At 40.2% G+C, this 109523-nt stretch overlaps 10 protein-coding genes and 1 non-coding gene across 13 annotated transcripts; 3 read left to right on the forward strand and 8 right to left on the reverse strand.

The window, feature by feature from the left end:
* Window positions 1–11782: 11782 nt before the first annotated feature.
* Window positions 11783–15663, reverse strand: si:ch211-215i13.3 (brain and acute leukemia cytoplasmic protein). Its single transcript, XM_010753333.3, has 3 exons — window positions 15362–15663; window positions 14958–15082; window positions 11783–13129 (listed from the first exon to the last, which is right to left on the reverse strand). Exons 1-3 carry the CDS (start codon window positions 15498–15500, stop codon window positions 13004–13006), a joined length of 390 nt encoding a protein of 129 aa, XP_010751635.1. The 5' UTR covers window positions 15501–15663; the 3' UTR covers window positions 11783–13003.
* Window positions 15664–16825: 1162 nt separating this feature from the next.
* Window positions 16826–25496, reverse strand: atp6v1c1b (ATPase H+ transporting V1 subunit C1b). Its single transcript, XM_010753334.3, has 13 exons — window positions 25317–25496; window positions 23776–23956; window positions 23615–23682; window positions 23444–23529; window positions 23259–23353; window positions 22509–22600; window positions 21956–22054; window positions 21556–21624; window positions 19420–19512; window positions 18853–18946; window positions 18505–18602; window positions 18290–18413; window positions 16826–17724 (listed from the first exon to the last, which is right to left on the reverse strand). The coding sequence occupies exons 2-13, from the start codon at window positions 23905–23907 to the stop codon at window positions 17626–17628; spliced, it is 1149 nt and encodes a 382-aa protein (XP_010751636.1). The 5' UTR covers window positions 23908–23956; window positions 25317–25496; the 3' UTR covers window positions 16826–17625.
* Window positions 25497–29403: 3907 nt separating this feature from the next.
* Window positions 29404–36034, forward strand: azin1b (antizyme inhibitor 1b). The gene is made up of 11 exons (XM_010753335.3): window positions 29404–29594; window positions 30470–30613; window positions 31023–31221; window positions 31421–31594; window positions 31854–32026; window positions 32264–32477; window positions 32606–32680; window positions 32942–33107; window positions 33342–33451; window positions 34197–34402; window positions 34509–36034. Exons 3-11 carry the CDS (start codon window positions 31120–31122, stop codon window positions 34582–34584), a joined length of 1296 nt encoding a protein of 431 aa, XP_010751637.1. The 5' UTR covers window positions 29404–29594; window positions 30470–30613; window positions 31023–31119; the 3' UTR covers window positions 34585–36034.
* A 3184-nt stretch (window positions 36035–39218) lies between these two features.
* Window positions 39219–46473, forward strand: adnp2b (ADNP homeobox 2b). Its single transcript, XM_010753336.3, has 4 exons — window positions 39219–39542; window positions 40420–40532; window positions 42408–42512; window positions 42632–46473. Exons 2-4 carry the CDS (start codon window positions 40425–40427, stop codon window positions 45320–45322), a joined length of 2904 nt encoding a protein of 967 aa, XP_010751638.2. The 5' UTR covers window positions 39219–39542; window positions 40420–40424; the 3' UTR covers window positions 45323–46473.
* On the reverse strand, window positions 46179–49741 carry ggcta (gamma-glutamylcyclotransferase a). Its single transcript, XM_010753337.3, has 4 exons — window positions 49428–49741; window positions 47661–47806; window positions 47434–47566; window positions 46179–47322 (listed from the first exon to the last, which is right to left on the reverse strand). Exons 1-4 carry the CDS (start codon window positions 49545–49547, stop codon window positions 47197–47199), a joined length of 525 nt encoding a protein of 174 aa, XP_010751639.1. The 5' UTR covers window positions 49548–49741; the 3' UTR covers window positions 46179–47196.
* A 975-nt stretch (window positions 49742–50716) lies between these two features.
* Window positions 50717–53809, reverse strand: snrpd1 (small nuclear ribonucleoprotein D1 polypeptide). The gene is made up of 4 exons (XM_010753338.3): window positions 53655–53809; window positions 52947–53023; window positions 51897–52088; window positions 50717–50955 (listed from the first exon to the last, which is right to left on the reverse strand). Exons 1-4 carry the CDS (start codon window positions 53666–53668, stop codon window positions 50879–50881), a joined length of 360 nt encoding a protein of 119 aa, XP_010751640.1. The 5' UTR covers window positions 53669–53809; the 3' UTR covers window positions 50717–50878.
* A 1661-nt stretch (window positions 53810–55470) lies between these two features.
* Window positions 55471–75336, reverse strand: LOC104937172 (ankyrin repeat and IBR domain-containing protein 1). 2 transcript variants are annotated; one of them, XM_010753341.3, is made up of 21 exons: window positions 75091–75336; window positions 71446–71787; window positions 68028–68199; window positions 67791–67922; window positions 66980–67171; window positions 65767–65884; window positions 65404–65624; window positions 64352–64440; window positions 64094–64238; window positions 63705–63865; window positions 63178–63266; window positions 62751–62881; window positions 62489–62623; window positions 62296–62382; window positions 62108–62174; window positions 61738–61883; window positions 61089–61267; window positions 60894–60945; window positions 60689–60742; window positions 60417–60540; window positions 55471–60026 (listed from the first exon to the last, which is right to left on the reverse strand). In XM_010753341.3, exons 2-21 carry the CDS (start codon window positions 71631–71633, stop codon window positions 58534–58536), a joined length of 3975 nt encoding a protein of 1324 aa, XP_010751643.2. In that variant the 5' UTR covers window positions 71634–71787; window positions 75091–75336; the 3' UTR covers window positions 55471–58533. The 2 variants fall into 2 exon arrangements, with proteins under 2 accessions (XP_010751643.2, XP_010751644.2); XM_010753342.3 differs by lacking the exon at window positions 60689–60742.
* A 4843-nt stretch (window positions 75337–80179) lies between these two features.
* LOC104940169 (receptor-transporting protein 3) lies at window positions 80180–82369 on the reverse strand. Its single transcript, XM_019264280.2, has 3 exons — window positions 82212–82369; window positions 81716–81887; window positions 80180–80797 (listed from the first exon to the last, which is right to left on the reverse strand). Exons 1-3 carry the CDS (start codon window positions 82225–82227, stop codon window positions 80452–80454), a joined length of 534 nt encoding a protein of 177 aa, XP_019119825.1. The 5' UTR covers window positions 82228–82369; the 3' UTR covers window positions 80180–80451.
* A 4796-nt stretch (window positions 82370–87165) lies between these two features.
* fam83hb (family with sequence similarity 83 member Hb) lies at window positions 87166–100004 on the forward strand. Of its 2 annotated transcripts, XM_019264339.2 has the most exons (8): window positions 87171–87514; window positions 92282–92460; window positions 92559–92891; window positions 94339–94503; window positions 94633–94757; window positions 94848–95405; window positions 95518–97957; window positions 98683–100004. In XM_019264339.2, exons 2-8 carry the CDS (start codon window positions 92338–92340, stop codon window positions 98701–98703), a joined length of 3765 nt encoding a protein of 1254 aa, XP_019119884.1. In that variant the 5' UTR covers window positions 87171–87514; window positions 92282–92337; the 3' UTR covers window positions 98704–100004. The 2 variants fall into 2 exon arrangements, with proteins under 2 accessions (XP_019119883.1, XP_019119884.1); XM_019264338.2 differs by lacking the exon at window positions 98683–100004 and having other exon boundaries at window positions 87166–87514; window positions 95518–98666.
* Window positions 100005–100434: 430 nt separating this feature from the next.
* Window positions 100435–105874, reverse strand: si:ch211-199g17.9 (uncharacterized). Its single transcript, XM_010737920.3, has 10 exons — window positions 105740–105874; window positions 104799–104843; window positions 104659–104721; window positions 103260–103334; window positions 102759–102806; window positions 102525–102579; window positions 101375–101464; window positions 101228–101291; window positions 101079–101145; window positions 100435–100957 (listed from the first exon to the last, which is right to left on the reverse strand). The coding sequence occupies exons 1-10, from the start codon at window positions 105753–105755 to the stop codon at window positions 100854–100856; spliced, it is 627 nt and encodes a 208-aa protein (XP_010736222.2). The 5' UTR covers window positions 105756–105874; the 3' UTR covers window positions 100435–100853.
* LOC113747537 (U8 small nucleolar RNA) lies at window positions 103560–103692 on the reverse strand. Its single transcript, XR_003463694.1, has one exon. It is a non-coding gene; the product is annotated as a U8 small nucleolar RNA (small nucleolar RNA).
* Window positions 105875–109523: the final 3649 nt, after the last annotated feature.

Consider the following 109523-nt stretch of genomic DNA (forward strand, 5'->3'; position numbering starts at 1 on the left):
ACCAAACCAACATATGTATTTTTCTAATGCTGAGTGTTTACAGCTACTAATGTGTGTAACACTGTTACTGTGATGATAAATACTGAAATATTTATATTTAACATTTAATCTGTGTCTATAATAACCAGATCCTGAAATGTAGATGTGACATGAGGGTTTCTGAATAAAGAGCACTAACGTACACGTGAACATATATACATACATATAGTACACACACACACACACACACACACACACACACACACATATAAATGTGTGTGTGTGTGTGTGTGTGTGTGTGTGTGTGTGTGTATATATATATACTGTACATTGTCGTTAATATAAGCAGGATTACTATTGATAAATAGACAGTGGAGGAGCATCAGCCGAGGTCCTCACTGTAAAGGAACAGAATAATGGATGCATTAAATGGATTCATTTCTGAAATTCAAGCATTGCACGCTTAAACAGGTTCCTAAGCCTATAAATATGAAGATCCTCCTATGAAAACTGAAATTTATATATCCAGGTAAAGATCAGAGCGACCGTATCTTTTCTTCTCTCAATTTCATCCAGCCCTCTCTCTCCAGCAGGGCAGGACTGTGGAGGGATGCCTACTAATCTTTCTCTGCATCGTTCAGAGTTACTGAGAAGACTGTCTGGGACAAATATGTACCAGAGAAGATGAGAACAGTATGGTGCTATAGGACGTTTCATCCTGGGATGGTTATTAATAACAATTACCTCAAGCAATGCTGCATTCCTCTCATACGTGAATAATAATACACGATGATAATAATAATAATACACAAACATAATAATACATTATAATAATACACAAACCTGTGCCGATGTGTTCAAACTCATCTAAAGCCATTATTGAATGAATTAAAAAATGTAACAACAAAAAAAAGAAGTAAAAAAGTTAAATGAGGTGGTGAGGTATTTATTTTAAAAATATTAATAACTGAGGGTAAAATCAGAAGTCACTCTTCACACTTACATCTTAAAAATTAACACCATAAAAGAGATAATGAGGCCAAACAAAAACATCAGAAAAATAGCTGCCTGCACAAACATCAATAGGATAAGATTTACTGACTGTACATGTTTAATTTTCAAGATATGAAGTTATTGCCTTGCCTATGATCTGATTATTCAGTGATAGAAACATATAGTGGAAGTTGTGGAAACAATAAAAATCAGAAAAGTCATCATTTAGCGCATCTTTAACGCGCACACACGCACACGTATATGCGCGTGCGTCAGTAGTAGCCATGGAAATAGAACGGTGACGCGCAGACGAGGTCATATATAAGGCCTGCTGACCTTTCGCACGTTCTCACTTTGCTCGTGAACTTGGCCCGGAGTCGACCTGCTTGCAAAGACTGACCGCTTGGAAAACCTGTACCGGACAACCGAGAGGAGAAGAAGGAGAAGGAGGAGAAGGAGAAGAAGGAGAAGGAGAAGAAGGAGGAGGAGAAAAAGGAGAAGGAGAAGAAGGAGAAGGAGGAGGAGAAAAGGAGAAGGAGGAGGAGAAAAAGGAGAAGAAGGAGGAGGAGAAGGATTTTATTTTCAGCTTTATTTACAGTTGGCAGTAGAAGAAGGAGAAGGAGGAGAAGAAAAGAAGGGGGAAAGAAGAAGGAGAAGCACCAGAAGAAAAAGGAGGAGGAGAAGGAGAAAAAGGCCGAAGGAAGAGAAAACACCTGCGGGAAAGATGCCTCCGTCCGGACCGCCCACCCCTCCCTCCCTTGGAGACCTGCCTGCGCTGGACCTGCCTGTGCCGGCCCTGCCTGTGCCGGACCTGCCTGTGCCGGCCCTGCCTGAGCCGGCCCTGCCTGAGCTGGTCCTGCCTCCGGGTAAGACACTTAAATCAATGTATTCTTATTCTTAGTCTAACATGTGAGCAGAACCTGTGTAATTTAAAAATAGACGAGTTGGAAAATGTTTGAGATACAGATTGGGTCATACTCGGTGTAAACGTGTTGTTAGTTGGTTTTAGCGCTTTAAAACTTCGGGAAACATCTTAACAATAGTGCAGCGATGTACTGACGTTTTTATTTTGATATATATATATGTTTGTATTTGTATTAATTTTGTCGATTTTGAGTGAAAACATTTTTTAAAGTCAAGATGGCGACTGGGCCGTTTTTCATAAAACGCATCGAATGTACATTTTTATCACCATGGAGACGATTGAACTTTTAGCAGGTAACGCCTGAACGCGCATGCGTAATCAGAGCTCACCTGGTTTTAGAAAATGGTACACAGAGCTGTTGTCGTTTAAAGTTCCTCACGTAATAATCATTTTTAGGGACAAAACTAAAATAATCTGTAAACAAAGTGTGAAATGAGATTTATTTGTGAGTAGATGATTGATTAATTAACTAAGAAAATTTCTAAAAAAAATTTGATGTGCCTGACTCTGGCCCCATCGTCCCCATACATAATTATGACACTGCTCCTCAAATACCTCAAATAGTCATTTTAACATGTTTATGTTAAAAGAGGAACTATATTTTATGTACAACCTGTAATATGAGTGATTGTTAAAATGTGGTGTGATATGGAGTGAATGATGTATTACTGGTTGGTCTGTGTTAAAGAAAATGTCCCTGTGTGTTTGCTTGGCCCACAGCCTGAAACTAATTTAACTTAGTAAAGTTTATTGTTAACTTGAGGAGTAACCAGTATGTGCGGTTTTTCACTTTTTCATTAAGTGCAAATCCTGTTTTTTTTTTTACATCATGTGTCAGAGGTTGGCCTAGATTTTTGTGTAAACCTTTTATCTTTGTCATACGGTTTTAAAATTTCTTCTGCAATGCCTCTGTTCGGTCACGTCTGTTCAGTAGGCGTGTGATGTCGTCTGGTTGTCTCTGCTTCGTCTTGTTTGCGATTCAGTCTCATGTTTTGGTGCTTGTAGGAAGACTGGGCAAGACAACTTGTTGCCGTTGAACCAAACTGATATTTTTGTAATAAGGTTATTGCATGTTTAAGGTGCACAGTCCATGTTTGGTACCACTGTGGTGGTGTGTGTGTGTGTGTGTGTGTGTGGTGTGTGTGTGTGGTGTGTGTGTGTGGGTGTGTGTGGGTGTGTGTGTGTGTGTGTGTGTGTGTGGCCGTTGGATGTGTTTTCATCATCACCTTCGTAAAATAGTGATGTGGTCTTGCATGGACGCTGTGACCTGTGAACGGTATTAGAGATATTTGCATGTGTGTTTGTCATGTCCTCATTTCTCAAAACAACGTTATGACAGAATGCAATTTAGTTGTTAAGTGTTATTTGGGTGGTTTTACTATTTTTACATATTCACAACTTATAACTGAACTCTATAACTCAACTTTTTCTTTATATTTTCCTGCAGATGTCCTCGCCTCGTGCAAGAGGTAGCGGTTCTTATGTTCATTCGATTGATTGATGACGGGGACTCCATCCTTCTGACGGAGAGGATGGTGACCCGACTTCATCTATTCAGATGATGGCGAGGGCTCCATCCTTCTGACGGAGAGGGTGGTGACCCCGACATCTTCTCTTCGATGAAGAGAGAGCTCTGCCTCTTCTGACGGAGAGGATGGTGACCCCGACTTCATCCCTCGGATGAAGACGAGGGATCCACCTCTTCTGACCGAAGACGAAGACGTCCCTGTTTCAGGCTCTTCAGACGAAGGCGAAGACTCCCTCTCCAGTTCTCAGATGAGGACGATGCCTTCTCAGTGTTCTGTTCTCATCTGAAGGCGAAGGCTCCTCGGCCTTCAGCTCTTCAGATGATGACAGAGCCTTTTTGGCATCAGTTCCTCAGAGAAGACGATGGCCACATCACTGTCCTCTGGGTGCTGATGAGGTCGATGAAGGCGATGAGTGTGGGAGTGTGAAATCATCGCCTGAGTCCTCAAGCAGCATCGAGGATCCCACCTCCTCCTCTTCTGGTACTAGCGTTTCCAGTAAGAGGAGCAGGGACGACAGTGAGAGGACTGGACCCCAGTCCAAGGCCAGGGAAACGCTGGAAGGAGTAATCTTCGTCTCGGACTGGATGGGGAAGACATCCAGTCAGATGATGAGGAGTCTTCTGAAGAAGAGTCCTGAACAGAGGAGAACAGCTCATCGACATGGATGGCTACGAGACCGATGACAATCAGATGATGAGGATCGTCAGATGAAACTTCTGCTTCTTGTGACTGCATGTCACCTGAGGAAGAAGTTTAAGATGCAACAACCTCATCATCATGAGTTGTTTTGAGCCGATGTAGACCATCCTGTCGATGAAGAAGACATCACTGTATCACTGAGGAAACGACGAACCTAACGAATAGATGTCCTCAGTGAAAGAAGGTGCAAGATGAGAACAAGATAAAGATGTAGTGATTAATGTAATGTTAGTGCAAAATGTAATATAATGTAATGTAATGTAATAGTAGTAAATATGTATAAAATGTAATGTATGTAATAAATGTATGTAGTAAAATTTAATATAATGCATGTAGTAAATGTAATGTAATAAATGTAATAAATGTAATGTAATGTAAAATATAAGTAGTAAAATGATATAATGTAAAAATGTAATATAAAGGTAATATAATGTATGCAATGTAATGTAGTAAAATGTAATATAGTAAAATGTATAAAGTAGGTAATATAATGTAATATAATATGTGGTAAAATGTAATGTAATGTAGATATAATGTAGTAAAATGTAATATAATGTAATATAATGTAAGCAGTAAAATGTGAATATAATCTAAGAATGTAGTAAATGTAATATAAATGTGTAATCCCAGTCCAAGGCCAGGGAAACGCTGGAAGGAGTAACTTCTTCGTCTGACTGGATGGTGGAAGACATCAGTCAGATATGAGGAGTCTTCTGAAGAAGAGTCCGGAACAGAGGAGGACAGCTAGTCGACATGGATGGCGAGAAGACAATGACAATCATAAGGATGAGTCGTCAGATGAAACTTCCTGCTTCTTGTGACTGCATGTCACCTGAGGAAGAAGTTTAAGATGGCAACAACCTCATCATCATGGATGTTTTTGAGGCTGATGTAGACCACCTGTCATGAAGAAGACATCACTGTTATCACTGAGGACGAACGTGACGAACCTAACGAATAGGATGTCCTCAGTTAGAACGAAGGTGCCGACATTCCTCCCCTCCTCTGACATCGAGAAGATTGAGAACAGATAAAGATGTAGTTGATTAATGTAATGTTATGTAGCAAAATGTAAAGTAATGTAATATTGTGTAATGTAGGAAAATGTAACAATGTAGTAGTAAAATGTAATGTGATGTAAATGTAATGTAATGTAGTAAGTAATGTAATGTAGTAAAATGTAATGTGATGTAATGTAATGTAGTAAATGTAGTAGTATGTATGTAGTAAATGTAATGTGTAATAATTAGTAAAATGTAATGTAATGTAATGTAACATTGAAAACAATAAATTTCCTCTCCAAGAATCGCTACCATCGTGGTGGAGAGGTTGCGTGTTCCTGTGACCCTGGGACCTGTGTTGTTGTTGAGTCTCCTGGTCGGGTGTCCCAAAGCAAACTGGTCCAGAGAGGGCCGACAAAGCGATTTACACACAAATTTAGATTTTTGCTTCATTCAGATTACAGGAACAAAACCAGAGCATCAACACCAACCAGAAGAAGAATGACGGTCAGAGAAGCTGTCACTACGTTCTTCCTCGTGGCAGCATGTTTGTGAAGCTCTCAGAACTAAGACGCTCAGAGAAGACACACTGACACTTCAGTGGTGTGACACGAGGGGACTCTATTACAGTTTGCCTCGAAATCCTACACACACTAGTCCCTACCATGCAGTATCTTTTCTTGTTTTACCAATAGGTTTGGAGTTAAATTCAGAAATGAACATTTTAATTATGTAACATGATCCACGTGTCTGTGAGATATTTTACCCTCAGTGATGTTGAGTTACACGAAGCTTTCTAAATACTAAATCCGCTGGATGTGTCACAATAATTTTTTGGATAAAATGCTCCAAACAGATTCTCCACTAAAGAGCTAAAATTATCTGGATAACTTTGTAAACCCCCTGAACAAATTTTATGACATCAGTCCATATTCCAGATTGTATGTTTGGGAAGAAATCGAAATACATGTACACAACTCACCTACAGTTTTAAAACACCTTGATGGTACAATGGTAACTGGAAATCTTGAACTGAAAGGAGGTCAAATAAGGCAATTAAGTAATAAAGGAACAAATAATGGGTTAACAAACTGTAGTTCTGCAGCAGTGGAAGAAATTAAACCTTGAAATGTGTTGCAAACTATTCCTAAACAACGTTTGAGTACTGACAAACCCCATCTGTATAAAAGCAGTGTTGTAACAAACAGTTCTGGAGCATTATTTGGACATATCACACTGCAAGAAACAATATAGTTGCTATACTAACAGCAAAGAAAAGGGCTGTTAACAAAGGAAGCCAGACAGACCATTAATCTTACCGTTTTTCCCAGAGTCAGAAACTAATGAACATCTTAGGAGTGTCGATAAGGTTCAAATAGCATCACCATAGACATCTAGAAATTTAGCAAAACTAAGCAAGTAAACTAAGTCAGAGTGGAGGGGGCGCCTTTTTCCAAACTTTGTCTGAAGTGAGGTCCAGAGTCTCAAAGCCCTCGTCTCTCCACCACAAAAAGACAGAAAGTGGAAGAAACTGACAGGAAAGGTCTGGCAGGCTGAAAACCACTACAGAAGCAGAAGACAGGTTTCTTTGAAACAACAGCTTAACACTTGCGAAGTAAGGAAGTGTCTGATTCACCTTCGAGCTGCAGGTTTGACAGCTCGACCAGCAGTAATAAAGTTGTTGCTAAAATAGAGAAAAACTCATCTTGGCTATGAATCACTGACGTGGACTACTTAAGATTAGAGTAAGGCCTTGTGGGCTGATATATCAACATTTGAAATGTTCAGTTCATCATGAGCTCAGTTTGCACCTTGCTCCATTTGACTAGAGGTGAACATGATGAAATGGCTCATCAGATTTTTTTTAAATTTAGACTTGAACATCCACAAATCATATTCCCCTCACTTAAATTGAACAAATAAACTGGAGAAACCATCGACAAATCACTACAACCTCTGAAGTTTTGATGGTCTGGGGGCAATGAAGCCTAAAGTTTTGGAGGGTCAGACACAGGATGGAGTTATGGAGACAGCTGACTGAAGCAGCGGACTGTGTCTCTACAGCCAGATCAACACAGGAACAGATCTCAGAGCAGGATTGTAAAAGTCGGTGACAAAACTAAATTATCAGAATGAACCTGTAGAACAACTTTTTATGCAACCTCAAGGAACGTAGGAAATCTAAAATATTTGAATATTTATATAATATATATATTGAAAAGTGTATCCATTTAATTCAGGCTACAGGGGAATATTTCAGATATTATTCTAATAACATTTCACACTTTTTTCATGTTGTCATGACCTTTTAACTCCTTCCTATAATACGATTTCTTCTTTCAGCTCAGGATCCTTTTTTATTTATTTTTATTTCTATTTAGCATTCAGCCTGGACTGACCTCTCACACAGCAATGTTCAAATTTTTTATCCAGTGAATTAGTCAATATATGTAGGCTAAGAAGCTTTGCGCCATATGATAAAATCTGCTAAGACTTTGCCACAGCTTGTACTTACAGTGTTTCAGCTGCCTCTCTCTGTTACAAACATCATCTTCAGTGACCCCGAGCTTCTCCACCAGATACGATCACACAGCACTGGCACATTCCTGAGATCAGCACTGAATACATTAGACATAACACTGAAACTTTCAACTACACTATCATTTTACAGGTCAATTGGTCTATGCGTTAAATTAAAATGCTGCATGAACATATAGCTGATAATTTATTATGAAATTTGATAAGATAATGATAATATATTATTTATTAATTAATTAACACAACTGTACTTGGGGCGTGCTGGCAGGGTGAGACACTAACCTGTTTCAAGCGTGACTCAACTTGTTTCAGGAGTTTGCGAGAACATCGGAAGCACACCTTTAAAAAAAAAATCACACAAAATGAATGGAGACATATCACAGCCATTGTTTACAATTTTATTATGGATGTGCCTGAAAGAGCTGATTAGGTCCTGGTTGCTTGGCAACCTCAAGCCTGCCTGAAAGGAGAGGGGGGAGAAGCCGAGGGCGCAATCTTAGCAGTTTTGGGCTTAATTGGAACTTTCTGTCTAAAAGGACACACAGAGATAGCAAGTAGCTAGCACGTTAGTATGCTAAAATTAGTGCTAATTAACATTAACCACTAGAAATTAAATACATGTTAATTGCTAAAAGGCTAATGCTAACATGCTAATGCTAATTAGCATTAACCATTAAGAATTAAATACATGCTAATGTCAACATGTTAATTGCTAGCGCGTCACCGCATCAGTGCTAACATGTTAATGGTAACTGCATGTTATTGCTGCGCTCAGCGTTAACATATTAATGGTAACATGCTAATATTGACAGGCTAATGATAATTGCTATCGCGTCACCGTTAACAAGCTAATGTTAACATGCTAATGCACATGCTAATGTTATTTGCTAGCACATCAGGGTTTTCTGAATAAAGAGCACCAACGTGTACATTACACATGAACATATATACATACATATAGTACACATTATGGTGTGTGTGTTTTATATTATAAATTATATATATATAATATATATATATAGTATATATATATATATATATATATAGTGTGTGTGTGTGTGGTGTGTGTGGTGTGTGTGTGTGTGTGTGTGTATACTATATGTATATATATATGTATATATGTTCACGTGTAATGTACACGTTAGTGCTCTTTATTCAGAAACCCTCATGTCACATCTACATTTCAGTATTTATCATCACAGTAACAGTGTTACACACATTAGTAGCTGTAAACACTCAGCATTAGAAAAATACATACGTTGGTTTGGTGCTTACATAAGGAGTAAACATTTATAATCATCACTTTAAAAGTTACATACGTTGTTTTTGGTGCCTGTTTGTTTCCCAGATATATTAGTGTGTGTGTGAATGGGTGTATAAGAGACATTAACTTAAAGCACTTTGTAGAAAGGCGCTTTATGAAGTTCAGTCCATTTCCTTGTATTAGTTTACGGGCAGATCTGCCTTATCCAATATGGCGGCGACGCGACGTACGATTCAGCGCTCAATGCGGCGTCTATGTTTATATGTCTATGGGGTAGTCCCTCAACTTTACGCGGAAGTCGTCATTTTAGTTAACACACAATTTCCGCCATCAGGTGTGTGAGCAGAACTACATCCAAACACAAATACTACAAATTTGGGCTGGCATAAGATGATGTTTGAGCCAATAGCAATAGAACAAATAACTCTGACATCCTTTTTTTTAAAATTTGGATTGAAAATAGTTTAAAAGGTTTAAATAAAAAATAAAAAATGTGGATTGCCCAAAAGTATTCAGATTATATATTATTATGTTTCTAATTTAAAAAAAAAAAAAAAGCCATGTAATTTGTATTCAGTAACAACATTTTGAAATAAATGAACCCTAGAGGCATCCCATGATGTTAGGAAGGTTTTAATGTCTTCAGTTCGTACAGAAATGCACTGGTTAGTGTGACCAGTGGGCTCCATGGTGCCTCTAAATGCTTGGTAGGTTTTAGATTCACATGCTTTGATTCTTTTTATGAAATTTGGTTGGGATGTTTGCTTTTGTCATCCTGACCAAAGGTGGAGCAGACTCTAGGAACAACCATGCATTTGAATTGGTAAGATCATTGTTATGGAATTTTCTATCCTTAGGTTACACAAGGTCATGTGTGGGCCTTGATTGTTTGGCTTTGACTAGGTGCCAGCCTATCTCAACACTGTGGTGGCCAGGGTCGAAGAGACAGTGCCGGTTCTGGCTACATTTGCGCCATGGGCGAAAAGGGTTTTGCCAATGATAGTTTTGTTAATGAACTGATACCTGTGGCTCTTTCGCCCGAGTGATGGCCAGAGGGTACAGGTGATGAGTGTCACAGTGATGAGTGGTTAAAGGGCAGCGGTGACAAAGTGAATGGCAGTATGGTAGATGACATCCAGTTTATTAATCCAATATTCAAGATTGGGAGAACTGTCATTTTAACCAAGGTGTGCTTTGCAGAGTGGATAAAGGATTCTTTTATCACCATAAAGGATACTAATTCTTGCTATGACTTTGGAGAGCAGTAGGTTGCTGTGTGTTTGAAACTTAAGAGCAACATCAACTGCTTTAAAACCTGCAGCATAGCTTTTGGCCACTTGATGGCAGCAGGAATAAACTGTAAACCTTTCTTTATACTGTCATTACTGTAAACCAAAACAGTGAACAACGCTTCATAAAATCAGAGGGACTGCAGTGCTGGTGATAGTCTCTGTTCATCACTATGAGAAACAAGTTGTCATGTGATCCAGTGGTTGCTCTGAGGTGGCTCTTGCATCATAATCATGTCCATTTTTCCTGCAGTGGGGCCCGGTGTCAAAACGTACACACATGTGTATACCTATCAACAATCGGTGTTTAAAGGATAAGGCTAAATAAATCTTATGATACTTAATATTTGTACTTCTTCTTTTTGACATTGCAATTACTTGATTTCTGTATTTCTTTTCATAAATATTCCCTTTTTCCGAATATTCCAAGATATTATAATGTATCTATTCTAACCTCTAATTCACTGATTTATGTGATTCATATTTAAAATGAAAGTTCTTATTATTTGTTTTTCTTGATTTTATACTCCTTGGCCTGCTTCTTGTGCCTTTTCTCCTGGGGATCAAATAAGTCCCATCTCATCGTATTAAACTAAACTAAACATGCATTTGTGTTAACTGTTTCATCTATTGATTCATCTGCCCAACAGAATATAGCCTATTAGTATAACTAGCTCAATCTCAGCCATCTACAACATTAGAATGCTGCTTACATGTTAATGTTAAATGTGTCTATAAAAATAATTAATACAATAAATATAATAACACCCTGGCAGGGAAAAGTGGCATTCTGCATTATAGGAAGCCTAATTTTGCAAACTTTAACTGTTAATAATAAGATCGTGCTTCCATCCAGATTTACTTGTCATATAGCTACACATTTTCTTTACCAGAGCTAGATCTCCTGCTGACTGTGATGTAGCTCACATCTCATGTATTGAACAGAATCTTCATCAACTATTTATCTTATCATATCAAATCAGAGCTTACAGTCAAACAGCTGCTATCTAATGACTAATAGACCTAATTAAGTCCTAAGTTATGATTATTTTACTGGAAAAAATATAAATGAAATTGTTACATCAGGACTAAAATTCCACAAAGGTGGTGTTTATATATATAAAAAAAACTTAATAAAGTAAAACTTAATGACAGAGTAATCATTAAGATATATTTTTTTAAAATATATTTGTTGTCAGCCTAGTAGTCATAGCAAACAAATACAATGGTTGCACAGCAGACAAAACAGCTGTAAAAACACAGGTGGACTTAAGAGTAATAATGGTAGAGTTCCTTTAAGTGTCCAAGTGACAGTAAAGCCGCCTTCACAATAGAAGGACCTCCCCTAAGTGGAATGAGTTTCCTGCTATGACATGTCAAAATATCTGCTGTGCAACCAGTCCATTACTGTAATCACTTCAAGTGAGAACGAGAGAAGAAAAGTGTTGAACCAGGTCTTTAAGGTATATATAAACACATTCATATATGCAAGATGCTGGTCTGTTGATGTGTGTAATTCTGCTGTAGCTAACGAGAAATGACTGCACATATCACTCCTTCCTGGGTTTCACAACTTAAGAAGCTGACAACTTTAATTCAAACAAGAAAAAACGTGGCAGATACTGTGTTAAAATCTTGTTTTCCATCACAAATGTTGGCCTGTACACATTTCAACTCTTGACAAGCAACAGTTATCACAAGCATAAAATGTTGGGTCAGACTCTGAATAAAATATTGATTGCTTTTCAATTACTCTCCAGCAGTGGTTGTTGTCAGTAGCAATCTCTTCAAGTGTTCAATTAGTGAGACTCCCTGCTGGCCCACACCGCCATCTACTGGCCAGAAATCACACTTTCCTGATGACCCATGTAGTTTTTAGTGGTATTTTTCTATTTTCATGTGTACCAGATAGGCAAAATGTTTTCTTTCAGATAGCTTGCTTTTCATATTGTTTGACTGATCAATTTGAGATCAAGTTATACATGCAGATCAGTGTAAGCCACACAAATGACATATCATAATAAAGGGTAACATCATATAACATAAAAGAAGATGTAAGAGAATTGGAGAACACATAATACTGAACAAAGTAAAATAAAAAAGTGAAAACAGGAGCAGTTCAGATCAAGATGAATTGTAGGCACATGCGGGTGTGTTTGTTTCTTTAGCTTGCAAGGACTGGAAAAGACAGTCTTCAGCCTTCAAGCTTCAAACCTCTCAAACCTCTCAGTTTCTAAACAGCACTTCAGGGTCTCCTTAAATGAAAATCATTTACAGCATTGACTGAGCTTAAACAGCATCATTGGTTCCCACATTATTGTTTTTTTTCATTCACAACAAAAGGAATATACTTGCACAAAGAACTGAAGCAGATTCTTTAGGAAGGCCCCACACAGAAAACATTTGATGTGCAGATTGTGATTATCATGTGCATATGGGACGGTCTGTTCTTGTTTGCTGAACATTGGCTTAACAGTGACACATTCCCTGACCGGCACCATAAGCATGGGAGAAAAGCATGGTGGAGGGCGGCAACACTGTTTGTGACCCGCTCTCTTGCTTCACACATGCATTTGCAATGGCACAACAAAGATGCAGCATCCCGAGATCTTTGGATGGAGATTATGCAGGTGCTTATGTTGTTAATCACTGAGATCGACGGCCAAGATCTTGCAAAAGTCACTAGCAAACATCATCCATACACTTTCTTTAAATCGCCATCCCATCTTCTGTTGAACTGCTCACAGTTCTGGCCATCTTCCTCTTTGCAGAGTCTTAGCTTGTCTTCATCTTTCATCACACACGTTCCCAGGTTCAGCATCTCCACTGCTATTGATAGTGACGGGCTGCCCATCCTTAGACAAAGCACCAGCCTCTTTTGATGCCCTCCTTTTGGAGTCGCGAGTGGTTTGCTGCAAAAAAGATTTTTTTAATGCCACGTCATTTAAATGTCGCCACAGCGGACACAGTGGAGAGCGAGTGGGCAAAGACGTCCAACCAAATCCTGAGTCATTGAAGCTCTGCACATAAGTGGAAGGTTAAATAAATAAAACACAACATTCTATGTTCTTGAGTCACTAAAAATATGATTTCTTGGGTCAGAGGAATTGATTTTTTAGATATTTTTGAATGTTAAATGTGTTTTGCAAAGAGCAAAGAAAACATTTGCAACTTAGTCCTCAATAACAGATCCCAAACTGAATTTAAAATATGCCAAATGAATGTGCCCATCTGTTTGTCTCTTTCTATCTGTTATTCATTAGGGTTAAAGCCCATACATTTGCATTTGGAGCAGATAACTGTCTTCACTCAAGTTTCTTTTGTGCATTAGATTAGGCAAACAGATGGTTGAAACAGAGACAGTTTAGCAAAGAGACGCCTCACTCGAGTCTCTTTGTGTGTCTGTGTCATGTGGGAGCCACTGAAGCGAACGTGAGCACAGATAATGAGCGCTGCCTCCTAGTTACTGAGGTAAATATTGGACTCATTTTTCACAAGTCACATCTCTTCTGAACATTTTGTTCGAGACCTGTCTCTGTCTCAGCAGCAACAAAATCGCAAGATCTGGCAACACAGATATCTCTTCCCTCTGTCGGTGCTGAATCATCGGCATGTTTCACCGAAGATGATCTATAAAAACTGAACTAAAGCTTCTGAACTGTCTCTGGTACAACACAATCTGCTTTCATTCATCCACGACGGTCAACACTTCAAAACAAGGTTTGGAGATCATGGGGAAGGCAAGGAGATCACGCCCACAGGAAGTGTACATCATTTTATATCACTGGAGGAGATAGTAATACTGTATCTTCTGTTATAGAAAGTCTTATGTTGAAAGAAGCTGCTATGTTTCTAAAAATCCAGAATATTTTCATACGTTTTATTGTTTGTACTGTATTTGTCCTTACAGCTACAGAAGTATGGCTTTTTGAGAAATTAATGCACATAATACACATTTTTCTTTTAATTATCGGTTAATCTAATTTTCTAATCAGATCATTAGATCATTATTATGACTAAGAGATGACAACTCCTCACACAATCCTTTGGGAAAGGGCTGGAACATTTTTTTCATTAGTAGTGAATCTGTTTCTCTTTGCATTTATTCATTTAGATGTAAAAAGTTACAAGTCAGCAGGGTGACATCTTTGAATTGCTTGAATTGTTTTGGTCCCAATAAATATCCAGTTTCATGTCATATATGACAATGAAAAGCAGAAAATCCAAACATTTTTATCAAAACAGATGCTCATTAATCTTCTGGTAATTAAATTTTTGTGTACAGAGTAACATATTATCCATCCATATAGTATTTATTGTATGATTTAAGTGTTTGTGTGTAACGTCTATAGTTGTTTTTTCCTGAAAATGTTACCTGTAGATTTATAAAAGCAATTCTGGCAAAACTTATATCTATGCAAACCTATCTAACAGAGTTAATCTAAAAAGCATCATCTCAGATCACAAGACATACATATACTGTACAAATCTGCCATCTGTCTTTCCCTCCCTGAAGCCTTCATGTGTTTCTGCTCCTCTCTCTCTCTCTGCAACTTTTTATGCTGCCAAGTTTACAACTTCAAATAATTGTTAAATAAATATGAATATATTGAAAGCTACTTTCTGATTCTTGCAGAGAAACCTGGCAGAAGGTCTTTCACCATCCTGTGCGTCACCATGCATGCAAAGACAGAGGCTGTTGGTGTTGACATGCTGGTACATGCTACCAGTGATACCTACATCACTTAGGGAGCGCCTGGGTCTCCTCTGGTGGTTAGAGCCAGTGGATGTAAGGGCCTGCTTCCCACATTGGGTGCCTGTGTTCACCATCCTCTTCTCCCTCAGACTGGCCTCCAGAGCTTTACCTTTGGACAAGAGTTCAACACTTTAATTATCACTTGAAATACAATCAGATTCTTGTCCCGGCTTCATTCACTGACACTTGATACAAAAACTGCTATGTCAGGGAGTTGACAGGTGGTAGTTGTGTTTTGAGTGGTTCCTTTAGGTTCTTGTGAACCGTATTTGTAGTATTTTATCATTATTAGATTTTTTATTTTGGATGCAATGTGCTCAGTATTACACGCAGTGAGGATTCTTGTATTTTCTAGTTAAAACAGACAAAAAACGGAGGAGGCTCTTACTGTTTGCTACTGGTAAAGAGGTCTCTACGTCGGTGTTGGTAAGCCACGTCGATTCCGTTTCTCTGGTCCAGCTCTCATGGTACCTCGGCTCGATGATCGCGTCCGCCCGACTCCCTCCACAACCCATCGGGAAAATCATCCACCTCAGGTGCAGCGGACACCGGGGGCTGAACACGGCTCGGTTTGTCTCAAAACAGCCGCAGCATCCTCCCCGGATCTCTACTGCAGCTCCATCCGTGTTTCCGTTTCCATCATCAGTCTGCTGCTGCTGCTGCTGCTGCTGCTGCTGCTGCCAGTGGTGGTGGTGGTGGTGGTGGTGGAGGGTGATGCTGCTCTCCACAGACAGCAGCTGACCAACACACACACCGGAGATATGCGTCATCCGGAGGGGAGGGGAGAGGAGGAGGGAGTCAAAACGGCATCCAGCCTGAACGCTGATTGGCTGTGAGGGAAATCAACTCCAGCTGTAGTGTCACCATCATCATCATCATCATCACACAAATAAAATTGTACTCATAACACCAGTCAAAACCACATCTTTACCATCTCAGACATTAAATAAACAGTTTACAACACACTATGTAATGTAATGTACGCAGTATTCTCATTCATCATGCACCAGCCTCTACTTATGGATGACCACAAGAGGAGTTATAGTTACTGAGAAACACATGCATAAACACTTAAATCTGCTTACAGTGACATTATAGTGTGTTAGTAGCATGTAATGTTTATATAATATAAATATTTGCTATAAAAGCTCATTTAAAGGATTTAAGGATTTTTTTAAAAAAAGTCATACAACTTACTAATATGTACCATTTATGTGGTATTTATGTATTATTGAAGTTATGGAGCTAAAACATTCAGGTTGCCAGGTTGTGAGAAATCACTTTAGAAAGGTTTTTAACCATCTGTTTGGTAACAATGCAGTTTTAAATGGTATATTTATTAATAAAGAGTCCTGAGTTTTTCTCACATCCACTGTTATAAAATGTTAATAGATTGAGTCAAATTATATAAATATATATAAAGAGTCTGCAAAAATGAGATGATAAAGTGTTTTTCAGAGGTGATCTAATATGCAGCTGTGAATATGAATAAATTGTGAGGGTAAGTATAATGATGTTGGTTTAGACGCTCTCAGAGGAGGTAGACTACATGTCATCCATTGGAATGGTCTTCCTGATCCCAAAATGATTCTTATTATTGAATTCTAGTGATTCATTATTTATAATTTATTAATCATTAATAGCCATTTGTTACATGGTGTAAATCCTTTATGGAGAAAGGTTTATTAGACAGGGGTAACAAAAAGCATTTAGTAGAGGGATACTGATATGAAAATTATACATTTTATAGTCTCTTTAATTTAAATTCTTTATCTTATGTGTTCTTCATATCTTTTTATATGTGTCATATGGGGCGGATAGCAAATTTGATGTTGGTTTATATCAGACTGAGAAGGTTTATAAACTTTATTCTGCAGTTAACAGTGAGCCAAAGTCAAGTATACTTCACATAGAGTATTTATTTTTCACATTTATTTTAAATATGTGGTTCAATTTTCGGTTATACTGACAATACAGTATTCGCACATAGAACGATCATTATTTTACTCAAACTGCTTAATATACATAAATTATAGGAGCATACAATCGGCAAACATATTGCTTCTTTATAATGTAAAATGACCTTGTCTGAGTATTTCACAGGATTACAGCTTGAGTGGGGAAAACGATGATCAACATCTACTTGTAAACAGACATTTTCTTACATGGAGCTAAAAACACATCACATTCAAAAACTGAACAAACAGAAACGTATTCACTGATTTTAGAGGCTTTAAATAAATACTATATTTAACATACATTTATTTTTCTCCCCATTTTCCCCCCATATGTGTACCGCTTTAAATAAAGCAGGATGACAGGAAAAACAAAAACAATATAAATTCAGCATTTTTACACATCCTTTGATGCTGGGAGGGAATGTGAACCATTTTGGTGGTACAAAGAGGAAGTGACAAGAAAAGAAGAAGGCCCTCATTTGTCAAAAATATCAGAATAAAAGTTCAACAAAATATTTAATATGGACCCGGGAATGTACCAGAAACATGAGCTGAGAACACAGAATATGAAAAAACAACAAAAAAAACAAGGAGTGGAAATAAATTGAAGCTCGGGGATGTGAAATGTCACATCAGAACACTACTGCACACAAAAAAGTGAGACGATATGATGATGATGATGATGGCAATGTATCTAGACTTTGAAGTCCAGCAGGTTGCAGTCGATCTTGTAGTAAACATAGGGGTAATACTCCTGCTGGCTCAGGTTCAGTCCTGGGATGTCCATTGAGGCCTGCAGGCGCGAGAGAGAGACTGAATTACACCAACATAACTCATGTTGAAAATCTTCTTTGTTTCATGAGCATGACGGAAACTTCATCTTTTTAAATTTGCTTAATGTCTGTTCACAAAAAGCTCTTGGCATGCCTGACACAAAACATGAAATAATTAGTTGAACTAAATCAATATATGTTATTGTGGCATTCAGTTTTGCAGCCAGGTGGCTTTAGTGAGTCAAATATGAGTGGAAAACAACCGTAAAATGTATGTTTACAGGCCTGTGGCAACAACGATAAAAAGGTGTATTAGTCCCTCTACTCAGGATAAAGGGACAGGCCAAGATGTCATGTCTTCCTAAATATTTGTATTCATTTATTTTCACAAAAAAAAAAAAAAACTGATCAGCAGACAAAAGAAAAGGAACAAATTGTGTAACCTCACCTCAATACATGTTATAAGCAAATACAAAAGTCATGTGATGCACAAAAATAAGCAGAAATCATTATAAATTATTATATTTATTAGTTATTATAAATGTCAAAGCTGGAGCCGAAGTCCTCCAGTAATTTTAGACTCACATCAATGATCGCAGCACTGCTGTCCAGGTGTTTGTACAGTTCATACAGCACCTCCCTCAGCTTCTTCATGTTCTTCTTGTTGGGCTGGAGCAGCATGGCCTGGAAGTTCACTGGTAGCCCGTATCTATGAACACAACAAGTCTGTCAGGCCACGTTTCCTCATTAACAGGTAGTAAAACAAACCCTACGTTAAAAAGATGGATGGATGTGCTAACCTCAGTACTGACTCCACAAACACACGCAGAGCTTTTATGTGAATCCAAGCGATGAAGGCTTCGCTGAAATTCACTTTGAGCCATCGTACCAACGGGCCCTGGGTGGATAAAAACAAAATGTAAAGATTTTCTAAGAGGCAACATGCTGAAATAGATCATTCTTACTTTGGATTTTTTAATTTATTTTATTATATGACCTGCAGGGTGGTGCTCAGATTAAACACTAAACAAGAAACAAACATATCTGCAGCATAATATTCTTAGTTTCTTAACCCCGCCCCTTCCTCTTGTACATCGTGAGCTCTATTAACTTCCTAGTACTGTTTGTGAAGAAAACAGCAGCCGTACAAACTGTTTCTTCTTGTCGGTGGACAGACGTGTCATCTCCTCTTTGTCTGCCTTCATCTCCTCCTCATTGTACTGGAAATCACGCACTGTAAACCTAGGTAAGGACACACAGCAGAGAGCTGGCAATTAGCTGTCAGGAAACACACACACACACACATGTGCAGCAGCGCACATATAAACACAGCACTCCTGAAAATGGGCTACATACAAACACACGTATAAATAAACACTCATAATGAGATCCATCCATCGTGCTAATTGGAAAGACTGTCGAGTGCCAACAAAATTGCCTTTTATTATAAAATCTATTTTTAGAGCATAAAAAGCCATTCGATTCGTGTGTTTAGAATTAAGTAGCACACTTCAATCATAGAGGTATCATTACTACTATCTATCTGAGGCTGATTTCCCAAAGGATAAAAACATCATTCATGGAAAACACACAAAAACAGAAACAATCTGCGATTCAAAATAAAGCTCGAAACGGAAACACAGGTCGAGTGGATCTCGTGAAAAATGAATACGTGGCTCAATTTCTTACGATCAAACTGAAATAAAATAATTTACTTGTTTTCTCTGGCTTTGTGTCTGAAGTCGTCTATGGCCTTCCTGAAGAGAGTGACGCTGAACAGGCCGCTGTCGTTGTCTTCAAACAGAAGCCTGGAGGGAGAGGACACGAGATGACAGATCAGCGTGTGACACCTTTCAGCAGGTTTTCACATACAGTGTGAAGAGTTAAGCACAGTACTGCTTGTGGGTGTTTGTGGGTGCCATTTAATATTTAGAAGAATATAAAGAACATTAAATCCAGAGGAGATGTTTTGTTCTTTTTCCTCTTCTCCACAGTTTACACTGTACTGTGGTTCTTATGACCAAAAACTACTTTTACTATATGTGTACTTTATTTGTTATTTTTTAAATATATTTTATCTTTATTTAGAATCACATATTATCAACACTTTATACAGTTATCATTACTTATACAGTGATTCAGCTTTCTTTATAAAACATACAGCATTTAGGAGCAAGACATTTTCCACTTTTCCCAAACTTCCTCAATTTTAGTTTTGAATATTTCTATTTTAAACTACTTCTTATCCACATTTCGGAGGCAAACTTTGTACATTTAATCCAACAACATTATTTGACAGGGTTAGGGTTAATCAGCTCATAAATTATGATGTACTGATTGAGATACTCAGCAGTACATGAAGCAGTTAACTCCACCTACACCAGCTGCAACATTTAAGCATAAATAATTATAAACCAGTGTATGCTATTCAAAAATGAGACATTTGAGTGTGATGAATACTTTTTGGTTACTTCTGATATTTGAAGCTAATACTTACTTACTTAGAATATTGAACTGTATTTTGAACAAGGTATTTCTTTTTTTTCTTTTTTTTAAGATGATTTTTTTGGCCTTTCCAAGCTCCATTGTATAGAGACAGCTGGAGAGCGACAGGAATGCAGGGAGAGAGAGAGACGGGGAACAACATGTGGGAAAGAGCCACAGGCTAGACCCGAATCCCAGGCCTCCGCAGGAAGGACTGAGCCCCTGCACATGGGGCGGCCGCTCCACCAACCGAGCCAAACACCACCCCGAACAAGGTATTTCTACACTGTGATATTTTTATTTGTAACACTTCTTCCACCTTTGACAAATAGCACAATAAAATGTATTAGTCTTTGCTAAATGGGTGGTGCTGCAGCCCTGTGACAAAGGAGGCAAAATAATCATGCACCATTGCACCATCCACACAACTGACTACAGATTGTGCCTCGTCTCTCTTTTGTGGAGCAGTTTACACTCCTGCAGAGGAATGTCACATAAATTGGAGTAAGCTGTCATATTAGTTGTGACTCACTACAGCTAATATGACAGCTTACTCTATTACTCCAGTGCTCATTGTTCCCCCTCATCAACACACTCATAGAAAATGTTCACCTCCACAAACAAATACACCATTTGTGCAGTCCATTGCAGATAAAGTGTTTTCCTTCAGTATATACAGTGTTTACAGTACTGTAAAAAGGCATGATCCCTCACTGGCTTCCCACTCACATACACTTAAATATCGCTGCAATAAAAACAAACCAAGTGTTTATGCTAGAACATAATTTATAGACATAATATGGGCAATATCTCAATTACTAAATCACTCAATCTGTCTACGGCTTTGAATGCAGCTGTTGACAGCAGAGTATGAGCATGAAGATGTTTCCTGTTTCCAGGTCACATCAGCAGATAGTGCTCCATATCTGTTCAGGAAGTGCAAGTTTGCCAGGTTGTGCCGTGTCCATCCAAAAGACCGACATGACACACATGACACAAATCATCTGACCTCATTGGCTAAAGGTCAATTGCTTCCAACAGGTCAACTATGAAATGTTTCCAGTTCTGATTGAAGTCAAGCAAGAGGCTAAATCAACAGCAGAGGACACAGGGGTGACAAAGCCAGACGTTTTTCAAGAAAATACTGTATAAACACTGTGGCTTAAACACAAACTGGCGTCTGTGCACAGATACATAACCACTGACACTGCACTGCACTGCAGGATAGGAAATGTTTTATATCTGTCTGTGTTTGGCACACTGCTTGACATTACTGAAAAATATAAATACAGAGAAAAATTGTCTCTCCCTGTGGTTGATCTTTCATAAATTTGGCAAAAGAAATGAACTGAACTCGTTATCCTTACTTAGTGGAGCGTGGCACCACCATTTCTGCCAGAGTTTCATACGTCTTCTGCCAGTCTGGATAGTTTGTCCTGGTGAGGGTGGAAAGAAGAGCATTTTACATCTAAAAATGTTAAGTCCAATACCAATACTGATGTTTTTCATTACAATTTGAATATTTTCATGGCCAAAATGTATTCTGTTATGAGGCTGAGTATCTGGGACTATTTGTAATTATTTTTACTGAGAGCTTGTATAGCTAAACCTAAAACATTTACATGATGGACTCAAGTGCTCATGTAATTAAATATGCATTTTCCTGCCTTAAATAAAATAAATATAAACATAATCACATGTGCCGTGGATACAACAGCGTGAGAATTCCTACCTTAGACATAGAGATACTGATGTAGGTGTACTTACTTTGGGACAACCACCAGCATGGTAATCAGGTACTCTGAGTCCAGTACAAAGTCCTCTTTCTTCACAATGTCAGCCAAACTCCTGGTCAACAAGCTCCCTCTAAAGGACGACAAAAGCGGTTCAGATTGTCAGGGGCAAAGGAGTCCAAAAAACAATGTGCAGTGCCGAAGTTCTGTGTAAATTTAACCAAACTATTTTATATATTTTAACCCCATCCTCCTTAGAGATACACAGATATATTACATTATCCAAACGAAGACTACCAAATGTTATATATTTACTTTTTCATAAAGAACTAGTGTCACAGTTCTTAAAGGATCAGAGGGGTTGATGTCTGTACCTTGATTCTTTTCTGTAATATAATGTCTAAAATGTATATGTATGTTTGTGTTTTTTTCTTTTACATTGCAACTGACTCAAATGATGGTCGATATTGTACGTGGACCCTCTGCTGTACAGGAAAATACATGTGTGATCAAACTAAACACTGTATTGTATATAGAATTACAGACAACAGACAGTATGATTATATTATTATAATGATATCACTCACGCATTCTTCCTCTCCAGGTTCTGCAGGTTTCCCTTCAGGTTGTTGTAGGCGGAGGCTCTGGCTTTCAGGTCGTTATCTATCTGAGTCGCTTGCTAGAAACCAAAATGAGTGAAAGAAAATTTATATTATGACTACGGAGATAAATACTATGTGAATACTTGACTATGATTGGTGAATTACAGCTTTCTATGGTGTGTTATTTCTGCAAACCAGAATGAATAACAGGCCATTGCTATGGACACAGTTCTGATCTAGACTCTAGAGGACCACAGTGAAAGCAAAACAATACATTTTATAATCAATATATTGTGTCAAATTATTGATTTCTTGGGCGAGTAGCTGTGTAATAAGCAGGATAATGCACAGCAAGCGGTTCACTGTTGCGAAATAAAACCCGGACTGGGTGGGAGTGAAACATCCTGAATTTTATCTCGCTGTACATTACCTCTTACGTAATCCTCATTGGATCACAACAGTGGGTAAAAACACACTATGTCTATATGTGATATGCTTCTTTGTGTCATTGACTATGTCTGTTCTCTGTAGATACAAGATATAGGAAATCTTTCCTGCCACATGCCATTACACTGTATAATTACAGCTAAGAAACTCAATCTATCAAGATGTTTATTTGGTTACAAGGAGAATCTTAATCTAATTAATATTGCCTGATCAAAATTAAATTATATTCATAAAAGCAGGTCAATAATTATACATCATGTGTAGAAGTAAGCAGATTTTCCATCATACCTTGGAGATGATCTCAGAGATGTTTTTCAGCGACTGTTTGATTGGATATTTGGCCATGTCCCACTGAAATCTGGTGATATAGGTGACCAGGTCAACTGTAGAGAGTCAAATAAAAAATAAAAAACATATTAAAGTTATCATCTATTATGTCTTCCACCTAATGTCTGGTGATTAACAATGATTACCTCCATTAGCAAGCAGATTCTCCTGGACTTTGTCTCGGCTGTCCTCCAGAACGTCGGCCATGTACTGTGCGACCTTCTTCACCACACTGAGACACGACACAAGAGGTTGGAAATAAACACAAGAGATATTTTGCAAACGTAGAAGTAGATCTGGGCGATTGCAAACTTTACCTTTCCACAAAAGTGTCTAGTTTAGCAAGCTCATCCGACAGACCCACTAAGACGTCAAGTGTTCCAACCTGTTGGAGACAAAGCACATGAGAACATTAGCTACTACGATAGTTTCTGCGTGGATTTCATGTGGTGGAGAATACAGATGACAGATGTTTAACCTTGAGATCGGGGATGTTGAATTTGTTGTTAACAGACAGGTTGTTGGTGCGTGTGGTGGCCACCATCAGCTTGTCCCATGTCTGCTGGCACGTCTTCTCCCCCGGAGCGGAGATCAACCAGAATTCTGTCATGGCTGCTGGGAAGTGTTTTGTCCGCTGGGCCTTTGATATAAGGAAATCACTGAGGGTGAAGAGAAAGAGGATGAGGAGAGCTCTACAGTGACTTGTTCCAGGGCTGCTCCTGTGTTGCTTTCTCCATAGAGATAATATTATATTATTTAGTGTCAGCCATAGTTATTCCTAGGCATATTTTAACAATTGTAGGAAATATTTAAAATCATTGAACAGAACTGCTTTCTGGTCATTTTGTATTTGTTTCTGCACTAATATCAAGAAATACTTGTTTGTACTAATTGTCCTAATTTGTCAGACATTTAATTTCCTTGGGTTAGCCAAAATCAGCTTGTCATGGTCTTTTTTGACATAACATTTCTCTGGTAAAATGTTGGTGTATCACAATATAATAATATACACACAGTATACACCGTACAATAAAAGTACATATGAAAAATGACCCAGCTTTCGCCCTTCTAGTATGTTATCATTAAACATTACCTAAAATTCAAAATGACAGTAAACAAAAAGAAGGTCTGCATTTTGAGACAGACTAATATACTGAAGCTCGTATGTATATTATTTTCACACATCTTCAGTCATAAAATCAGCCCTGCATTTACCAAAGTAATGTGCTTACGCACAATTTTGAGGTACTATGTGACTGAATACTTGCAATACACTAGACTTCAGAGAAAATGTTGTACTTTTTTACTCCAATACACTGACATGGCAATCATAGTTGCAACATGTCAACACATCATTATTTATAATGTAATAATATATGAGAGAGCAAAATCTATCTATCTATCTATCTATCTATCTATCTATCTATCTATCTATATATATAGTTTTATTTGTACCCTCACTGAAGTAACATTTGGAATGCACGACTTTTACTTGCAACTGAGTATTTTCACATTATGCTGAACCTCTTTTGCTGAAGTAAACAGTACTTTTCCACTGCTGCCACAGGAGATTTAAGTATCCCTGCATGAATTTAGACTTATATTTAAAATCTCTTTGTTCCTCATTTGACTTCTAGTTTTCTTCTGATTCATGAACTTCCTCACATTTCCTCATAGCTGTAATATGGATACTGCACACACACACAGACTGGTTGATTGCATCAGTGAAGCACAGACAGTGTCCATGTCTGCTGATTGACTGTCATATGATCAGCCTCTGTCCTGTAGGGGACATGCTAAATACTGACCTTCCTCTTAAATAAACACCATGAACATCACATGACTACGACCTGCCGCTCTTCAGCTTTGCTTTGTGAATCTCCCTCTAATAAAAAAAATCCCTGAAGAGCAGCCACATAAACCTGGTAAATACATGGTTAAAATGCAGTGTTAGCTTGTTTGCATTGCGGACTCTCACGCTGTCACGACGTCAGTAATCTCTGTCTCCTCCGTACTCACCGCTGTGTTTAACGCCTTCAGGATTTGGTCCGCACGATGTGATTCAGTCAAACAGTCGCAGCTTCGCATACATAGCGCAGATAATAACAGCTTTTAGATTCAATGGTCCTTCAGCAGAGCATCTCACTCACAGTCAGCTGATCAAGACAGGGCTTGTGCGGCTGCGCGAACGCTGCTGCGCACTATGCTCCCTTCACGTGACCGAAGACTCCTCGTCAGCTTCAGGGTCTGACGTGACCGTGGGAAGGCGCCATAAACCGTTATTTTAACTAAAATACATATAAAATAAAAACATATATTGTCATATTTAATTATTTGGTCAGCAATCTGAGCACCAAGCGTGTGTGTTAGCGTGTTGTACGGCAACACGCAGAGTCAACTAACAATACTAACTAAAACTACAACTACCTGTTGCTTTAGTTAGACTAGAAACAAAATTAGTCTAATATTGTACAGCACTGGCGGGATGGAGAAGTCCAATTACGTTTATGAGACCGATATCGTTTAGATGCCTGTTATTTGGTTACTAGCTCTCCACTGTATTTCCTTCCCATTCCGGGAACGATTAATTTCAGCTGCATTTTTTTTGATAGAGCCGTAATTTCCCGTAATCTGATAGTACGTAAAGGCAGCATGGGTGTTTGTTATCCCTAATCAGCTCCACTGGTCAGCACCTCTCAATGTCGACCTCTACCGGTGGCATGTAGCTACTGCATGACATCTACAATAAATCAGTGTCTATTAAGCAATCATTTCAACAACCCCTGGCCATTATCTTGAGATGAAATGTAAGGGTCAGCATAGCAAATATCACAGGTCACTTCAGCAGTGATTAACAACAGACAAATAAGCTTAACTAAAAAGTATTATCTTATATCTAGAGTAGATAGAGTAGAGACTTTTACATGGTTACATCTTCGCTGTCATCTGCATTTTCAGGGTCCTGGTATTGTTCATGCTGGCTCAGAACAGAGGCATTGTTAATGTTATTAGTAACACCTGTGTTTTCCCCCATGCAGGCCAAATGTGAGCTGTAAAAAGGCCTATTGTCAACAACACGTGCAGGACATTTTACCATTGAAAAATGGTAGTTATTAATAGTTAGTACTTCCTGACATGACAACATGTTTTGGGCTTCTCTTGTTACTCTGCAAAGAGCTAATACTGGTTGATAAATCCGTCCAGCCACTTGTATAAGCTGTCTTACTTAAAAAAAAATATTTTGGATTTGTGGGAATGCTTGGGGATATTGCAAATTGTTTGTTTATGCTGTTTTTTTGTTTATATCTTTTATATCTAGCAGCAAATTAAATTTCCTTTTTGAGGACAGTGAATGCATTTAACTCAACTCAGTGGAACCAAAGAACAAAATCTAATTTAGTCCTGTCCTCACAGACCCTGATGTGAACCATGAAGCACATTACTTTTTTACTTAACTTTATACATCAAACTCTGTGTGATTGTTGAGAAAAGATTTTAATTTTCACCAGTCTTGATTACCTTAATTGTGCAATTGAAGCAGAAACATTGGACAAGTATCATTTTATTGACAGATGATTACTTCTTATCTTGCTGTTATGCAGGCCTAGTTTTTATTGTCACCTGTCTAAGGCTATGTTAAACACTTTATCTTGTATTTCAGATAATTACTTTATAAATAAACCTCTTGACTTGATTTTCCAATTAGTCCCAAAGAGATTTAGACGGCAGTTATAAGTAGCTAGAAATACCTTATTTCTCAGAAATGAGGGGCCCAATTTAATTAGCTGTTCCTGTAGTCTGTACCTCAGGGCGTGACTGAACGGCATGGATCTTTACATTTAATCCAGTCACTTGGTTTCTAAACATATAAAGAGGGGCAGCCAGCTGAGAGTGTTCAAATATCAGCTTTCCCTGTTTGTTTGGAATCCAGTGTTTTCTAGGCCACGCTGTTTTGTTAACACAGTGTCCCTTGGAGTAACTGTCATAAAACAAAGATAACATAGGACAGCCACACAGCTATAGACACACAGATGAAGCCATGCAGTGTGTTGCTCCACTGCTCCAACACAAGTCATACGACTAAGGTGGCTGCAGGCTGAGTTTTTGTGCTCATCTTGCCAGTCATTCAGTGTTGTACTGAACTCCTGACCACCATGCATAATGAGATAAATTTTGCAAAATGAATTTCTTTCTGAATTGGATAAAACGTTCCATTTTCAGAGTTGAAATAAGGCTATGAGTGAGTGTGACAAAGGACTTAAGGACTAATCAACAAAGTATTCAATAAGCTCTTGAATCTTAATAATCCCCCAGATTCCATGAGACACGAGCAAAAACACAGTGAATATCCACGACCTAGACAGAGGCATATTTTGTATGTTTTGTCTTTTCTGTGTTCCTGTGTCATAGCATTGTTTTAAAACTGATTAAGTGTCTTACTGAGGTTGTGAAAACAGAAATGACATATAATAACACAATTAGAAGGCCTTTGACCAACTGACTTTCTCAACCCATGCGGCAACCTCCAGTGCTGGGAAATAAAGCTAATGCGGAAGTGCTAAAAACTGTAATTCCTCGAGTGGCCACTTGAGTCAGGCTAGAGAAGTAAGTCAATCTCCGTAAGCGGCCGTATTAAAATACCCATCTTCACGGCAGAAAAAAACATGTTTACAGACTGGTTCAGACAACAGTTTTGGTCTCTATAGCTAATTTCCCATTCCTGACAACTGTGAGGGGGATGATTTTTTTTTAACTCACCTGTTTAAATAATATTAAGGCTTAAAGTTGTGCATAATTAACAGCATGGCTCATGCTTACGCTCATAATTGAGAAGACCCGGGGGAAACTACAATGACTACAAAATACACAGAAAAGTCGAAGGGCCCAATCTAGAGCCATAGTTTGTCCATTTCAGGCTACTGTAGAAACATGGTGGTTCAACATGGCGGACTCCATGTAAGAGGACCCGTTGTGCCCTGTTGTAGATATAAAAGGCTAAGTAACAAAAACATAGTGATTCTTATTTTCAGGTGATTATAAACTAATGAAAACATGTTATGTACTTATATTACACATGTAATACTATACTATAATATTATATTTAAGACATGTTTGTAAATAGAGTACCTACATTTTACACACTGGACCTTTTAACTAAAAATGTATAAATGGAACATATTTCATAATTATTTATTTCATATATCATTTACATCTTAACATATTCATACTTCTGGTTAGATACTTAACTGCATTTAATTGTTTCAGTACTTGTACTTTGTGCAACTATAAAGTTTAATCTAATCTAATATAAAAGCAATTGTCTATTACCCTAGGTAAACACGTTGCACGCAAGACATTTCAGTTAGTTACCTCAATGACGCAAACCTTTGTGATAAAACTACACCCGGCGCAGTTAATGTTAATTATTCATATACTCATTATATTGTATAACACAAGGAGTTGAGTCAGACTTCAGTTCACCTGTCTCTACTCTGGTAATAAATAATAAAATAAATACAAAACAAATAATTTAAGAACTTATAAAATAATTAAAAAAGCATACCCATGTCCTGAAAAATATCACAATATACCACTTGATTAAAACTAAAGTATGAGGCTTTCTAGGAATTTCCGTCCAGTAGAGGCCAGTTGTGGCTATTTTTAAAACACCCACACAGGCAAGTGCAAATAAAATTAGATTTCGATGGTGAAATATCTGGTCTATGTGGCAGACTTGTTTTGGATTTCATGGATTGTGGAGGGTGGCCAGGGCATCTTTACACAATGTTACTAATTTGGCACAGTGTTATTGTAAGTAAATGACACTGTATTGTAACGGATCCATCTCCTTACACATAAATTAAAACAGCTGGCGTGTGTCTGACTTGATCTATGTAAACAAGAGAAGTGGAAGTGTTGGCCTGGTTCACAGAAACGAGTGGCCATCTACGGAAAGTTTATGTTACGTAACATCTACATGTACCGCGGGCTGTATGATATTCGGAAATACATATTTGGTGCGTACTCAAAAATACTGAAAGCCCATTGGTGTAACTGAACATCAGGCCCCGCCCACTGGCCGTTGATTACCTTTTCCACTTCCCCCTGCTCGGCTTCAGTAGTTCTCCACCCATCAACCGACAGAGAAGACGCAACTCAAACGACGCTCGTCCCCTCATCTAAACATATGGCCAAAACAGCCCTCTTTCTTTCTTATATCGTTGTGCCCACTACTCTTTAAAAATTCCGCCGAAAAAGAGAAGACGATTTTCCAAAACATTCTGGCCGTTATCTCACGTAAGTACAGCGAGAGACTTCGCTTTGAGTTCCTTGGATTCAGCAGGCGGACGTAACATGGCGGGCTAGTCTTTCTGCCTTCTTGCCGCACATGACAAACGGATTCATTGAACGCTGTGTGTTTTTGCCTTGTCTTCTGTGTTAAATTTAGATGTATTATTAAACCACCACGCTGTCTTTACACCTCACTGTCGTGTTTATCGCTGTGCTGTGTCAGTGTTGAGGTTTGTTTTGAGCTTATGAGCTAAATACAGCGTTAACGTTAAGCTTCTTCCCTCGTCGAGCCAGCTCAACGTTAGCAGCGCTTGGTTGCCAGGAATCCGAGCGGTGCGCCGCGTTTCCTCGCCATGGCGTTTCCCCACCACGTTTAATACAGCTAACACTGTTATGTTTTTAAAAAATATTAATGTCGGAACAGTTAAAGATGTTCGTGTGCCGTACTGTTTGTCGTGTTTTGTTTTGGTGACGCACCGCAATATTAATACCTCATTTGTTAAGTTGTGACAGGACTTGCTCTACCACGATGTTTTTATTCAGACGATTATCGCCTTATGTCAAGTGATAAGTGTTTATAAACAAGCGGCTGATATCATTATTTGGTTATAGTTCATATATTGGGTGTTTATAGGGTTAAGAAAAAAAAAAAGCCACGTAAACGGACGCCACAGTTGCTTTACATATTTATTGTCTTAGTGAAATTTTGACCACAAATAGATAATAGAGGTAAACTTTAGAATGACATGAGCCCCGGCATGGACACTGCATTTCATGTTGTTGTTGTTATTTTTTTTTTGGCTTGTCATAAACATGTCTTCCTTTTACGGTGTCGTCCTTATGTATTCATATCTAATATTATCCCTATGTCTATCCCTCAGGGCTCCCCTGTCTCTGCACAGGTGTATGAGCGCTACCCAGAGGGCCTAGGGGCGGCTCTTTACCGGGAGCACTTTGACTTCAACGCTGAGCCACCTTGGGATCCTAGCTGATAGCGGGACAGGTCCATCTCCTGACTTGTCCATGTGAGTGACCCAGTCTGTCTTGCTCACACACCCACTCTCTCTCTCTGTCACACACACACACACCTGTACCAAAGTCCAGGATCATTGTGTTCTGGATAGGATAGACTTTGGCATCCAAACATGTTTGTTCTGGTGTTTTTTTAGCTTTGTAAGAATGTCTGTTGTTCTTCCGGGGACAAAACAGAAAGATTGTGAATGAATTGAGACCTTTTAAAAGTTATGTCTTAGGTTCATAACACACAGATAATAGTGCATGTGTATCTGTTTTTTGTTTGATTGTTTGTTTTAACACTGACTGTATCTAGGTTAGTCAGCCCTGTAGTATGTCTGTTTTGTTTGCCTTGTCAAATTTCCTTAAAGAAGCTCATTGTGACAGTCTTGTTTGTTTGTTTTCTCTCTCTTTTTCCAGTTTGTTGCATACCGGCAGGACCCCATTGGCTCAGTCGTGACCCCTTGACTTGCTTATCTGTTCTTTATGATTGTCGGCTTAGCGGAATACGGTTGAGATGAAAGGATTCGCTGACAAACCCAGCTACATCATCGAACTCCTGGAGGGAGGAGTGACCCTTGAAGATGTCATTGACGGACACATCTGCGAACAGGCTCTGGTCAGTTCAGCTTTCAGGCTGTTTAATAGCTTCAGGCTGCAGCGGAAGAAATTCCCAAAATGCTTTACATAACTTTCATGACGCTGTCATTAGCACTTTCAGACTGTGCTTTCAATCATCACTAAGAAGCGCTTGGAGTGGTTTGACCAGCTTTCTCTGTGTACTCACTGTGATTGTCACCATCGTCTTGTGTTCCCAGGTGGAGAAGAGTGCGTTTGTGGTGGGCGACCTTGGTGCCCTGATGCGGCAGCACGTGTGTTGGCAGAACGTAGTGCCACAGCTGCAGCCCTACTACCCAGTCAGGTGCAACAGCAGCCCCGCAGTCATCGAGGTGCTGGCGTCCTTGGGCTTGGGCTTCGTTTGTGCCAACAAGGTAAGCTTCAGACTTCATTGAAGCAAATTTGAGTAGCTTTGATTCATTTATTTTTAAACTGCAGTGTTTCATCCTCTTATGAGAACACTTGACATTTTGGGGCAATTACATTACAAGCACTCAATTGATTACTAAGCAGCTGGTGGCTGTTATCCTTTCAACTTACGCAACCCACTTGGTGCCTTTTTTGATTGTTTCGATGGGGCTTTTAGACTTTGTTGCCTTAATTTTCCTAACATACATGTCCTCTTTGCCACAGGCTGAAGTGAACCTGGTGCTGGAGCACGGCGTGCCACCAGAAAACATCATTCTGTCAGGTGTTTGCAAGCAGCTGGCCCACATCAAGCACGCTGCCAAGAACAACATCCAGCATCTTGTGTGTGAAAATGAGGCCGAGTTGTCCAAGATTTCCCGCCTTCACCCTAATGCAAAGTAAGAGACCAAAATAAGCAGCAAATGTTTCCTTTGCTATTTTTAATCCTGATGCTCCTCTCTAAAACTGAAAACTGTGTCAGTGATAAATTTGTTTTGATGAATTTTTAATCTTGAGCTGAAAATGCGGAAGCGCTCCTTAATGTCAAACATGTTTATCTTGCTCAGATGCAAGAGTTTCATTCATGTTCAGATCCCTGGCTGATGGTTTGTTTTTGTTTTTAAAATCTCTTATAGGTTGCTGCTGCAATTGACCACCCAGGCCCACGCAGCTGAGACCAGCATGGCTTTCGGCTTCTCTCTAAAGAGTTGCCGGCACTTGCTGGAAGCAGCCAAGGAGCTGGGAGTCGAGGTGGTGGGGGTGACGTTTCACATCCCCAGCTCCTGCCAAGACCTGCAAGAGGCCTACACACATGCACTGTCTGACGCCCGCTGTGTGTTTGACATGGGGGTAAGAAAACATCATTTATTATAAAATGATGAATTTAGTAGATATGAGTCAACTCACGTTTTTTTCTTATATACTGACTTTATTTTTGATCAAGGGTAACTATAAAACTGTTTGCTGTTTCTGTTCAGGTGGATCTGGGCTTTAACATGAACATCCTGGACATTGGTGGCGGATTTACTGGCTCAGAGTTTCAGCTTGAACAGGTAAGTGGTAAACAGCTGTAATTTGAGCAGGTGTGCCTTAATTAGACTTGAGAGCTGGAACTTGTCACCAGTCGGGCAACAACTGAAGTAATATAATCACAGACACTTTACATGTTCTGCCAAGTCTCGACACAAAACACAAACGCTAACTGTACAGTTTAAACTACAGTATGTTTTTAAAACTTAAGTTCTTGCACCTGTTTAGTTTTTTATATAGAAACACCCTCTCACTACATATTTGCTGTAACCTTGTGTGTACAGGTTGAGTCTGCAATCAGGCCGCTGCTGGATGCTTACTTCAGCCCACTGTCTGGTGTGCAAGTGTTGGCCCAGCCAGGCAGCTTCTACGTGGCCTCAGCCTTCAGCCTGGCTGTCAATGTGATCGGCAAAAAGGTGGTGACCCGGAACTGGGACAGCCTAGCTCAAGGTGAGTTACTTAAATCTCTAAGGTCATCTTACTCCTCTGTAGTCCTGGTAAGCCTCACTGTAATACTTTGTTTCTTCACCCTGACATCGAATATGTGTATATTCATATCCAGTCTTTAAAAAAAAAAGCTTGTGTTTCATATTTTTTGTTTACACATGGGTGTTAAATCCCCAGTTTATGGTAAATACAGTATGTTCTATATATCTGACCTGCTAACCTACTGTACTTTCACAGGTGAGAACAATGAAGATACAGAGTTCCTGTACTACATGAATGAGGGTGTTTATGGCCCATTCAGCCGCAAGCTGCTGGGAAAATCCATCGCTGCCCCGTCCGTGCACAAGGTTAGTAGGCCTCCACCCAAGAGAGTCAACCCCATTCAGAACTGAATGAAACATCTGATATCAGATCTAGCTGACTCGGGAAAAGGGGGGCACGCATTATGTTGTGTTTACGGAAGCAGTAGCAGAACTGCTTCAGACAGTAAATTATATTGTCCCATATAAAGGCACTGTGTCGGCTTCTTTTTATCCAAATCTGAGGTAATAAACATACAGTGTTCTCTTGAGGTGTGATCTTAGTCAAAAAAAGTTAATGGTGACCTACAAACAGTGGTTTGTGACCTAACTCTTCTATGCTCTGTTTACCTCACAGTCATAAAATAATAAAAATAAGTGACACAAACGACACAACATTAAGTAAAAGAGTAATATAAGTGATATAGACAGTACCTTCTTGTGTAATTCAATCCCTTAGACCCCTGGTGCTAACAAACTAACAATTATAGGCTGTAATCTTAATTTCAGTTAGTTGAATGACCGCAGTTTGGGTTGCTTGCTAGCTAATATGCAACGTGATGTAAGGATCAATTACATATTTCAACTCCTGCATGAATGCAGTTTATAAACAATGCATCAGTTATTTTTATTTCTATTTGTATTATACGTTCAGCTGCAGATTGACTTTCACATGCAGAGTATAATTTTACATGTGCAGTAGAGATGTCATCAACTGTGACAGGGGGGAAAAAGCAATCATTGACTTTTCTTATTGTTCCCTTTTTTTGATGACACCGTTTCCTCTCTACAGCATGTGCTGTGTGCTGATGAAGCAGTGTATCCCAGCAGCCTGTGGGGCCCATCGCTGGACCAGCTAGACCACGTGGTGGAGCGCTGCCTGCTGCCCGAGCTCAGCGTGGGAGACTGGCTTCTCTTCTCCAACATGGGAGCGTGCGGCCTGGAGGAGTTCAGCTCCTCCCAGCTGTCCGTCTACTACACTGTCTCCACCTCTGATTGGTGAGTGTGGAGGGATTTAGCATGTAAAGGCTTGCCACAAATACACGTTATAAAAAATGTGATGCATTTAGAGAGAATGGACTCTGACGCTTGGTGTCATCCACAGGTACGAAATGCAGGAGGCCGGTGTGGCACTGGACAGTGCCATGAAGAATTTCTCCATGGTCCAGTACAGTGTGTAACTACCCTCTGCCCCTGTCCCGTATTATATTGCACAGATCCTCCATAGCCTCTGCTTTCACCATGTGAGAGAAGGGGTCAGCGAGGTATTTGGGACAAGGGGCTAAATGTGGTCAACATTCCAGCCACCTTGAAAAATGCAGTGTCCGATTTATTTCTTCCAGGAATTAGATTCTTTTTTTTCTTTTTTTTTTACCTCTCGAATTGGAAAAATACCTGATACCTCTATTGTCTAAATTTTTATCTGGAAGATCTTCATTTTTTTGCTCCTCCCTCCAATGGACTCTTTCAAAAAGTGTCAGCTAAAAGAACTCCAGCCCATGCTCAAATGACATTATGCAACAAAATGGACGACTCTTTGGAGATGGGACCCCCCGACATGTTTGGGGTGGTTTGTTTCCTAAATCAAATCCAGTTTACAAAAATGTACAATTGATTTAAATCATGTTCTCTATTGATTACCTGTTGACAGTCGTGTAAATTCTGTGTCTGGTCAACATCAATACATTTTGTCTGTAGATGATTTTTCTTGAAGTGTTTAAAAGAATCATTGCCTCATGTGGATTCTGTACTTCAGACCCCTCACTTTGCATAGTTTAATTGAAATTATGACAATGATGTAACCTCTTTCTTTATTGCAGCTCACCTCAATGCATTTTTATTTATTGGATTCAGATATTAATGGGGCATATTTAAAGCTCCATCTTTAAGTGTGTTTTGCCCAAGTATTATGCTGTGGCCCATCTAACAGTGTTTTCCTGATAAGATATTTGTGTTTTTTAACGCTACATGGATTAAGTGTGCTGTGATTGCCATTTGTGACCTCAGTGGTTTCCCTTTACTTAAAAAGGCATGATACACCCTAATGCACTCCTCGCCTCTCGTAGCAAGAGGTTAATCTGGTTTAAAATGCACAAAATCTTTTGCAAGGTAAAGAAATACTGTGATGTTTAACAACACAGCCCTGATTTATTTTCAGATATTCATATTTGTGTCTCTTGCCAAGGGATCAGTCCTTGTTTTGTCAGGATCTGAAAAACCAGCAAAGGAGCTATTTGTGAAGAGTGCTCAAACATAAATGTGGCAGATGAAGACGTACACGTCTAAATATCTCAAGTCAAAGACATGTTAACTGTACACAGACCTCTTAGAGGCAGTGCAAATGACAAATAACACGCCAGACTTTTCCTCATGCCTCTTTAAGTTATATGAGGGACATGATGCACAGTCTCATGTACAGCTAAATGTCTCATGTCTAATAATATTAAAGATGACCTGACTGACTTAACTGCAGTTTTTAAAGAATCCTGCCCTTGTGTGTTACAAATGACTAATGTATTAATTACTTGCTTGTCTAAGGCACTAATGGACCATAGCCTGTTTTTGACTGTAAATTGTGCTTGTTAAAGTAATGAAAGTGATTAATTTAATACATTTCTGATTGAAATCATCTATGTTGTGTATGTGTGATCTTTGGAACAGTTTAGATTTCTACACGTTCTTGATAAAAATCTTCAAAACCACATGTTTCTGGTCTGCTGTGGGTCTAGTGTGTGTTGTGGTTGTACAGTAGTACAACGCACTGGAAACTATCTGTAATTCAGATTTGGGCTGCCAGGAATGAGGTGCTACTTCCTGCTTTAACCAGTAAAATAAGTAGACGTCATTATGCAAATATTTGTTACCTATATTTATGTCAATGTAGTCACTCCCGTTAGGTGATGTTATGTTTGCATTTGTTACTCTTTACATAGACACCACTGCATCATTTCATCTAAAAACACTCCAACGCAGAAATAGGGGAGTTTTCATACTGATGGTTCACACGGGTTGATAATTTTGTTACATCAGAGAGGTATTCTGTTTCAGCTTTGATGGATGTACACTTCTTAGAGCTTTCAAATCAACTGGCCGTTACGGCCTATTCAGCCTAGTGCTACACTAAATAGAGTATTTATGTATTGTCCCAAAGAGAAAATCAAATCCGGGCCATAAGCTATCACTTTAAATGTACATATATTACAAGATAGTAGAGCACTACAGCATCAGGGGTGTAAATATAGATGCAGGCTGTGGTGCTGAAGAGAGAACGTGCCCAGAAACAGGACCATTTTCTATACATGCCCTGGAAAAGGCAAAGCCATCGCTGTCATGGTTTTTAATAAAAACAGTCGCAATCTATAACAGTTATATATCATAAAGTTGATTTCTAAGCAAAGGCGATTGCTGGGTAATATATGTTGATGTTGTCCAATGTCAAGTCTCTTTTTGGTGACTACACAATATGATATATAGCTAGAGTCATATTAGATTGTTGTAACTACATTACCCCACTGTATGGCATCATCATCCAGCTACAAACAAGTGAAATCAGTTGCTTGTGTTTCGTTGTAATAAAACCCTGCATGCTCATGGGATTTAATGACGAGTACAATATATGCTAAATACTTCCATTACAGTCTCATTATTTACGAGCCTAGCATCTACAGTGTGTCCTCTCCACGCTCTTGCTGCTGTACACCGCAGTATCTATTTATATACAGTATACTGTATATGGTTCCAGGGGCCCTTTGAAACTATTTGGCCATCTTCAAATGCAGTGCTTAAAGTTATTTGGAGGTTAAAATTCAGATCAGATCACCAGGTTGCTAGCTGTAGAGTAAAAGAGACATTTTGGTAATTTCCATTACAGTATGGAAATCACCTTACGTGTCCTGTCAGTGTGTCCCTGAACAAGATACTCAGCTCTCAACTGCTTGTGTGTTATATGTAGCTCCAAATACGATCCCTGATTGTTTAGAAAGTATGATTAAATTATTTATATTTAGATATTTGACCTGTCCAGAGTGTACCCCGCCTCTTGCCCAGTGTCAGCTGGGATTGGCTCAGCCCCGACAACCTTGACAAGGATAAAAGGTAATGGAAAATAGACAGATAGATATTTAGATATTTAAATTTTACCAGTGGCAAATAGCTGCAGCCATTGCTCACTGAGCATCAGTTCATTAGAACATCAATGAGAGAAGATTAATATATATGTCTGATGTGGAGCTTCAAAATAAATCAGTCACGGAAGCATTTCCTTGGTGTTTTAAGTGACAAAGGACCAAATGAAGAGAAACAATGCTCTTAGAAGAGCCATTATAGCTCCAATTAAATGGCTCATCTTAAGGTGTTTATTACAGGTGAGGCCTTTTAATTAAATTCAAGATGAATAGTCAGTCAACTTGTTACTCACTGCATGTCAGCATAGCCAGAAAAGATGTGGTCATGTATTTGATAGTGGTGGTGATTAAAAACATAGCAGACAAGTTATTAATTTGCCAGGAAGCACACACTCACACACAATCACACACAAGTAGAAGGTTACAATTGCAATTACACAAAGATTAGAGATTTGGTGGCTCAATGATTGGTTTAATTGAATAATCTTGTATTGGTTTGACAATATCCCTGTCTGTTTCTTCTCTACTTTGAGTTTGAGTCTAACTCAGGTGTCTTAGCTTTGGGATGTGACTGCTTCTCAATGCAATCTGCTGCAGCACAGCCATCATGGATGAAAACGCTTCACACTGTCTCTTATGTTGTTCCTCTGTTTACCCAGATAATGATATCCTGGATTGCATTTCCTGACCAAAGAGCACAATGGTAGCCTAATACAAATTTTGTATTAGGCGGTTAAATCCTTCTAGCGCCAAACTGCTTCATGTTACAAAATTTCGAAAAACATTTCAAGATTTGACAGATGAAGAAAGTATGTCATCAAAGTAGTCACTTATGACAGAATTGTAATGGCTAGCTACATAAACGGTTGCAGATAAATAACTGTATCAACATCCGGGCTCATCGCATTATGTTATAGCTAATCAAATGATTCAGTAGATAGGTAATGCAAGAAATTGTAGTTGACGAATTCACAGCGAAGAAGCTTTGCACTGGAGTAACATCGCAAATGTCGGTTTGTCTCCAAACAAACTGACCTTTGTTCGCAAAGGTTTAACGGATGGGCCATAATTTAGTCGGTGGCTAGGGTTACACTCAATGTGTGCGAGAGCGAACATGTTTGCAAGATGGTAGGTGTGAGAAGGCCAAATACACAACTAAACACTTTAACGAGTGAGCGTCGCTATATGCCTAAAATCTTAAAAATGTAGTTTCGATATTGACATAAACATGCGTGGGTAGCTAGCTATTTAGTTGTTTGAACATCTTTAAAAAGTGCTAACATTAGATGCTATGCTAACTAAAAGACATCCAGCCAATCAGTTTCACTTCCTCTCCCATCAAAATGGAGCCCCCCACTTTAATTGGGTAAAAATAGTAGCATGATATGACGTCACAACACAAGGACCACCCATTTAGCTCACTTTCTCGACATCTCATTGGTTAGCCTTAGTCATGTACCACGTGACTGCCACTGGGTGTCGCAGTAAGCCACGCCCCCCGACATAGCTATCTGTTGTGGGGCACAAAAAGTCCAATTAACAAGTCAGTTATTACATGAAATCCAATGAGATAATCACCAATCCATCACCCAGGCAGCCTGTGACAATGGCTCACAGTCTTAATGGAAGAATAAAAAGTTTTTTAGTTTCTAGGCTGAGAAGTCTCCCATTGGTCAGACTGTGCAGTATGCAAATGAGGGCAGCTACGTCAGATCCTGAACTTGAGCGCCATTTTTTCCTCAATAGGGGGAAGAAAGGGACAAAAGCTGGACCAGAAATAACTTCTCTGTGGAAGAGGCTCGCAGACAACATCTCTCACGTTTGACCGCGGTCTTCACACAGCTGTGTGCGTGGACGGAGGATGCTGCTCGGATGAGTGTTTGTGTGCAGCGGCGGGGGCAGACGCAGCTTACCGACACACACAGCTGAGGGCCGGTGCAAGTGGAAAACGTTAGCCCTCTCGCGGAGGTGGCACAGCGACAACTAACGTTAACCGACGCTGATATCTGGACGAGGTAAATATCCGAGAGGAGGCTGCGGGCATCCTCAAGTCTGGAGAAGCGGCGTGGCCGGCTTATTGACCCGGCTTATCGCTGTCAGCGTGCTACCAGGAGCTTTTTAATGAGTCTAGTGTGGGCAGCACACATGCACATGTACATGCACATGCACAGACGCAGCAGTGTTAGCATGGGTGTCATTTGTGTGAAGGGACAGGTTTTTTAGTTTGGAGGTGGTTAAGATGCAAAATGCACACTTTAAACTCTCAAAGTTTTAGGGGCTGGTAATCATAAATTATTTATACAAAGACTGACAGTGTGAGCTACAACAGTTGAGCCAGCTGTTGCACAGTAACTGTTGTTATTTATGCGTGTTAACAAACATGATATTCATGTAGTTTATTTATTCATTCAAGTGTCTTTAAGTCACCTATGTTTAGGTGTTTATGCTGCGTTTTACTGTTACTACGTCATTCTGCACACAGCCTATTCATCATTTTAATCTTTATGCAAGTTTTACACTTGTAAAATGACACACCACCTGTGTTTATAATATCTCAAAAGTATTAAATGATTGTTGTAATATATGCTGTGCTCATTCTGACCACAGCTTTGATTACCATGCCTGTTTGTCATTTTTCCCAATATGTGCTATTTTTTTTTTTTTTTATATATACAGCTTCTGGTCAGCAAACAACCACTCATTTGGGGCAGGAGTAAAAAGTGGAAAATATTTAAAGTATTTTATACTTAAATAGTGGTTACTTTCCAGGCTGTGATGTTGACTTTGAACATACTCTAAACAAAAATGTAGTTCAATGAGATTCTCCATAGCTTCAGAACTGTTTGTGTTGATGCTCCATAACATTGGAACTTTCTTCCTTTTCCTCCTGAGGAATAATGTATCAGGTTCCAGTTGGAAATATCGAGAAGATACGAAAGGCACGTAAGGCTGTGAAAAGCATCTTGAGCGAGATCGGTCTGGAAGACTGCCAAAACCTGCTGAAGGTATGTCAAGACGTTTTTTTAAGATGCGGGTCGGACCAAAGGCTACTATACTGTATAAGTGTAATTAACAGTTCATATGAGGAAGAGTTGACTTAAAATAAACCCACTATGTTTGTTTAGCTCAGTTGGTAGAGCATCCAGCCCATGTACAAAGGCTCAGCTCAGGGTTCAAATCCAACCTGTGGCTCTTTCCCGCATGTCATTCTCCATCTCTCTCTCCCCACATTTCTGTCACTGTTCAAGCTGTCTCTGTCAAATTACCAAAAGCTCAAAAAGGCCATAAAATAAAATAAACCCACTATGTTAATAAGCCATTTACAGTTTTATTTCTCAGTTTTTTTGCCTTTTCATAAAAAAGTTACACGCACTATGCTCATTGTTGTGTATGCGCAGTCTCTTTGTGTTGTTTAATGTCCAAAAGCTTCCCCTCTGTGCTTGAGCCAATAGTCAAACCATCATTAGTATGCAAATCATGGGGAAAAAACTACAGACCCACAGTGTGTCACCCAATCTTGTAATACTGGAGAAATGCATTTTATTTTTTTACACGTCATCAATCTTTAACTGGTCACTTCAGTCCTGTTTCCATATTGTGTCGATTTGTGCAATTAATGCAGATTCATGTGATCAACATTATGCTAGATGCATCATTTAAAATCATATAATTGAGTTTATGTTGAATTGTGTTTTGTTAAAGTTTGGCATTAAACATTTAAAACAGCCATCTTTAAACCAAATTAAAATCAGATTTGAATGTGATATGATGATTGTCACATTGGAAGAATGACATTCAGAGGGTTTTTTTTTTTTTTTTTTTTTTTTTGCCATTGGTTGTTATGGCAACAAGTAGGGTTGGACAAAATGATGTCATGTCTACTGATTTTCTGTGATATTGGGATAATGTTGCAAATCATTGAGCAGGACTCCTTCATGGCTATGTTTGAGATACAGGATGATTTTCATCAGTGTGATGACATATCTTGATTGGTCAGATATTTTCATATATTTGAATATTTATAAATATTTTCCTACAACTCTCATTCAGACACATTGACCACAGCAGTGCTTTGTTCCTTTGCACAAATGAAATGCCTCAGTATCAAACCATTTTTTTTGTTTGATCAAGATTGCAGAGATTTTACGCCTGATGTGCATGATTTTAGAATTTAAATTTAAAACACTTGTGTCAACAATTTCTCAGCGACGCTGCATGTATGAGCACACAGGTTTTACACAGAGGTGAAAATGAACTACATGCATCTTGTGTGACTTCTACTTTTAAGAAAGTATCATTTATCTGATGGTTGTAATTTTTTAGGTTTAAATTTGGATTTTAGATCCATCTAGACCTAATACAGTTAATCCCACCTTCATGAAGATTTCGGTTGATCTGTTTATTCAACTTAAAGGTAATTTTGGATGCTGTTGAGTAGTTTTGCAGTTTAAAGAGAGGTGCTTTTAATTGGTAACTCTACCCTCACCAGCATAAATGGTATATAAATATAAATATTAGAAACATCTCTCAGAATAATGTAGTATAGCCTGCAGCCTCCAGAATGACCGAGTTGAATGCACTGAAAAAACGCTCATGTAGGTATGACATGTTGCAGGGCTTTTAAATTATATTGCATTGGTTTAGCTATGTGTACATTATAAACTGGCAAGAGCAGGGTTGATTAATTCATACTGTATGAGGCCTTTCTATTGTTTATTGTCCGTTCTTGGCAGAATTGGTTACTTATTTTGCACAATCAGTACTTCATGATGGAGAATCCTTATTTATTTACCCAGAAAAGACTTTGAAAAAGACTGTGGCGCTGTTTCCAATAGTTAAAATTTGTTTGTTTGTTTGTTTGTTTGTTGTTTACTCCGCAGGATCTCAATGAAAAGTCTGAAAAAAATTCAGATGAAGAAGATGTCTTTCAGGAAACACAGTGGGTCGACTTCACACATGGATACCACGGCAGGCAACAGAAAAAGGTGAATATGACACTTAACTCCTGTTGACAACTTTTAACAATAATCACCTATCAACAAAAATAATTTGATAGTTTGTTTTTCATCAAACAAGTTAACTGAAATACCTTTTTTCTTTTCAGTGGCCTTATCGGTCTCGAACTCTGTGCTGTAACCTGTGCAAGTACTCTTCACATAACATCTACAACTTCAGGAGCCATGTCTCTCGCTGCCATGGATACGTGCAGTCATTCTGTGCGCTGGCAACCTGTTCTCAGTGCCTCTTCATTGGCCACCCCAAGGTTGTCAAGAAGCACATGCTGTTCTTCCATGCCAAACTTACCCCCTCTATACAACCTCCAAGGGAAGGGCCTCTGCCCACTCATCGCGGAAATGAGAGGTATCAGTGTCGCAGATGTGGATTTCCAGCCTCTTCTATCTTCGCGATGAAGAAGCACATCATTCTCAAGCACCTGGACAGTTTGGCAGAGCAGTATATTGGTTACAGGTTACACATTCAAGGCACCACATCTCTAAAGATCTACTGCTGCAAGGTGTGTAGGGTGAACACTGGAACCCTTGACCAAATGTTGCATCACATGCTGGTTGAGCCATCGCATTATTCAGTCAGCACACAAGTCCAGAGTATGATTTATGAGAACAAGAACTACGCCATTAAAACGACTCCCAATGGGAATAGCCTGTTTGTGACATTCCCAAACATTGCTCCTAAACCACAGCAACCTCAAATGTTCAACAGTAAGTCCTTGGTTTTACCAAGTAATGGCCAGCCTGCTGGGACTGTGGTGACTTTACAGCAGTTACAAGGAACTACAAATAGTGCTACTCTGATCTGTACCCCTGGAACCAACCAAGCTTTTCTTCCTCCTCAAGCATCGGCACTTGTGCAGCTAGCTAGTGCCGAGGCTAAAGGTTTGCTTCAGCCCGGTGCCACGATAGCCCTCCGAAGTGCTTTGCCCCAAGGACCGTCTATGGTCCAGCTTCCAACGATGTCTAATGTGTCACTGAAACAGGCACCGATAGCTGTAACTCCTGCTTCTGCTCAACCACAACAGACTCCACAAGCGCAGCAAATTCTTCTTCCATCAGGACTACAGGCCAGCGTGGCAGCTGGACCTGGAACTATATCTAAACCTGCTGTGGTTACACAAAATGCATCAACGAATCAGATCGCCCTACAAGGTACCATGCTGACTTCACAGTCTCTGCTGAGTCACCTGATCCCGACTGGCAACAAGTTGAACGGCATGCCCACATACACTTTTGCTCCCTTGCAAGTGGCAATGCCTGTCTCTCAGAGCACAAGTACCCCTCTCAAGAATGTTGAGCAAACAAGTAAGTCCTCACCACAAACTAAGAAATGGATTACTTGTCCCCTCTGCAATGAACTTTTCCCTTCCAATGTCTTTGACATGCATACAGAGGTCGCTCACCAGACAAAATCCAACTCAAACAAGTCAGAAAGTGTGGCAGCGCGAGCAGCATTCTTGAAGAAAATGCCCGACAAAACTGTCAAATGTCTAACATGCAAAATTCTACTGTCAGAAAAAAGTGTCTTCCAACACCTGCTGCACGGCCTGAATTGTTTGTACTGCTCAGCTTTGTTCTTTTCCATCAAACAGCTTGCCGAGCACGTAAAGCAGCACAATCCCACGAGCAAGGCATACTGTGATTTTCTGAGACAGAAGTACAGGGTCTACTCAAAAGGTGTTGGAGGAATCCTATTCCCTTACTTTGACGTCAACACCACCGCACCAAAAGAGGTACTAGGAGAGACCGAGGTCAATCTCGCACTGGTCACAAATTCCCTCGACCTGATCTTCTTTAAGTTGCAGCCCAGCAGCCAGCCAGAAATCTGCCCAGCACCTGTGAAAATCAACAGTTCATATTGTCCCTTCTGTGACGAAAAGTTCCCGAATGAATCCAAACACCTTCAGCACCTGAAACAAAAACACTTTGTAGCACCCACCATTCATGCCATCCTCAAGACTGAGGCTTTCAAGTGCATATACTGCAATGGCGTGTACACGGGGATGGTCACCCAGCACGCGGTGATGCTCCACATTCAGAGATGTCGGTGTTCACCAAAACAACCGCAGCCCCCCCCTAAAGTTTCAGCAGCACCGCAGCAGCAGCCCCCAAAAGCAGCTCAACAGATCAGTCAGCCATCCGGACTCTACTTTCTTCAAGTGCCACAAGGGCTGACTATGAAACAAACTTTAGCTCCGGCTCGTGTAATTCAAGCTGCACCCACTGCAGGGCCTTCAGAATCAGAAGCAGAGGTGCAGTCAAAGAAGAGGCTCGAGGCTGCATGGAGGGAAGTCATGGAGGCCAACAAGCGAGAGCGAGAGCACAAGGCGGCCATGCGTAGGAAGCGAGAGCAAGAAAAGTTCTTGCCCCCACCAGAGCCTGTGATTCAGAGCGACCCTGCGGTGAAGCTTCTGTTGGAGCCCACCCCGGTGGAGCGCCGCTGCAGCGAGGAGCGCAGAGACTTCATATCCAAATACTTCAACCTGAACCCGTACGCGACCAAAGCCGAGACTGACGAGCTGTGCAAGAGGCTGTCCCTCACCAAAGCAGAGTTGGCAGCCCTATTCAGCAAGAAGCGAAGCAAGTGCATGAAGAGTCTCAAGAGGAGCAGGACTGCCATTTTCCTCGGCTTCAACATGACAGAAATGAGCAAAGTTAAGCACAATCTCCTCATCCCAGAACAGAAGGCTGCCGATACCGCAGAGCAGCCGCCCACTGATTCAACAGAGCAGATGGAACATAGTGCGGATGGACCGGAACCGATGGATGAAAGTGGAAATTAGAAAGTTACAGATGTGGAACAGGTGGAGCACATGGAATGAAAACAGAACAACCTGAAACAACGAATAATACAGATGTCCCTGATTTAAAAAAAAAAACAAAAAACAACAAGAATTAAACAGATACTGTAATGATGGCCTTTTGTGTTTACAGTTACTAGAGAGGTTCATCATGTAGTCCATAAAATATATTTCCTAACATACCTGTGAGCAAGGGCAGTTTCTTAATGTAGCCTTCATTAATAGTGCTTCGTTTGACTTCAGTATGTTGTCAGTGGTTCATATCCTAATTTCCACATAAACGCAGAGCCATGTTGTGATGCTCCTTTTTAGTACATAATAATGAAATGATATATAGAGATATTATGGCGTCAGACTGTTGAGCTGCAACAGTGTTTAGCTGGTTACAATCAATCAACAATGGCTACTGACTTCATCTTAAGCACTGGTTTGCTCTCAGTAGCTGCTTTCTTTCTCCCTTTATTTATGCTCATTTGTACAAAATTGCGACTCCATCAATGCTCATCTGCTAATATCAAGACTTAAGTGCACACTTCAACATAGATTTGATTTATTAGTTTATATTCTTTTACTTAATAAATGGACCTATTGAGTCACGTACACAGTTTTGTTACTTTCATGTGTGTGTTTTTTTTTTTAAACTTCTTCCCACCTTCATATTTAAACAGCTTAACAGGGAAATGTTTATCGGACACAAAGTTTTACAGACAGTTTAGGTGTATGTTAATCTTGCAGTTTTAAAGCCAAATTCTTAAGAATGTACAAATGTTTTAGCTGTCGGGTTTTCCGAATTCCCAGAGTTGCTGAACACTTGGTTACTAAATCTCTGACCATGTTGTTTGCATGAGCTTTTGTTTTATTGTCAGATGAAATTATAATTTGTGCCATTGTGAAGTCTACATATTTGCATAGACTTGTGGAAATTAACCTAGAGGTGATTCAACATGAGCATAAAACATGTTATTGGATGTACAACATGCAGTATATCTTCTGTTCTCCTGACGGCTGTTTCTTTTGTACTATACATGTATTTTCTATAATTCCTAGAGGATCCAAAATGTTGGGAGAAGTACAAATTCTCATTCTGTCAAATGCCACTGTGTTGTAAAAAAAAATAAAGTGGTTTCCTTTTACGTAAATGACTCATTTTTTATTTTTCATTTCGTAATAAAGAATCTAATTTTAACTCAAACCGTGTAAATCCACCACAAGATATGTTTGTTTCTTCATATGTAATTGTCCAAACTTCAGGCCACTCATTCTTCATTTGGAGTAGAACATAATGGCTAAAGTCACAATAAAGGCAGTGTATTAAAAGTCTTGAAGGTGTTTCATCAGTGTTTAATATTCCCTTCAAATCCAGTACTCCCCTCATAAATACTGGAAATGAACAATTTTCTGTCTTGCCAGATGCAATTCAGTATTCTGCTGTGACCGGTCTGAATTTAAACACATTTGTCAATATGCTTCTCACTCTATTGGTCATTAGCAGTTTGAAATAAAAGTTGAGTTTAACTTCTGACCACAAGATGATGGCATTTCACTCAACTGAGGAAGGAAATCTTGAGGCGCAATCTTCATCCTTCATCCACATTACATATTATATTACTGTGCTACTGAAATTTAAAGATTACAGTAATAAAGACAGAAATGTGGTCTGAAACTTCAGGAACTAGTGCTAGTAAATGAACTGTAAGATGTTTTTTTCGGGAGATCGATCTACTTAGCAACTTGACAACACAAGATAACCCACAAGATCCATTTTGTTTTTGCTCTTGATGCCTATAGACCTTGTGGTGAGCATGCGCTTGTCAACTAATGTTTTCAAAGTCAAGAAGGCGAACTTTCAGCAGTCTCTACTTCATAACTGTTCTGATCTGATCAAGGATTGTGGGGCCGTTGTAGTTGTTGGTCTGAATTGCCTCCAGGCTCTTGAGGTACTCTACCGGCAGTCCGTTCTGCTCTGCACCCAGACACACCACCTTATGAAACACAGAGACAGAGATTAGCCACGAATCATCAGACGAAACAAGTTGTTTCTCTATAAGTAAGTTAGTGTGTCATGTATTGCATCTTTCAGTGTTTTTGTTTACCTGTTTATACTGAGGAGAGGGAGGACAGGCGTGGAAGTTGTTCATCTGATAAGTCCTGCAGCGCATCAGTCCTTTATCGGTCTCCACTGAAACCTCCAGAGGAGAGTACTTCCCCTGGCACACCCCTTCTTGGCTGAGGACATAAAAAGAAGATCCACGCTGTGTTGGTTAGAATGACAAATATTAACTGCTGAACTGATTAACAGTGGTGCGTTTATGTGTCTCACTTGTCCAGGCTCCCAAGGTTTTCGTTGCTCAGAGTCCAGATAACCCCCCACACCTCTGCCCCTGGATGGGACTCTATGGTGGCCACTCCGCCATGCCAAGTGCTGTGCGCATGTTTCTCCCACAGGCCAAAGTTCAGCTTGTAGTCCTGTACACACACACACACACACACATATACAAATGGGGTGGTGGTGGTGATGGGGGTAGGGGATACAGAACAATGGGCAGTGAACAGTGAAGAGGCACCTTGCATTTTAGACAAAATGCCTTTTATTTCACTGTGATGTGAAGAGTGTTTGTGTTCTCAGCATGTTTGCTGTTGGTGACCACAACGAGGCCGGGCCACACACAGTACACTCCGGCCCTGTTGTTACAGCTGGTTCTTTGGTCTGGGTGAGAACATAACGGACGAGGTCGCCAAATCACTTGTGGGGCACCATGAAGAACATTGTTAGGCTACTCACTAAGAAGCAGAGGTGTTAATATATATGTGTTGTTGCCATCATCGCTGGCCTTTGCTCCGTGACTTATTAACTATCACACAGACTGTTTGGGTTTGAATATGACACGTGATCATGTAAATTAAGATATAAACTAGAGTGTGGTGGAAATTTGTTTACGTTGTCCAGGTCCAGTGTGGGTTAGGGGGTATATTCATTCTGCTGATGTTCATACCTATGATCAAGAACTACATGACGGACATGCAGATGTTTTATTCTGAGCTGAGGTGACTTGATGCTGTGTAACATTCAACTGTGTTCAAATAAATGACTGACAGGATGTAAAAACTGTAACTAGATAGAACTGAGTAACAAAGTAATTTTTGATTTGACTAAAGGCGATTTGTGTTGCGTTTAATGACACTAAATGACACTTATTTCATGAATAATCTTTATAAACGGTGCTAAAAATATATGAATGTCGTTCCCATACGTTCCCCCATTACCACCTGTGAATGTATAAAAAGAACAGCGTCAAAGACTTTTTATAATAACTTATTGTTACTGTAGTAACAAATCTATTAATTACATTGTTACACTGTTAACTTTATAGCTTACAGCTGTTACTTAGGTGTCAACCAAGAGTTGGTGTAGTAAAATAATGTCTGGTATCACTCCGGCTGTTATTCATATAAGCGGGGAGTTCTTCTTATAACTTTCAACCTTTGTCAGGTTGGCAAGTGAACTTCAGCTGCCTCATAATCAAGTATGAAGCCTCATGGTCACACTTGGTGCACAGCAGCAACTGTATAAATGTTACAATATTTCACTCTTTGTCAGACACTCTCACTCTCTGACCTTTCAGTTGAAATATTTATAACCTGGTATTCTCTGTGATATTCTTTATGACGATGTTCTCAGAAATCACAGTTATGTATGTATGTATATTGTCTTTTTTATTCTTAATAAATCAACAACAAAGACAATACTGAGTAACCATGGTTAATTGTTCATCTCCCACTGGAATCTCCTCTACAATTGTAACATATATTATAAATTATAACTTTCTTAACCCTCTCTGACTATGTACATTTATGTGAACACAGAGTCAGTTCATCCTAAGGTGAACAACTGTGTTCATACCGTTGGTTAATTGACACAGTTAATTAATAATGAGCGTTATAGCCAATTGTGATTTACGGACAGTGCCGGTCTGCACATAGAGGATGTTCAGGAGAGAAGATACAGAGAAGTGACCTTAACATGATATTTTAACAGCACATTTATATTTAAATAGTTCATAAGGAGAGCTACAGCCCGGTGTGTTACCTTCAGTCGACCTGTAGTGAAAAATATCGCGGTGGGGTTTGCCAGCTGCAATCTCTCCTTCAACAAGTTGCTCCCAAAAGCGAAATACATGAAGCGACCATTGACAGCAGCAGTAGACATCTCTTTATTTATCTCAGTGGATCCTGCCGGCTGGATGAGACATACGAGCTCCAGCTAAAGTTAGATATTTACGTCAGTGTCTGGATGCTCTCCAGAGGTTTGTTCTTCGTCTCACCTGCGTCCAGGTAGAAACTCTCCGGCAGACTGTCAGGTGCAAACGAATGGCTCGTTAGTGAGCATGCGCACTGGCTGTCACTCGTGTTGGCGGAAACATAGACATATATGGGCGGAAACAGTTTTTGAGAGCATGAAATTATTTACATACCAAGTATTTTGTCTATTATAAATATAATATGCAGAGTGAAGAAATAAACATTTAACGCTGCGAATTTTTATTTTTTTTAATTATGTATTTTAAGTTAAATGTTCACCTGGGTCCGTTTTATTCACTTCCGGGTGAGTTGAATCTCTTTGGCGGGCTCTTCTGGACGCCTCGTGCCAACACAACAAAACTAAACATGGACAGAACAAAATATTCTTCCTTCCCTTAAACTTTACTGTATTTATACACTCTGATAATAAATTAATAAAATTAGATAACGACTCGGGTTAATAGGCTCGCTTTCTTCAGTATTCATTAAACCTGCTGTCTGCAACACGCCTCAAACATTTTGACAGATGTTCACCTGTTCATCTGTGTCACAGTGTTTGTGTAAACAGTCAGAGAGCTTGAAACTAAACTTGAAACTTTATGGTGTGTTCAATCACACAAAATGTATATAAATCTATTCACAGAAATTTATTTTTTACCAAACCGCAGGTCTCATAGCTCTCATAGATACAAACACATTAAGGGGGGCAAAATGAGTTCTCGTAATCTACTCCTGTATGTAATTCGACATCTTATACTAAGACATTTGTAAATTATTGTGCATGTTCCCCCATAAATGTATATAAAAATAACGATTTATCATGTAGAGATTTTGTGCTATGTGACCTAGTCTCTAGTCTTATCATTTGCCTTATGTGTGGACCATTTCAATCTGTGTGACATCTTCCTTTCCATTTTTTTTTTTCAAACACAGTAATTTCAGTTGATCTTCTTTCTAATCTTCACAGACTTTATTAGCCTTGTAATGAAAACATCAAGTGTACAAACGATAAACAAAACAAATCCTCTTGCAATAATGAGGATTTGCAATAATCCTGCAATAATGCACAGAGTCAAGTTTATCCTCTTAATTCAAGGATTTTAATGTACAAAAAAAAGGAAAATCAAAACTTGGAACAAAAACACATGGAAATTCACAAAATCCTCTGAGAAAAAAAAAAAAAGAAAAAATCCTGTACAAACAGTGGGGGTGGGGGCCAGCAAATGTACGACTCTGCGATCATCTCCTTGGGCCGCCCCGACCTCGTCCTCTTCCTCTGCCACGTCCTCGTCCTCTGCCTCGTCCCCTTCCAGCCACTGAGAAGACAGACAAGTGACAGTCAGTGACACGTACCAGCATATCCACTAAAGTCATGTGGCCCAATTAACAATTAGACCAGCTTTAAACAATTTCCCTACGGGGATTAATAAAGTACTTCTGATTATGATTAACCTACATGTGAATAACAAGAGTGTATAAGACAGATCAAAACACTCTGACCAAAACCAAGCTGCATGTATCTTAAACAACCTGCATCACTGTCACCAGCTTCCTGTCTCACATCAAAAATGTACTGTTACTGTTTTGTCTTTTTAAAATAAAACAAAACATACCCAATCTTTTTGGAAATATGTCACCAACAATAATTCATCAATTGCATTTGAAAAGTTAGCATTACTATCAGGACAATGATCCATTTCACAGCCAAATGTCCAATGTATATCAGCAAACCAGATCAACTTGTGAGTGACATCTACCTAGTTGGGTTTCAGAGCAGCGTTATTTTCCTAGCATTTCATGGATGGTTGACAAAACATTAGAAACGCCTTAAGCACAATACAATACACAGCAACTTAAAAAACAAAACACTGTAGTACGCAACATCAATGCATAAATAATGTTACTGGTTTTGCCCCAAAGTCAAATATGTGCATTATTTCTAAGTCCTAGTGATAAAGGAAACAAAGTGGTGATAAAGTGGAGGAGGGGCATTGTTTCAGTCAGCACGACTGTGAAGAAGACTGCTGGGAATTGTTGAATCTGAATAATATTAGAAAGAGAACGGTCTATATGGAAAGTGTCAGGACACAATATGGAAAAATAAACGCGTTACAGTATAAAAAAAAACTTAATTTAATGACGGTTATAGTCAGATTATAGTTAACCAACAAAACAGGCAGACACGCATCATGTCCACTGTGTTGTATTATTGTCATCGATTTCCTAACCCTCTTGAGGAAGTCTCGACATGTCTCACCTGCTTCTCTCTTCTTGGACTTGATCTTTGGCTCAATGTCAACCAGCAAAGTGTCCAACGGGAGGCTGTCGGGAAGGATAAAGTAGCGAATGTTGTTGCCACGGATACTCAGAGATTCCAGCTGAGTGGGCTCCCTGTTTTTTAGGGTCATTTTCACCGCCTTCAGGTGGGTGTTCATGCTGACATCGACGCCTACATGAGAAGAGAAAGGAAACTGGTGAACACAGACAACTCAACATCCAATCTAATTTACAAAGCTGGGAGGGAACTGGGACCAAAAAGCGACAGTCCATACCAAGCCGTCTAAATCTAAAAAAACATCAATCACCAGCAATCAGAGCTGCAAAAGGAATGAGCCTTTCAGCCAGAGAAGGAAGCAGATCACTGCTTTGCATCCTGGAATTACTAGATTTGTTGCCAAACCTCTCTTTGATCAGTCATTATAAATGTCAATAGAGCTGATCACACAGTACAGATCCCGTTATTAAGCTTAGCTTCACAATTTACTATAGTGTAGTGATTTGAAGGACATCTCAGCACAGGAGCCATGTGGTTACAAGACAGCAGGAATAATCTAGAATCAAATAACTTTTTCTCATTCAGCTGTTAAATTTGGGCGGCAGTAGCGCAGTCCATAGAGACTTGGGTGCCCTTGAGCAAGGCAATGAATCCCCCCCACTATTCGCAGGGCGGTGCTCTGGCTGGCCATCACTTCACCGTCTCTCTCCACATTTACATGTCTATAAGCCTTTGTACTTGTACTGTATGTGTGTTTGGGGTTAAAAAATGCATGTAAATAAAAAAAGTGAAAAAAGAATTTCCCCATTGAAGAGATTAATAAAGCATCTCTTCTTCTAAATGTGTATACCTGAGAATCTGCAGAGTAAAATTATATTGTTTGAAATCTAAAAATAGTAAAGAGAACAGACTCCAAAACACCCATCAAGCTACACCAAAACCTTGCAAGACAGTTTCAACAACTGCGCCTTAAAACCTACATGAAGGTAGATTTACATTTTAATGAGCAGCCCCAGTTAGTTCGGCTCTTACCTGTGATGGTGCCGTGGACCTGGGTGCCATTCTTCAGTTCAATGGTAACCGTCTCATGGCTGAGTTTCATCAAAAACCTGCAAGTATCAAACAAAAGTTACAGCGTGAACACATTCTTCCTTCTTGTTCAGCCTTTCACTAACACCACATGAACATTACTGCAGCAGTGAGAGGCGCGTTAGGTTAAAGTTAGCCTGGGGTTAGCCACCTAGCCGACGTGAGCTAACGGCGGCGTAGCCTTCAGCACCAAAACAAAAAAGTTTTCCGACGAGGAGAGCTGAGCCTGCGAGCCCTAACCCACCTGCAACTGTAATTAATTAATACATAAATATATTTCAAGGTTCCTTCTAACAATAATGAACGCGGAGTGAACAGAGAGCAGCCAAACACAGGCAGGGCCTGGAGGTGAGCTAACATTCAGGGTGCGTTTGTTTGTTTGTTAGGGTCAGCCTGCTATAATACATGTGTGACTTTACAGACTGGTTCACTGCTAAATAAGTCACACACTAATACGTGTGTGTGTGTGTGTGTAAACAGGCCCGGCTCCCGGCGGTCATTGTGCCGTCCATTCATTCCGCTCGCAGCTTCCCGCCTCCTCCTCCTTCACAGTCTCTCCGTTTAAATCTAAATCCATCCTTCATCCCCACGTTACTTTCATCGTCTCATATCAAAGCATGACATAAACGACGACTTTTCGCGAACACTCACCTGACTAGTTTCATGGTGGTGACGGACTGTAGAGATAAATCCTCCACTGAAGAAAAAAATTACAGCGATCAGTGAAAACACAGGCCGCCGCTGCTGGGGTACGCTTAACGTTTCGGCCGCGTTGATACGACGTCATCCAATGAGCGACGGCAAAGAGGGGAACGTTGCTAAGAGACGACATCGCCGCCTAACGGTGGAGTAACGGACAGACAGCGAGGGCCGTTAAATGTGTAAACAATACACTTTTATATACGGTTTTAACATTAATATAGATTTTATTTCACTATTTTTAAAACTGTATTACACAATTTCTGTGTCGAAATATAAATAAATAAAGAAACCGGCGCCAGTTTTTGTCATAATAATTGACATTTTTTACCAAAATAATGGTGACTGTGAGGCTGCAGATACAGCTTTCTACATTTAACAACCAATAATAATTATGCATGACCTTTTTTTTTATTATTAATCATAAACACATATAGGCTAATTACCCAGTATATACATAGGTTAATAAGATGAAATAAAAGTTGAATAAAGTAAACATCAAAGTTGTTATAGGCCAGACTTAAAAATGTGATGAAAAATGAATTACATGTGGAGGTCCCTGTTCTGTTTGTCTCTTCTCTCTTCGGCTAAAAAAGACTGAAGACCCCTGGCCTAGTGTATTAAATCATTGCAGGAAACGTCATTAATATACTAGACTTATCCTTTTGTTTTCTTAACATCTCTAAGTGATCTCAAGTTGCCCCATCATTGGGATAACAGCATTTATTATTTTGACATAATAAGATAAATACTAATAATATTAATTAAATTAGCCTGTTATCGCAAGAAAACAGTATAAATAAATTATATTAATGTATGACTGCTTGGGTCTTGTGTAGCTATCAGTGAGGAAGGATCTGCACACTAAATATATAACAGATTTGTGACCATGTACAGTATTTAAAAAAACAAAAGAAAATATCAAACGTGTTTTACTGTGTCTTATTTATATTAATAGTATGTAGACACAGGTGTCAGCAATGATACTAATTAAGGTTCAGTTCCATTCAGGTCCCACAGAGTCAGGGTGCTGCTGTGGTGCATGTTGGAAAGTCTCTGCTGCAATGAATGGAACTGAACCTTAATTAGCATCATTGGAAACACCTGTGTTGATGCTATTTCATGTCAAAATGGCCACTGTGAAAAAGATGTATCTAACAGCTTTGTTGTTCTTAATTTATGGATATATTTCCTTGACAAAGACATTAAATATGAGCAGATCAGTAAGTAAATCAACAAACGCCTGTCATGAGCAGGTAACAACAAAAGCAATATTTGTATTAAATCTATTTCAGATTTCCAACAAATATCTGAATATTTACTTATGGGTCTCGTACGGAAGTAATGCTAATGAATTTCTTTCACCTCAGTGGCTGTGAAATCTTTAATGTGATTATAAATGAGTAAAAACAAACTATGCTTTGTTCAATTTGGAATAAAACCAACATGGACAGTATATGATTAGGATATCACCGTGTCATATTCAGAATGACATTCAGTGTGTATCTGCAGTACTGTACGAGTTCAAATTGAAAATACAGTATGTATGGGAAATACAGATTTTGCTTTAAAACAACAAAGTTGGAGAACAAGTTTACTGGTGTTGTTGTTTCCTCTTGCTGCCAGTAGATGTTGTTAGAGAACCATTTAATGGACTAGTGACTGGAAATCTCTTTCCACTGGTAGTAGAAGTGACAGATATTTTTATCCACATGGCTTTGGAAAATCACTTTCACAGAGCACTTATAAAAGAAATCTCATAGCGACACACTTTCAACTCTTTTTATTGAGAGTAAACTTTGCACTGACACTTTCATTTACAGTTTTGGCCACACATCAAGCCTCTCTTATGGACCGACTGGGAATGTATCAAGTATAATCTATGAGAGTGCAATTTCAATTTTTTTTCAATTCAGAAGTGATTGTTTGAGGGATTGTTAATATATAAACATTGTATGGGGTACAAAATGGCACAGGACCATTCCTTTGACACCATAAATCCAATTCTAAATCGAGAAAGCAAAAATAAAATAATAATAATAATAATAAAAGCCTAACTGATCAGTCCTCCACATCTTGCCTGGCAGCACTTGATTAGTTTAACACAATAACAGCATGCTTGTGCAAATTAAATAACTCGGACTCAGTGCCTCCATTGTGTTGCAACCATGCAACCTAAAATAAATGTGTGCAGTCGTGTTAAACAAGCCATTCCTCTGGAAACAATGTCTGAAATGTTATGGGCGTCACCGGTTGCCCTCACATCTTAGCAGGCTTTTATGAAATGTCTTTTCAGCACCTACAAACCTTCCAGCACCTTCACAGTTTAACGTTCAATACGGAGAGGAAAAGGTGTCAGTTCAGGGCTTTAAAATTGAGACCACACTTTAAAGAAACTCAAACTATCAATTTTAAGGGAATAAAATATATATAATAAAATAAGAATTTGCTCTCAAACTGGATCTTTTTAGTAGTTTGGCCCGCTATGAAAGTGTGATTAAAACACTATTATTATCATTTCAGTCTCCAAAGCACCAAATCATTTCCCAACACAACAGGCAACTTTTAACTCTCTTGTAAACATTACAGTGGGGCAATAATGTTTTAAGATAAAGGCTGAATGACAACCCAGAATCAAGATTTCGCATCTTAAAATGAAGAAAAATCAAAGGCCGAACACATTTGAACAATGGGCAGATAAAGTGGTTGTTACACATAATGAAAACTCTAAAACAAATGACACGCAGCTTCAAGCTGTTTTTGATCAAGTAGAATGGCAGACACTTCTCTGGGGCTAATGTAAAGTAAGATATACAGTACCTGGGGTGTGAGGACAAAATGTGCGTCAACCTCAGTGTTTGGTGATGTGTTCTCCATTATCTTTCATGAGCATTTTTTAGCATGTTTTTTTTAAAAGAAGTAATGACTCTAATAAATACCAACAAAGAAACAAATATGATCGAAACAAAAAGGCACACAAACCCAACAACTCTGGTCTCAACTTTAAGAAATGTCCTCTCTATTGTAAGAAATAAAGGAATAATAACAATAATAATTAAAAAAAGGATAAATTACATTTACAAACCAGACCCATCCATCAACAGCACACTGTACTAGCCATCAGTAGTGGAAAAGATATGATTAAAAACTAATTACATCTGAGGGTTTCCATTTTCAGTATTGTCTGATTTTTGTTTTGGCTCAGTTTAACCGTTTCAATGTGCAAAGAGACAAAAAATGAACTCAATCTTCAGAACAGAGGCTGGTCATATTAGCAGGAGTTTTAATAATACAGATCATTGAATGAATGCATCATCATCTGGTGAGCAGTGCTGCAACAAAACTACTTTAAAAGAGGGGACAAAAGGAAGGCAAATCTCTAAATGTTGTAAGCTATTGACGAGTTACAGCTGTGCAACATGTAGTTTAATGTTTCAAACTACAATAAACAAATTGATAATTAAGCTTATGAGTGGTTAGTGGTGAAATATCTCAGTTTTGATGCAAACAGATGCAGTAAAGTCCAATCATCATTGTAGTATAAAGTCAGATTTCTTTATATTTACAGCAGGACTTACACCATTTGATTTGGCTTGATCAGTTTTACTATAAATCATTTTATAGTTTTAGTTTGTTGCCCGTGAATTACTTTGTAACTTTTTTCTCAAAAAAGTTCTGGAAATAAAGATTATTATTAAACATAAATATCACATTTTTAAAAGGACTGTTGAATACTTCGTTTCCATGGAAATTACTGTTTTATAGCTGATATGAACCATTTTATATTAAAATATAATAAATACAATTTATTACACGATTCAGTGAAGAACACAATACTGTAATGCTCCGATACTTTTTTTTTTTTCGATTGTTGGTGCAGCCTTTTGCACATTTAAACTCTTTAATGAAAACTAAACTGAGCCAAAGCAGCTGGAAAACGCAGCAATAGGGACGACAGCTCTTCTCTGAAAAAGACAGAATTACGCGGCAACAAGCACCCATGATGCTGAGTTTCTATCACTCTTAAGTGCGCTGCTCTGTAGCCAAGACCTGACCTGACCCCTGACCTCCCTGTGCAGAGGGACAGACCGTATCTCTCCTGTGATCACTGCAGGACCACAAAAGAATTATTACCGCCATAAAATCCAGATGAGCATGTTGTACCGGCATGACATTTACTGAGCCTAACAGGTGTAGTGCACTGTTCTTTGCAGCCTACCAAAAGGAAAGATCAGTAGTGCGTTGGGCTCTTGAACAAAGCAGGCACCGTGTGCGTGAAGGTCCAAAAATCTGAATTAGGCCCCTCTGATTGTACAGTACGCTAAACAAGCTCCAAGGTTACAATTATCAACGTATTTGGCTCCAGGAGCTCTGTACAGGCTCGAGGTTGGGTCAGTGTGTCGATAAAGTGTGGGCGTACGAGGCAAGTCTGGATTTCAGCACCAAAACTTTTCACCCCCGGACAAACTGAGACGACAAATACAAGAGGCAGGGAATAAATAAACTAAGAAAACATAAACATGTGCAGCATTTTATGCGTTATGATATCAGTAGCTTTCCATTGATGTACTGTTTGTTTCAAAGAATAGTTTGTCTGTTTTTTTAGAGCAGACAAAAGCACTTAAAAAAAAAATGCATATGACATCATCTTTACTGGACAAAGTCCGCAGGGTTTTCTGTCCTCTCTAGATACAGTATAATACACACAGTAAACACTCAACTCCCAAAGGCCGACATCTTTCACTGAGGCATCACCGTTACATCTTAAATTCTTCTCTCGACTTTTCCCAGTCTTTTCTTTCCTCTCTCTCTCCACATTGTTCAGCCGCTGTCACACTAGGTGTACTTGTTCCTCCCACTCCTCAGTTGATTGGTCCCCCTCTAACTGAAGGATGAGGTCTAAGTCTGTCTCTGTCGCCGGGGCAGTGTGTGCGGGACTGTTTCCGCGTTGGGAGTGTGAGCACGGGTGTGTGTGCGCTTCGTCCAGCGACAGGTCAGCCACACACCCAGCGTCCACACCCTCCTCGCAAGCCTTTCTGTTCTCCAGGTCCAAAGTGCTGGGCCTGGACGTCTTCGGGCACTCCGTGCCCGCAGCACCTAGACGAGGGCTCCCAGACCCCCTGTCCGCTTCTGGCTCACCCTCCAGGGGCTGCCAGATTGGGGCGGGGGTCACGTCCCTGGAGGCCTGGCTCTCTGACTCAGTCTCAGTGTGTGTGTCAGGGGAGGAGTCGGTTTCTGTGGTGGGTGGGGAGGGGATGAGGGCCAGGCTCTGGGGGTTGTTCTGGGGGTTGATGTTGTTGTTAAACCAGGCCATGATGTTGTCCAGCAGCTGGGCACTGGCTGTGGGGTCCAGGGGCTCCAGACTCTGAGGGTCGCTGGGGGTAAAAGGGCCCCCTGGAGGGATCACCGGCGAAAGCAGCAGATCCGGCTCGAGCTCTGGAGACGGGAGGCACAATTGGGCGGGGGGCTGGGGGTCTGATTTGGTTGGGCGTTCAAGAGCGTAGGCGGAGGGACGCTCCTGAGTGTAAGAGCTACTGTGCTCTGGGCAGGGGTTGTAAGAGCTATCTGGTTTCGGGGTGCTGTCGTATGTGGCTGCGTGTTCCCGGTTATATGAACTAGGATGGGCCGGGTTTTGGGTGCGTTCAAGTGCGCAGGAGGCAGTATGTTCAGCCTCAGCCAAATAACCACTGGAGTGGCAGTAACTCTGCTCTTTGCTGTCATAGCGAGGATCTGTGACGGTGATATGATCGAGCACATACGGAGTGCTCAGTGCATTCTGGTCTTGTCTATGGCTGCAGTCGCTGTAAGCGGGATCGATGTATGGGGCGGTGAGTGTAGTGTGGTTGTATGTGTGGTGCGAGCAGAGCTCCTGTGTGTGTGCGTCCAGGTCATAAGGAGTGGTTATGTTCCCCAGTTTCATAAGGCTGTCTCCCAGCTCCAGCAGCTCCGCACTGAGGGAGGGAGGTGGAGGAGGGAGGGGAAGGGTGCTAGACACGGAAGGCTGGGATGTGGAGTCTGTCCTGTTAGGGGGTCGAGGAGGATCCAGGAGAGAAGCGGGGAAGGTGGAACCTCTGGCTCCAGGAGGGCCGTCTGTGTTGAGAGAGTGCAAAGCGACGTCACCCAGGTCTGCGACGGGACCTGGCCTCCTCTCCTGTCCTCTGTCCAGTCCACGCTCCAGCTCCAGTCTCCCCTCCATGCCTCCCTCCAGGCCTCGCTCTCTGCGGGACTCCTGAAGCGACAGCTGGATGGCCAGCAGGATGTTTGGGTCATCTTCGTCCAGGGAGCCAAGCGCTCTCCTGCGGCTCTCGCTTCTCTCCGGAGCTTCTGGAAACACAGAGCATCGCATTAAAAACACAAGCGCTGCTTTGTAAAGCTCGATTGCAAATTGATCCCAGTGGCCAATACCTCTGTGCACTTTGACCACACCAGATTCATGGAGCAATAACTTAAAATCCCATTTGCTGGGTGTCTGGTGTAGTGACAAGTCCAAATTTATTGATGGAGCAGAGAATGGAGCTGGATTAGGATCCAGAGTTTGTGCCAAGAGAGTACTATGAAAAATCTGTTCTATTGTACTCAAGTGAAAATCTTGCTTGTGCAGTGAAAATTGAGTTCATTTCCTAACTGCTGCAAACTGTACACTATATATGTCTTTTTGTAATAAAGGATTATATATATATATATATATATAGTACGTTAAAACATTTGCCAGACCTGTACTGTCACTCCTCCTGCTGGTCTCCGGTGTGTTGCTGCTGCTTCTCAGATTGTGCAGACTCAGCATGTCACCCCTGCGCCGTGGCCTGTGTCTGCGACGGTACTGGATGTCAGCATAATCCTGCAAAGAGCGATTCAAGCTGGGTTTGTTACAAAACCAACCCTACAAGCTGTGTTCTAAGTCTTTTCTGTATCGACAGAGAACAGGATTGAGCCCACGCGTATGCACACACACACAAAAAAAACAAAACGCCACTACGGTGAGTTACCTGCGACTGTCTCTCCCGCTCTCCTGCTCCCAGTACAGAGTGACGACTTCCCATCTTAACAAACATAAGCAAACTCAGTCAGCTGCAGCCGTAGTCGTGCATTAGATGACTTAAGTGCAGGTTTAGGGGATAGCATTAGCTGAGCATGAACCAAACAAAGTTAGTGTTTAAGTGTGTGTGTGATACAGGAGGAGTTTCTGGTTACCTCAGGGGAGGCAAAGCCGAGGTACTCCCAGTCCCACGATCCTCCAGGGTAACTGAAACAAATACGAGAACAGTGACACACATGAAGCTGGTTGAGTTTCATTCAGTTTCGTTGTAGTTTGTAACCAGATATTTCGACTTTCACTTTGTCAAGCAGACAAAAAACCATGGACTGTGCGAGTGTGTTAGTCCATACTTCCTGCGTGGAGGCTCAGGAGAATCGTTGGGAGCGACGCCACGGGCCACCGACGCGAGGAATTCTTGCCTCTTCTGCTGCACAAGACGGGCCGCGCTGATGATCTTGTGGCAGGGTGTCCTCAGGTACGGCCGGTTCACCTTCTGGGCCAGATCCTCCACAACCATCTCCAGGTCCGTCTGGGGAGAGACAAAAAAACAAAACAAAAAAAAAACCCAACAAATTAACTTCAATCTGCTCAGAGATGGGAAATGGGTTTGCACCTCATTTCAGTCCTATTGTAGATAAGATAGGAGCGGAGAATATTTTGAGTATTCTTTATCTTAAAGGATCCAACTCTAAGCCTCTTCGAGTGTCTGTAAAACATGAAATGGACTTCTGGTGGTTCAAATAATTTTGCAAGGCTTTGTTTAATCACCACAATCTCAACATTATTCCACATTTCACAGTAAAAACAACTGTTTCCTGAACGAGGCTGTAAATGTGATTTGCTAACAGTACTCGGTTTGCTTTAACCAGTTTAGTGTTGTTGCTGTGTTGTCAATGAACACCGCAGCCTTTTGGGAGAACTAGAGGTTTTTTTAAAAAAAGTTGTTATTCTTGTTCTCGCAGAGGTTCAGACGCACGTCACAGATATATATTGGATTACCTGCATGAGCTCAAATATCTCTTTCTGGGTGCTGCCTTGCTGCAGGAAGAAGCCGTATGGGTAAGAGCACTTCAGGACTCGTCGCGTCTTCAGCAGCTCGCAAACGCCGTCCTCGATGAAACGCGTGTCTGGAGGAGTGCCTTCACCTGGATCAGACAAGATGGCAGTCATGCACAAAGTACAATCTCAATCTCCTGTTTTGTTAAGAATGATATATTACAGCATCCGACTCTTCTGTAGCAAGAAGACAGGATTATGAAGCACACCTCATGTCAGCTGAAAGGAACACACTTCTCAAAGCTATCTCAAACTCTTCTCTGATGCAGATCTTCCTAACAACAAGTCTGAGCTCGGTGTAAGAGAGACTTACGACAAATGAAGGCTCTGCTCAGCTGCTCCATCTTCTCTTTAGCCGTCTTCAGCAGTTTCTGCTCCAACTAACAGACGAGATGACAAAAAAAAAACAAATGATCACCGGACTGTGACGCATGTCTCGAGGAGCATTTTTAGAAATTCGGGCCGGCTTTGCCTCGTTAGAAATGCGCAGCGGCGTGTTACCTTATAACTGTGTTCATGGTTCTTGAAGCGAGTGTAGTAGTGCATGAAACGATCCAGCTCCTGAAAACTTTTGTGCTTCTTTTCTGCCTGTAAACAAAATGCGTTTCATTCAGATGAGCACATGTTAATATTAGCGAGAGCTTCTTGTGTGATTAATTGAGTGTATTCTGTATTTTCTTTTGAGCGTTTGTACCTCTACAGTCATCTCCTTGGATTGCTCCTCTAGCTGTTGGATGACCTCATAGCGAGTGCAGCGATAGTAGCCTCCTGTTGATGAGCTGTGCTTCTTCCATTCCTCCAGACAGATCCAACAGAAATCGTACTTACACTACAGAGAGAGAGAGAGAGAGAGTGTGAGTTTATACAGTAAATAGAAAAATAAATAATAGCCAGTGACAAGAACTCATTATTTATATAAATGACGACACACACAGCTGACAGATATTAATGTATACCTTGGCACACTGCATATGGTTGCAGCCCTCATTCTTCTGAATGGGCGACTTGCAGTTGGCACACGGTTTGGAGTTGGTCAACAGCCACAGGCAGTTAGCAGCGTCCTCATAGGCCTCACTCACACCTGCCACTGTGGAAAAACACACACACGCGTACACACGCGTACACACGCGTACACACACGTACACACACACACACACACACATACACACCTCAATTGTCAAACACCTGCCCTGCAGATTCAGCACACACATTTGGCAAATATCAATGACCTGAACACCTGCCACTACGTTATAAAAATACATTAAAAACATCCTGGTGGGCCATCCCCACAGCTGCTGTTGACTGGCTGATTGTGGCGCCAGCTCACTGAGGTGAAGCTAAAACCATCCCGCGTAACACACTGAAAACAAGGGACAGACTTACACTCCTCAGGCTTCATCTCTGTGACTTTCTGGAGCCAGTTCCTCCACATCTGACAGTCACATGGCTCGTGGGCCTCACCAAGGCATTCCCTGCAGACACAGAGAGAATCAGATCCAGTGAAATACAATGAGACCAACACAACATAGCAATTCCTAGATAGAGAAGTAGCACAAATGAAACAGAAGAAGAACCGAAGTGCTAATGACATAAATATTTTGTAGGCTTGGGTAATGTTTCTAGGTCAGTTTTGTGTGCTCTAATGACGAAAACTGGAATTTTACAGCAGAGTTCAGGAAAAAAACAAGATTGCTTGAAGCTCTCAAGCCCTGAGTGAACTATAATGACCATGTTCATCACAGTGTGAGGCTTAAACTTGGCCTATACTTAACAAAGAGATGTGTGTCTAAAAAAAAAAAACTGAGTTTGCTCAATGACATGGTCCTAACAATGCCAATAAACTCCTGGTTAAAACTTCAAGAGGTGGATAATTGTATGCGTGTATAACGCTGATAAATCATTAAGTGTACCAGCAGAAGAGGTGACCCTTGCCGCAATCGACAGCTGGGGAGGGCAGCAGGGGGAAACTCTGTGGGTCACTGTCTCCGGGGCCTGGCCGAGTGAGACGCACCGCCCGCTCACAACGTGCTGCAGGACACCAGCGGATGGCTGGATTGTTCTCTACAAATGCCTGAGATAGGAAGGGAAAGAGAGGACATGGATAAATGACAGACACAGAGGTAGAGAGGGAAGAACAGAACACAAAAGCAAAAGTGATTGGGAAATAAAAGAAAGAAGAAATAAAAGAAAAAAGAAAACAGGAAGGAAACAAACAGAAACAAAGAAAATGTCTTATACATATGCAGCATGCAAACACACAAGAGGCACACACACACAACCAATATCTGTTTGCATTTACCTTGATGTCAAACTGTAAATATCGCTGGTCCATCTCTCTGGAAACAACACTCTCGATCACGTGCACCGGCACCAATTGGTAGCACTCGTAGGCCGGGCAGAAGATATTGTGTGCGTCACCCTCCTGAATCTTTACATTAAGGAACCTGAGAAACACACACAGGGACGCTAATGCATAAATGTCCAACACAACGAAGCGTGCGGGAATATTTACACACACACTCACACACACACACAAAAAAAAACTACAGATCTGTACCCTTCCCAGCATGCTCTGCAGAACTCGTGTCCACAGGACATGTCCACTGGATCCTCAAACACCGAGATGGAGCAGAGACAGATGCCACACTGCAGGAAGACAGAAGATAAACACGTCACAGGATATTCAGCTTTTGTGTCTATAAAATATGATCCCCCGCAATAAATCCTACCTTTTTGAAGATAACAATGTTTAATTGTGTCAAAGGGAACAGAGTCCACTTTGATGTTGAATCACTGTATTCGATTTTATTATCCAATATTATGATTATCCCACGTCAATGTCCTTTCACTTCTACTTGTCTTCATGTTTAAGGAGTCTGACTGCTTAACGTCTGAACACTGTAATAGCCCACAAGTTAAATCTCAGCCAGACAAGTGCTGGATGTGTTATTAAACCTGCGTCAACAGTGACAGCGGATAAGAGGCCGATGCTTATGTGCAACCACAAAGAGGAGAAAGAAGAAGCATAGCTAGAGAGACAGACTCTGACCTCCTTTGTTCTGTTTGGATTAGACATTAACCTGTTATAATCAAACTAATGGGACACTTAGCTTTCTGCTTTTTTTAAATTAATTTTTTAGGTAAGACAAATTTGCAATATTACAAACTTCAGTCATTCACATCATCCATGATCACATCTCATTTAAAAATATTGTGGGATACTGGGCTGGTTTTACATTTGCATCACGGCTCAGAGGTGTGTGATTTGGGGTGGTAGGTTTCTGCATGATGTATGTTAATGTTTCGGATTTTTCTATGTGGAGCCCAGGAAGAGTAGTTGCGACCCAGGTAGCAGCTAATGGAGATCCGAAAAAATGAATAAATGCATAAGGATTTGAACTTAGACTGAAATCCAACAGGACACTGAAAAATGTACTGTTCACTACATATGGCTCCCAAGGGATACATCTCTTTTCATCTTGTCACCACAACCGACCCAGTAATCTGTCATAATCAAATAAATAATTCCATTCATAAAAGTAGGTTTGAAAGAAACACGTTTGCTGAATCTTTAAGAGCTATTTTAGAGAAAATCACTGGTTGTCTCACCGTAGACAGGCCCTCCTCTCCGGGCGTGAGGCAGCTGTCGGTCGGGGAGGTGAGGGTGAGTGTGAGGGGTGAGCGTGGGGTCCTCGGGGTGCGAGGTGAAGGTAGGGTGTCCCAGGCGTTGTATCCGCTGGGTGGCGGGGTGGGCATGGCCACGCCTGAGCGCTGGCAGCAACCCTCAGCGTCTGACATCCAGGCTTCCAGAAGCTTTTCTCTGTCCCAGTCTGAGAGAGGTTACACACACGCAGACAAGTTCAGAGGGAATGTGCGTGTCATTTTCAGAGAATATTGCCATCACATCAACAGTGTTCTGTGTGTTAGTGAAGGTCTCGTGAATGTCAGCTTTCTCTACCAGACAACACACACCATGTGCTCGGAGCAGGGCCTCAGCAGTGAAGAGGGGGGCTTGCAGCATGTCTGCTGTCTCGACGATGAGCATGTCCTTCAGCTTGCGCAGGTCCTGAAGCTTCAGTCCCTCATAAGGCTGAAAGGATAGAGTGGGAGAAATGTTAGAAACACGCAGAGAAATAAAGGACGAGGAGGGAGAAATGAAAGACGGGGAGAGAGGAAGGTGAGGGTAGGAAATGTTAAGACAGAAACATGAAGTCATTAAATAAAGAACAAAAAAGTTTGAGATTGAGATATGTTTAAGGAAGTGAAAGAGAGAAAAAAAATGGGACATGGGGATTTTTTTGGTGGTGTAGAACAGAGATTAAGTATTAGCACAGATTTGGCTGCAGGAAGGAAGATCAAACCGCTATCAGCTGGCACCAGCCGCTGCTCGAAAATTGTTCTGTAACCTCAGTTTTAAACAGGGAACCCGAGAAACATGAGGCAAGGTGTGTGTCTGTAAAAACGCTGTAAGCTGAGACCTATGAAAAAAGAAACTCTGTGAGAAGAACACAACATTTTGGTGACATTTGAAGGTTTTGTCGTAGCCACTGTGGAATGTTCAGGGCAGATAAGTGAGAATTGAATCAGTTCAATTTGTCCACAAATACAACCACTAACATTCACGCAGAGGATTGGATTTGTAGCTATCCAGGTTAATTATTAATCGACATTTCTTGGCTGAACACAGTCCAGACCCTGTATGTTAAAATCTTAGCTCCTTGAAGGAAGTTAAGTCTACGTGTCTTTGGGGAATTGCTACCATATTTATTATTACCTACCTTTATTGCCTTCCTAAGTTTGTTAACGGTGTGCCTAGATCACATTTCCATCTGTCAGCGCAAGCTGATGGGTGGCACACATGTTTTTTAGCTTATTTTATTTGCCATTACGAAAGGGAAACACTAGCACAACCACAAAATGCCAACAATTATATAATTAAGGAGAGTAAAGCTGCGTGATGAGGTGACATCATGTTGGCACCAAAGCAGCAATATAAATTCCTAAATGATCGTTATAAAATTCAAAATGACGTTAACAGGAACACGGGTTATTCGCTGTGACGTGAATGTATCAAAGTTGCAACACTGTCTTGCTGAGATCTGTGGCCTTAAAAAGCTTAAAAATAACACATTCTTTTTCAAATGAGCCAGCAGGAAACCCCCAGATCTCGTAACTGTGGTCTCACCTCCTTGTATTGCAGCAGGTTGGTTTCGCCATGTGCGTCTGGGTTTGACTGCTGAGCTGAAGAGGAGGAAAAAACCATCTGTGACTCCAGGCTGAGGGCCAGCTCGGTGTGGTGATGCCGTTCGGCATGATCACATGGCGTCAACTTGTCCTCATCCTCCACAAAAAGGTCCGCCTCGCTCTGGATTAGCAGCTAGAAGGGAGGGACGAGGAGGGAGAAGGGAGAGAGAACAAAAGGAGCGGGGAGGGAAAAAGAGAGAAGTGGATAAGGACGTGGAGAGGAGGAAAAATTGAAGGAAGTTATGACAGAGAGAGAACAAAGGAAGGCGAGAGCAAGTGGAGCAGACAAAGAAAAACAGGAGGAAGGGGATAAAAGAAAAAGATGTGATGATAGATACACACAAGAAATACAAGAAAGAGAAGAAGACAGTGACAGAAAATCGACAGGGAGTGGAAAGTGAAAAGGAGAAAACAGTTTATGAAGGAGGTGAATGAAAGAAAGAAGAAAGATAATGTAGAGGTAGAGACAAACTTGTTATCTTACAGAAAATGATAATATCTGGGTTATTTCTCCCCAGGCTCTTCTTCCTAATTTAAAACACTGTAGAATCTTGAAAAACAAGCAGAGGAAGCACTGCTCGGATCTGACAGTGAAACACAAAGCAGATGCCCCGGGTGCAAGGACTGGCATAATACTGTCAAGACAGATTTTACTGGTGGTAAAATGTTTGCCAGATCATGGCGAGCACAGGCGGATCCGGCGTACAGAAAATAAAGCTCATCCTTATGTGCGAGTTCGGTGGGCGTCTCACCTCCACGCAGCTCTTCATGCCCGCGGCGGCAGCATAGTGCAGACAGGTGCTGTGGTGATTGTCGCTGGCGTTGACATTGGCCTTCTCGTACTGGCCTCCCTCCAGCCTGGCGCCGGTCCAGCTCAGGATCATCTGGCAAATGGCAAATAAACACAAAACATTATTCTTCTGTCAACTTTTGAAAGAGATAACTTTTTTTTTACAACGCAATTATTCACACAGAACTGTATTTCGTACCTGCAGGCAGTCCGCGCGGCGCTGCTCGTCTCTCTGGGGTCGTGCCAGTCGCGGTGACAGCGCTCCTTCGGACAGCAGCAGGATCTGCGGGCCTTGGCACAGCACGTGGAGGCACGTCTCGTTGTGCACATTACGCTTGTTGGGGTTCCCCTCTTTACTGAACAGGAAGGACCTGTGCGATGCACACAACAAAGAAGGGATTCAATAAAACATCTGAAAGCTTGAGGACAAAACCAGTTCAGGAGCGAGGTGGAAAGAGACAGGAAGATGGCTTAAATCAGAGGGTGAAAGGGAAGGTGGAGGAAAAAAATGAAGCATACTTAAGAGAGAGACAGAGGTGGAGAAGGGTTGGATGGAGGGAGGGATGAGTGGAAATGATACAGGGATAAAGTATGGCAGTGAGATGAGTGTTGGTGGATGAGAAAAGCAGCCGAGAGAGGGAGGAGAAAGATGGCAGAATATTGACTATTTCTGTTTAACATCTCTGAGATAATGGACATGCTGGCTGGCGGGTGAGCGCACACACACACACACACGTACACACAGATGGTGATGGATGTGTCGGTTGCACTCGGAGCCGGGCTGTGGTTGCAGTTTTGTTTAGTAAATAGTTTTCCCTCTGCTCTTTGTCTGTCAAAACCTCCATTTACTGATTAGCTTTCCACTCTTTCATTTGGCTCCACCTGTTTGGTCTCTTCATCGTTGCGAGTTTCTTTCTGCCTTTCCATCATTTTTAATGAACTCATTTGAACTTCCATCTCTCCCCCTTTTTCTCCTCCTCCTCCTCTTCCTGCCTGCCTTTTCCATCGTCTTTCTTCTACATCACCCTACAGCAGCTGCGTGTTAAGCTGCAGAGAAAAACCTGTTTCCCTTTCACTGGAGGTAAAACATGAATAGTGCTGATGCAAATGCAACAGAAAAGAAGACAATAATAATAGGGTGTCAGTGGATTTCTACTGGCTGGAAAAAATGTTGTAAAGCGCCCCCCCCCCCCTCCTCTCGGCTTCGGAGGACGAATTCGGACACAGCGGCGGCAGCAGCAGACGCTATTGAATTAGTGTTTGAATGTTTCCTCATTGTGCAGCCTTTCAGCCTATTCTTCCTCTGCTGTCCTGCTCTTCCACTTTTGACCTTCTTATCCTGTCAGCCACAAGCCCCTGCAGCCTCCCCCCTAATGACAGTGCACTGCCAATTCACCCACACAGCAATAATCACTAATTATTCCCCTCTCGACTACAACCCGACACACTCCCTCCACCTCTACACACATGTATATCATATACACACAAAGCCTCGTGCTCAGGATGGATGGCCCTGATATCAGTCTACTAGAAACAACAGGCTCGAGGACGTCACATGTTTGGCTGCACTTGTCGAGCAGCAAACCTGTTCAGCCTGTACGGTAATTTGAGGAGGGCAGGAGAGCTAAAATGGCTCAATTCACACTAAAATTATGAATTAGTTTGCAGTGTGTGTGTGTGTGTGTGTGTCACCAGAAAGGAAACAAACATGTGCATAACTTGAGGACACACACACACGCACAAAAATAAGTTGCTGTTTCGTCTTGACAACAGGAAATCAATTGTTCACAATGAGTAACCAAGTCACAGTTGTTATTTACATATCTCTAAGAATGTACTTCCTGAACTACACCCATTTTTCCAGTAATAGGTCTCCTTGTGACTTCCCAGTTTGCAAATCTCACGGGACTACTATCCAATCCAACCCACGGAGACGACTGGGAGAGAGTGAATAAACATGGGAGCAGATAGAAGTTAAAAATAATGGGAAAAACAGCATCCACCAGCCCACGCTTCACCTCCTTGAGTCTTTTATTTTGTCTGAGATTTCTTAGCCGTCTATCTGGCTGCCTCTGTCCAATCGAGCTCCTGGAACAAAGAAGCATTTCCTCTGATACTTATCAGGAGCAGAGCGCTGTGTTCAGCACGCCTCTCTGGCCCATTATAGGTTAGTAGGAAGGGACACAAATAGCACACCATGATTCACTGTGTTACATTCACAGACTCGGACACATTAAGCAGTTGTGGAGCAAACCCCCCCCACCCCCTCTCCCCCCTCAAAACACACACATGCACATGCACAGATAATTGACTGGCCTTTTCAAACAGCTTCCTCTGCCCCCCCCCCACACCCAATCACCCTCAACCCCCCCTGTAATCATGGAAAGAAAGGGCAAGAGAGAGGAAGGAGCAGGAGGAGGTGAGGACGTCTATTGAGTCACTGAATCAGCTGTCGCGGTCATGGCCAGCAGCCTGATTATCCCTGCAGGGGGTAAAAAGACACACTGGTGTCTCGCTCACTAAATATAAATATAAATATAAATATATGTATTTTTTTGTTTGACCTCTTTCTTTTAGATTGAGTTAGACTCACTGATTCTCCTTCACTTCAGACATTATTCAAAGGAGTGTGAGTTGGTGTGTGTGCACCTGTTTTAAGCGAGTATGCATGCCTGGAAACTCCTTACGGCACAAGAACCATGCAGTAAATTAAAATCTGTTAACGCTCTTAAAAAGGTGGCGCTCCAGTGATTTAGCACTGCACTTTCATTAAGTCAGGGGGGTGTTGCAAGATTAAAAGAAAGGTCAAGATCTGCACAGCAGGAGCAGCAGGAGGAGATATCATGACTTTAGTAGGAAATAAGCTATGATGCAGCTGCATAGTGTTATTTGTTAGACTGTCTGTGGTCTTTCAAACTCTATGTCCCAGGTGGGGCCTCTTTGGGGTTACGAAAGGGGTGGAACATTTCTGGTAAATTTCCAGAAACTTTCCATGGGAATTCCTGGGAAATAAACTGGAAATTTGGGGTAATTTAGTAATTGGGGGCAATCTAGCATCATAAAATGATGATAACATCTAACCAATCAGCTAGCTATCTACTGTATGAATATATTTTCATGTGTTATTTGCAAGTTAAACAAATACCATACATCAGTGTATGCCGATGCAGTGTGCTATGTGCAAGTGATTGAGGAATAGCAGATATTTAAGTGTACTTGCATGAAATCTGGTTGTTTAAGTCAAGATTATGCTAAAAATGTTTTACCCAGCTATATTTAAATTCCCTGTTAAGGGCCAACCTTCAATTTTGTAAATTCACAGTTTATTTCTGTTTATTTCCATAAATTCCCATTCATTACCATTCGTTTCCAACTTTTTTTGCAACCCAAGGCCTCTTTGGACTCCAAGTTTTCTTACTTACCTTAAAAACACAATTATAAAACTCGCAACTCTCAGAAAAACTGCTAATTGTTAATCAGTTTCATATGACTCACTTGCATGATTGCCTTTGTAGGTGGATTGGATAACTGCTTAACCAAATTAAAAGCCACAGCCTCAAATTCAGTGAACACCTCTGTCTTTCAAAACCAAACTGAAAAATATGTGTTTTTTTTACCTGAGCAGACGTGTCATGGCGTGGCGGCAGACATAGTGCAGGGCCGTGTTGTGCTGGTACTGTTCTCCGTACGATGCATTCGGGTCCAGGCCGTCCCTGAACTGAGGGTTGCCCTCGTACAGCTGCCAGGCCAGAGCCTCGTCGCCACCAACCAGGGCCTTGCGAAACTTAGTGGCTGTGTTGCCCATGGCTTCAAACTTGCTTGGGGCTCCCTAACGGGAGCTGCGGCAGATGCCCGTCTGCCTGCCTATGCCTCCCTCCTCCTCCTCCTTCTCCTCTTCCTCCTCCCCCGTTCACCACAGGTCACAACTTTAGAGCAACATGGTTCAGTGTTTTCCTCCCCTGTAAGGAAAAAAAAAGAGAGAGAGAGAGAGAGAGAGAGGTTGAGAAAGATTGATTAGAGGAAAAACGTTGTGGAAAGAGGCACATGAGAAGAGGAAAGAATTAAAATAAGGGGGAGAGGAGGAGGAAGGCTGGTGAAGGTAGGAAAAAGGAGAGAATAACATACCAAGACAGAAAAGTGGGAAAGTGAAGAAGCAGGGAGATGGATGGAAAGGGAGAGACGGAGAGAGAGAGAGCAGCTCAATCAATCAGTCCGTCCATCGATCAGCTGATGTGCTGCAGGGAGGATGTTATCTTACCGGAAATAAAAGAGGGAAACGGAGGGAAGACTGAGAGAAAGAAGAAGCTAGAAAGACAAAGAGATAAAGAGGGCAGATGAGAGGGGAAGGTTAATGATATCCAAGCCATCGATTTGTTAGTCAGTTGATGAAAGGCACGGTCAATATTACCACAGCTGGCCACTGAGAGTCCAGTCAGCTTGCATTGGTGAGAAATATGCATATTTTAGACTGTTTACATTCCCACCTGCCACTGGAGATATGAGAGTGTCTGTTAAACCACGCAGCGCTAATACACTGGGTCAAAACCAGTTTTACTTTGCCCCTCAGGCACTGAAACAAAGAATCACAGCTACGGCTGCTACAGCTGACTTTACTCCACCAGCAACAGATTATAAACCCTCCATGAGTTATCAAGATCTTTTCATTATCTTCCTGTTATAAGCTTCTTCTTTTTTTAATATCACAACAACATGCAGAACAAGAGTAATAACAAGGTGGTGAAATGAAACAGATATGAAAAACAAAAACACGCACACTTTCTTGTCATATATAATCACCGTCTTTATCAGTGTGTTCTACTTTATTTTCTTCCTCGTCTTCCCCACCTCTGTCTCTTTCTTTCTCACACACACACACACACACACAGTTTATCCTGTCTTTAACACACAAACACACACACCATTACATCCTGTAATGAGTGGAGTCTGTATGGCAGTGAATGTGTGCATGTATGTATGTGTGTGTGTGTGTGTGTGTGTGTGTGTGTGTGTGTGTGTGTGTGTGTGTGTGTTGGTCCGTTGAGGGTATCATTACAGTCTTCATTCTATGGCCATCTGTCTGGCCCTCACAAAGAGCCTCTTTTAGCCCGGCTACAGTTGGCCGCTGGCTGGCTGGGCCCTGGAACATTTGAATAACGTGGCTGGCTGCCTCCCCTCTTCTTGCCTCCCATTTCTATGCAGTGACAGACAGGGACACAGTCAGGGAAAACACACACTGACAGACGGAGACGTACACGCTGCACAGAAGCTGCTACCTCTGGTGAATAATAGGCAACAATCTTGTAAGTTCCTGGTCCTGCGAGGCATTCAGTAGACCGGACCCAGCTATTTGAAAGGGATGTTGAGGGTGGAGGTGGTGGTGAGGGGGGCGGGGGGTTACTACAGTTAATAGGTCAGTCTGTCTGCTTGGCTCTCTGTTTTGTGCACACTGGTTTACTTCCAGTTCACTTCACTCCTCTCCGATCTCCGCCAGTCTCTCTCTCTGTCTCTCATACTAAATAAGGACAGGAAGTCTAAGGACATGGAGGAACTTTGGAATTCCAGGGATCGCAAGTCCTGCTATTTGCGCTTGGCACTGACAGTGCAATTATGTACTATTACGAAAGCTCTCTGAGGCTACACGTCATCCAGCAGTCGGGTGGAGTGAGGCTGAGGAAATGCTTCACTCCTCGTAGACCAGACGGTCGTCCTTTAAAAAAAAAAAAGGTATCTTTAAGAATTCTGTTAGAAAACAAACAATTTGGAGTTAAACTCACACCACAGGTCTCTACAGAGAATGAGCCTCTAAGCACATATGGTATTTCCCATTTTAGGTAATGTGATAATCCAGACTTAATGACTCATGAGCTCAAGAATCCCAAACACATGAATCTTGTCTGGTGATTCCTGCTGACAGGAACTCAAGTCATGCCAAGCGTGGTTTCTTGAAAATGGAGCCAGCAGCACACACTTTTAAAATAAACGAAACGTCACACAAGTTTCACAGGAAATATCGCAACTTATAGTTTTTTTTTTGAGGTGTAAAGTCTTGTTGATTTTCATACACACGAGGGGCTACAGCTTAAATGGTTAGTCAATAATTTAGACATAAAATCAATCTGCAGCTATTAAACAACTTTCCAAGATCACACTCTGTTTCTAACTTGTCTATATTCAAGATGTGCTGCTTTTTTTGTTATACATCACTTAAAATATATCTCCAGAGCAAGACGTTTGAAGAGCTATGTTAGGCTGTATTTTCTGGCATTTTACACACCAACTGATTCGACTGTTTGGTCAGATTAGTCCTGTAAATATCAATTATTTTCATCAACACACTGGCGCCCAATTGTTTGGTGCCGGAGCTTTACGGATATTCAGTTCACAGGGGGAGAGAGCAGTAAATCCACGCTTTAGCACAGATTGAGAGCGCCTTGGCGGCTTTTGCTGGATGAATGAATGACTTTTAAATGAATATGAAACAAAAGTGTCGGATCCTTTCAGATCTAACGGGACACAAATCATCACTACCTGTCATATCATCACACCGATGTGTCTCTCTAACAATCCTGCTACGATCAGCTCCGGGTATGATTGATCACAGACTGCCAGCACCTTTAAAAGTCAAGTCAACTGTATCACTGTTGCATACCTTTGAGAGACAGAGGGAAAACACACCCACCGTGGTGCCATTAGTTATCCAAACTTGCTGTCAGCTGATGGGCATCAGCTCAGACACCTCAGTCAGAGTATGGGTGGATCATGCTGCTGTATAAACTGACATGAAACTTACATGAGGGAGTCAAAGTCAAGGCAGGGAGCTGCATTAAACCACAGGCTTTACCAAAATTAGCTAGGTCACCGTCTACCAGCTAAATATTGAGGTCAGACCTCGTGTGGTTACCCCCTGAAGAAGTGTGTCAGCATGAAATGGAGCACAAAACAAACAGCAGCCGACTTCTCTCTGCATGTTTTCTCTGTCCATGCGGCCCCTCGGTTAAAGCTCCTTTGTTTCAACACACTGACAGTCTGTGGGAATTACTAACACAACCAGAAAAGCCAGCGTTAGGTGTAAGGTTGCTTTGAAATGCTGCCAACAAGACGCTTTAGCACCGGGTGTTGACGTTTTCCCACGGCTTGCTCGGGAAGACGTTAACACCCAAAGCAGCAGCCTTCCCACCGCTACCGAAGCTAGCAACCCCCCCCCCCCTCTCTCTCTCAGGTTAGCGTTAGCAGGACAACATCTCATCTCCGCTCGTACTCACACGGTCGTTTCACTTGGTAACCAGCGGCACGTTCGGAAACCTTCGTAAATTGAGGGCCATTATCTTATCTCGCTGTCATTCGCATCCCCCGGCTGCTTTTCCGCTGGACCATCCTCTCTCCCTCTCTCCCTCTCTCCCTCTCTCTCTCTCGCTCTCTCTCTGTCACCGGACCCGGCAGGGACGATGATGATGCTGCTGAGCGCAGGGCGAGACTGACGGAGCTTCAGTATGTTGTTGTGGCTGCCAGAGAGAAGACAGCACTGCGCATGCCCAGAGCCAACTGTCACGCCGAGGGCTCTCACCTGATTGGTCGGTTGTCTGGGTTCTCCTGGTGGTTTTGTGTTGTCTTATTGTAACCTTTATATATTGTACATTTTTTTAATATATAAAATAATAGTTTAGCAGCTGTAACAGTTTTTAATGCTTCTTTGAATATGAACTTAATAATTTGGGCGATTTACATAAAATATATACAGTTTATGACAGATAAACTATATAAATATAACCTCTTTATTCATCCATTATTGTACATTTTTTTATATTAAATTATAGTTCAGCTGCTGTAACAGGTGAGTTTTTAATGCTTCTTTGAATATGAACTTAATAATTTGGGCGATTTACATAAAATATATACAGTTTATGACAGATAAACTCTTAACAAGCAGCAACTATATAAATGTAACCTCTTTATTCATCCATTATTGTACATTTTTTATATAAAATAATAGTTTAGCTGCTGTAACAGATGGGTTTTTAATACTTCTTTGAATATGAACTTAATAATTTGGGCGATTTACATAAAATATATACAGTTTATGACAGATAAACTCTTAACAAGCAGCAACTATATAAATGTAACCTCTTTATTCATCCATTATTGTACATTTTTTATATAAAATAACAGTTTAGCTGCTGTAACAGGTGAGTTTTTAATACTTCTTTGAATATAAACTTAATAATTTGGGCGATTTACATAAAATATATACAGTTTATGACAGATAAACTCTTAACAAGCAGCAACTATATAAATGTCACCTCTTTATTCATCCATTATTGTACATTTTTTATATAAAATAATAGTTTAGCTGCTGTAACAGGTGAGTTTTTAATACTTCTTTGAATATGAACTTAATTATTTGGGCGATTTACATAAAATATATACAGTTTATGACAGATAAACTCTTTAACAAGCAGCAACTATATAAACGTAACCTCTTTATTCATCCATTATTGTACATTTTTCTATATAAAATTATAGTTCAGCTGCTGTAACAGGTGAGTTTTTAATAATTCTTGGAATATGAATTTAATAATTTGGGGGATTTACATAAAATATATACAGTTTGTGACAGATAAACTCTTTAACAAGCAGCAACTATATAAACGTAACCTCTTTATTCATCCATTATTGTACATTTTCTATATAAAATAATAGTTTAGCTGCTGTAACAGGTGAGTTTTTAATAATTCTTTGAATATGAACTTAATAATTTGGGGGATTTACATAAAATATATACAGTTTATGGACAGATAAACTCTTTAACAAGCAGCCATTTATATAAACATAAAGAAGAGTTGACTAAAACTGAAACAATATATATTATACGGTCAGACAGTGTGGAAAAGGAGCTCTGTGTTAAGTGATTCATTTGGTGACTGATCTGCTCATAGGGATCATTTAGGTCCTGTGATTGGGGAAAAGTAGTGCCACAATGTGAAATTGCAAGTAAAAATCCTGATTTCATATTTTTACATAAGCAAAAGAACAAGTATTTCCAGCAAAACATACTCAAAGTTGTCCATAAAAATGCCCCGTATGAGTTATTGTTAATATGAATGACATTGGTTCCCTATCTTTTTAGTTTGTGACCTATTAGGAGGCCCTAACCCACAGAGTGGGTTGACCACTGTATGATATGATTGGATTATCAACAGTGATGCATTATCAACCGAGGAAGGAATCATTTTAATTGGGTAGGTTAATCTATAACTCCTATGTACTGCATAAATCGTCTGTTTTTCACTACAGTCACTACAGCTTTAAAAGAAATGGTGTAGAATATTTTGGTTGGACCTGTAGAGGAGTACTGACATTTCTTATGCTTGTGTTTATTTATGGACTTTAATGGTTTCTATGCACTGGTTCCTAAACGTTTTTTCTTTATTATTTTTTTATTGGCTTTTATTTTTTAATTTAACATTTTATTATTGTATGGCTGAAATGTATGTATTTATTTATTTTAGCAAAATTCTATTGTTTGTTTGTAGTTTCTTTGTGTTTTTACTTTTAGGACTTTGGGTTGCATGTTTGCATGAAAGGTGTTATATAAATATATAAAGTTTAAAGTAGTATAAACTAAAGGTAAAGTAGCAAAGTAACTGAGTAAATATACTTACATTACGTTACATTCTACCACTTGTCTTCCAAATTCATATGTACATCCATGAAATCATCAATACTCAAAAAGCAAACGTTGGTCAGACTTAAGACTTTATTTGTAGCAACAAAAATACAAAAAGAATACAAAGTTATATCCTTATAACAATCTTATTATTGGTCCTGCTGGTACTACACCATTAATCGACAACTTCTTTAAACTATTAAGAACACACACAGACACACTTCTAGTCTGTTCTAGTTCTGACAGCAGATGCCCATGATGCAGGCCTGACACAGGGAGGTCTCATGCGGTTTGGTGTACTTCTTGGTAGAGTGTGCTGGCGAGTCGTTGTCGTCCTCGTCGTCCTCGTCTCCATAGCAATTCTTCCGGATTTTGCTAATCAGCCTGAGCAGAGCTTTCTTCACCTCTTCCTTGGAAAAACCAGGGAGGTGAAACTCATCATCTTGGCAACGGTGCAGGCCTGTCTAAAGGGCCGCATGATCACTGTCCCCCGGTCACCTCGCAGCCGGTAGCAGAACAACACGACCACTCGTGCTGAATACCAGGTCCTGTTGCAGGATCCACACTGGAAACTGAGAGAAGAAGCACAAACAGGGTCAGTGAAATATTAACTTTTTTCTTTTTTTTGCCTTTATTGGACAATGACAGGTATGGAGGCAGGAAACAGAGAAAGTGGTAAGACATGCAACAAAGGTCGCTGACTGGAACTGAACCAGCAATGGTTGCAGCCATGTGGCATGCACTATAAATCAATGAATAACAAACTTATGATAAGTTATACAACACCAATTCCAAACAGGTGTTTTGTTTCCCTGTCCCAACTTTTTTGGAACATGTTGCAGGCATCAAATTCCTGCATGTATGTGTATATTTGTAAAAAACAATTAAGTTTATAAGTTTAATTAAATATGTTTGTACTATATTCAGTTGAATAAAGATTTGAAAATCGCATTCTGGCTTTATTATTTATATAGAATTAAGGTTGCGGGTTAAGCTACCCAGTATTATGTAAATTAATTCAAATCAGCCTCACCTTTACCAGATGCAACATTAAAGCGATGTGCACATCAATGGATCACTAATTATAATTCTGCATAAAAAATCTGCATGAGTACTTTTAAGACTTTCACTGATATTATGTAGTATTTTATGCTAGTATTGCTACATTTGCTCAAGTAAATCATCTAAATATTTCTTCCATGTTAATTAAATCATATCTGGTGTTTTCTGAGTTGCCATAAAGCAGGATGACATGCTGTCTTTATCCAGGGTGCAGTACCAGCATTTTCCACAGAATGACACTGTTTTAATAAAGCACATGACCTCCTCCATAACAAATAATTTCATCATATGACCTGGCATGAACTTGCAAGTCTGAGTATGACACAGTGTATCTAGTCATTTGACCTAAATGTATTTCAGTTTATAGTTATGTATCTTGATATTTTGAGAATATTAAACAATACATACTTTCCATATGCACAATGACAGTAGACCTTCCAGCCCCTCTTCCTCTCCTCTTTGGTGACTTGGTCTGTCTGGGTAACATACAAACGTAACTCTTTATTCATCCTTTTGTAATTTTTTATCTAAACTAATATTAGCTGCTAACCATCCATTATTGTACATTTTCTATATAAAATAATAGTTTAGCTGCTGTAACAGGTGAGTTTTTAATAATTCTTTGAATATGAACTTAATAATTTGGGGGATTTACATAAAATATATACAGTTTATGGACAGATAAACTCTTTAACAAGCAGCCATTTATATAAACATAAAGAAGAGTTGACTAAAACTGAAACAATATATATTATACGGTCAGACAGTGTGGAAAAGGAGCTCTGTGTTAAGTGATTCATTTGGTGACTGATCTGCTCATAGGGATCATTTAGGTCCTGTGATTGGGGAAAAGTAGTGCCACAATGTGAAATTGCAAGTAAAAATCCTGATTTCATATTTTTACATAAGCAAAAGAACAAGTATTTCCAGCAAAACATACTCAAAGTTGTCCATAAAAATGCCCCGTATGAGTTATTGTTAATATGAATGACATTGGTTCCCTATCTTTTTAGTTTGTGACCTATTAGGAGGCCCTAACCCACAGAGTGGGTTGACCACTGTATGATATGATTGGATTATCAACAGTGATGCATTATCAACCGAGGAAGGAATCATTTTAATTGGGTAGGTTAATCTATAACTCCTATGTACTGCATAAATCGTCTGTTTTTCACTACAGTCACTACAGCTTTAAAAGAAATGGTGTAGAATATTTTGGTTGGACCTGTAGAGGAGTACTGACATTTCTTATGCTTGTGTTTATTTATGGACTTTAATGGTTTCTATGCACTGGTTCCTAAACGTTTTTTCTTTATTATTTTTTTATTGGCTTTTATTTTTTAATTTAACATTTTATTATTGTATGGCTGAAATGTATGTATTTATTTATTTTAGCAAAATTCCATTGTTTGTTTGTAGTTTCTTTGTGTTTTTACCTTTAGGACTTTGGGTTGCATGTTTGCATAAAAGGTATTATATAAATATATAAAGTTTAAAGTAGTATAAACTAAAGGTAAAGTAGCAAAGTAGCTGAGTAAATATACTTACATTACGTTACATTCTACCACTTGTCTTCCAAATTCATATGTACATCCATGAAATCATCAATACCCAAAAAGCAAACATTGGTCAGACTTAAGACTTTATTTGTAGCAACAAAAATACAAAAAGAATACAAAGTTATATCCTTATAACAATCTTATTATTGGTCCTGCTGGTACTACACCATTAATCGACAACTACTTTAAACTATTAAGAAAAAAAGCTATTAACAAGCATCCCAGCCAACCAACACACAAACTCATTGTCAGTCTCTCTCTCTCTCTCTCTCTCTCTCACACACACACACACACACACACACACACACACACACACACACACACACACACACACTCTTCTAGTCATCTTGACAGCAGATGCCCATGATGCAGGCCTGACACAGGGTGGCCTCATGCGGTTTGGTGTACACCTTGGTAGAGCATGCTGACGAGTCACTGCCATCATCCTCGTCGTCCTCGTCTCCATAGCAATTCTTCCGGATTTTGCGAATCAGCCTGAGCAGAGCTTCCTCCACCTCTTTCTTGGAAAAACCAGGGAGGTCAAACTCATCGTCTTGGCAACGGCGGCAGGCCTGTCCAAAGGGCCGCATGATCACTGTCCCCCGGTCACCACGCAGCCGGTAGCGGAACAACACGATCACCCGTGCTGATGGCCAGGTCTTGTCGCAGGATCCACACTGGAAACTGAGAGAAGAAGCACAAACAGGGTCAGTGAAAGTTTACCTGAAGGTCAGCAGCTGCAAGTTTCTGAATTGTTGAACATCTCAGTTCAAAAGGGCCAATCTTCACATAACTTTATCCAGTTGTGCAATGTAATTAAGTACTAGTACTGCACTTAAATACATATTTGAGGTATTTCATTGTGTATATCCACTTTATGCTACTTTAGACTTCTACTCCACAGTATTTTGAAGGCAAATATTTGGATTTTCACTTTTTATTTCTCCATTTTTATTTATTTATTTTTTTGCCTTTATTGGACAATGACAGGTAAGGAGGCAGGAAACAGAGAAAGTGGTAAGACATGCAACAAAGGTCGCTGACTGGAACTGAACCAGCAATGGTTGCAGCCATGTGGCATGCACTATAAATCAATGAATAACAAACTTATAAGTTATACAACACCAATTCCAAACAGGTGTTTTGTTTCCCTGTAGCAACTTTTTTGGAACATGTTGCAGGCATCAAACCTTTTGTACTTTTAAGACAGACTGTACTTTTAAGACGCTGAATGCAGGACAGTATTTTTATGCTAGTATTGCTACAATCATCTAAATCATCGAAATATTTCTTCCATGTTAATTAAATCACATCTGGTGTTTTTCTGAGTTGCCATAAAGCAGGATGACGTGCTGTCTTTATCCAGGGTGCAGTACCAGCATTTTCCACAGAATGACACTGTTTTAATAAAGCACATGACCTCCTCCTTAACAAATAATTTCATCATATGACCTGGCATGAACTTGCAAGTCTGAGTATGACGCAGTGTATCTAGTCATCGAATTAAACTGTAATGTTTTATCCACTTTGACCTAAATGTATTTCAGTTTATAGTTTAAAATTATATATCTTGATATTTTGAGAATATTAAACAATACATACTTTCCATATGCACAATGACAGTAGACTTTCCAGCCCCTCTTCCTCTCCTCTTTGGTGACTTGGTCTGTCTGGGTGTAGTTAAAGTTCAGACTCCACTGGTCTCCATAGTCCAGCTCATTGTCATCATTGAGCAACTCATCAAATGTGTCAATCCACAGGGAAGGAAGCCACTCTGCACAATATACATAAAAAAACATTGAGGGGAAAATGTTCTGAGCAACGAGGAGGAAATAAAATAAGCAAATGAGATTTAAACAAAAAAGGTCTGCATTTTTAGAATTAGAGCCACAAGCTTCTTTCTATTTCTCTGAGTTAATATTCTGAATTAACATCACGCGGAAATGTAAAAATAAACCCTGCAAACAGAACCAGCTGTGAACAGTGGAAATGTTGACGATGCAGAAATGGCGTCATATTGATCAAAACAAATATTTCACAGCACCAAAATAAAAACACATTAACGTATTACACATAAAGTATGATATGAATGTGTTACCTGTAGATCTGCTCATGTTGCTCGATGATCTGATACTTTCCGAGTTTCTGGTGGTTGAGATGAAACGTCGTTTGGTTTCTGTGTGTGTCTCTGCACAGTCTCTGTATTTATATCCATCAGCAGTTGATAATCTGGAAAACGAAACTTAACATCATGCTTTCGTTTTCCACATTATTATTATCATTGCTGCTGCGTGAACAATGTTGATCCAAGTTCCTAAGGGGATTTTTTTTTTTTTTTTACCTCATCGCATTTCCTTACTTAGGTTTTGGTTCATAAACAGACCTTGCATCATGTGCGCAAGGCAGTAATAGAAGACCAGACAAGTCTAAAATATGATTTAATATGTCAATAAATAGTAGAAAAAATACAAAACTTTAGCTTGGAAAAGTTCATTATTTTTTCCAATCAGTTGATGAATTAAGTATTTTACTATATATTTAAAGAGCTTCTCATTTTGTCATATGTCCATGTGTTGCATTAACTAATGTTAACACTGAACGTGTGATGCAACAACTTGCAGTTCACACGCTGCAGTTCAGCTCAGTTCAGTTCACTAGGGGGCAATGTGAGACAGCTGTTTGTGACTGTGCACAGACCACAGAGGACATAATTGCAGTGCATGCCATCAGAAGGGTGGCATCTCTTTTAGTGCGCAGTGGAAACAAGTATTTTAAGGACTCCTGGGATTTCCCTCAAGCCACCACACCATTTCTCAGGAAAAAGGATCAACTTTCCACTGGCATTAAAACAAGTACATATGTTTGAATATTGGAAACTAGAACCATCGGGGTCATCCTGATGACTTGATAAGCTTCATCAGAAAGATGAATCACACTGGCTTCTCTATTTAAGGTGTCAGTACAACTGTTGCAGGTGATTTCATCTAGACTGTCTCCTGGAGTATCTTGGTAGCTCATATCTATACAAAGGTCCTGAGTGCAGCCTGCAGCCTTTTTCTGCACGTCAGCTCTTGGTGACTGATACCCATCAGTCCTGACCTACAGTTCATTCTAGTGACCCGCATATGACATATTTAAGAAATTCAATGCTTGACTGTTAGTGGTGCAAACACTAATCTGTGTCATCTGTCTACTTTGAAAGATGGTTAAGCTTTTTTTAATCACTCTCTTCTCTCGCTATACCCCTCAAGTGTTGTTCACACCTAAACCTGTCTTAGGACTTAATTAAAAAGTAAAAACCAAGCTTGGTTTTTAACCTCATGATTGGTATGGAACTTTATGTAAGAGCCAAAGAGTGCATTTTGAGGTCCTCGAGCACAGCTGTCCTGAAGTTTAAAGTGTGACAACACAGTGAAGCTTAAAAAAACAGTTTAAAGCTTCAATTATATATATTAGTTAGTGTATAAAGGAAGTAGCAATAATTTATGTCTGTGACAAGTTGATGGTGTCAAGCTGGTTTTATAAATAAATCAATCTTGTTTTCTAAGTCTTTGTATTCTATCTGTGAAGTTATGCACGGCATTTCCTGAATAATCATTACTATCATTTCATGACAGCGGTAATAAAAAATGACAACACCTGTCACAGGTATGCAGTGATGCTGTCGGTTCAGGTCTCACACGCACACACGTGCTTGCTAGACATGATAACACACTGTTGAGACCTTCTACCTGAGTTGTTTTGGTTCACGATGACGCCCCACCTGGTACTAAAAACTAATTTTAGTGACTGTCACAGTCTCCTGACAAGGTGCTGAGCTTCGGTCAGTGCAGGAACACACCCACACACACAGACACATTTGCTAACACGCACATGCAGGTTTGTCAGGTTCATAAGACAAATCTCATTTAGAAGTACTTGGCAGTGATTACTTAGGTGTCTTAACGACATGGCAATTATGTAATCATGTCTCTTAGCTACAGACACACGCACACATACGTTGCTGCAGTGTTGTTTTACTTTTCAGGATCATGTTTTAATCTCTTGCTCGTTAGCAGTAAGTGAGAAGAATCAGTATCAGAAAGGAAACCTGCACATGAACAGGACTGACGAAACTAAAGGTGAAATATCATTATATGGTGGGTGGTAATGGGAATGCTGTGTTATCTCATTGGTATGAGAGTCCATGTACACACTGTTACACTCCTCCCTGCACACACACACACGTACACACACGTACACACGCATACACACACACACACACAGAGCAACCCATGTACTTCATAGAAATACACATGTGTGCACCTTTCCTCCCGGCAGCACAGTGGTGTAAAGATGACCTCAAAGGCCCAGGCTCCAGAGAGTCACCTTATACTCAGGTGTGACATTACAGCGTGAGAAAAGCATGCTGGGAAAGCTCACAGAGATGCGGGCTTTAGGCAGAGAGAGAAAGAGAGACGAGACAAGAGCAGACTCAGAGAGTCACCTCTTTGTATTTCCTGTCTACTGAGTTTAAGTAAGTTCCTGTTGATCCGAGTAAATGGTAATTAACTCAGTGACATTAGCTGTCACCACATGTCAAGTAAATTCAAGTGGAGGAAATATAAATCCATAAATAACTTTATTATTATGTTTTGGTTTCTTATCTCTAATGTAACCTCATGGGATTTTTTGCATTTATTCTCTGACTAAAGAAGATGGTATTATGTTTAACATAATTATAATACACTAAGCTCCCAATTTATCAGGAAACCTATGGGAGATTTTTGACAGATGTATTTGACAGTTCATCCCTCCTGTAGAACTACAGAGACGTTGTTTCACATGCTTGGGGTTGCACAACACCTTAGTAATACAGTTTGTGCTCTACATATTAATTATATAACTGCTTTGTCAAACCTGAATGCTAACGACCATGTCAATAAAGCTTGTTTGAATTCAAACAGTCCTAGATAACAGCAGACTCCGCTGCCAGGCATGTCTAGGTGCAGGCCAGGATTTATCTGCCGCCTGGACTCTGCCTGGACCTGTACACCTGCTCAATGGCTGCCAGGTGACTCAGAGAGGGAGGAGCACCGGTAGAGAGGCCCAGCAAGATAGAGGAAGACAGACAGGAGGGTTGGGGGGGGTGGGGGTAAGTTGGGTGTGATGAGATGCCTTGAGCACATTCCTCGGAGCAGCCGCACCCTGCATTTCAGCGTCTGTATACCTGCTCGTGTTTGTTATTGGAGCTTATTTATGTAAGCAGACGCTGGGGTTACTTTCTCCTTTGGTACCCATCCTCTTTTTTTATTGGAAAGGCTACCTGCAATAAAGCTGCATGCAAACACTCACATTTCATTTGTCATGTTGAGAGTTGTACATTTACATGAATTGCAAAAGAGTACGTAGGCAAACTCAGAACTTGAAAATGCGCGCTACAGTGTGAGTGTACAACAGCGTACTAGGACACTGGTGCTCAGGCTGACATTTAAACAGGAGGCACACCCTTGGGAGGAGGACTGAACACACAATCAAATTCAGAAGTGTGTGCTTGTGAGTGTGCTGCTATCAGAGGACTATGAAACAAGGTGTGTCCTATCTGATGGACACATTTCAGGACAAAGGACGTCCTATATGAAGTACTGAATCCACCCACAACTGATGGTTGACCGTATATACATATGAAGGGACATTCAAGACTGCCAGTGTCACTGGATCTGAGTGTGGTCACTCGACCTGCTCTGAGCCTGTATCGCCTTTAGAAAGACCTTTTACAGAGGAGTCATATAGAACAATGGAACTGTTCCCTCAAAGGAATACAGTCTACATAAGACTTATTATTGATTAGATTTGTCCCACAACTTTAATCATAAAGCCAACAGAGACGTATTCACATATTACTTCAGCACTTTAACTGAAGGGGTTACATGAAGAATTCATGATGTAGCTACTAGTGCAAATACAGTGTGCTATCTGAGGGAGGCCTGCCAAGAGGATCTGAGAGTGAAAATCACAGCTTGGGAGTGAAAGGCTTGAGAACACACCCGTTCCTCTTCTGTAAGAACCAGATATGGATTATTGCAGTTTAAAACACGCAAATACACAGACTACACCAGTCAAAGTTGTTTCCTACAGTAGAACAATACTGCGATGGATGTGGACATGCATCGACTTATTTTGGATCTGCTCAAGCATTTGTTAATTACTGAATCAAAGTATTCCAAACAATGTTTGAGGTTTTACAGAAGCAAACATAAAACCCACCGGCTGAAAAACAGAATGAAGCGTGTAAATTGAGAAGAAGGTTTGATTTGATGTCAACAGTTCATAGAGCATTTTCACAGGATAAACCCTTGACTGATGATCGGTAATGCAGGATTATATACAGCGATATCTGAATTTCACTTTAAAAATGTTAACAAAGACACAAAACTGTGTTTAAAAATCCCCCAAATAAAAAGATGAAGGAAAGAAGAACAACAGAGCTTTTGTAGCCGGCTTATTCAGCAGTGTCGCAGCAGTATTTTGGTCATGAAGGAAAACAACAGGTGACTCATTTACACAATGTTTATGTGGGAAACATCGTCTCCAAAGAAACAAAAGAGAGCCTATGTAACTGTACGCTAGTAGTCATACTAGACCAAGTGAGTGTATTGAACTGAGAAATGGTGTGTATGATTTGATATGAATTTAACTTTTCATTTGTATGACTGTTATTTCTTCTCTTGGGAAAATTACACAGCGCAGCTTTAAACTGCAGATCTTCCATGGACTCAAGACTGAAGAACTTTATTCCATAAACAAATACATAGTATGAATGAAACTCTGTTTTTCTGGGGCCAGTGGTGTTATATTTAATATTTAATCATAAAGTCAAGACTAAACAAGTGTCAGTGGAAGAAGGGTGAAACAGCCTCTAACTTTTATTCTATTTATAGAAGCTGAGTTTGGAGGGACTTCTTCTTCTGTTTAAAAAAGACTAGATAAGACACCAATTAGCAAGCAATAACACAAAGACCAGCACTTTTGAAACATGCCACTGGGAGTAAACTTCCAGTGGTCTTCTGGCTGCAGTACTCAGCGGGTTTGGGAGGAGTCACACCGGTGGGAAAGCCCTGCCCAACGCAGGAGCTGTCGGGCTTCTTCCTCATTCATCCCGCTGCTCTGTGGCGGCGCCTCTGGAGGTTCTCACACCGCCGAGTGAAGCACTCAGCCGGGGCCTGGTGTCCGTGTTTGCCTCGCGTCGCCTGTCTTGTCGGCTCCGGAGGATACATAAAGGGGGTTTGTGTGGATTCTTCTTCTTTCTTTTTTTTTTTACCCCCCCTGATCTGAGGAATGTGACACGGACAGGAAGGAGACGCACTCGGCGGTTTCACCGTCGGTACAAAGAGAAGACAGGATCTGCAGCAAAGTTGGGAGGTACGGAGTGGAAATAAAGGCGAACTTTGCAAGTGCAAGCTGGGACAAAGGAACTATTTGTACAGAGGGTCTATTCTGTTCTACTCTATTCTACTGTGTCCTGTCCTCTTTTATTATCCTGTCAATGTGTGTGCTGTTCTACTTTATTCTGTTCTGTTTTATTCTAATGGCATCTTCTGGGTTTAATATCCTTATTATGTGCATCTATTCAATTCTATTCTATTCTATTCCTTTATTAATGTGAGTGTTAATAGAAAAAGTGAAGTTCGGGTTACTTTCCTCACAGGATTATGTGCATTACTAAACATGAACGGCATTGTTATTATAGTCTAAGCACACATGAGGCTCCTTGCTGGCTGGCACTGACAGACTATTGAAAACATTCATAGTCTATCTACTTTTTTTTTTTCAGGCCACCCTGAGCTTTGCCTGAACTGTACTGTATGGACCTATAGGTAATAAATAAAGCTTGAGAGGGTAGAGACACTTTTACAAGCATGTCTTGGTTGCACAATGCTATGTAGGAGTTGCACGTCATGTCAACTTTAGTCCCTGTAATTTAGAGATAAATGCTGAGACAAGGCAGGCTCCTTTCCTTCTCATCATACAGGTAAACAAGTACGGCTCATGTCCTCTCTGACAGACGTATAGATCTGTAGGCTTCGATCTGTTTTGCAGTAGCAGATCAATTTTGTTAATCCAATAAAAAAAAAGCAATGTATTGATTCAAACTTTACCTTTACATGTTTTTCCTCCCTCCATTCATTCAAAGTGACTCACTGGATAGGAATAGTCCAACATGTGGTTATAATTTGCGAGGGAAAAGTTTGTAGTGCCAGCTCTTCTGTGGTGTGCTTCTCATTATAGATCACATCTTGTCACACTATGGCCGGGGCTGCATCCCATTCATAGCTTTGTTTTCTTTGTATGTGTTACAAGGGGGTTATTGTCTATTTGAGGGGTTGTAAGTCATTTATGAGCAACAAAGAGGGACAGAGAGAGAGAGGAGGCAAATTAGAAACATTTTATGCTTTTAATGTTGGGTTTTCCACTGAAGTTGACCGCAGACGTTAAGGCAGTTGGAACAGATGACACATAGGACCTGTTTTTCTAGCGGTGCTGCAGCTGCTTTAGAAAAAAAAGGGAGGATCTATATGGCCATGTGTTCTCTTGTATAGTATACATTAACCTGACCTTGTGGTATCCACCGGTGGAGCTGAGGTGTGATGATGTACAGATGTGTGATGTGTTTGTTTGCTCTTATCTGTCGGTCTGCTCTTATAGGTCATGTGTGTTCATCTGACAAATAAGTGACACTGAAAGGTTGTAAGCACCCAGGAGACGACAGGCTTGTCCCTCCAAACCTGTTTTCAGGTATTGTTTTGTCACTCCATTCACACTGAATTATCGAACAAAACGAATCGAGCGGAGAGAGGTATGCCGGATCAATCCTGGTGTTTGTTTAGCGAGGCGTGTTCAGATATATGTGTGAGCGACAGGCTGAAAACAGAACACATTTCATGGAGTTTGTTTGATAGTTTGTGTCTCCACAGGCCAATTTTCCTGATTCACATGTTGAGACGAAAAATGTTTTCTTCCCTCGGCTATTCACTTCTTCTTCTTCTTCTTTCTCACGTCAAGGTTCATGCAGGAATGCAGAGAATTAGCTGTTTACAGGTTACAGCGAGGACACACCTGAATATTGAGTTGATCAGCCTTGAGGAGCTGCTGTCGGTTGCTGCCTGCCTGCCCTGTGGTGGTTTAGTGTTTCAAACAGGCTTTGTTAATGGTACATTTAGGGCAGGCACGTCCTTGTGTGGCTAACTGAAAGCTTTATAACTAAGGGAGGAACTGAAAGAGAGACCAAAAAGAGTCAAAGATCTCTACTATCCCATGTCACTATCTACATTTTGATGCTTACTGTGGTTGCTATAACGACAAACAAAGCTATTTGTTTGAATATTCTGCCAGCCAGGTGAATCGGAGAAAGTCCGTCATGCTTCTTACATTGTGTTGTTGTTCTGTTGCTTCATCCTTCCACAGGCCCCCTGGGCTTTGTTTAGTGTTACTGTGCTACTGAGTCATTCTCTTGAGTCACATATCCACCTCAGGGACTTTTTTTTGATCAATTAATGAAAAGATGAATCAATAATGATTCTAATCATGAGTTGGACCCCTCCTTATTTTTTTTAACTGAAATACGATATCAGATCTGTGTCATCATTTTAAAGGCTTCGCAGTGTTTGTTTTGTCGTGTTGCCATGCATGTTCGATGACGTGCACAGACAGGTGCCCATCTCTTACTTTATGGCTGTTATCACAAGTCCTCAAGTATGCGCGTTACTGCCGCCTCAGCATGATTTAGTTTTATACAGATCAAGCCCCAGGCTGCTAGATTACTTTTAAAAAAAATGAACAAGACAAAACAGATCAAAGTACTTAAGATTCTTCCATTTTAGAAACTTGGCCAGAATAAAATTATTCCGAGCGAGCACTTTGTGCGCCTAACGTGCCTTTGCTGCCCACTGTGGAACTTTCAAATGGGAATACCACGCCACAGAGGACTAATTTCAGGAAACAGGATGTCAGCCATCAGATGAATCACCACAGTCCAGCAATGTTGCAAGTTATCTGGCCAGGCCAAGGCAGGCTACCCAGTGACTCACCAGGCCTCTGACTAAACCGGCTTCTCCCATTGATTTTGCGGGTTAGAACTTCTTTGCTATCAAGTGAAGTGGGCCTGGAAGTTTACAGAAAACACCTCAAGCACACTTCTTAAGCAGGTACAACCTTGCAAAACACCTACTCACCCTCCCACTCAGACCCCACATTACACACACACACACCCTGATCTTGTACCCAGACTGTCAGTCAACCATACGTCTGTACATTTCCATGGTGATGTGTCCAAAACACTTCCTGTTTTGGCCACAAAACCTTCTGCATGTGCAGAAGGAACCTGTGTATGTTCCTGAGATTTAGCAGTTTCACTTTGGATACCGTTTAGTGTTCGTTAACTCACATCTCTACCGTCAGATGACCCATCCAGTGTACAGCTGTCAGGACCACATTAAATATCAATGAGGGGGTGTCCTGCTTGGCACTGTGGATGGTGCATAACACATAACTGTGTTGTGGGTTGGAATTCAGCCTGAGACCTTTGTGAAATGTGCTCATCCTCATTCTGTCCTCTCTTATCAGATGCCAAACGAAACCCTACTAGTGGCAGTCAGCATCTGCTTTATGTTTTGGAAGCAGATACAGTAAAATTATTAATAGATGAACCGCAACTTTTGGTCCTGTGATGAACTGGTGAATTGTCCAGGATGTACCGTGTACCTAGCTGGGATTGGCTCCAGCCCCCCTGGACACTGATAAGGATAAGTGGTTACAGGAAATGGATGGATGGAATCGCAACATTTTAGATAATCATTTGCTTCTTTTCTTCTTTTTTTTTATCCTCAGGTTGTCACATGTTGCTCACAGAGAAAATAACAGCCTCAGCCCTAATTATATTATATTATATCATTTCTAGTTGTGTCCAGTTTATTTGCCTCCCATCTGTCTTGTTCTCTAAAAGGGTCTCTTTCGGGCTCAGAGTTGACGTTGAACTCTTGAGATCTAAAAAAATTACCGCTCACTTTCTCACTTAAACAATTGCACATTTGCAAAAAGTTATGTAACGTTGTTTCTTCCATTACCTTAAACTAAGTTTAAGCCAATTCAAGTCGGTGCATAGCCGAAAGCTTACTCATCGTGGTCTCCTGAATCAATTATAAGTATAATGACAGACACACATTTATCAGGTTGAGATCTGAGTACTAGCTTGAAGCATGACGCACCAGAACTGAGCAGAGATATGAGAGAACCTGTCGGTACAGCTCTCCATGCCTTTCCCACCTCTTTTCCTCTCACTTGGCTTTTCTCTTTCTTCCATTGTATCTTCCATGTCCTGTTGTTTGTCTTTGTTCTTTACCTTTATGTGCAGTTTCCTCAGGAGCCAGATTGAATTTTGTTTCATCTCTGGCGCTATCACAAGCTTGTCTGAATGCTACTCTAATGTGTGATGCCATAAAGTCATGTGAACTTTCATTCTCAGTCTAAATATAAAAACTATAAAACTATGAAAGAGTCTACAGAGAATAACAGAAGACAGAAAATATAATGCACCAGACTGTAATGAGGACAAAAAAAGTCTGATATGTAGTAAATTGGAAATTATACCACCGTTGTTTCTCTTTATTATTGCTTAAGGTCATATAATCAAATATTTTATGGCATAAGTTATAGTGAAAGTGCTACACCTAGTTTGTGTCATGTATAATATTAATGGCAAACCATCAACCCTGTTATTAAATACATCAGACACAACTTAATTATTAATGATTCATGTAAATGAATCTGCATCTCTTTCTGCTCAGCTGCATTCATTTGCCTTGTAAATATAGGAATGTCGCCTTGGCTGGGAAGGAAAATATTTCTGTAGACATGTGCAGGTGAAGGTGCGTTAATCTGAAAGGCGCTTACAACACAAGCTTTGACTTAACAACAATAGATGCTTTGTGTAAGAGGTTATAGGTAATTCGTCTGCCTGAGTAGTGTTCTTCCTCTCATCACCCTAAGGAATATTGGGTAGGATCATGAGTATTGTATATCACACATATAGGTGTGGTGTATTTTCTAGCTGAAACTACAAAAGCAACGGAACAGGTTAACATTAATCGTTCATCTGTTTGCTGTAATATCTTTCTTTCTTTGTCTGCACAGGTTTAAGTTCCTCCTTCCTTACCTCGTGACCTTTGACCCCACGCCTTTTTGCAACCATGGCACACCGATCCCAGAGTTCCTCGATCGGTGATAACCCCCTTGACCCAAACTATCTGCCACCACACTATCGTGAGGAGTACCGTCTAGCTATTGATGCTCTTATAGAGAATGACGAACAGGTAACACTGCAGATTTCTACTCATGTGTTTTTATGTGTATCTAATTGATTTGTTGGTTATATGATGGAATGATTTCCGTGTGTCTCCTATCACATCAGGGCTACCATGACTTCCTCCAGTCGGCAGATGTGGTCAGTTTCCTGGCACGGTCGGAAATTGAATTTATCAAGTCCACAATGCAGACACCCAACCTGAGCTCCAGCATGCCAGAGCTGACTTACTATGATGGTGCGAATGAGCCTGATGGCTCCTCAGACACGTATTGGCCGATGCAGTCTGACCTGGCTGCTCCGGGGCTGGACCTGGGCTGGCCACTGCCACAGCACAGCTTCATGGGTCCCACAGAGGTCACCACTCTGGTGAACCCCTCCGACCCAGACATGCCAAGCATCAAGGAGCAGGCCAGGAGACTGATCAAGAATGCATGCCAAGTAAGTTGAAGGGAGGAAGAGGAAACACAGAGATAATTTGTTTTCAGCTGGTATTTCCGGGGGAAGAATTGCATCTGAAGATGCATATCACGTTTGGAAATTTTATTTATTCAGCTACTGTGTACAACTACAAATATGCTACATGTGTTCTTGTGGATGGGTGGACAACTTGTATAGTATAATAAATAACCACATGTCTTACATCAGCGTATTCTCTCTGTCTTATCGGTATGTACTGTACAAATCAAATGTTATCTCTTTAAAAAGAAAAAAAAAGTCGAGATAAAGGGCTGCCAGTAACTTGTGTGTGTGTGTGGGTTACTCTGTCTCATAGTTTGTTTAATCGTACTTTCTGTCTGCCACTTTGCACCACTCCCTTGCGGATGGATTTCATACTAGCCTTTGGCTAAATTAAAAACAGAATTAACTGTAGATGTCAAATGTCACAAGCAGTCAAACCTGCCGGTGTGGTAGGCCCTGTCTGAGTACACAGTCTCTTTTACTGTGTCAAAATTTACAAGTGACTCGGGGGAGTGACGTTTGTAAAAGTGTTTCAACATGCACAAAGAAGACAGGTTCACGAAGAATCATTAATCTTTCTCTACCATGCTTATCTGCTGCTGATACATTGAGTGCAGTTAAATGTTAATTTTGTCTCATTTATTTAGTTGAGAGGTATCCATTGTGGTGTATCGGCAATATTTTAATTCAATATTTACATTTTTATATTATCTATAGTAAATAAAATATGTGTAAAATATGTGTGTAAGCTTTAGTCGGCTCTATTTATAGAATGGAATATAATATACATAATTATGTTTTCATTAGTGTATAATCACCTGAAAATAGAGGATCATTATGTCTTTATTACCTTCAAATGAGCCCAGACCCTTTGTCTGCCATGTTTCTACAGTAGCCCAGAACTGACAAACTAAACACTGGCTCTAAGTCATAAGTCAGTTTATTTATATAGCACATTTAAATACAACAAGACATTGCCCAAAGTGCTGTACAACATCAATACAGATAAAATACATTAGAAGGAAGGAAGAAAAAATAAATAAATAAAACAAGTTGAAGACAAATTAAGCAATTATATCTAGATTGGGCCTTGTGCATTTCATGTGTTTCATGCCACTAAATCCTACGCACTGGTCTTTTAACATCCAATTTTACTTTCATACTTTCAGGAGAAACCTTTTTAATTTCTGTCAAAAGTACCATGAACATGTACATGTTATGTAAAGTTCTATTTTGAGAGCACAATGTTCAATGCACAATGAACAGCTCCCGCCGCCAAAGTTCATTCAGTTTGTGTAATTGTTCACATGTTGTATTTTTAAATCACCGACAGAAACAAGACAAGATTATTATAAAACTAGACTAACAAAAGACCATATTACACTGACAAACCTTGACTAATCCTCTTGTCTTTGTTCTTCTCCAGGTTATTGCTGTAGTAATGGACAAGTTCACAGACGTTGACATTTTTTCTGACCTCTTGGCTGCGGCAGCACGCCATGTTCCTGTTTACGTTTTGCTGGACGAGCAGGACTCCCATCACTTTGTCACTATGGTCCTCAACTGCAAAGTCAACTTGGAACTTATTCCTGTGAGTTTGCCTCTTCATTACTGGTCATACTGGCCTTTGACATTTGTTGTGCTGTGTAATTATTTCTAACATATGATTTCCACTAAGACTTGTATGTATCCATAACAAAACTGAAATTTTTCTTTACAGATGATGCGTGTCAGGGTTGTGGCAGGAATAACCTATTACTCCCGGACAGGAAAATCATTCAAGGGGCAGGTGAAAGATCGTTTCCTGCTGGCTGACTGCAAGGCTGTACTCAGTGGCAACTACAGGTGAGTCATTTAACTCTGTTTATTTTGATCCCTTGTCAGTTATTCTGTAAATGAAAGTACTTTAATAGCCTCCACTGTTATTTCTTATAGTTTCATGTGGTCCTACGAGAAGATCCACCGCTGCATCGCTCACCTCTTCCTTGGAGGGCTGGTTGCCACCTTCGATGAAGAGTTTCGCATTCTCTTTGCTCAGTCAGAGCCTCTAGTGATTGACCCATCTGATGGAGCACTTGCTTTGTCCGACACCAGCAGCACCAGCAATTACTTTAGCAGCCAGTTTGGTTTGAAGAGGACCCAATCTTTGCGTAATCCCATAGGTTACCGCAGGCAGCCTGAGCTTCCCTCTGCCTTTCCTTACGGAGACTCTGATCGTAACCTTGGACTTCATTTCCGGAGGAACGACCCGTTTCGTCACAGCATTGAACCCGGGCCAGGAATTACAATTGGGAAGTATTCCCAGCAACAGTTTCGTCTGCAGCAGTCGTACCTGGAGCAGGGAAGGTCCATAGTTTCCAGGCAGATGGAAATGAGTAGTAGTGGCTTTAAGAGGCACAGCTATGCAGAGGGAACCCAGGAAAACTACACATCTTCGAAGCAATACATGAAGCACAGAGTCATGAATAATCTGGAAGAGACGGACTTCCACAGGTAGTTATACATAAAACAATTTGGAATGTGAATCATTACATGTATCACCATCTTATGTAAGCATGTCTTTACAGAGAACAATTCACAAAATGCTTCTTCATTCTCTTCACAGGGAGCAGACCCAAAGTAGCCATTACTACAGTGAAGGGCCTGGGCCGGGTTCTGGCCATGGACACTACGACAGACTTCGAGGTCGCACTCCGCACCTCTCCATTGACCAGTATTCAGACTCAAGCTTTCCTTCAGATCACGAACCTCCACCTGCAAACTATGGTCGGGACTTCTTTTCATCTGAGGACTTGAGAGGACCTGATGGTCACCAGGCACCTCCGTTAGCTGGGAGGTATGGAGGAGGTTCCTTCAATAAGAGGCCAAGCATAGGTCAGGCATATGCCTGTCAGAGCTCACCCACGCAGCCTCACCCACCTGAGAAGAAGCCGTTTGCCAAACAATCTAATCAAGAGCATGATCAAGATGCAGATGCTAAGCTAGGCCTGAGGAGTTGGAGAATAAACTCTTATCTCAGCACTTATGAGGACAGTGGAGAAGAAGGTCTGACTCAACCTATGGGGCCTGATGCATTTGAAGATCCTCCACCATCTCAGCAGCCAACTGTCCCTGAAAGTTCAGTTCCCCGCTTTAATAAGGAGCCACCAAATGCTGCCCCAAAAGCCAGACCAGATATCCTGAGGCCACGCTTTGGAAAGCCCATGTTAAGCGAGAGCAACAGTAAAGACTCAGCAACAAGCAAGGATCTTCAGACAGTTAGTGACTTAAAGCCATTTTCATTGGAGAAAAAGGAGAGAGAGGCAGCGAAAGAAAGGGAGAGAGAGGCTGATAGGGGTGCAGGAAAGGAAATGGGTGTGGATGTGGAGGTGAAAGAGACTCAAGATCTCTTCCTGTCCAAACATGAATCATTCCGTTCACGTATTAACCCACTCCTTCAACGCAGCTCTCGTCTGCGTTCCTCACTTATTTTCTCATCTTCCAAGGCAGAGATACACAGTGGTAGCCTGGGCTTAAAACCAGCCACAGAGGAAGATGAACAGTTAGACACAGTACGCACTTCTTCGATTGTGGCCCAGATCCTAGAGAAGAGGAGATCAATGTCTCGTGAGCCTTTTGAGTGGAGAAAGAAGGCTGATGAAAAAGATAAGGAGAAACAAAAAGAGAAAGAGCAAGAAGAACGAGAGGAGAAAGAGAGGGAGAAATCAAAGGAGAAAGAGAGGGAGAAAGCAAAGGAGAAAGAGAGGGAGAAAGCAAAGGAGAAAGAGAAGGAGAAAGAGGAAATAGAGACTCGACTGAAAGATGAGATTAAAGCAAAAGAGGAGCCTCAGAAAACCAACGAAGAGGTAAAGACGACACCAACTGTAGAGAAATCTGAAGTCACAACATCATCATCTCTGAACATGAATGACCCAGCCAGTCGACTGCAGTATTTCAAAGATCTGGCTGCCAAGAGAAAAGCCTCAACAATGGCGACAGAGTCATCACTAAAAGCTCCAGAGCCTGCAGAAAAAAAGCCAGACCTTTCTGATAAACCTCCTCTAAACCCTGTGACAATTCCACAGATCCGAACTGTCTCTGTTGGTTCAACAGAAGTTGAATCAAAGAGGCCAGACATCTCTGCAAAACTGACGGAGCTCACTCGCAGACCTTCAATTAGTTCCTCAAAACCACCCATAAGCTCTGCCAAGCCTTCCACGAGCTACCTAAAGCCTACAGAGACAACTCAACCTCAGAAAGAGGAGAATGCATCAGAGGGTCAAAAGAGGGATATATTCAAGTCCCTGAAGCCCATTCCTTCGCCTAAGATCTTCAGGAGGGATCCGTTAAAGTTCAAAGGACTGAATCCTCGCCGCATTTCCTGTGGTGAGGAGATGCTGACCACAGATGCTACAGATGCAGAGAAAAGTGAACTGAAAAAGAGCCGCTCTCATAGTTCTTCAACTATGACACGTGAAGACACTAAGGAAGGAATGCAAAAAGTTATGGGATCTAATACGTCCATCAACACACTTGGCGAGGGAAGGGGTGAGGGTAAGACAATTGACTTCTTAAAGAAGCAGACTCAGAGGCTAAAAGGTTTCCTCGGGCCCAAGGACAAAGAAAAGAAATCTTCAGGAGATGAAAAGGGCATGAGCACGGTCATTGAGGTCACTGGAGATTCAAGCAAAAAACAGAGTTCTTCGGCTAAAGATGCAGCATCTGCTACTACCACCGACCAAACTACAGCCAATCACAAGACCAGCCTAACAGGCCCATCTCGATACCAGTCCCCAGCCAGCTCTGTTCTGTTCAGCAGCAACCTACGAGATGACACCAAAGTCATTCTAGAGCAGATCTCGGCCAACAGCCAGAAGAACAGACAAGAGCGAGAAGAAACGGGAGGGGATGTAGAAAGTGACACCGGGGATAAGGGGTTGGAGAGACAGAACACCTTAAAAAAGAATCGATTTCTGCGACCGCAGGGCAACGTCCATGAGCGGGAGGGACTCCTGAAGAGGATAGAGAGTTTGAGGAAGGAGAAGAAGGTCTACAGCCGCTTTGAGGTAGTCTGTCAAAGCAAGGGGGATGTTAGCAGCATGGATGGGAAAGAGATATGAACAAAAGCAAAAACTGTTTAGGTGTAAACAACAGAAGTAGTTAAGTAACGGGTTCAGGGTTTTCAGCTTAAATTACATTACCAAAAACAATATGTTTAAAAATAATGATTAAATTCTGCATTGCTTAAGTTGATCAGATGCACCAGTATACAGTGACACTTGTTTGTAGTAGTAGTAGTAGTAGTACTATGTTTTGACTCTAAATGTTTAGGCATTACGAACTTTTTGATTTTTAATTAAGAGTTTAATTCAGTTTAAAAATGGAGTCTTGTACATAAAATGTAACGATCCGGTGTTTGGGAAAGTTTCTAATGATTTTTACATTTTTTTACACAAAGTCAATAATTATAGAAATAACGATGCTGTTTGTATGATTTCAAAAATTCATTTTTATTACTGGACAATGATTTAATATTTTACAGTGTCTGCTTTGAAGCTGTGAAAATAAATTTTGATAGACAAGCTAATGTTCATTGCTTTATATATTCACTAGAAGTCTTGTAGAACTAGCGTCAACGTGACATTAAGATAAGCAGAAAACTGTACTTAGGACTGTCTCTTGAGGATGCTACTAACAGTAGTGAGGAAGAGGAGGGGGAAAGCACAGATGAAACTGGGCTAGAGTTCATACTTTGTTATATTCATTGTTATCCCTGTTGTTGTGTTAACAGATGGGGAATAACCTGGGATAACGTCAGATGGAGGAGCAACCTTTTATATGGAAACTATTTATGCAAGATGATCAAAAAGACCTGTATTTGCCAACGACACTATCAAAGTACCTCTGTGGCTCAACACTGCAGCCTTTCCTGGATTTTCACAAGAAGTAATAAAACTTGAAAAGACGATATATATAAAACAAACTAAAGTTTGGAATGCCCCTGTTTGCCAAGACCTGGTACTATTTTTGCCTTATATGGTGACTGAAAGAAAGAAGAGTGACTACACGTATACTGGTTTCATGGGCTAATGTTTCACCAAACAGAAGAAGGTAGAGCAACTTTCCTATAAATGAGTTTGCATGAACGTGACTGAGGGAATTAGAAAGAAAAAAGACATCACATGGTGAGGGTGAGGGAGATAGATACATGCCAGTTTTAAAACTGGTGGCATCACATGTATAGTACCAGTGTTATGTGTTTCTCTAAGTGTGAAGCTTCAACTGGTTTGAAACTCAATGGCAGAAAAGTGTCTTTGTGGATTCACTGTGTGCCAATGGCCCACCAAGGGCATTACCAAAGCCAGAAGGACTATTGACCAAGAGAACGAGAAAGCAAATGAGATTATTTAGGAGAAACAGAATGAGATAAAGAATTGGTGAAGGGTGGGAATTTAAGGGCAGATCTGTGAGATTAAGGAGAATGAAGCAAAATCAGAATCAGAAAGTGAAAAAAATAGTTTTTACATCTAAATCTAATGTTGAGGCAGCAGCAGTAGAGCTTGGATAAAAAGTAGAGCCTGTAGTGAACTTTAGCCTCTGAAAAGTGTTATGTACCTTTCTGTTAAGGTGTGGAGTGGACCCACTTCTCAGGGTTGAAAATAACCATTCAGAGAGTGGCCTACAGACATTCATGGTTAAAGGAGTGGAGTTGTGTAGTTCTTGTCTGATGTAATGTAAATAAAAGTGTACAGCATTTACAGTTGCACATGAACACTGTAAAAATACAAAACAAAACAAAAAAAACAGAAAAAGGAAAAAAAGATTTTTTTTACAAAAGATAAAAATGTGCCTGAAAATTCTCTTTCCATCCCAGACTTTTAAATTACCTTTAAAGGAAAGGAAGAGAAAATGGATAGGTACATTTTGCAGTATTGGAGCAGAGCCATGCCTCCTTACATAAGTCATCTAACTTCTGAGACCTACGCCCTGCGCAGGGCTCCTGACTCTTTTGTTAGTCTGTAAACACCATTAAACCAAAGATTTAGTTATATGGTACAGTTCCCAGGCTGCTTGACAGCTAGGCTGGGCAACAAACCATTAAGTGTTTTTGTACAGTACATCAAAAGACTGATCAAAACAGGATCTGTTACTTTACGGACAATTCAGGGGTTTCTTTACAGGATATGTTGTACATATTTGTATGAAAAACGGCTTGGTGATGTTTAAAGTACCAATTTAGATTATGATCACACTCACTGTACTATCAAAATGCTGTGTGTGTATTTTTAATTAATATGTATGTATGTGGTTGAGGCTGTAAAAACTAATTGGCATTAATTAAGGGGAAATCCGTTGCACAGGGTCATGTGTCTTTTTTTAAAAACTAGATAGTATTACATTGTATTTGAAATACTGCAAAAGTCTTTTATTAAATCTCTTTAAAACTGAAGTTGAATGTGGCTGTGCGCACAGTGAATGGTTGTGCAGTTTTAATTTATAGCCTCTGTAAAATTTCTAAAATAAAACCCATTTGACAACATCACAACACTGACATAACTTTATATTTTTAAATATATGAACATTTATATTAGGTCGATGCACAACATTAAAGTGAGATTAACACTGCACCATACAGGACACGACTATTGGCATCTACCTATCTGAAAAACACCATGCACATACAGAATGTAAAATATTTCAGGTTTTATGACTACGTGCCAACAAACTGGAATACAAAACCCTCACAGAACAATTGTTATTAAAAAAAATCAAGAACATGGAGGAAAAATAGCGGCTAAACAGATTTTTTTATTCACTTTGATGTCACCGATACAAACCGACATGCTGTAATCATTTTGAAGTTTAATCATTTTGAGGTTTTTCACCATACTGGTTTGTCGGGATTCTGTGACTTTTGTAAGATTTTACCTGACAAGAGTATTAACTCTTTTTGTAAAAACATTACTCCTCCTGAGTTTCTCCAGGTGTTGCCCCCAGCTGCTTATCTTTCTTCACCTCTCCTAGCTCCTCATTGAGGCGGTGCAGCTGCGCCAACTTCATTTGTTCTATGATAATCACAGAACAAGGCGGGTTCAAAAGAGTCGGACATGGAAAACATACACTGTACTCATGCATGAACAAAAATTGCTTGCAGAATAATGTGCATAAATTATGAGAATGTGTTACCAGCTGATAACAGCTGACTCTTTGTATTCTCAGCATTCTCTATTTCCACTGGGAGCCTTTGTGGAGTCTAAATGATAATTAGAAGGTCAACAGTCATTAATAAAATCAACAAATCATATTTTCATCATTATATTTCAGAGACGTCTTACAAAGACGGAGTAGAGATTCTTATGCTGATCGATCAGTTGATGAAGCTGGTGTTCAAACTTCATCCTGCAAGAATAAAGCTGGTTTTATGAACTTTCTATATTTTTCTATTATGTAATATATCATTGAACTTAATAATGAATAAGTACCGTTGCTTGCGCTGTTTAAGCTTGAATTCCTGGATGTCACAAGTGTACTGTTCCAGCAGTTCATCACTTCTCTTGTTCTGCTCTAACTGCCTGAAAAAGACACATGGTTCATCACTCGATACATGATGGAAACAAATCTGGAATGACACCTAGCCTCGTTTCACCACTTCCCAACTTTGATGTGTTGTTCAGTGATTACACCACAGACGCGTTCCTCTTATTATGACATTGATCTCATGTACAGTAAACAATGACCTGAGTCAGTGTTCAAGTAACTGGTCTACTACAATGTAAATCTGCTGTGTGTAATACTGTATACAATACATCAACATGACATGAACCTGTGACAGTACACAAAAATGCTTAACAGCATACCAAAGGATCTGTGTATAGTATAATCAGTCACATATTATTTAAATGCACTCTATGAAAATGTGCAAGGTAAATACATGCTTGTGGTTTTTTTGATGACGTATAAAATTAAAGCAAACAATTTAAACAACTTATAATAGCATAAAACTAAAAGGTGAACAGAGGTATCAAACTCAAAAGTCTTTATAATTGATGCAACTTTTTTCTGCCACCAACAAATCCATGGTTGATAACGGCTGATTGATTTATGATACAGACGCATTCATACACTCATCAGCCTTAATGCTACAAAAACAAATTCTTTGTGTTTATTTTACAAATTATTTTTAAATTTGTATTTTACACATAAACATATCATATTTTAATATCTTAATTTATCTTAGTAAAAGTTACTTTAAATTAAAAATATAAATGATTACATTACATTGAATACATTACATTAAAAATATATGATTAAAAACATACATTATTTTAAAGGTTTCTCAATTACATCATTATATATGCGGAGTACAGACAGAAATTGAATATTAACTAGTAAAAAAATTACACTTCCAAATCCAATATGGCATATATCTAAAATATGCAGACCAAGCTTTGACACCTAAAAAGAATATCTAGTGATATAGGGAATATTCTAGTGATAAGTTGCTGCCATCTAGTGTTACACATCACAAACACATGATTGAGGTCTGTTGATAGGTCATGTTCAGACATTAACACTTGCTCCTTAGGTGACAACTTTCAATAAAAATCTTTGTCTGGTTCGTGTGGCACTCACCTGGCACAGTCCTGCTCAGACTCGACACACTGGAACTGCAGCTTCCTGCACAGCTCTGAAGAAAAACATCAGAGTAACTCATTATTCATACCTATTGTCTATATCGAACGTGTTTTCAATAGTACTACACATTCAATCGAAACATCAACTCTACACGACCTCAGATCTGCATACATAATGGGGTATAATCAATCACACATTTACAATTTATTGTTAGACATAATGTGTGTGTACCTTCTTTTTCTTTGTGGATTTCTTCCAGTTGGTAAGCTTCATTTTGTACTGTAAAAACAACAACACTGCAGAGTAATATCGTACAGTATATAATAATAAAATAAACGTCATATATGATAAATAAGACATAGAATAAATGATTACCTAAAAGGATAACAAGTACATACTCTACTGACGACATGTCAGCAACAGGTACATACAGCAGGTGCAACAGGTAAATATAAAATTATTAGTGATGACATTGACACAGATATTAAATAGAGACACTAGACTTATAAGATGATAAGATATATGAACTGAGCCGGGGATGGTACTTTATTTTTCGTTTAAACACACAAGATTCAATCGTAAGATTTGTTTATGTCCAGACGCCCTAATGTGACATACTTCTGTACAGTAGGTGGCGGTATGCACCTGTACATGTTGGTATGTGATCTGACAGAAAATTAAAATAGGAATAATCATATTAAGAAAATCAGACCGGATGATTTTATGACTTACAAGTTGTCAGCTCTTTCTGCAAAGAGTCACTGACTGATTTGACCTCCTTCATTTCATCGTCCAGGATGCTTTTAGCTGAAATGAAACACAGTGAAACTGAAACACGGCAGCTGTGACGATTGTTTTATTGTGGATATTATGAAGTTTTGTTCAGGAGTCACATGATATTCTGTAAAACAAAATGAAGATGACACTGTCACACCAATAACCTTAGTACTACACTTAGGACTTCACATAGTGAATATAGCTCCACTTCATCACTAAGACCAAGTTCTTAAATATATTTATTTTCACATAATTGTCAGAATGGGTCTTGTAGGGTGTTGCTGTTCCCTACAAGCCGGAGATATTAATCATATCTCATGGATCTCCATTCATCATGTTCTGAAACTCCACGTATGGAGTAACAGGTAAGGATGTACCTCACTGAAGATGCTGTACTGACGTCGTCTGAAGCGGTATGGTCTGAGCGTACAGCTGTCTGACTCATGGTTTTTCTCATAGTGTTCAACTTCTACACGATACGTGTAGCTAAATGTGCGTTTTACTTAAAGTCACATCCTTACTAGGTTAAACTATGACGGCTTTTGTTCTATGTGACACTTTTTCCTGTGAAATCTAAGAGGAAATGCGTGCTCATTTGCATACGGTCCACACAAGCTGCTTTCTGATTGGTGCACATTCACAAAGCTTTGTGTCGAGCTCAGACCTCCGTGTTGAAGCGTTTTTAAGCTGTACGGGCAGGTCACCGCTTTAAGAAACGCCACACGTGATTCACAGGTTTATTTATTTTTTTACTTTTGATGTAATTAAAGAAAAAGAGACGGCGCGACTACCCAACGGAAGCGGAAGTGTAGCTTCACAAAGACTAACTAAAATTTCAAGATAATTACGTCACATCCTGTTCTAGACTAGCTGAGTTACCAGTCAAAATCCGTGCTGACTTTTACAAAATTGCGAATAAATGATTATGCCCAGATGATTTAAACGTATTAGATTAATTAATGTCCTATACGACGGATAAATAATGCACTAACCGTCAATTTGCCCACATATTTACCCATACCACAGCGCTGCGCATGCGCGTACGCGTGAAACGAAAACGGAAGTAAGTGACAGTGACTTCTCCCACTTCACCTTTGCTTTTTTCTTTACTTTAAATATTAAAATACAATCATGCGACATGGAAACTGTGCCCATATAATAATAAGTAAGCAAAACGTTTAATGTAAACACGTAAAGGGGTTTTCTACTAGAAAATAAAACTTATCTTCTCTTAAGGTAGTCCCAAAGATGTCACTAATAGGCCCAAATTGTGTCCTGATGTCTAAAGTATCCAAAACAATGTGCACGTAATTACAATTTGAAATATCTCATTCACTAGAACATAATCAGTTACCTTGTTGCAGCTTCCTTAATTTGCCCATCACCTGTTGAACTTTGAGATCTTGCATGTCTCCACCTGACAGGGAGGCATGGAAACATTTCAGCCTTGTCTTGGGGTTTCATTTGTATTTTGCGCAACTGTGACTAACTTACCTCCTTGCAGTGACGTGACATTAATCAGGTCCTCGATGTTGAACCCTGTTGCACAAACAAATAAATAAAAGTTAGACGAGTTAAACGTTTGTCTTGGCTTTCCATCATGTTTCACTGTCCTTACAACCAGCTGTGTTAGCTACACTCAAAAACATTGTTGGCCACTTATGCATTTCAATTACATAGAAAATGTGAATCCATCCATTTGAATTACATTGTTTTAATATAAATTAACTAACAAACTTGATGTGAAGCAAGAAATAAGATTTATGTAATCGTACTAATAAACTCTAAATGGCATTCAACAAATTGACTTTATTAATATTGAATGCATAAACCTGGCTACTACTACTACTACTACACTACTGTGGAGCAGAAGTACATTGAGTTTATTAGTAATCTTATTACTTGCTTAACATTAAGTTTATTACCGTATTTTCCGGACTATAGAGTGCACCTGAATATAAGCCGCACCCACTAACTTTTAAAAAAATAAACTAAAAAATTAATTTATATTAAAACTATGTTATTCAAATGATTGGAAATTTTCTTTAAAGTCTTGAATTTTGGCCCAAACATTTCTTTGAGTGTAATTGGAGGTGTCACCATCCTTTAGTTGCTAACCTATGTGGTTAAAAGTGACGTGGCTCAGAATGACGTAGTGTTACAACAGGTACAAGATCCACAGCTCCTTTAAGCAAGCCTCGTTATGAGCAAACAAATCTAATGTTAAAAGTGTTTAAGTTTCACGACATTTAAATAATTAGCAGCCGTGTTTAATGACAATGTTGCTAGCACCGTTTTGATGGTGGACGGTGACGTCAGACACTAAACTTTATGCAGTATCTAAAACATTCATCATATTTTGAGTATAAGTTAGAAAGTAGTGTGACTTTAGTTCAGGTGAAATAATAGTTCAGGTTAGATTTAAGCCGTCTCACCTTCAGTCTCGCTCATGTTTATCCGGTCAGGGTCCGCGCGGTGTTTTTTCCCTTTAACGTAAATCTACCGTTAACTGACTGGACGTGCGCACGAGGACGGAACGCGGGGATTGGCGCCAGCTTTAAAGAGGTCTCATAGGTGCGCATGCGCCGCAGATACGAACTGTACATGTATTTACCTGGTATTAACATTTGCATTAAAAAAAGTTATGTTTGTAAAGCAAACATGGACTTTTTGTTTTAATTAATGCTTGTCAACAAATACAAATGCTAAGAAATGCAGTTTATTTTAAAAGAAAGAACATGTGCAATGTTTTTGCTGAACAGAACCGACTTTTGAATTGTAATATTAATTTGAATCTACTGTATTTCTATGACATTTTATCTGTGTATCTATGTGTTTAATATAGATATGTTATTAAGCCTTAAACCTGACCAATACAGGATGTATAAGGCCAATGCCAAAGTGTAAAAAAAACAAAAACACAAACAAATAATTTAAAAACGATTTACCACTTTTAAAAACACAATTATATAAAAGGGCCCCTAACTGACCTTTTTATGCTCTATGTCACATTTTATTCTATTTTTAGTGTGCATGCGCATACACACAGTGGCAGCAGTTGAGAGATTTATCAAAACCTTGCAAATTAATGCAGAACTCACGTAATACCCACTAGCTACTACTAACGAGTCTAATACAACTCTGACGACTGTTTTATAAGATAAAAATTAAAAAACAGATGCCCATAACACCAGAAGTTGCCATGGCAGGTCCCTGGCAGCTGCCTCAGACACCGTGACAGGTCAGCTCAGGCTGCCACCGGAAATGCCACTACTAGCTGCCACTGCCACGAATTGAGCCAGCCCTCTCTCTATCCTGATTGAGTTCTGACAACTTTATTGCAGTTGACTACACTTAGATACATTCAGTGTAGTGTATTATAAATAATGTCCACTTGTTTGGCAGAATATAAGAAGTTAGAGACTCCTAGTCTTAAAGCTGTACCAGCCAGACTGAAATTGACTATACTGCCACCCGAATGGCAAAGCACCCGAGCTGCCCCGTGGGCGAAGGCCTGACCACCAGACACTCGCTAGAAAGCTCCCGTCCAGGGTCTGTCTCCAGAAAAGAGCTTTGATTTCTCTAATCTGGACAGAGGTGGAAAGAGTACTGAAAATTTGTACTCAGGTACAAGTACTGCTACATTGCTTAAATTGTACTCAATTACAAGTAAAGTAAAAAAGTAAAAGGCTTAAAAAATACTTAAGTACTCTTCTCAAAAACTACTCAGAGTATTAATTACATTACCCGACGGATGTTTTAATCACATCGTCAGTAGCAGACATTCGATTTGATTCACCTGTATAAAATATCCACGATCAAAGCACATTTCTCAGACAATGTATAGAAAAATTACACTAAGGCAATTAGTTTTTTAAACACATGTAGATATAAAGCAGGAATTTGGTTTGATAAAAGAATGACAAAAATGTTTTTGAACCTGCAGAGAACAGTTTAAACTTTTCCCAATACACTGCGAACAGCAGGCGGGTAAGTGTATCAAACTCTTAGACAAACTGAGTGGACAAACCAGCATTTCTGTCACATTTTACTTTCTGAACCCTTTGTTCAATTTCAGCATGGGCTGGTTTTCTAAGTTAACAGAGTCTATCCGGCTTCGTTTGGCTGTGAAGAGTAGACCAGTACAGCTAAAAAGCCGTTCACATGCAGCAGAGGCAGGAGTAGAGCAGCTCCATGGTGTCTGTGGCACAAGCCACATAACCATCAAGCTCAGCTGGACTTCTTTCCTTCTGGAGATTGGTCTGGAGAAGAAATCATCTTCATCAGATGACTCTCTTTGCTGATCCTCACTCTCATGCTCCGTCGTTTCAAGATGTTGTTTGATGTATGTCAAGGCTGTAATTGCAAGTAGATAACACAAATTTCAGTGAATATTCCTGAACACACAAACTTAAAATCAGCTAATTCTAAATCAAAAAGGATTCTTTGGTATTAAGGACAGACCAGAGATGTTATAAAGTACACTCACGTATACATGTGTTCAAACATAACAATACAGGCATGTCTTGCTTGATGTCTCCAGCCTGCTAAGTTTGGACAGTAGTTGTTGGTTTACTGGCAGCAGCCATCCCATGAAGGAAGTGAACTCATACTGGAGGATGTCTGAAGCCTTCACCAGTGGCTTCATGGTGGTACAGTACTCCCTTAGGAATGCAACTTCTGCAGGACTCAACCTGTAAGATACAACAACAACAAAAATTAAACTGAGAATAATATGTTTTGTGTTCTTATTAATTATTAAAAGACTGTGACAGAGAGAGAGAGAATGAGTGGTGGGCGGCATTTATGACCTAGGTGGAGACCTTGCCAGGTGTCAGCAACTTGCCTTAACAACCTTCCCTGACTGCCAGCTCCTGCAGGGAGTGATCACCTGCATCATGACGAGCAGAAAGGGCAGAGGTCGTAACAAATTTTACTCACATTTTGCCACGTTTTGTTGAGTCTGCTTCTTCTTCATCTTCTTCTGCTTCATTTTGTGCCCCAAAAATGTGGAAGGCCTTAAGGAAGTTGGATCCAAACGCATTAAGAAAAACATTTAACCACAGTAATCTTTGATTGTTTAGCATAGTATGAAAGAGTGGTAAATTTGGTGATTGATAGACGAGTATCTGGCCAATGATATTGATAAACTGATATATCAGTCTAGTGCTATATGTCAACAGAGATGCGGCTCAGCACTGTGTGCCAGGTTTTTCAAATTAAAAACAGCTCACCTTATACAGTGAAATTACTGCAGTGATATGACTAATTTGAGGCAAGAGTGTAAACAGATGGCACACACATGAATACATTCGGTTTCAGTTTTGCAGACTTATCTTAGCCAAATTAATAACCTTAACACATGAAAAATAAGAGAGCAATATCATACAAGTATAGTTGTAGAAGCTCCTACCGTTCTTCATCATTGCAGTCTTTTTGAATTGCATTTGGTTTTGCATTTGGTTTTGCATTTGGTTTTGCATCTTGCTCTGTCAGATTAGAAAGGAAGGGAGGGAGGAAAAGTTACATGTGCAGAATACGTGGCTTAGTTGTTAAAGAAGGAAACCACTCTTCGAATTCTGGAGAAGAATTTTCTGACATTTCGAAACTTCTTCCTCTGCACAGTAGACTGAGTGGCAGCTGCAGCTCCATCATTTGTGAGGATGTTGGCTGCAGCTCCATCAACTGCAGCTGCAACGTCACTGGCAATTGGCCCATAGTCAGTAAGTTCAGAGAATTGAGCTGAAGTAGGAGCAGCACCAGACTCTTCGTACCAGAGTCCATCATGCCAGCTACTGATGGCTGATAATCCTGCTGACATATCAAGGTTGAACATCTCACCCTCTGAGTGTCCATCACTTGAATCTACTTCACACAGACTAGGAGTAGGTGAAAGACTGTCTGAGTCTCCACCACTGTGATAACTGTAGACTGGCACAATATTGTCTTCATCAGTAAAAGTTAGACTGTCAGAGCTTCTCATGCTGGATGGTTGTACAGAGCTGAACTCTCAACATCTGCATTGTCAGCACTGGAGCGTGGATCTCCATCAGTGCTGCTGTCATTAGAGCAGTCTGCATTGTAACCAATCAAACTGTCTTCACTGATGCAGCTGTCAGTGTCTGAAGATCTGTCCTTCTTAGTGTATTCATCTTCACTTATGTTATCTTCGCCATCTATATCTTCATCACCATTGCTCTCAATGCCGGCTTGTTCTGC

The sequence above is a fragment of the Larimichthys crocea genome, chromosome XIII (assembly GCF_000972845.2).
Source record: "Larimichthys crocea isolate SSNF chromosome XIII, L_crocea_2.0, whole genome shotgun sequence".
Classification (NCBI taxonomy): domain Eukaryota; kingdom Metazoa; phylum Chordata; class Actinopteri; family Sciaenidae; genus Larimichthys; species Larimichthys crocea.

Coding starts and splice junctions, on each gene's coding strand:
- si:ch211-215i13.3 (XM_010753333.3), bottom strand. CDS start 15,500: ATGATTTTCCCGATGGGTTGTGGAGGGAGTCGGGCGGACGCGATCATC. Junction 15,083..15,361: donor CTCTTTACCAGTAGCAAACA/GTAAGAGCCTCC, acceptor TCTTGTCCAAAG/GTAAAGCTCTGGAGGCCAGT. Junction 13,130..14,957: donor CCAGGCGCTCCCTAAGTGAT/GTAGGTATCACT, acceptor TCTTTTTTGCAG/CAAACCACTCGCGACTCCAA.
- atp6v1c1b (XM_010753334.3), bottom strand. CDS start 23,907: ATGACAGAATTCTGGTTGATCTCCGCTCCGGGGGAGAAGACGTGCCAG. Junction 23,354..23,443: donor GAATCTGCTTGCTAATGGAG/GTAATCATTGTT, acceptor GACTCTCTACAG/TTGACCTGGTCACCTATATC. Junction 17,725..18,289: donor GCAGTGCTGCGATCATTGAT/GTGAGTCTAAAA, acceptor TCGCGCCTGCAG/GCCTCAATGGACATCCCAGG.
- azin1b (XM_010753335.3), top strand. CDS start 31,120: ATGAAAGGATTCGCTGACAAACCCAGCTACATCATCGAACTCCTGGAG. Junction 31,595..31,853: donor GCTTCGTTTGTGCCAACAAG/GTAAGCTTCAGA, acceptor TCTTTGCCACAG/GCTGAAGTGAACCTGGTGCT. Junction 33,108..33,341: donor CTGGGACAGCCTAGCTCAAG/GTGAGTTACTTA, acceptor GTACTTTCACAG/GTGAGAACAATGAAGATACA.
- adnp2b (XM_010753336.3), top strand. CDS start 40,425: ATGTATCAGGTTCCAGTTGGAAATATCGAGAAGATACGAAAGGCACGT. Junction 40,533..42,407: donor ACTGCCAAAACCTGCTGAAG/GTATGTCAAGAC, acceptor TTTACTCCGCAG/GATCTCAATGAAAAGTCTGA. Junction 42,513..42,631: donor ACGGCAGGCAACAGAAAAAG/GTGAATATGACA, acceptor TTTTCTTTTCAG/TGGCCTTATCGGTCTCGAAC.
- ggcta (XM_010753337.3), bottom strand. CDS start 49,547: ATGTCTACTGCTGCTGTCAATGGTCGCTTCATGTATTTCGCTTTTGGG. Junction 47,567..47,660: donor AACCTTGGGAGCCTGGACAA/GTGAGACACATA, acceptor TTATGTCCTCAG/CCAAGAAGGGGTGTGCCAGG. Junction 47,323..47,433: donor CCTCTCCTCAGTATAAACAG/GTAAACAAAAAC, acceptor GTGTTTCATAAG/GTGGTGTGTCTGGGTGCAGA.
- snrpd1 (XM_010753338.3), bottom strand. Junction 52,089..52,946: donor GGTCCACGGCACCATCACAG/GTAAGAGCCGAA, acceptor CTTCTCATGTAG/GCGTCGATGTCAGCATGAAC. Junction 50,956..51,896: donor GTCCAAGAAGAGAGAAGCAG/GTGAGACATGTC, acceptor CTGTCTTCTCAG/TGGCTGGAAGGGGACGAGGC.
- LOC104937172 (XM_010753341.3), bottom strand. CDS start 71,633: ATGGGCAACACAGCCACTAAGTTTCGCAAGGCCCTGGTTGGTGGCGAC. Junction 63,267..63,704: donor AAGGGTCACCTCTTCTGCTG/GTACACTTAATG, acceptor CTGTGTCTGCAG/GGAATGCCTTGGTGAGGCCC. Junction 60,541..60,688: donor AGCGGGAGAGACAGTCGCAG/GTAACTCACCGT, acceptor CGCTCTTTGCAG/GATTATGCTGACATCCAGTA.
- LOC104940169 (XM_019264280.2), bottom strand. Junction 80,798..81,715: donor TGTCATTGTGCATATGGAAA/GTATGTATTGTT, acceptor TTCTTCTCTCAG/TTTCCAGTGTGGATCCTGCG.
- fam83hb (XM_019264338.2), top strand. CDS start 92,338: ATGGCACACCGATCCCAGAGTTCCTCGATCGGTGATAACCCCCTTGAC. Junction 92,461..92,558: donor TTATAGAGAATGACGAACAG/GTAACACTGCAG, acceptor CTATCACATCAG/GGCTACCATGACTTCCTCCA. Junction 92,892..94,338: donor TGATCAAGAATGCATGCCAA/GTAAGTTGAAGG, acceptor GTTCTTCTCCAG/GTTATTGCTGTAGTAATGGA.
- si:ch211-199g17.9 (XM_010737920.3), bottom strand. Junction 102,807..103,259: donor GCAGAAAGAGCTGACAACTT/GTAAGTCATAAA, acceptor TTGTTTTTACAG/TACAAAATGAAGCTTACCAA. Junction 101,146..101,227: donor AGAATCTCTACTCCGTCTTT/GTAAGACGTCTC, acceptor ATTATCATTTAG/ACTCCACAAAGGCTCCCAGT.